The sequence below is a fragment of the Alligator mississippiensis genome, chromosome 2 (assembly GCF_030867095.1).
Source record: "Alligator mississippiensis isolate rAllMis1 chromosome 2, rAllMis1, whole genome shotgun sequence".
NCBI classification, from domain to species: Eukaryota; Metazoa; Chordata; order Crocodylia; family Alligatoridae; genus Alligator; species Alligator mississippiensis.
The window spans coordinates 101009859-101154037 of NC_081825.1; the positions used below are offsets into that span (position 1 = coordinate 101009859).

The following is a 144179-nucleotide window of genomic DNA, read 5'->3' on the forward strand; positions in this document are numbered from 1 at the left end:
ATTGGGCAAGTGCTGAACTCCATCTGAAATACAGACAAGTTTAAATTAACTTTGTGGTGCTGTTTGTCTGTTTTATTCAATCTCCATTGTTAGTTTTTGCAAATTTTATTCTTCACTATGCTGTACACAAGGGAGATTTAGAAAGGTATATCTGTCTAAGTAATAGCCTCTTTTGTCTTCATATACATTAGTTATGCTTTCCACACACAGAATCCTACTGTGCATTGTTTCTGCCTGAATCAGACAGTTTATTTACATCTACAGAGCTGGCTATACTAAATACTCATACTGGCTGAGTATGCCAAGTACCTGAAATTAAAAAAAAAAAAAAAAAAATGAAGCCACATTTGAGGAAGCTGTATTTAATGTTAAAGTACTCTGTGCAAATACAAACAATGACACAGTAAAACACAGGATCTTACAGTTTGTCTTTGAATGCTTTCAGCAGTACATCTGCTGCCAGCCCTGGAGACAGGACACCACGCAGAACCTTTTCTTCTAAAACTGGAATCTTATCTTTGACTGCCAAGTGACTCCGGAAATGGTCCAACATGTTCTCTTGGATTAGATTCCACATCCACACTTTCTGCTGTTTCCTTCGTTTGGTGAGCAACTCACCGCTCATAAGCACGAGGTCACGAAATTCTGTCATCTTATCCCACATGTCTGAGATTCCTTCTCCAGTTTTGGCAGAGATGCGCATTACCTGTTGGATTAATGGGGTCATTTGAAAAGGAATGAAGTAATTACTTGGTGTGGGGGTTCAAGTGTAAAACTTAAGTACTTCATTAGCAAGATGCCATGAAACCACAGGTGCCAAACTCAGTAAGACCAACTCCATTTATCTATGCCAGGGCTGCATGCCAAGTTTCATGCAGCTTACTCTGTATGCCTTTTAGACACTACCTAAAAAAAGAGATTCTGCCAACTCCAAATGCATATTCAATTTTTCTAATGCAAAAAAGAGTGAGGTTTCCAAGTGTTCTTGAACAAACGTATCCTCTCACTACTATTGTATGATGGTCATCAATGTTCCACCCTAGCAATGACAACATTTCAGTGATACAGTATGCACTTTTGCATAACTATTGAGAATTCCTTTGGACCAAAGTATTAGGTAAGTACACAGTATTACTTTAGTAAAGCATTACTTTACTTAAATGGTAAATTAACTGGCTATTCTGGTAACTGTACATTTACTGCTAGCACAATGTTAATATTAAACCCTCTATTATTTAAATATGCCAACAAGAATGTATTTTAACTTCACTTTGCATTGTATGCTTTTATTTTTACATTAAAATTTCACTTCCAAATACCCCCTTTTTAAAGGGTTTAAAAAGAGCAGTTACAAACAAAAGGCCTGGTTTATTTATCACAAATAATTATAGTTCCTGGATCTAAAACTTTGCCAAGTTGTCAGATGCTGGCACTGCCAAGTAGGGGAAAGAGTGTCTCCTGTCAGTTTATTAAATCTCAAATCCCAATCAGCTCTCCTCGGTCACATTTATACAGATCTTTGTGAACTGAACCAAACTGCTGAAAGAAAATAATCCATTCCATGTTACAAAGACATTCTTTGCTGATTAACTGGTAAGAGAAATGTTTGTTGTTACTACTTGTGGTTGTAAAGGTTTCAGTTCTATGCAAACTTACCTGGTCCTTGAACAAGTTAATCCAAAGATGGTAAAACTCTGGAAGTAATGCAAAGCACATATGCATATGACTATCTATCTGAATGAATAAAAGGTGAAGACTCGTACAACACAGGAGATCAATAAAGTTACAGTAAGGCAATAACACTGTCTGGTAGGGAGCAATGATAGGTCAGTTTGTATAACTTCTTGGTTTTTTGGTTAAGAGGTGCAAGACAGAGAGCAAAAAAACAATCTAAGTAGGGAGTACCGTGGAAGTTAATCTGCCTTCCACAGCAATGCCAATCAGTTATTTGGTTTCATACCACTAAGACTGAGGCACTTTGATTGGATGCAAGGGAATAGAAACAGAAAAAACCCCAAAATACGTACAAGCCTCAGGCAGTCCATTTGGCTCAAATGTCATCTGACAGTCCACAAAACTTCTTTCTTCACATAATAGTACTGTATCTTTGCCTTAAACGAGTAGTTTTCAAACTTCCTAAAGTCACAGAACCCTTTCATACCACTTCTGCTTCTGAGGCACCCCTACCCCTATCCTAAAGACTGACATGGAGACAGGTGATCCAACCCAGCAATAGCTGCATAGCACCTCCCAGTTCGTTCCGTCATTACCGGCAATCACTCTGCAAAACCCAATGGCAAAATCCCAGGATTCCATGGAACAGTTTGAAAAACACTGCCTTAAATCATAAACTGCACAATTCTGGCTATCTGGACCACAGCAACAACTAGAAGTCCTCAGCATCAGGGCTCCCTCTATACAAACAAATACATAAGTTCCCTGCCCCAAAGAGATTAATTTCAATATGGAAAATGACAAGTGGATACAATGACCAATAGAGAGAATGGGAAGTAGGAAGGAAATTAAAAGTAAAAAAATAAGATCAACAGTGATATCAAGTAGACTAATAATATATACAAGATGGTTCCTAGACTTTTAAAAATATATGTTTTTCTTTAAAATCAAGAAGCCTAACTGGCCCTTCATTTAGACATTATCAGTCAGTAGTTTGCTGTAGGTATGGCATGTTGAGATGAGTCTCAGGAAAGGATTTGGAGAACAGCATAACCATTTTGCGTACTGATTCAGGGGGGATGCCCATAATTAAAGAGATGGCATGGACACAGCACCCACATAATTCCAGGTGTGATGGAAAACCAGGCAACAGACCAGAATGTTTTATTTGCAAGATAACTAAAATGTGGTTTGGACTTGCCTTGTCTTGTGTAACCTGTTCAACACTCCTTCAGAAATAAAGAAATATTTGTAGCAAAGACATACAAACCTTTGGCTTCCAAACCTTGGAGCGCTTGCGAAGTAGTTTCAGAGCACTAACGTACTCTGCTTGTATTCTCCGTGCAGGTACAACTAAATCACCATCAGCTTTAGTTACAACAACTAGATCTGCCATCTCAATTATACCCCTTTTGATGCCCTGAAAAGAGCAAGAAAAAAAAAAAATAATGAATGATCAGAAAAGTTGTAGCATAATGATTATCAGCATAATGTCATTAAGAATACATTTAAAAAAAAAAAAAAAGAACAAAACAAGAACAAAGATTCAGCTTCCTGCATCGTCCCTTGACCGTCTCATGCTTTAGCCATGAAACTGTAATACCTTGAAGACCTTCATTAGCAGTTATGAATTATTTTTGCAATCAGAACCACTGACTTCAGGAATTTCTGTCTCATGAAATTAAAATCCTCATGAGTAAGTTGGCATGATATCTAGCAGTCACGACTGAGTTGGCCAAAGTAACAAATTGCTACATAAATTATTCCTGCTGTCTTCTAACCACACGAGAATTCAAGAATCGCCACATATCTATCTGGTATGAACCAAAACTGAAATCCTAGTGTCTTGAAAATTCAAGAATTCAGATCTAAATTCTGTGGGACGTTTTGGTAAGATGCCAACTTCAATACCAGCAAGTCTAACTTGCTTTGTAAACTACCTAGATTTGGTTAAACAAACAACGCACATGCATTATATCATACCAAAAATTAAGACTTGTCTTTGAGGTTATAATTAGCATTTCAGAAGGATAAATTGAAAAATACCTGCAATTCATCTCCTCCTGCTGGTGGTAGCAGCAATACAAACATATCAACCATATCAGCAACAGCAAACTCTGATTGCCCTACACCTGAAAAATTAAAACCAAAATTAATTACCAGCTTTTCACAGCCATTCCCATGACAGCCAAGAAGAGAACGCACTTGGTCTGCCTCAGAAGGAAAGCATTAAACACAGATGCACCAAGAGTCAGGATGAAATCTACTTTAAGGAGTTAGGTGAGAATGTATAGGTTAAAAGAAACGTAATAGCCTGGCCCCCAATGGGTGAAGTCAATGGCAATATATGGAAGTAATGGACCAAAATGGATAAAGAAAAAAAAGTTGTAAAAAACAATAAGCAGAACTGTTGTCTCAAAACTGGTCTGGACATTGCAGAGGGATTAAAGTGCTTACTTTCTGTTGGGGTTTTGTTTTAAATCACTCACCTACTGTTTCCACAAGAACGATGTCATAGCCTCCTCCCTCACATAACAGAATAGCTTCATTTGTGGTTCGTGTCACACCTCCTAAAGTTCCCCGGGTTGGAGATGGCCTGATGTAAGCATTCGCGTCCCTTGACAATTCAGTCATCCGTGTCTTATCGCCCAAGAGTGACCCTTAAATATTTAACATTAACAATTTAAAAAAAAACAAGGTACTCAGATTAATTTTGAATAACTGATAATGTAGGCAAATCCCTCTGGGAAATTCTCATTCACTCCTCAGCTATCATAGCTGCTCTGAGCTAGCAACTGCCTGTTTGGCTCTTCTGGTTGATAGGGGGCTTGGAATGTCATACAACAAACCAGTAATTACCAACTGCCATCCTTAAATCAGAAGTGCCTCTTCTGCAGAGAGGACACTGCAATTACAAAATCCTTTTTTTTTTTGGTGACACTAGCATGGGTGCACAAAGAGGTATTAGACTCTATTTTCTATGCCACTGTCCCCAAAATAGGAGAGCTTTTTATGTCTCAGTTTCTAGCAGGCTGTCCTGAGAAAGTCCTGCCAACCCTGAAGAAACTCTCCTCTTGACATTTTTTGTAATTCAATGCCAATAGCATCATAAATGTTGCTCAAGTTTTTTTTAGTTTTCTTTTCCATAAAAAGAGAGAGAGAGAGAGAGAGAGACACTCCTCGGTCCATAAAGCAGCAATACCCGCCTCAGGTACCCTACTCTGTTGTGCAATTAGGTTAAACATTTCCTGGTCATATTCAAGGCCCATTCCCTCAAATGCTGGGAAAAAAGCTCTCTGCATCACTATACTATAACATCCCCTCCTTTAGCAGTATTTTAGCAAATTTCTAGAACACATGTGCTTAGGTATAACCATCCACTGCAGAAGAATTAAAATGTTAGTTACTAGCTTGATTAAGAATACTGGCCTCTTGACGTAATCAGCCTAGGACAGGGGTGGGCAATTATCTCAGGGAGAGGGCCGCTTACTGAGTTTTGGCAAGCCATTGAGGGCTGCATGACAGGCAGCCAGGGGCAGATAAATATTAATTTTCTAAATTTTTAGGGGCCCCGCAGGCTGGATAGAATGACCTGGCGGGCCACATTTTGCCCGCCCCAGGATGTATGTAGAATGACAAATGACTATCTATGTTTGGAGAGTGTGAAGCTACAAAATGGGTGACCCACAAATTAGTCAAGATCAAAGACAATGAAACATCTTCACTTACTATTCAGAAAAGCCAATCTTGAAATCAAGCACATATGCAGAAGCTAAATACTTTGTTTTCAAAGTTGGTAGTGCATTTTCTAAGATCTGAGGCAAAACAGGCTTGTGTATGTTTGGGTTGTGGGGGAGACTGAGTTCTAAGTATATTAAGGAGGAGGAGGAGGAGGCAGCCTCTAAATTAGTTACTTGGCATTCACTTTCAGCCCATATGCTTAGCACTGTCATTTAAAAAAAAAAAAATTCACAGAAAAGAAAGCAGGCCCAGTTTCTAAACAGAGCTAGGACAGCATGTTCATACAAGGGACGGGTAAGAGAGCTGTTCAAAGATGTCACAGGAGTGGAAGAAAAATGATGCTTTGAATGTCCTGAAAAAATGTGGACAGAAACCAACAATTCCAGAATACATGAAAAACCAACAAATATTGCACAAAATACAGTTTTACTTACACCTTCATGGGACAAAATTTGACAAAACACAAACAGCAGAAGCTCTGGGTATTGACAACTTTACAAGCTGAAAAGCTAGCTAACCATCTAAGACATACTCACCGCCACTTGTACTGGAGGAAGGGTCCACAGCCAGCACAGACACTGTGTGTCCTCTTTCGGTAAGCATTTTTCCAAAACATTCTATGAATGTCGATTTTCCAGCACCAGGGGGACCAGACAATCCTAGATTGGGAGAAAAACCTCCGCTCTAGTTTAATGAATATAAACAGCTCCTACTGCTCCTTTCTTAACGGCAATCCTGCAGACAAAACCCCCAATGCTTTGCTTTGATGAAATCATTTGTCTCCGCAAATCCATATGAAAATAGTTCGATTTAAAACGATTAACACTTTGAAATAATTTCAACCATTTGCTACAGAGCATTCTATGTGCTGTCACTGCTGGTTATTTACTTATTCTTTCTACTATCCTCCCCCTACACACACATACAAACACCCTCCAATAGAGATTTTGTAACCAACAACTAAAATTAATCTTCCCTCACAGAACATATATTGATGGGTTTCATTTGCCTGTTACATCATACCAAAGGCAACCTGTAACGCATACCAAAAACGGAGTCCTCGAATGACGAGTTATAACATACTTCAATTCCAAAATCACATCAATCCACTCAAGAATCACCCACTCCTCAAACATGTACTCAATCTATTCACAACAAATTTGATTTTTCCAGCCTCTTCTGCCCTCCCCAGAAGTTTATCCATACTCTTTTATGCTGTAGAATTTTAAAAAACGTAGTACATGGAATACACAAGCTATTTAATATTTCCACAAATGACAACCGAGAAGATTCAGACTAGATGCAAAGGCACAACACTGTCTTTAAATGCTGTTACTTCAAAACAGGGGTTAGGTGACTTCAACTCTGGACTCTTAAAAATGCCTTGTTGCCCTATGTTTAAGGCAAAAGACCCAAACCCTAGTTCTTGCATACATCATGTTTTGTGGTAGTTGTGCATCCTTCCTTTTGATACAGGGCAAGCATCTGACAGTTTGTAGATAAAAGGTAGATCTGTTTTTAGAAAGGGTCTTAAGTAATGATAAAATAGAGGAAGGATCTTATTTTTTTCCTCTTTTGGGGATCCAAGCAACTAGAAAAATGCCTGTCCCTAAGAGGGGAAAAAAGAAAGGCCAGTTGGTAGTGTTTATCCACATCTAACCTGTGGATGATTGCAAAATTCTTATTATTAATCATCTTTATCCTCTCCAAAAACCACACTTTCATTTTTAAAGTCTCTGTAGGTGCATCCTGATGATCGCGCACGTGTTTTCTCATGGGACAAATTGCAGCGGCATATATTTATGTTGCTATTTGTCTCTAGGTACACCCCTGCACATGTACTCTGGCGTATGGCAAATTGCCCTGGGTGGGGTAGGGGAGATTGGGGCCAGCACCTGTATTGGCCCCAGCAGCCTTACCTGGGGTACTTGTGGGGCAGCAGCGGGGCTGAGTCAGCAGGTTGGTGCCTAGCTGGCATTCAGAGTGGCTCCGGCCAGCCAGGCTCTGTTTCTGGTGGTGCATGCTGCTGCCATATGCACTACACCCCTTTTTTGTGGGGGGTTTGGGTTTTTTTTGATCCTGGGATCTCCTGGTGTCAAACCCCCCCCCCGCCACACTGCAAATTAGCAGTACAACAAATGGGTGCATGTGCGCCACATGTAGTTTGTGGCACCTCCAATGGGTTTTACGCACCATAAACTACACATTCACGCTTGTCAGGATGTACCCTTTAAGAGCATTTTCTAGTACAGATCAAAGATAAATTATTGTCATGAATCAAACTGAACATGAGATGGTTACACATCACTGATAACTCAAGGATATAAGAATATAAACCTTAATTTCTGAAAAAACTAAAATCCTAGTAACGAGAAACAAGATCAGTATTAGATCATAACTGGACAGACAAAAAAGGACTGACCCACTCTAAAGGCTAGCGGTTTTCCTTTATTTAACTGCTCTTGTTCTCTTTGGTAGGATAGTACCTTCTGAAGGAGCACTTGAGCTAGCTCCTTTTTCCTGCTGTGAGTTGACTCTACAAGAGTAATGGCCTCTGCCAAGCAAGCTCTATGCCCTTGGATTAATCCACTGTAAAGTTTGTCTACAAGTCTTTGTTCCTTGTCGGAAAGTCCTTGGGTCTGCGATTCCAAGGTCACTTGGTAATGCATCCCTTTCTTCAAACCACCGGATGACAATACCCACTTTGTGCAATACCGGAGTACAGAATTAAAAGGTTTGGCATATGGAAAAATTGAACCAGACATGGAACTCAAGTGGAAGCTTTCAAAAAAGGTCTTTAAAAAAGGATAGCGAGGGAAACTTCGCAGCGACGAGGACATGTTCATCACCCTCTTGCTCAGCACCAACAGGATCATCTCGCAGCCAGCCTAAGAAGAAAGAGAGAAAATGTTATTTGTTTTTAAAAGAAACAAATATGTGAGATGCTCCAACCAAATCCCAGAGACTCCAACCAGTGTATATGAGCAACCTTTTCAATACAACCAGGTGACTTTGTTTTGTCACACACTTGTGTCCACAGTGCAGAGGAGGGTGTTTTGAAGCAAGTTACCTGTGCAGCTGCTCTTAGCAGAAGGCAGTACTCTCTTTCCACTGGGGAAATACTACCATGGGAAGCTGCCCCCCCATAAGCGCCAGGGGATGCACAAGGTCTGGTACAAGCTGACGGTACTACATTATGTTATTTGTTTTTAAAGCATGGGTTTTGGTAACATATAAATTAAAGTGTAATATATGAGTCTGGTAAACGCCACGAAGTTAAAAAAAAAAAAGAGAATAACCCCGTCCCTCCGGGTTGGGAAGGCCTGGCGGTTGGTACACCAATGCAGGTCGGGCTCCATCATCACCAGACGCTTGAAGTCTCTCGCTACGAAAACCCCCCTCCACCTGCCTGGCGAATGGAGAAAGTTTCCTGGCCCGCAAGGAGCGCAGAGCTCCGCTGAGGGGCAGAGCGCAGGTCACCGGGCCAGGAGGCGCTGCCCGGGAGCCCCGTCTACACTAGGGAGGATGGCAGGGAAGACCCCGCCCCCGCATACGTCACCACATTCTACGTCACCCAACGGCCCCGCCCTTCCCCCCCGCGGGGTCTCAACCTCGCGCCTGACCCACCGACCCTTCGCCAGCTCCGTCTCGCGCCGGAACTTCCGGGTGAGGCCCACTCCGCGCATGCGCACCACAGTGCGCCCCGCCCCGCCCCACAGCGCCACGAGGCAAAGAGCAAAGCGGTCCCGGCCTCACCGAGGCGCATGCGCGCTCCGCAGTTGCTGGTGAGCGCGGGGACGGGGGCGGGGTAGAGGAAGGTCTGACTTGCCCTGCCCTACCCTACCCTTCCCTGAGCCCGAGTGGTCCAGTAGCGCTGCGGCGGCCGGGGCGGGCCCGGGAGCGGCCCACGGGCCTGGAGGCGGCGCGGGCGGCTGGCGCTTCCCTCGCTGCAGGCAAGGTGCGGGCACGGCCCTCCGCCCGCCTGCGCTCGAGGCGCCAGAGAGCGCGGCACTACGGGTGAGGGACTGCACGAGTGTCATGGGGCAAAATGTGTGTGGGTGTAGGGTAACGCGTGCGTCGGTCTAGTGTGTACACATACGTTAGACAATACCTTACCATATAGATACTATGCCCCCCCTGTGTTTTATATATAAAAATTCACACATATATACACACACACCCTCACTATCACACAACTACCCTTTTATTTACACACACTATATAAAATACACACATTACCATATACATACTATAATACAGACACATATGGTATACACAGTATATATACTGCGTGCACATACGTACTACACACACTATATATGCACATCATATATAGTATCTATATACAGTAGTGTGTATACACACACTGTGGGGGGGGGTGAATACACCCCCCCTGTGTGTGCGCATACACACTACCATATAGACACTTTTATATAAAATGTGTGTATACACACAGAGAGACAAGGTTCCTTGGGTGTATTTGATATCTTTTATTAGACCAACCCAAACAACCTAAACCCCTGTATACACACATACACACAGACCATATATATTCCACATGCACACGCACCCACTACCATATATATTTCTATTCTACCCAGGAAAGCATAAAAGCACCATTAGGCTTTCCCTGTGCCTGAAGAGGGGCATTTGTTTCCAAAAGCTTGCAAAGAACCATTTTTCCAACTATTTAGTTAGTCTAATAAAAGATATCACATCTATGCAAAGAACCTTGTCTGTCCTTACATACACACACACACACGAATGGAACATTTCCAAGTTCTTCTGTGGCAAAGGTCTCCGGACGACCACCAGGGTAGGGCAGCCTTCCACATGATGGAATCTTGTGCCAGAGCCTCTGCCGCCAAGAGCCTGGCAGTAGGCAGGCATCAGCATAGGGTTTAACGTGCCATCATGTATTAATGCCCTGGCTCAGTACATCAGTGATTCTCAACCAGGATGAAGTGGCCAACTGGAGATCCTTTCAGGGGTGCTGCAGGAGTGCCACACAATGTGTCAACACTTAAGTATGTAAACATGACTCATAAAATAAATTCCAGAGATTTCAAATAGGAATCCAGAGAGTGAAAAAGCATTCTTAAAAGTGAAAAGGTAAGAATGGGCATTTTCTAAGGGGTGCCTCGAGTCTAAAACGGTTGAGAAACACAGCAGTCTGACATACCCACGGAGAATCTTATATACAAATGCAACTTAAATCCAGTATATACAACAAGATACTTCTGTAGCTTTCACAAACACGTTTTGTCCCTCTAAATCGGTAATTCTCAACCAGCATACCATGGTACCCTGGGATGCCACAAGGTCCTATTAAAAGTAACCCAAAATTCAAATTTTTCTGTGATTAAAATGAAACACCACTATATACATATTTATATATTAATAGTGTTTCATTTTAATCACGTAAAAGTGTGGATTTTGGGTTATTTTTTTCATCTGAAAATTTGGGGATTTTTTTAAATCAGAGAAAACTAGGATCCTTGATTATCGTTATATACATGTTTCTGGATTTAGCTAGTGCAGAAATGTCAAACCCCCCTGCCACTCTTATTGCTATATTAAAAAAAAAAAAAATCAAGTCTGAACTGGTTGAAGAATATTAAAAAGCAATACAATTATATATAGATTATATTGCTTCTAACATGAGGTGATAGGATTATGAAAACACACAGGGAACAGTTCTATAGAGGAGAAAAATGTCACTTTTTACTTTGTCCTGGAATATATTGTGCCCTCATCTACTACACTTTCCTCAGTGACAGCAAGGTAATTAGGATAAATATTCTGTGATCCCAAACATCCTCATTACCCATATATTTCACTTTTCCAGAAATACTTGGTAGCTTGATAAGCATATAACACTTTCCTTCTCAGTGACTGCTCCTCCTTTTAGCCAGAAGGGGAAGCTACTAGTACTATATATTTTTCTGATTCAGCTTGGATGTGCCCTGAATTTATAAATTACATCATCACAACCATAAATCTGTACTATTCAGCCAGAAAAAAGTTTTAATCACCTGAGGCCCTTAAAAAACATTCAACATTTATCCAGAGTGCATTCAGTAGGACTCAGAACATGAGATAGAAAAATCACTGATTAACCTTTGTGTGAATGAATTCCATCCCCAGCTTTATTTTAGCATTTAATCAAACATGACCAGCAGCAAGTGACTTTCACCCTATTTAAAAGCCAAGGATTCTGCAGCAAGTTTCTGACTTTCCAGCTCCTGGTACATTTTTGTTTTGCTGTGGTCTCTGCAGTAGGTCAGAGATCTCTTTAAAGTATACGGTACATGTGGGAACTTCATCTTCTTACCCACAGAAGCAGAAGTGAAACATAAAGAATAATTGTTAATTAGCAGTTCTGTTTTTGTGATAGAGTGTGGGTCGGGGGAAAACATAGGAAACAGATCATATTAAAGGTATGAACAGTTGCCCTGCAGCTTAATTCAATATTTATCAGACTCTTGGCATTTTATTCCTGAGGCTGAAAAAGAGAAAACTGCAGCGTTTGCCTCAGATGACTCACACTCAGCTTTGTATGATAAACACCCTGCGCCCCCTCTAAACCAAATTCAACTGTACTTATTTTGATGCTTTGCAATTTTAGTACTGAAGGAGACAGACTGAACTGCTGAGTGTTTCTTTTTTGATCAAATATCCTATTTCAGCCTGTCAGCATTAAGCAGAAATGTCTGTTTATTTGATTAAAACTAATCCACTGGCAATGTTAGCTTGCCTTTTTCCCTGATACTATGGGCTGTAACACTAGCACAGTCAGACATCAAAAGCCCTGTTCAATTCCTTTTAAGTTTTCCAGCTTTATGTCTGTCTGTTACTTGTGTATAGTTTGGCAAATTCTCTAAAGAATTTTTTGCCATTTTTGAAAGGTTACTGGCTATCCCCAACTTGCAGGAGTGCCCCATTCCTCCCTGGGCAAGGAGCAGACTGGTCCTATAGGCAATCAAATCTCCTCAGAGAGGACAGCAAAGATTGCCAGAAGACAAGACCTGACTGGCTTGCATTTCATATTCATAACATTTCCTTTTCTATCTGCATTTGTTCCAGGAAGAGAAAATCCTGTTGTACCATTTGCTGTTCATACTAGCATTTAAATATCTCCTTCTACTGGCAAAGTAGTACCTTTTTATGGTGGAATTCACCGAGGAGCACAGGTCCTCCAAAGGCCTTAATCACCACTGTCCTATGTTAAGCTAGCACAACGACCTATCAAAGGGACTAAGGAGGAAATCCGGCACGTGCCCAATGATTTAAAAACAAAATCTTTCAGACTTCCTTTCTTGCTCCTTGCTGCTTATTTGTCTACAGCAGCCAGGCCCCATTTACCTTGGTAGACTCTATGGATGACTGGAGAACTGCTGGGATTGCAACCAAGGATATGGTATATGATTAAATGAGACTGAAATTATTTTTTTGTTCTAGGTTGTTTTTGGTAAGTCCACTTCACTTCCCACTCCATTTGTTACGGCTTCAGAAGCCTCTCTCCTTAGTTAAGGGTTGAACGCTCCAACTGTACATCTCTTAAGACTTCTCTAGTAGTCCATCATAAAACCAGAAAAGATCAGGTGCAGTTTTGAAAATTAAAAACAAAGAAGCCCATTTATAAAATTACTCCAGCTTCTCAGCTAGTTTTAAAATAAATGATAATAAAGCAAAAAGAAAGGGAAGCGGAAAAAATAAGCTTACCTTCTCTACTCCTTGCTGGTTGCTTTTAAGTAGTGCATGGAGCCTTGGATAGGAGAGTTTCACAAAAGGTCTACTGCATGAAGTCAGACTAATATTCTGTGTTTTGATTTGGTTTACCATTCTCATGTTCTTCCACTCAGAGCAGCAATGTAGACTAGGAAAGTGGAGAGTGCAGTGAAGCAGTAAGGAAGATGTTGAATGAAGACTGCCAATCTACCTCCTCCTCACTAACCCCTCTGAATCAAAGAAGAATGCTAAATCAAATTAAAATGCTGAGCACGCATCAAATCTGCAATTTAATTTAGCTGCCTTACTGAAAAAAAGTGCCACTTTTCTAAAGGTTAAACATTTCTGCCCCATCTTGGGTCATGCAGGACATATCATTTTGGTCACCGCCTTCTTAAAATGAATCCATACTTATAACGTAGCCCTGGACAAGAAGAAAATTATAACAATGGTCTATATGGCAACCATGCAGTTGGTCCAATAAAACATTGTCCACAAGAATAATCCTTGCCCCTCACACATTTCCATTACATCTACAATATCACTCCAACACTACCATCAACAATAGTAATGGCAATTCTTCTGTCACACCTGATGACAAAAGTAACATTTCACTGTTAGTCACAAAGTCATTGCCCATTAGCCAGTCCATCATGAGCTCCTATGTTCTCTTCAAGGAAGAGAGTCTCAACAGCTTTTTTCTCCTGGAACATTAATAGAGCTGCAGGTTGACCTTTTTTCAGGACCATAAATTGTAACAATTGCAGCCTGACTTTATACAGGCACAGCCATGGGTGGATCTAGGATTTTGAAAAGAGGGGCACAGATAGTGTGGCACATCATCATATATAACATAAGACACTTTTTCCAGGTCAAGAGAAACTAGAAGCTTTACAAATATGTTAGGGGCTAGCATTCTGTTATTTAGTTTAAGATTAAAGTGAAAAAATAACTTTTGTAATGTGCATTCATTCACTAGATTATATATAAAGTTTAACCCCCAACTAGGCAAAAACAGACAAAATATTGGTAGTGAAAAAAAAAAATCTCTGATTATTCCTGTAGTCATTATAATTAAATTTAAATTTCTTATTCATATTCATAAAACAAAATCTAGCCTCCTTGAGCATCTTAACAGTGCCTCCAATACTTAACTATCAGTCATTCCTACATCTGGGTTAATATTACCATACATGAGTTAACATTTTTAGCTAGAGCTAAATAAAGCAGGCTTCAGGGCTCTGAAATAGAAGAGGGACATTACCAGGAATGGCCAACAGACAGCAAAATTACCAAAGAAAAGATATTTTGAATAGCAGAACATCAAGACTATTAAAAAGCAGAGAGGGTCAGTAACACCCATGGAATGAAGAGAGATTAGTAGAAATCAGAGAGACAATGAGCCAATTGACTCTCTCAGCACTGCCTGAATAGAAATGCCCTGCCTGTCCCAGGCAATTCGTTTTAAAGTTTGGGTGGAGCAGGAATCAAAGAGGGGTAAATGTACTACCACATACCCCCTGGATCTGCCTTTGGGTGCAGCTTGATTTATCTGGATGTTTGCCTGATTAAAATGCTACCTGTCACTACACCACTGATTTAGATTTAAGAGTAGACCTTGTAATCATCAAACCTTTTAGATTTAACTGTACAAAGTACACTAAAAAAGAAACTCCTAACTTGTTTTATGTTGAACCAATACAACTTAATAACCATCAAAACTAGCATAACTTTAAGCAAGAAACTCTGTACTAGCACAATTCATAGTTTAAATCAACTCTCAAATCCACAAGCCCTAAATTCACTCAAGCTGATTTTTCCCACAATAACATGTATTAACCCCTTCAGTTTAGAGCTTGAAAAAGGGATGGCAAATGGAAGAAAGCATGGGATGGCTCATCCCTCACTTGAGTTTGTTTTTGTTTGCTTGCTTTTTTCTGCTTCTTTTTTGCATTAGAACTTCACCTTTTGTCTGTGCCATCATGCTACTTTTCCTTCAAGCCTGTAGGCAGCTCAAGAACCCCATCGTCTTTTATTCTCATATAATCAGATGCACGTTATATAAAATTACACAAACATTATATAAAATTATCATCATTATAATGTAGCATATATACATATACACACATTAATATACTATTTGTATATTATATAATGTGTATATCTATAGATATAGATATCTATATCTAGTTAATGTTAGAGAAACCATGAAAGTGGAACCTGATTAACTAAAGGAACTGGAATAAATTATCATGAAGTAATGGAGAAAGGGGGTGGCAACAGATAAAAGCTCAGTGTTTGTAGTTTACTTCCCTCTTATTGAAGGAGAAACTCTCGCATTTACTACCAGATATAAACATGCACATAGGCTATTACTGCCAATCAGCCAACACACTGTAAGTTCATACTCTAGCTTTCTTTGTGGCAACTTGTTCCTGGACCCTCAAACTTCCAGCTAAACAGAGAAAGGCTGGATCTGAGATTCCTGCTAGCAACAAATAGAGGTGATAATAGTACGTTTGAGATTTTTTAGACAAAAAATTATACTACCCTAAAAGGCCATCTTTGTACATCAAAACTTTAAAAGAGCAAACCCCCATTTCCCCCCATGGCTTAAGTCCTACTCTTTCTACACATTACTACCTGTACTTTGTAGAACAAGCTTTTAATTAATGGCAATATCTACAACTGACACAGAGTGCTCCAATATGTAGTTTCTCAGCTGATTTCCACCCCTTTTGGATTATTTAAAGATGACTACAGGGCTTTAGAAGTCCAGACACTAGCACTGCAAGTATTTTAGTAAAGGTTATTTTTTTAAAGTTTGTGGTTGACTTTTTTGGAAGGAGTCGTGGTTGACTTTATGAGAAGAGAACTAATGCTGGTTATCCTCGTCACAGGCTGTTTGTGTTTCATCTATTCTACATTGGAACAACTACATTTTGAAAAGTGGCCTGTAAAAGTAGGCTGTAATTCAGCAATTCTCACCCTGGAGAGCTGTCAGATCCTTTTAAAAAGGTGCCATGGGGTGCCGTGCAATATTAGCACTGTTAGTTGTGTGAACACCTGTGTATGATTCACAAGATAAACCCAGAGATTTCAAATATGAATCTATAGCATAAAAATATTTCTGATTTGTTGTGGTTTTTCTGAGTTTTTTGCAATGCTTCTGTTATTGATCTATGATTTTTCTGCATTAAAAAAATAAAAGTGAAAATTAAGAGCCGGCATTTTCTGAGGGGTACCTTTATAGAAAGATTGAGAACCACTGCTGTAACTGCTTCTTTATAACATATATAAGAACAGAAACGTGTGCATTTTCCAAAGCAGAATAATAGTAATAAAAAAAATGGCAACAAAAACTTTTTCTTCTCTCTTTAGGATTATCACTTAACATCATTTTTATGTTTATTGTCAGTTCTCTCAATTAATCAGCTTGAAGGAGTTCGTTGAACACTTACCAAAACCTTGCTTCAGAAACAAAAAAGATATTAGGGAAACAGAAACAGAGTCAGCGTGAATAAAATATTTCTTCTGAGAACTTTTAAAAATAGTTAATCTAAACTGGATAAACTTGGAAAACAGGACAGAAAATTTCAGAACTCCCAAGAAGATGAAATGCAGTAAAGTTAAGTGCAAAGTACTACACTTCAGGAGGGAAAAAAAGTATCCCAATACATGCATAACATACATAGCAACTTGCTGGACAGGAGTGCCACAAAAAAGAACCAAGGCGTTAAAGAAAAGAGCTAGGATGTTACTTGCAAGCAAGCAAGCAAACAAAATGCAAGTCTCATTTTGGGGATACAGCCACACAAATGTCATACATAAAACATGGGAGGGACTTACTCTGCTATAACTAGTAGGGCTGTGGAGGCTTCAGTCCCTGATTCTATTCGGCAGAGATTTGGCCCAATTTGGTGGCTGAATCTCTGAATCGAATCAGGAGACCCTTTAATCTCTCCAAATTAAATTGGAACCCTCTGAATCGAACCGGAAAGATTCGGACATAGAGACAGCTTTAAATGTTTTTTCTACATACCTCTAGGTACCAGGTGGCTCGTGAGTGCTGCAATGCTCGGGCACATGGAGTGTCCCACAGAAGCACGGGTGGGGAAGGGGGCTCCCCAATGCACTCGGCAGCAGACCCAGAAGTGGACCAAAAGCACTTCCAGTCTACTTCCAGGTCCACCAGGTAGTGTGCTGGGCCCCCCGCCTCTCGCACCCACCTGACTTAGTGACTGGTGCCTCCTGGGTCTGGGGGGGCACCCAGGGTCCCCCTGCAGCCAATCACCGATGCTGCAATGCTGTGGGGGGGTGCTCCCTGGTAGACTCATAAGTGGACCAGAAGTAATTCTGGGTTTGCTGCCAAGCACGCGGAGGGCCCCCCTGCACTCCTTTGGATGCTCCATGAGCCCCAGCATCGCAGCGATCACAAGCCGCACCATCTACCTCAAGGTATGTAGAAAACATGTCTGTGTCTGTGTCGCTGATTCTCTGAATCCACTGAATCTTCAGATTCAGTCAAATCGAATCAGGGACAGTGATCCAAATCAATGAATCGAATCACTGTCCCTGATTTGGGCCAAATCTGAATTGAATAGGGCCTGCTTTGCACACCTCTAATAACTAGCACTGAGACTGCCTTAGCAGAAGAACAGCACCCAGTTTTAAATGCCACATTTTAAGAAAGAGTCCAAGGGGAAACCAGAAGAAGTTTAGAGAATATGGCCTGATGAAAAATTAAAAAGGAAGGGGTGGAGAAGATATGTGTTTACTTCAGAAAAATCTGGAAACTAGACTGACATCATAAGACATCATTTCACATAGGTCACCTGAAACCTTTAGATAAGTGATTCTCAACCAGAGTGCCCCAAGATCTTTCTAATGGTGCTGCAGGATGCTGTGCAATATTAGCACTGTGAAGTGTGCAAACACATGATTCACAAAACAAACCCAGAGATTTCAAACAAATCCATAACATCGAAAAGTCAGGCCTGTCATGATCTTTCCAAGTTTTTTTGCAACAGAAGTATTGCTTTATTATTTCCCCCTCCCATAATCAAAAAATGAGCAAAGACTAAGAGTTGGCATTTTCCAAGCAGTGTCTTGAGTCTAAAAAGTTTGAGAACCACTGCTTTAGATGAAAAGTTTCCATCACCAAGGTGACATGACCCAACAGCTGAGAACAACAGAGCTCCCAAATACAGCCCAATTATTAGTTATTTGTTCAGTGCTTTGAAGATATCAACATGTGAAATTTAACCTCTGACCTGGCTTGGATTTGAAAAGGTTAGGATCACATCCAAAATATGTTTTTTTTATGTTCTTAATTCTCTCTAAATACTTGTTTTTAAATCCAGCTCTCTCACTGCTTCATATACCACTTTGGTATTTGGGGGCAGTTTTAGTGTATCTGAACATTCAAGAAACAGTAACATAACAGTATTGTCTACTGCATCAATGGGGGGGGGGGGGCTAGACTACTTTTACCTCATTTGGAAGTTTATTTATTGTGTGATGTACAGATTTCCCTAACTTTATGCAGGTTCTGTATGTGTGAATTTGCTCTTACATGTTGTAAAAGTGGTAGAAATGGGTCTGGGGGTCAGTACAGTCAAGATCTTGGAACGGATCCTTATTTGTTACACTGTAAAGTGGGTTCCCTTTATGTGAATTTGAGTTATGCGCTGTTTTCCAGGAACCCATGTACAGCATAAAGCGAGGGCAGCCTGTACCTGTAAGAAGTGATTTTGTTTTCTGGGTGCTGTTACTTAAAGTGTCACGTATCTTTCCGTTTGGATGGGAGTAAGGCAACTGAATGCGTGTACTGTTGCAGAGTAAAAGAAACACTGTGCCCTCTTATGGAAATTTGACATCCATTTTTCTGGCATTTATCCTCAAACAAAGTTCTCCTTTGGAAAGTGGCTGTGTAAAATGATACCTTCCAACTCAGAGCTGATTCTTTAGTGTATTCAGATTAATAGCTGTTTAAATTTACTGACTAAAGTACATGACCATGTGTTTTACTCCTCCTAACGAAGCCAAGAAAGCTTTAGGAACATGAACTAATCTGTACAGGAACTTCTGGATTCCTTTCTGTCTCATATCTCATCACTTTAATTAAATGCTAAGGGCAGAATCTCTGTTTTGGTAACGTGTGAACCAGAAAGTCTAGTTTAACCTTCAGAATATAGTTTAGGTTAAACTGGTTTTCTGCTACACTCAGTAACATACAAGAAACATTTCCTATTCACACAAAAGTATATTTCAAGTATACTGTGTGTGGACAGCAATATAAATAATTAATTTTAAAATAATTCATTTTATGCTACAATGATACCCAGGTGAAGTCAAATGGCCTTTCCCAATTCAAAGGCTATAAAATTAATGGTGCTTGTAAAAGAGTAAAAAGTGACTGGAAGATGAAGGAAATTTTACAATCTATACACTGCATGTTCCCTCATTCACCTAATTGTCAAAAACAAGATACAGAGTCCAAAAAAATAACAGAATAGAAACAAGGTAAGTTCAAGGTGCTAAGTTCAAGCTACCTTGCAGTAGTGAAGGAAGACAGGTGGCACAGACAGGACTGGTGGGAGTCTGGGATTTGGTTTAATGCAGCATCTATGTGAATATTTGTATGAAGTCTTCAGTTTTTCTGTTTCTATGTAATTAAATATAGGAATCCATAGGAAAATATAAATTACTACACAAAAGCAAGGAAAACTGAAGTTAGGGATGCCTTTTGTCCTCCATGTAGCTCTGTCCATCTGCATGTTGGAGAGACCTTAGAAAAAAAAGGACAGCTACAATAAGATTAGTACTTTTTCATTAATTATATGGTACCTTGTTTCTATCAATTCTAAGAGCTATCCGCCTATATAAACTACGTTTTCCAGTTTAGGGCAAATCTTTGTTATGAATGTATGCTGTGTCTGGCACGGCATGGCCCAAACTCAAATGCTAATCTACCCTGCCTTCTCCCCATCCCAGATAACAATGCCAAAGTCACCCTACAACACGAAGAAATTCCACCCTTGGCATCATTGCTTGAGCAGATGAGGCTTCTGTTTCTACTACTATGATAAATCTAAGTCTTGTCCACATGCTGCTGTTGAGCGGATAATTCGTTTCTCCTTGTGGTTGGTGACCACAGAGCTGCGACCACTGAATTTGGGAGGGTAGGGGCAGAACACAGATGCCTGAACTCGATGGCCTTGTAAAGGGAAGTGACTGCAGCATCTGGAACACGAAAGAAAAACAATGTCTTAGAGATGGTCAGTCTTTAACCTTTTGTCAAAGGTTACAGTAAAACTAGTACAAACAGGGAATTCAGATTAAGTTACCCATTACATATGTTGACTTTTTTAAAGTGATAACATAGGAAAAACTAGTTAAGTCTGTTTATTGATATTAGTATAGCATTTTTCTCAATTAAATGACTCTAAACAGATGTGAGTCTGTAAGGCATTAGAAGCAAACTGTCATCCTTTCCTTTCCATTCACTGCACTGCAACTGGATGGAATTATGGACATTGTAAACTCAGAATATCTTTCCACCGTAACCAAAGGTGGGATTGCAGCCCATGAAGGGCACACTTATACTAACTTCTACATAGCTCAGGTTGCAGAGACTGTAGGAAAAAAAACGGTCTTTGCAACCTGAGCAAGGACCGACCTATCCTGCCTTATTATCACTAAGGATAAGGCAGGATAGGCTTCAGCATGTGCTATCTGCCTGAGTAAATTCCAAGTGTCTGGTAGGCTCTCATGCCAGATCTGCATTGCCTACACCTGACAGGATCACAAGTCCAATTAGAGGGTAATACAAATAGAGCTGTGCAAGGGTGTCCTCAATAAGGAAGACTGCTGGCAACAAGTACGAGACTGGTTCAATGCACAAATAACCTCTCTCTAAAGCTAAACCACTCAGTATTTTAGCATGCATTTGAGAAAAAATTGCCACTAAGTCACCTGCCTAATAAAAAAACCCAAGTAACTGCAACATGGGTGCATACAACTGAAGGGAGCAGTCTGGGATTTCAACCCACCACATACAAACTTTGGTTCACCTTGGTTGACAGCTTTGTTGTTTCTGTCTGATACAAATTAAGTGATAAATTACTGCAAAATGCATTTTAAAATTAAACTGATCTTTGAAACAGTATCTGAGCCAAACTGAGATCAGATAATAAGGGTCTCCTCACCCCAGAAGCACTGGAAGCAGAAGCAAGAAAAGTGGTACATATTTTTGTGGGCGGCTTCCAAAAACTACAGCAATTCATAATTCCCTCATCCACCTCTGGCAACTGGATTTTAAAGCCATGTGGTCTGACTGGAACATATGTTATTCAGCAGGGATGAGAAAAATTTGGCAAACAGTTGCATGGAAGGCATTGGGGAAAAAAAAGGAAAGGGATTAGCCAACAAGTAAAGAGGTGGCTCAATAGTGTACAGGGGAAAGAAAGAAAAGATGGTAACTCCAGAAATGGTATAAGAGCCCATCTGGAGTGAGTTGTAAGAGTGCTTCAGACAGTAAAGAAGAGTCTGATGTAGTGACACTTTCTCCCCCTACCATATACAATTATAAAAATACATGAAGTGAGACATGTGAAAAATACATTGCTCTACTGTGACTGATGATAGTTATGTTACGTATAGTGCGATTGCCAGTTCACAGTTATGAATCATGAATATCAAAACAGCAGACTAAGAGTCTACAGAATAAAAGGCTACAGTACGCTGAACAGTGGAACCAAAATAAATTAATAAATCAGACTATCAGAGAACTAGCAACTCACAAAGTGATGATCGGGGATTTGGCTTGTGGCAGAAGCAGCAGCATACCATGAAAGATCTAAACAGTAAAAGGTCCTAAAACAAAGACATCTGAAACATTTGTAAAGCTGAAGGAAAAAAAACCCAAATCTATGAACAGCTCTGGAGCCACAGGAAAAAAAACATCAGAAGAAACCATGTGTGTCCACTGTTGCCAGAGACAACTATGGCTGTGAAAGCATGACCATAATAGTAGAAGGACTAGCCTTAACGTCCTGCCATACAGGATACCAAACCAGACTAAGCACTGTATAATTTCTGCACAGTTTGTGTGGCGGTGTAGACATGATTAACTCCTGCCTACCATGACTCTTAGGGGCAAGGATATATGGCAGGGGTATCACCTCCATTCTCCTTTTGGACCATCAAAGGCTTCACCATTTGCTTTGCTATGGTTAGAATCCCCCATACCTAGAGCCATGTATTTTCTTCTTCAACATAAGAGTGTTCTTTAAATGTCAACAAAATTATATTCGTCCCACCAAGCACACAAGTCCCCAAAACAATAACTTCACATAGATATCTTCTGCCACTCCTGCAGCGCTTCCTCAGGTCCTTTTGTTGACCAGTCCCAGCCCTTTATGCTGGAGCCCTTCCCTGCTCTTCCTGGCAACAATTTCCAGACTTTCCACCTGGGAATTGTCTTCTCTCTTAGATGTGGCTGGACAGGCCAACAAGCAAACTTCCAGTGGACTTGCAAAGTTCCAGAAACGTAGCTTAGTAATGTCTGTGGATAATCCCCTCTGTTGATTCATTTTCTCTCAATCCTCCAGCTCATGGGAAGCCAGCAACCAATCCCTTCTGCTGCCCCCCTGCTACCCCTAGATCTCTCCAGCCTTTTCCATTGCTGGCTAACGCAGAAAAAGCCCTTTTACCATTCCCGCCCAGGTCTCAACCTTCTGCAGAAAATTCCTGCAGTTTGTGCCAGGGCCCAACTAGCTCTTCCCTACAGAAAAAACCACAACCTTCCTAACTGCTTTTTGTTTCTTTATTTACCTCAGGTGCCTCCCCTCACCCTGTTACTCAGGTCCAGTTGGGATGCACCTGCTCTATCCCAGGGAGTTGGGCCTACTTCTCTTAAAGACACCAGTGATCCTGACAACTGGCCATGAACTACACCAGGGTTAAAAGTCAGTGGTTTGTGCACTGCACATAGATAGCAGCAGAAGCTGCAGAGTAAGAAAATGGGGTGTTGAAGGCAAAGGTACAAGGAAGGTCCCCCAAAACTTTTCCAGACAAAGTTTTGGAGTGTGACAGTACCCCAAGCAGCTAATATGTAATGCACATGCAGAGCCAAGGTTAGGAACAACTATGCAGAAGAATTACAGCCATATACTTAAAAAAAAAAAATAAAAAAATGGCGGAGGCCTCAAACTGTGGTTGATTAAAAATTAACAAGAGGGTAAGGGACTGGATTAAGTATTTCAATCCTAACTAGGATCAAAGCAAAGGTTTGAACTAGGAGGGCATTGAAAAGCCTTCCATTTGGAACCTTAAAATACAGACCATCAAAAGGAGGTGTCAGAAATCCTTCCCAGCTGTCTACAGCTTCAAACTGCTTGAGACAGTCCTCCTTCACTTTCTCTCCAAAGGCATTGCAAACGGCATGAAGAAACACCACATATCCTGAAAACTGGTCAATGGTACTAGCAAAGTATAAGTAGTATCTCTCTGTTAATTTAAAAGGTTACCTTGTACATCTGAAGCATTTACCTGATCAAACATTCTCCACCAAAAATACACAAGACACCAAAACTCAAATTTTCTCTCTTTCTTATTCCAGCACCAATCCAAAGCATGCCAGGGTTCTTATGGGTTCATCCAAATGGTAATAATAATTTTAAAAAAATCTTGATCAAGATCCACACAACTGATGATAAGATTATAGTGCTGACAGAGGCCAACACGCAAGTATCACTCTGAATTCATATTTCAACAAATACAAGTTAACTTTGGGACATGCAAGGTTTAGTGTAGGAAGAATGGAAAGAGTACAGGGAACATTCAATCTGCAGTATCATTTGTTTTCATTGTGAAGCTGATGAGGGAAAAATATATATTTTGCTTAGGTTTGTGCCCTTGTAAAAAGTGTTCTTAAAATTCAGTATATGTTTTTAAACATTTGAAATGTCAGTAAGTCAAATCCTGATCTCACCCTTGTTAGTCAATCACCCAGAAGGTTTCCTGGACATCTTAGAAAATACAACTTAGTTTTCAAAACATGATGGAACCATGTCCAGGAAACCTTCTGGGTAATTGACTACGAGTAGCAGAGAGGTAGTGGAGCTAGCGAGGATACTGAATCACTCCATGCAGATCTCTCTAAAACAGTAAGTACTCCTTCACATTAACTAAGCATTAGAGAGAAAAAAAGTTAACAACTAATACCTGATCGCGTCTCAGTGGCTCAGCTTCTGTGATATCACTGCATCACCATTTCATTAGCTCTTTAGTTACAAGATTCCCAGCTTGTCAAGAATACATTTAGCAATGTAAAAATAAATAGAATACCTTTAACAATCCATGCTATAGTATCAACCAAAGTAGGCTGCTGCCGATAACAGCTAATGTCTCTCTGAACCAGTTAATCTGTGAAGTGCCACCCTACCTTACCTTCAACTTTTAAAAATCTATCACATCTTACTCTGTACTGACACAACTGTCCCCCAGCTACTAACAACATGGCTTAGCCTCAAACGCAAAATTGAACTGTGGATCTTTTTCTCCACTTGCACAAATGTTATGCCAGTGTAACTCTGGTGTAGGCAACAGAATTACAGCAACATACAGGAGCAAGGAATCTAGCCCAGGATTTATAACTAGGGGTTAAGGTTGGAGCCAGCCATGCCTTTCATGGGCTTATTGCAGCCCCACCCCCCCAATTGGTTAAGAGGCCCTGGTGGACCCACTCCTCACCACTGATTGGTGGTTCTAAGACAGGGGTGGGCAATTACTTTGGGCGGAGGGCTGCTTACTGAGTTTTGGCAAGCTATCGAAGGCCACATGACAGGTAGCCCAGGGCAGATAAATATTAATTTTCTAAATTTTTTAGGGGCCCCACGGGCCAGATAGAACGGCCTGGCAGGCCACATTTTGCCCACCCCTGTTCTAAGGGCTATCCATCATTCCCCCTCCCCCCCCCCCAACCCCAGCACTGACTGGAGAAGGGTGAGGCAACCCTCGGCCAATCAATAGTGAGGGGCAGTAGCCATCTTCAGCTCCACTTCATGCTAGCAGCCCCCCACCAGCCGCATGGCTGGGTCATTTTATTTTCAGCAAGTTCCCCCCACCCAGTATTTCACAGGCATTGCCTAATTTCATAGGCAACAATGGATTTGAGTAGGTTCCTATTTATAACAGCTAAAGCTTCAAAGATGCATGCCGTTAAAATCTAGTGAAACAATCTTTTTAGGCAGGCATCTACTGCTTATTTTCTCGTGGGTCTGAGAAAAATAACTGGTATCCACTGAACAACACTCTCGAAATCATGTCGCTCTTGTAAGTTATACAGTTTTTTTTAATTTTTTAATTTTTTTTAAGAACACTGAAGGATTTGGAAGTTCAGAAGCGGTAGAATTAAGACTGCCTGTGTAACCTTAATTCTTCCTACTTGTGCACGTGCGTTATGACAGACTCCAATGACATGATAGCATACCATTTTATTAGAGAATCCCCATCTCATTCAGTACCCAGGTGGACCGTCCTTACAGAGAGCAGCTTTTCGATGTTCTGTTTTCTCCCACTTGTTCACTGAAGCAGTACATGTTGTATACTTACTGCACAAAGAAAATTACAGCACAATCCAGAACCTTTGTGGGGTTAGGCTCGAACATAAATATTTGCAGACTAGCAGAGGGTGTATGGAGCTGCAGCAAACAGCTGTAAGGGACCACCAAGATGCTCCAGTTGGTTGTTATGGCTTTTATTTCAAAGCACTCTTTTTCCTACATACGGGACTGTTGCTGTGCTCCAGCTTAGTGGAGCAGCAACACTTTGAAATAAGAGCTGTAATGCTGTGCAGCTCATCCTTCATTCAGCAACCCCACTGTGAAATAAGCTGATTTCAGGCCATACGCAATTCAGTAAACCAGGTTCTACTGTATAAATTTCTTCATGGGCTTTCTACTGAGCTCACCATTACAGTATCAGACCGGCTCATAAACTTAAACTTACCTTCACAAACCCCAGAAGTAAGAGCTAATAATTTCCCCTTTCCAGATAATTTCCTTGTTGCTCAGGTTCCTAAGTGCAAACAAACTAATGCTGGGTGCTCAATTTAAGATGTTTAGGACCTGATTTTTCAGTATCTTTAGCATTAGAAAGGACAGTTCTCAGTGATTTTAGTGGCAGCTGAGTGCTCAGTGCTCCGATAAGTCAAGACCCATGGTCTTTAGTGAGGCACCTAGAAGAGAGGTTCATTCACCTAGTAACCACCGCTAGAACATTTGATCCAAGTGACATTCCCTGAATCAGACACTTAGTGGCAGAGGCAGGGACTAATTCCCTGAAGACCTGGAGTCTTTCAACTGTCCCAACCCTCCTTTCTCTTGCTCCAGTTCTCATCTCAGGGATGTGCCTTGCCATTAAGGACTACCCTCTGCTAAATTCTGGGTACATTTCACAACCCAAAGCAAGGGGGAACTAAAGCATTCAAAAGGAAAAGTTCTCAAGAATTTAACATGGGTATAACTTGCCATTTGTCCATATACTTATCCACAGAATCACTTCAGCTAAAATCCCTGTCCGAAATCAAAATCAACCAAGGGAAGGCATACAAGAATGGGAAATTTCAGCCAAAGCTTGGAAATTATAAGCCACTAAAACAGATCTTATAATGGTAACCTTTACAGAATGTAGGCCTACCAACATCCTGCCTGTACTTACTCCCCAGTACCATGGCATATCTTTCACCAACTAACGCTGAATCTACACCACTTCATCAGTGATCCCAGGGCTGTCTGCCTCAAACATGACACCCCCCATCTCCATCCACACTATGCCCAGAAATGAGGCAAGGCCCGTCTGAAGAACACCCCAAGCTGTCACTCCCTAGACCTCTTCTCCCCAAGCCTGCTGAGAATAGTAGTGTGGGGCAACCTCAGCTCAGATTCACTGCCTTGTTTTTGGATTTGGCACAAGCAGAACAGGAGCAGGTAGGGGGTATGCTGTGCCTGAGAGTGGGCAAAGTGCTGTAGGCATAGCCTTGTTCTTCTTGAACTCCTCTGAACTTGTGTGGCCACCCTCACACAACGTATCTCCATTTTCACTGCCCTTCCCTGTCCCTTTGTTGCTTCTGTTGAATGAAAGCAAGAAACCAAATCCAAGTAGTAAGTAACATTATTATGCTTGGTGTTCTTTAACCCGAGACCACTGCAATTTTAAACCTCCTGCACTTCCCCTCTACCAACACCATCTTAAATGGTCATGAAGAAAGCAATAATTTGTTCCCTCAACTTCCCAAAATGTAGACCACTAGTTTCACATATGATTGCAGAATCCACTGAAGCGCTGCAGTTCAAAGCAACTGACAAAGACTGGGGTGGAGATCCTACAATCTCCAATTTACTCTGCTCTCTCCATTTTGTAATGATCCTCCCCCTTGTGGATAAAACAGTGCCAGGCTCCTGAACAACCACTCCCTTCCCACACTGCTTCTACCTTGGCCCACATAAGGAGTAGAAGAACCATAAATGTGTGCCAGCCTCACCAGTTCACTGGCCCAATGTTTCTCTTCTCTGCTCAGGGGTACCCTCAATGGCCTTTACTGCTGGAGCCTTTATGCCAGAACACGTATGGTGAATAAGAACTGGGATACAAACAAACCAAAGCAAAACACACAAAGCTAATGAAGTAGAGAGACCAGATGCTGTCAGCTGTGTCAGGAAATGGCATGAGAGATGGTTAGGAGTTTAACTCTCCAACAAAACAGCTGGAAAAATTGCCAAGGTAGGCACCACTCACTATAATGAAATTAAAACAGACAGCCAGGGTAAAAAACTCCTGCTTGTCTGTCCAAAGTATTTGTGTAGGCATTCTTCTCGAACACTACGCTGAGAAGCCAGAAGATTCACAAACAAATCCCTGCTCCAAAATCCTTTCCCAACACACCCAGCTCTTACATAGCACTTTTCATTGGCCTTATAAAAAGGCCATCACTATCATTATCCTCATTTTAAAGATGGGGAAACTAAGGAAATAGATAAGTGAAGTGTCCTGTTCAAAAATCACTCAGCAGGCCAGTGGTCAGTGTGGGAGTTGAAACCTGGCATCCCGTGCCCTGCGTAAGCCATCCTGCCTTCCTCCGAATGTCTACAATGGGATACACTGAATCAAAAATTTACATTGCATAAGCAAAGTTCCCAGTACCTGGGCTCCCAAGATTTCAGTCTGTCAGATGTCTATGGAAAAAATACAGAAAGCTGACCATTTAACCCTAAATCTCTCATCCTTCTTCTTTGAAGTTGACAGTTTCTCAGTTTGAGGGCTTTGCATAGTGCAAAAAAAGTGAAAGATTCTACTAACCACTGTATTTGTACTTAATTAGGAAAAACATCCCCCCTTCCCTCCCCACACTCTGTACCCTGCCTCTCCCCCCTCCCCCCACCAATAAAATCACTAGCCTCTAGGACTGACTTTTTTGGCTAACAACCTATACCAGGCACTAAACGTAACACTCAATCTTCTATTTTGTGCACAGATTTTTAGTCTTTGCACCTATGGTGATTTAAATCTGTCAAGTAAGAAGTGGACAGGACAAGGTTTTAATCAAAGTAAGGAATAACAACAGTTTTATTGAAAACTTCCAGTAAAGACGACCCACTAGTTTTGGAATAAAGTACTTAAAAAGTACTACAGCTTAAGTGAATATAAAAGATTAGCAGAAAGAAAACAAAAAACCAAAAACAGTAAAAAAAAAAAATTTTAACACTTTTTTTAAGTTTGAAATGGATCCAAAACAGGGGTTTTAAGTCCTCTGAACATTTAACAGTTACTAACTTTGGCAAAACAAACTTCTCTTACAAAAATTAAAAGCCTACTTCTGTTATGTAAACTGCATAAAACTGCTACATAGTTCAAAAACAGACTGTACAATTTGTCTTGAAATATACAGAACTGCGGTCAGAAGCTTAATTTTGCCCTCCTGTCAGCCATAAGAATTAACTAGCTGCATAACTGCTTTTTTGGGGGGGAGGAAAGGGGCAAAAATAAATCAGAGTTATGATAAAGCCACTATAAAAAATAATAAATTGAAATACACAGCAAAATTCAGGCTTCAGTTTTGTTTCTTTAAACTAACACGCTACGTTTACAGTATATTCTATATTTCAGTTGTCATTTTCCCTTCCCATCCCTTCCCCACTTGTATACTTCTAAGTCCTCTAATCTAACCTAAATCAATTCTAAAACTTTCAAATACACTGTACATACATTTAGCAAAAAGCATACCTAACATTCTTACAGCAGTATGGTCAGTACACATTTTCAGAGAGATTATTACACGGGATCAAGACTAAATCATATTCTTTAAGAGAACAGGAGCTATCACTAGACAAAATGGTTTAACAATGTATTTTAGAAAGCCTGTGGGAAGCAGACTTCCACACAGGCTCTCAAGCCCAGAGAACACAGAGTGAATGACAACAAAAGCTGAACATGTGAAAAAGGAGACCTCAGAGTGCCAGCAACAGGGAGATCCCTTGGGAACACAGTGCAGGAGCTTGTTGTTGTCTTGGTCATCTCTAACTATTAACAAAGTCCTGCTAAAAGATTTGCAGAAAACAGTTTTATAATATAACTTTACAATGTAAACCAAAAAATTTTGATGCCAACTGTATGTTAAAAGGTTTCGGTTTCCCCCCACCCCAAATCCAGCAGTTGGTCACAGAGGTCAACTATTATCAAGGCTCTTATTCAGCTGTTACCAGTTCCTAAATGTGTCTGACTCATACATCCTTCAAGTACATGCAAGGCTCAAAAGTCTCTAAAACAAAGAAGCTTGCAACTCTTTAAGACACAGAGGAAATAGGATTATGAGGTGAGCCCATCTGAGTGAGAACTTTGTCCAGCCACTGAAGAGGACCGTGCAGATGTATCTCAATCCAGCATGGAGTGCTTGTTACATCTTGGCGATGATATTCAGCTCCCCAGCCCTGGAAACAAACAGTCATGTAGTTAAGTCATCTGATTTTACATGGTCAAATAAGAAAGCAGTACTTTGATCATGTTGTTTTATGCAATACAGACAGTAATAGATATCACTTTGTCTTGGGCAAAATTCAATATTGTATCTGTTTGCACCAAGTCCTCTAAATTTACTTAAACAACTGGCAGTTTTACAGCCCTAAAAGAAAAATGCAAAGATGTAGTTCAGCTCCAACTCATGGATCTCCTGATGCTCATGATGGTCTAATGCCTGCACAATTCCCTTCTTTTTGGAGATTCCCAAACCCCTTCTCCTTGCCAGCAGGCATTACTTCATTCCCTTGGAGGAGAAGAACCCAAGATAAATACTTTGAAGTAAGCCATTTAAATGCAAATGGATTGAGGCTACTGCATTTAAGTGTGCGCGCTCTTCTGGCCACTGAAAAAAAGAGTGAGAAAATGGTTTGAAAAGATGGGCTATAAGGAAATGGGATTAGATTGTCCCAGGGGAAAAAAGTTTGAAGAAGCCTCATGCTCCAAGACTAAAAGGAATGCAAGCTGCAATGAAATGCTGCCAGACATTCTTAGGTTCAAAAAGAGGTGGCCACGTGCAACTAGGAAAAAGGCGAGTTTCTTCAGTAGCAGGATAGTGTGCTTGAGATGAAGATAAGCCAGAAGTATCCTGGCCAGTTTTGTAGACAAAAAACAGCCACTGGATAGCATTAGTGCAGTGCACTTAAGAGAAGGTGTACTGAATGGCCTGGATATTTTTGCCCTCCCAATACTATATTAGAAGGTGGCAGTCACCTCCTAGTTGAGCTACCAATTAATAGGAAGACACTGATGGCTTCTCTTTTAAAATAAAGGGATTCAGTTATAATATTTAAGTTCTTCCCAGATCACTGGTAAGTTAAACTCAATGTACACAGTGCAATACAGTAAACTGTCTTCTGGGAGGACATCGGGGATAGCAGATGGAGCTAAGGAATCAAAAGCAAGGTTCTGCACTGTTCCACACTAACCCTTAAAGAGACATGTGTGAAGCAACAGCCACTTAAGATTAAAAATACTGGCTTCATTTGACAGCCTTTAAAATTTCTGATTACTTCTTTTAACCCAATGCACATTCCCAGCCCCCCCGCAAGTCACCTTAATGGGTCATTGCTATAATCCTTACAAGTATCCTAAGAATGGAAGGATATGCTACAGAGCCAAGAGACCAAATGCCAACCATTTCTTAGTAGGAGGATGTGTACGCTACAGGGCAGGACTAGCTCTTCCATTTAAGACAACCCTCCTGGGTCAGCCAGAGTTAATGATTTTAATTGTTTTCAGAAACAGATTATCACTGAATATAACACTTAGTTGAAGGATACAAAAGTAACCTCTAATACACAACTTGGCTGTGATAAGCAATAAAGTTTAGTGTGTTGCTTCTCTGGATCTAGAGTAAGTGAAGAGACGGTGCTCCATATTTAAAGAATGCCACAGAATTGCTTAAGTAAATACAAATATTCGTTTTCACTCTTGGAGAAATGGACTAAGAAGTGGGTAAATGCAACATTCGGTCAAGGGAATATTAACAGCTAGAAAATGTGATGGCACCTACTCAGGTGCATCATTAAAACAAGCCTATAAAAGCCTAAAGGGAAAGACTCTGAGGTGAAACAACAAAACTAAAGCTGGGCCCACATGAAATGCACCCCTGGACTACAGAAGTCTGTGCATCAATAAAGCGATGCTTGCCTAGAACAGCTTTGTATATTTAATATTATGCAACAAACTTCTCTTTTATAGAGCTGTTAATACAAGCTGTTAAAATGTTTATTTTCAATGAAATACTTGATAGGTGAACTTCGCTTAAGGAAGGGGGGGCAAGGAGGGAAAGAAAGGAATTGTTTATAACATTAAAATACACAAATATCTCAAGATACTTCAAGAGGAAACACGTATCTTTATTTGGGTTTATATTTTGTAAATAATAACCCTTACTTACCTTTACAAAACTCATACGAATAGTGCACATCTTGGTAAGCTCATACACTGTTTCAAAGCCATGGTTCACTGACTGAGCCAGAAGCTGAGCAAACTCTTGGTTGTTGAATATTTTCAAACTGCAGCCACTGGGAATTTTGCACACCGTGGTTGGATGAAACCCATGGTGATAGTTGCAGTTCCGACTCTGCACAAAAATACTGCTATCACTAAGGCATTCAGCATACACTTCTCCGCCAACATAATAGAGGTGAACTCCTAAGAGGGAAAAATATTGGTTATGGAGAGGTCAAATAAATACACAGCACAAACTTTTTTTCCACGTATTGTGTTGATGGAGATACTTCCATGTTTTTCAAGTTCTAAGAAGAATGCATATCATGTTTCAATCTCTAGCCTGGATAATTTAAGGCTTTATTGTACCTCCACATTCTACCAGTAAGTTTGCTTTTCAAATCAACTATTTAAAGGCAACATTAAAACATTAATTTATTATAAACCCAGAGTATAAAATTCTACAAATAACAGTCCTAGAAGGGGGATTTATATGGTTAGATAATCTGTTCCAACAGATAACCCGAGCATCCATATTTCAGGACACAAAAAGAGGAGACACTTATCGTCTCCTTCAGGCCCACAAAAGTCTTTAGCAAGTAAGGAAGTCCTGCCTGGGTCTGTACTGGAGGCACTGAATGCTGGCATACAGCTTAACACAGCTTCAATGGAGGTGCATTTCTAAGGGGTTGAAGCAGAGGAAAGGGTTTCCAGATGGATCTCCTGACCTCATTCTTGGGGTTATACCTGCAGCCTTTTCCTACAGCGAACAAGCAAATGCCAGTGGCATAACATGAAGTGTAAGGAAAACTCAAATTTCTTCCCTCCGAACTCTCCGGCAGTTTATAAATTTTAGGAAGTGCAGAAACTTTGACTTGACTTTTTGGGCTTAAGTCCTCTTCTGCTGAAAGAAGCCATTTGAAAACAGCAAGATGGCAAAGGTGGGGAGGGAGGAGAGTATGGACAGAGCTTTAAGGCAAAATCTTGACTGTATTTAAATGCTATATCCCCTTAAGATTTTACTGATGACAAGGTATGTCATCTGATTAGCAAAACAATCTGTGGCTGACTTAGGAGTTGCAAATCTGTTCTGTATTTTCTTATACTGTGTGTGTGTGTGTGTGTGTGTGTGTGTGTGTGTGTAAAAACATCAAAACCAGACATCAGAAGCATAACATTCCTACCATCATTGCTTGTATACACTTGCCTTTTGAAAACCTTTTTGCATTTTCCACCCTTCCTCAACTGCCTTTGCTTCTTAATCTGGTGCAGTTAATGTTTCAAAAGGACTTTATTTGCAGCTTGCCTGCTTTTGAGAGTTTACTTTTACATTTGAAATGGAAAATAAATGCAGTGCTATGCAAAAATACATCAATATTTGTTAGGACAGGGTAGGGAGGAAAGGAAGGAACAAGAAATATAATTTAATGGCACAGCCTAGGTGTAGGAAAAACTGCTGAGGTCTGCAAAGGTATTAGTGTGGAGAAAGGTTTTCTGGTTAAAATTTATGGGCAATATTCACAGGAGGACACAGGTTTGGTAGTACTGACATTTCTCAAGCCAAACATTCAAGTGCCTGGATCCAGAAACAGAACTCAAAACCCTCAAGTTAAATGCCCAGCAACATGCCTTCATGGTGCAAAGTAACAGATGCGGAGATGCTCTGAACTAGTTCTGAAACAGAAAATAGTAGGGTATGTTAATGCAACATGGCACCCAAGCTAATAAGCCCAGCTTCTCACCTTTGCCACCCAATAGGAAATGCTGCCTCCTCCTACCTCCAGATGTGGACATCTACCTGGAGCCCTGAATTAAGTGTTTGAGTGAAAATGGGAATCACAGCCCAAACCTCTCAATCCAAGACTTCTGTGCCCAGCTCATCCTTTTGTGTAGAGGTGACTGGCTCACTTTTAAAGAAACCCAGCTGCTAGGGAAGAAGATGGGGGTGATGCCTACTTTTTGTATGATCCCATAGTAGTTGGAGCATTTGCTCAGGAAATGAAACACTGTGGTTCAGGCTATAAGAAAGGCTAGGATGGACTTGCTTTGCACTTCTCCTCGTGAAACTGAGCCACTTGAACTTAGGCACTTAAATTCTGCCTAGATACTCTTTTAGATGGCAAAGTTCCTTTACAAAACTTGCCTTAAGAATCTTCCAGAGAGCCTTGTCGGCTCTCAGGGAGTTGCTAATATTATTAGGGCACACTGTCAGTGTTGTTACCTGGCTCTGTTAGTGCTGTTTGGGGTTAGGCATTACCAATCACATTTGGCTTCTCTTATTTGGATGGGCAGTGCATGCACTGTTGGGGTAACACTTACAATGCTGTGTCCCTACCAACCGCACAGTTACAAGAAAAGGACCACAAGCTTTTTATCACAACCAACTGAAGCTTGGCCAGGTTTATGATCCACAAACAAGCCTAGACATCTATGACCAGCTGGTTCCTAGTGCTAGCTGAGTCATTCCGGGCACAGTATAGGCATGAACATTCCTGGATTACGAACTTGATTCCTAAACCTGGAATAAAGTATTAAGAGTTCCCAAGTCCTTTTCATACTCTGACCAAAACTTGATGTTTACAGCATATACATTTTAGTTCTCACTAATTTCTACAACATATTTAGGCGATATTAACTACATTCTACTTTTGATGAATTAGTCGACCCTTCCTACCTGTTTGCCACATCACTGACGTTTATTTTGGTGTTTTATACTGATCTTAAAATCAATTAATTCTCTATTTGCTGGCCTTGCAGGCACCTCTAAAACCAATAGCTCCTTCTCCAGCACTTCTGTGGAAGCCATATATGGTATATGCCTAGTTTCATATTCACTGGGGCCTACTTTGGTTCGTTAACAGAGCCTGCATGATTTGTATATGTACTGATCAATGGTTGTATTAACTCATAATCCAGCAAGACTTACACTCTTCATGGTCCATTTTATTTTAATATACATTTTTTCAGAGACTGGCACTCAAAACTTATACCTACGAGTCTGGCCTTCCCAAACCTTAACTCCTCAAGAAGCCTAACATTGATTTAAAAAGCAATTCTTTACATTATTTGTATTATGGTAGTACCTAGGGACCCTGTTATGCTGGTCACTGCACAAACGCAACAGGTCCTCACCATATATTTAAGAGATGACAATTCTGGACTTCATTTACACATCTGCAAAATTAACCATGCTGACCCTAAACACAAAATGTAGCCGATGCCAGTTCTTTTGCAGGAGACTGGTCTAAGTCACAAAAGGGTAAGTAGTCACATACTTTCACTGAAAATCAACATTTGGGTGCTAAACTGTCTTTTCTGCCCTTAGAAATCTCTTCTTTAAAATGTATAATAAATTAATTAGGTTTATATTTCTGCACAGTGAAGTTGTCTGCGTCAATAACTCTTATTATTCCCAAAATAATTTGTTCAATTCTATGGTTCAGGTTTGAGGCTCATAAACCTCAATAGCAGAGCTCTTTAATTTTAATTAGAACAAGTGTTTAAGGCAGCTGGTTTCATTACAGTCTAAGTACCTTCAGACAATCAAAAAATTGATTAGAAGACAGAAAGCTTCCGACAATTATACAACAGGTGAAAATAGCTCTTTGCTTCCAACACTTGGCAAGGAAATTACATAGTTGCTAGCATTCTACTGAACACTTCAAAATGCATGATAGTCTGGCCTTGAGGCAAAAAGCCCAGTTTGCCAGGTTAAGCCAAAGAGTAGAAATAAGACAGTGAAGTGTACCTTTGCCAATATGCCGCCTTGTGTTCTCAATAGTGGAATTCCGGTTAACATTAGAGAGAAGCCCAAGGCAAAACCTGTTTTTGTTGTTTGAAGGATCAGTGAAACCATCTACCAGCACACTAGTGGAGGAGGCATGAAATGCCTCCCCAACACGATTATTGAGTTCATAGTAGACAATGGAACACCAGTGTTTCGGCTCTTCATAGGCAACTGCCTGAACATCTGCAAAGAAACAAAGAAAAGGTTGCAATTAAACAGCCCTGGAACTAATGAGTGGCTAAGCTTTGAAGATCTGTAACTTGGAGACTTTGGCTTAAGATCACTGAAAGGAGATCTGGATAACAACTGTAATTAAGTGCAGTTCTTCTCTGATGTCCATCTGTGCTATGTATATTTTTAACTTTTTCAGAGCTAGAGATAGGAATTTGTACAAATACAGTGAAAAGTGAAGTCACAAGACTTGCACAGAGAACACGTATACACTTGTTATGAACTGAGAGAGAGGAGAGAAATTGTATTTTATATACACATCCAAGTTAGTAGCTGGTCCCAAAGTAATGGACTATGCACTAAGTTCTCAGTTACCACACAGTAATACAGACACATCAGATACTGCCCCCTGCCCTGAATTCTCTCCCACAGTGGGGGACAACCTTTTTTTGGCAGGCATACTGTACTGTAAGCCCCACACCCTATCCAAGTACCACTCTGATCCCCTTCACCTGCTCAAACTATTGCCCTGTTTTCTGCTCCCTGCCTGATCCATTGCTTTGCACCACATACAGGCTGCCCTGTCTCAAGTGGCACAGGCCACAGGTTAGCCACTCCTGCTCTGTTACATTTTGACCTCAGGGACTCCTATCCTTTTTCTTTCCACAAGCAAGAAATCTGCACTATGGGGCTGGGACGGGCTGACCCCGCATGCTGTTCCCACTTGCGGCCAGGGACTCTGGCAGGAGCGCAGGCACTGAGTGCTGTGGGGCTGGCCTGACATCCTGCCACCACATGTGGCCAGGGACTTGGGGGCAGTGGGGAGAAGCAGCACTATTGGGCTGGGTGAGACTAGTCCTGCACACTGCTGCCACCTGTGGCCTGAGACTGGGGTGGGAGCATGGGGAGCTGCATGCTAGGGGGCCAGGCGGGGCTGGCCCCACTCTCTGCCACCACATGCAGATCCAGGGACTGGTATGCTCCAGGGAATCCAAGGACCTCCCCACAACTCCACACACCCCACCCTGCATCATACCCCTAAAACATACCCACAGCCTCCCCCACAACCACATACCCCACACCCACCCAACTACACCACCTAGAAAGAAGACCTAGGGAGGTTCTCACAGCCACACAGGAAACAACTTTAACTCAAGGAAACAGGTGTGCAAAATGCATTGGTACTCAGGTGGCAGACATGTCTTTTTGTACTAGAAGACGACAGCCTAAACATCTGGAAATTTTGGAATTCTTTCCTGTGCCAGCAGTCACCTAGTTTGCTACATCCATCCCCAACACTTACCCCAATGGAAAAACAAAAAAGGTTTAGGCTATGGAGCACAATTACACAGATTTTCAAAAATAAAACCACAATGATGGGAATTTATGACACTATGCCATCATGTATGTGGAACAACTGAATGCAATTTGAACAAAGATGCCATGAAATTAAGAGTATATATACAAGAATTTAACATAAGCCATTACAATTTTTTATCTATTCAACATAAGCCAATAAAAAAAAATTTAAAAAATCATGATTTTGCAAAGCAATTATTTGCCACAAAGTAACAGAGATCCCTCAAAACTTTCAAGATTTTGGTAACAGTGTGATTTATGATTTGCTCTTCTATAAAAACTCATTTAGCTGGCAAATTCTTTAGAAGTTTGAGAAGCTGGTGCTTCACAGCTTGTCAGTTGAAACCCTGAAATATATGGTTGTTTTGAATAATGCACTGAAGTTATTTTTCCTCCTGGATGAAGGAGCAATTCTCTACCAGTGGAGTTGCACATGGGATATCCAACAATAGTGTGTACTACTTCAGACACCTACAATCAACGTGCATTTTTAAGTGCCCGATATAGCAACCCATTATTAAACTGCTTTCAAATAAATGGAGATAAAGGATAAGGTTGGTATATATGTGTTTCTTCATGAAGACTATTTTTCATTCTTAGTACACAGATTCAGAATCAGCACCCTAATCCCCTGAGTTGCTAACAGCAGGCTAAAGTATGAAAAATGAAAAACAAAAACTGGGATTGTGAGAAACTTATTCGTCCAGCCAGCTGATCCTTTTCCTAACTTTACTAAATCTTTCTTAAAAATGACCTAGTGATGCCAACATTTAGTATTTTCCTTTGCAGGACACTGTTTCTCATCCAGAGTTTTTCTGACAAAACAGACATGAACAGAATTTTGAAAAATATGCAAGTGAAAGATAAAAAGGAGCAATACAAGTAGCAATGTCAAGTGAAGATGTATTCTAGACAAAAACCTTGGTGAAGGATTTTTCTGGTGATATCAGAGGTAGGCTGGGAAATGCTGGAGGAAGTTTAAGTTGTCTAACAACACTTTATTTTTCTTTTTATCCTTTTCAAATCAATGTAAAAATAGCCTTTAATGGTTTCTAAGGGGTTACTACACTTCACTTTTGCATTAAGATGCCAGTAACTATCAAAGCTACAGCTCTGCCCCAGTTCTCAAAGTCAGGAGGAAACCTTGCCAGCTGGCCATTCTTGCAGAATGAATCATATCTCTCTCTCACAGATTTCACACTAACTTCCTTGCATTTGCTTTAAGTCATGCAGAGCAGGTGCGTTTTGTCTCTCCATTCCCAGCATGGGCCAACAATGGAAATTACCCAACTTCATTGACAGGATGCAGCTTGTTAGGTCAAATCTCTCAAGACTAACAAATCTCCATAAAGAACAAGCTTCTAAATATTTGCAACCAAAATGTTGAAAATATGCTTAACATAAAAAACTAAAACAAAAAAAAAAATTAAGAGGGCAATGAGATACTGAATGTGTCAACATATAACAAGGCAAGCTATAGTACAGAAATAGGAACGTACAGAATAAAAAAAACATTTAAAAGCTTATGAGAAGTTGTCTGCTCATGGTTATTTTTCTTCCCTTTTTAATCAAAGAAACTGAGAGTTAAAATAGAGGAAAAACAACAAAATTAGACAAAAAGGGGGGGGGGGGAAGATGTCTTTCCTTTAACCATTAAAAATTTAAGAATGATAAGAAACATGTAAACCATTTCCTTTGGTTGTTAGTCTCATACAATGCAAAAATTCTAACAGAACAAACAATGCATGGTCAAGAAATAAAATGCGCAGAAGTCTGCAGAGTTGGGCATAAACAACGATAAACGTACTTTAGGCCTCTGTCAAATGCAAGGAATGTACACAATAGCGTATGGATCAGCAAAACTGAAAAATGTCAAGGAGTACATTTATCAAAATGTGAACTCACTCTAAAGGAGGAAATTAGGTTAACACAGATGGGACCAAAGTTTTTTCACAAGGGCAGATATACCTCCTAAACCCAGACAAAGTTTGCAGCAAAACTGGTACAAAATTAAAGTATAGCTAAATTGTTCACAGGACTATAATCATCTGGTAACAGCACTCAGCTCTGGCTATGCATGCACTGGCAGCATGCATAGCCATACCAGTATGCGTTTTCAGAGGGGACCACTTCTCACTGTGTTGAATGTACTAAACCCTTTACTCAGCAGTCATCTGCGGCACATTTTTAAAAAAGCAGGGTGTTAAAAGATGTTGTGTCACAGGATATAAAACAAAAATGAAAAAGATTACAAATTCTCCCTGCAGCAATACCACAGGCAGTGATCACATTTCTTTCAAGCTAATTGGGGCCATACCAGGTCATTGCTTAGATTTAGAGAAGGGGGAGTGTTGGTCATGACTTTCTTCACAACCCCCAAGAAAACCCCAGGGTGCTACAGGGAGTGGTGCTGGTGTGTCATGAGGTTGTGCCCTTCTCTAGCACTCACAACTGAGCCAGTGCAATAGCACGGTGCTAAGAGAATGTTATTGGTTGTGTTTTCTTTCAAGAGAAATAGTATACAGATCCCCTGATCACCTGCTTAAACATTTCATGGATCATTTCACAAGTGGGATAATATTAGTGCCAGCATCCAGATTAAATGTCAATTTAGGCAGTTATATTCCCTGTTCCAAATTTACTAGCCCATCCACAACTGCATATGCTATGAACAGCAGCATCAAGCACACCATCTCAATCAGTCAATACCCCCAAAAAATTATTAAGAACAGGCAGTGACAGGTATCGCATGCCATTATGCAGTTATGCTCTACAACAGGAGCAATTTTACTTCAGTGACTACATGTCCTGGATACACAGAGTTTGTAAAATGTTTTTGGATCCCCTCTGGTTGGAAGTCAAAGTAAAACATGACAAACTTACAACATCCCCTGTGTTGCTTTAAAGAAGCTTTTGTACTTAGGAGCATATAAATTTCCCTCTACAGAAGAAGAATCAATATTCCTGATAGTTTTGCTTACTGTCTATAGTTACATATTCCCATAAATAGCACTCATCCAGATCAATGCTTACTGCGTAAAAAGAAAGGTAAGCGCTCTTTACACTTTAGAAATCAAGCAGAGGACACACAACAGGGAAATGTTTTACTTGCCTCCTCGGTTTATTTCAGGAGGAATTGAGGGAGCCATCATGTTGGTGTCCATTGGCTGGGAGCCATCCTGTGTCATCTGATCTTCCGGAGGCAGGTAAGCAGGAGGGGGAGTATCAGCTAAAAATAGAAAAAGCAGAGATACAATTCCTTCCCCCTCTTCAAAATATACATACATATCCACATAAACAGCTTTAGCTGGGAAATGCTTCCAGTCTGACTCAGCTATAACTTCCACCCACTCATCAGAAATCTGAGAAAGCAATCATGGACCTTGATTCAGGGAAGCAAAGAATTACTGTGCATATTAACTGCAATATAAATTACTGTGCTTCTGTCTGGCCACAAATAATAGCTTGGCACCATTTCTACTTAATAGCACTTCACAAGTTTATGGCACTGTACACGTATTCATGTCTCTATGAGAAAGCGATCTGCAGTTCTCAGGATCAGGTCCTAAATCGATATTTCATATGGAATACATGAACAGAAAATAAGAACAGGGTTTGGAGTCAAGGGTTTCTAAACCCATCAGTGCCATTTTCAATATGGTCCCCATTAGTGTAATATGCAAGTATCTCACATGTATTAAAAACATTATCAGCCTTCCTATGATGCATCATCAAGATTTTATAGATGGGGGACTGACAGAAATTTACCCTAATTCCACAGAAGTACATGATTTCCTAACTCCCATCTAAATGAGTGCTTACACCAGTGCATTCTCACAGGTTCAGTCAGTAGTTCAGCTCAGTCAAAGGTCTTAGAAGCTGCTGTCTACACTACAGAGCTGAACTACTAGCTGAACCTGTGAAAATGCACTGATGTAAGCACTGCCAACAGAATGTGACCATGCTTGCTGTGATGCTGAAGTTACAATTAGACCTTTTCATGCATACTTGCACCTCACTATGTCTTAGTCAGACTGCCCTCTGGGCATCAATTCCACACTCCCAACACAGCTCCCTCAAGTACTTGCTGAAAGGAGATGTACAATAGCCTCCTAGAAGCTCAGAAGAATAGTAGAAGCGGTCGCTCAGTTTCCTGCTCGCCTTTTCCAAAATGAACCAAACCAATTTTATAACAGAAAATCCCTTCCTAATGTTCATCAAGCCTTTGCTGTGAAGCATAAGATATGAAAACTACCACTCAGCTTCACAAATTAAGCCTGTAGCCTATCCTACAGAACTCTATCAGAGTCATTAGCTAGCTATCATGGCAAGTAACCAAGAAGCAAGAAATAAGAGAACTATGCTTCCTTTTGTAAGCAATTTTGTTCTTCAAAATGTCAAGCTAACTGAAAGAATATATAAAACCCTTTAAAAAAACCCCTCTAGTAAGAGCTAAACTCTCTCAAGTCTCTATCCTTTCCACTTGAATGTGCAAGTCTCTCCCTTCCTGGGCATGCACCCTAACAGAGAACATTAAGTTCCTGTGGTATGGACCAAAAGTTTATTAGGTTTCTAAACACAGCTGTTTGTCTGTCTGCATCCATTATACTAATGACATGCATATGGGAAAGTACGAATATGTAGTACAACTGGAAGGCCAAAGGCAAGGGCAACCCATTAGCCAGCATCTGTGATATTCTTAAATCATTAGGTAACAAGCCTGCTCTCCCCCTCATTATTTTCACAATTGGGCCTCTTCCTTCCCTACTGACACAGATGGATATCTGCCAAGAGACCAGTCTCAAGGCAATGACTTAATATTTTCAGTCAAGGCAATATTGAAGGGTGGGGGAGGGAGGGAGGGAAAGAAAGGTGTAGAGGGGATGACAACTGGAAGGGGGTTCAGGTGGATGCCTTTCACTCCCTCATTCAGTTTTTCCCCTGCAGCTGCTGATTGTTTTACTTCTAGGCATGGAACGCAGGATGACAGACTCCTCAGAGACCAAATCCAATGAACTTCCATAAAGCAGCTGATGAAGGACACACCTAAGAAAACCTATTTCATTAGAAACCAAGTTCTTTTGGCTAAAATCACTGAAAGTTTGTACTACAGAAAAGCAGGTACAAAATGCTGGTGCCCACTGCCTGCAGTCCCTTCACCACTGACTCTTTTTAAAGTCATGCTGAGCCACTACATTGAATACATGTCAACTTCTTCACCAGTTCGGGTCATAGAAGTCCTTCCATGACCTGAACTGCACACAACAAAAGTTTTGCTATAGAATTTCCTAATTTTTCACCATGGACTTGTGCATACAGCACCACCCTCAGAGATCAGTGATCTTCATACACCAGGGAAAACTTTGGGGATGGACAACTATCAGTAATTACCTTCACTCAGAATACCCATTTTACATAAGAAATTACCAGTATTTTTGCAAGCTTGCCTCTCCCTTTCTATCCATTCCCTCTTCTAGTCTCTATAGGGGGCAGGCACACATACAAATGTTTACTTGTAGAGTGTTCTACTCCCAGTTTTTAAAGGTCCGATCTAAAACAAGATGATCTTTCAGAGGCTGCTTTCTAGATGATAATTCTCCATCTATGAGCAAAACACCCCTGGTTTTCAAAATGTTATAGGCAACCTTCAAAACTGAAATAAGGTAGTTGTTCCATTGCCATTAGTAAGCAAAATACACTGAGTGCTTCTTTCCAAGGCCTGTACTGTTTTTCAGCCAAAGTGTATTTGTTTCTTAGAATTACATCACCATTTGAATACATTTAATCAAGTAGTGGTGGTGTGATCCCCTTGGGAAACATCTTTCTTTTGTATAACTGTAATCTAATGCTGATGTTTGGGTCTCTTTCCACAACAAACAACAAGGATGATCTGTAGCAATATTTCTCTAACACCCCTCTCCCCTCCCCCCAAAAAAGCTATACTATGACTAAATACTTCAACAGACAATTTAGACAAAGTTTAAAAAAGGAAAAAAATTAAAGGAAAAAAAGTTACCCAAACTTTTTATCTGCATTGGAAAAAGAGGAAAACTAGAAGTGCTATTGTTAGTTAACCAAGGTTCCTTGGGTGAATTTGATATCTTTTATTAGACCAACCCAAATGGTTGGAGAATAGTTATTAAGCAAGCTTTCGGGTTCAAAAACCCTTCGTCAGGCTAAGGAAGCTTCAGCAGTTGGTGTTAGTCAACCTTATTTAATGGCAACATTGCCTGATGATGACCATCTCTAAGTTGGCTACTGGACATACTTAAGATATTGACTGCTAAACAACTATTGATGAAGACTGCAATACCATATTTAGTCATATACAAAACAAGGTTTGTCAGCATTGGGGAAAAGCCCCTCATCTTAAGATTGCAAGCAACCCTCACTAAATACACTGTTTATCATTAAACTGCTGCCAAAAGCAGCACGTGCTCAGTAATGGAAACTAACTATGAAGTTGATTAAATGCAGCTAACACTAAGCATGACTATGAAAAACATGATCCATATGGGGTAAACATACCGATAGGACCTTTTTTTTTTTTTTTGTGGCCTCGACGAAAAAAAGTGCTCCCCCAGGAGGTAAATGAGCACCAGGCCTCAAAGTAGTGCAATATAGGGTTGGCACTCAGAGAAGCCAGAGCAAGCTCCAATACCCTCCCTTGGTGCCAAAAATGCTGATAGGAACCTACCACAAGTATAGGGTAAAGCAGGGGTTTGCAATGATTTTGGGCAGAATATTAAGAACACCTGCAACCTTGATTTGTAAAATGCTGGCATGCCAGGGGTGGACAGCAAGGGGCCTGATCCTTGTTGTGGCAGCACAACCATGGTCCCTTTCCCACTGTCCACCCCGAGGCATGCATGCCAAGCAAAATGCCTACACATGCCACATACAACACCCATGCTGGGGGTTGTCTACCCCTGGACTAAGGCAAACCATCTGAATAAAATATATGCTGATGCCCATTACCTGCAGTCCCCTCATTGCCAGCTCTTTAAGTCATGGTGAGCCACTACACTGAATACATTTCCACTTTCTCTTCACTCCCACAGCTGAGCTGCGTCTTTCTTTCCCTATCTCTAGTAATTAATGTTTCCTCACCAGCCTTAAATGTCTGGCACATGTCACCAAACAGGCCCCCAAACAGCGTACCAGAAATCCATCTGTCCCCTCTCTCTCAGCCTATCATATATGATTACTGTGGTCTTGCCTTCCATGAGGTAGCGCCAAACCACCTTGCTTTGTGCCTCATCCGCATATAAATTTTTGGAGGATCCCTGGACTCATGACAAGAACACCCAGTTCCAGTCATGAGTGGGGGCTAATTAGCACATGGATCCTTTGGGGAGTGGGGGGAGGGGGAAAGAGGTTCTGGAATATACACACATACTGAACAGTGCTGAGTTATGGGGTCACCTTGGCTTGAAATGCCGTCTACTCTGCTGGGGCCCAGCCCAATGAGCTATAGGGTAAATCATGAGTCTTTTGACCTTGAACTAACATCATGCATAGTGTATTATAGCTAAGTATGTACAAAAGTGCTGCTTAAAATGTGTTGATGGAGTACCTGTGCTAAAAAACTTGCAGCAGTTTCAAAAAATGGAAACTACTATCAATTATGGCTGAACTAAGTATATGGGTACCTACAGTAAATTTGCCTACACGCAAATTTTTCTCCTCACATCCATGTGCTCGGGAAGAGCAGGGTTTGACAATAAGGATTGGCACAGAAGTTGAGAGGACAAGGATATTACCTGACGCCAAGGTTTTATTTTCCCTGTTATAGCAGCAGGCGGGGAACAAATTCAAGGCAAAACCTCCAATAATTAGATCCTATACCTGGAAAAATTACAACAAATTTATAAAAATTTTCCACATAAAAAAATCTAATTACTGGGGGGAGGTCTTATACTAGTTGGTATATATCCATCACTCAAATATCTATCAATACCAACCACTCTTTACAGAAGGCAAACATACCTGGCATCTGGAAAGGACTTCCTGGGTCTGAGCTGGCTGGAGAATGAGGATATGTGCTACTGCTGCTTCCAGGAGAATTAGGATAACTGCTATTGGGAGAGTGTGGGAACGGGTGACTGTTGGGTTGCTGGAAAGAGTCTGGGAAAGTTGCATTGTGGGGCATGTGAGGCTCATTTTGTCCCAAGTTGCGGAATTGAGCCAAGAGGCTGTGCTGAGGGTTGTATTCACTGTGTCTTGGAACCAGTACTGGAGGAAGAACTGTAAGAAAAGCAGAAATGAAACACATTAAAAACCTAATTCTAAAGGATGACATTGTCAGGACCCTCCTTTTTATTTCTCCTTCTGTATCCCCCATGCCATATTTATGTGCCTCAGAAATGAGGTGACCACATTCTAGGAGCATGTGCATAAGCAATAACCCTTTCTTTACATCCTGCTAGTGCATAACTTAAATTCATAATGATCATACTAGCTGTCCAGATTCCCAGCTGTAAACTCATTTTCACAAAGGGCCAGGAGAGAGGTGGGGAAGGGAGATAAGCTGCAACCCCACATTTTCATTTATTCACACATGAGGACAGTAGTGCAATGTAAGTAAGTGTAATTCACAGTTTAATGCTGACATGCAGTTTTCTTTTTGCACACTTGGTCCCCTTGCTAATCATGTAATGGTCTGTAACCCAAAACCCTGCTAATGAGGACAGATTTTTCTGAAGACAATGTTAATACTACATGGGCCTCAAACTGAGCCTGGTCCCAACAGCTGTAACTTTATTTTTAGTCTCGGCAACATGCTTAAGGAGTTAATATATAAAAAAAGGGGATGAAAGGGGAGGAGGAAGGGTTAACCCTTTATGTCAGTTTACCAAATGCCTAGTTTAAATAGAATTAGACAGTACAATGGAAACTGAACAATCTGTCTGGCAAACAAGTTCCAGCATATGCTACTATGGGACAAGGGAAATACACATCAGCACTGTTAAGTTTCATCATGCTCCCAAGGCCCATATACTCCAGGGAACCAAATAACTTTTTAATTGAAGATACAAACACAATACCAGATGTGCTGATATAAGCATCTCAGTCAGCTTTTTCAGGTCCTCAGCATCTGCTTCTAAACTCCTCACATAGGAAAGGATGAACCCTCAAAAAGATTACAACAATTAGGTAACGACTCCTTTTAGAGCTAGTCAGTTTCTTAAGAACTGGCCCAGAAGAGGAAAGGGAGTAAAGGGGGGGGGGGGAGGAAATGGTGGTGGTCAGGACAACAACAAAATTGAAGGAGAATGGAGAAAGAGGTACCCAAGAAACTGCAGGTCTCACCTCAAGAGTGCAATTCACTACTCCACAACTCTGGCTGGTTCTTTGAGCAGGGAACCAAGGATGGATCTAAATAGACATTTACTGGCCCCATTATGTCACTTACGGGATGAAGAGATACGATCTGCAAAAGGACGGAGCTGTGCACACTAGTATTACCTACTTCACTTGCAAGAGGCGTTTTACTGAATTAGTACCAAAGTACAGTTTTAACATCATGGGAGCACTTTACCTGCTGTGTGTATGGATATTCCCACACCATTATAAAGTGCTCCTAGTGTACACATAGCAAAGAGTTCTAGACCCTAATTTTAAGTGTGGCACTTTATTGAAGAACATTCTCACACCTCTGTTTGAAACACCCTCTCTTGGCTGAAAGAAGCTTGCAAATGTACTTCAAAATGCAGAAGAGCTCAGAAGAAGGTAGGAGGGTTTCTTGCCTTGGGTGAATCCATGGTCATTTTTCAAAAAGAGGCTAGCCCAATCTTGTAATCCTTGTACTTAGGGAGCTTAGCTAAGGAAGGGTTTGCAGGTTCAGACCATTAGACTCTCACATACACTAATAAGAGTCCAACTGCAAATAAGTGCCAGTTTCACAGACCAACCCAAGACTTGTGTTGAAAAGAGTTAGCTGAAGTTGATCTCATTCAGTTTTTGGTACAGTACTTGACCTGTGGTAACATTTTTAGGTGGACTGGTTTAAGTATTAAAGCTTTCTCTGTGTTAGAAATGCCACTCCAAATAAGAGCATGTGCGTTTTTTTAAGGCAAGGCATCTCCAAATACCATATGCTGGAAGATTTCAATCGTTGGACTCATGCATCATAGAGCATATCAGTGTGAAATGTGTGCTTGCACGACTACAAATGTTATTCTTTGTTTCTAAGGAAATATTTAAAAAAAATACAAATTCAGATCAACTGTTGGGGGTGGGGGGCAGAGAAACTACTCACACTATTTTCAATACAGCATCCATCAGATTCAAATCTCTCTTTAACTATGGTTGTGCAGAAAGCCTTCTAGCACTTCTTGCTCATTAAGTTCAAACAATGCATTTATCACAACAAACATTTGCTAGCCTAATAAATCAGCAATAAAAACAGAAATAATGAGATCTTACATTTAAAGATATTTTCTCCTTTCCTGTCTTTATAATCCTTCCTTACCATTCTGGGAACTATAGAACTACTTCCATATCTCTCCATTTCCTGTGGATGAAGGCCAAACTATTAACTTTTCTAAATTTAATTTCTGAAAGAAAGTACATCACTTACCTTTCCCACCCTTACCTCACATTAAACAATGACATACATAACACTACAGGAAGCCAAGCAATTTATAGCATTTTTTAAAATAGCTAGAGGAACAGGATATTTTTCAATATGGTTTTCGCAATTGGGAGAGAGCGCACTAGAGAGCACATGCACCAGATTTTCCCCTCACGCATGCGCACGCACACACATACACACCTCTCCAACTGGAAATGGGCCCTTGGTTAACAAAATATAGTAGTAATAAGAACTTGGCATAGTATGGATAGATATACATCTGTATTTCCCCTCTTACTGCAACTCACATACATGCCAAAGCTTTGATCCCAGGAAAAGAATAAATGCCAGCTTCTTCAAAATAAGGCTGAAAAGTGGTTTTACAGAAATGTACTGTTGCAGGTCATATAGAAACAAGCTCTCAAAAGAGACCACACATTTTCACTGTAGAGTTACTGGAGCACTGCCCTAATGCAAGACCTGTTTGCAAAAAACAAACCTTGATATCAGCTGTACGCTGTTAGCATAATTCAGCAACTGCTAACAGTCACTCTGATCTGAGCACTTTGTGCAGTTCAAGTGCTATTTTGCAGGGCAGCAGCCTTCATTTGAGCAAGAAAGGACTTAAACTCCATTGTTGATCACCCAACAGTGAAGACGTGGCCTGAGGTTACTCAGAAGGAAGAGGAATGCCAAGAGTTCAAAACACTAAGGGGAGTGCATACCATTCTTACTCCACCCTCAAGTTTAAACCTGCAAGCTTCTGGTCAGGTAGTAGACCTCAACCATATGGAATAACAAATTACTAAGGCTTAGTACAGCAGGGGAGGAGGTTGTTCTGTGGAGCAGCTGCCAGTTCCAGGAAGAGGTATAATTGAAAGAGGGAAAGCATGAGACAGTTATTCTGTGCTAAGCCAGCACACCTGTTGCTATAAAATAATCAAGTAGCACATCTTGGTTGTGGAGAACCCTGCACAACACTGCTGCCCGGTGTGCAGGAGAAGCGGCCGTCTTTTCCCTTCCTAGAAGAAAGAGAACAGATCTAATGAAAAGTAAAAATCTGATTTTTTGTTTAAAAAAATCTTTAACTTGCTTCTTTTCAATAGAGATATGCAACTCTTTAAGGAGAAAAAGGTATTACTTTCTGGAACAATAACTGTGTAACAAGGGCTTCCTCTAAAACTCAAAAGATGTATATGCAAGTAGTCTGCTTGTTTTGTTAATTAAAATAAGCAGCAAAACAATGGCACTCAGCTGAGATGGAAACATTCTCAAGAATCAGATTAATTTTCAATTCCAAGGTATATATTGCTCTCAGTAGTATTGCACAGATCTAACTGAGGACATAATCTGGCCTGTCAAACTTTATTTTACTACTAGGGATAACCCATGAAAAGAACAACAAAACAGAACACCCCCAACAACTTAACTTCCCTAGCTAGGAAAAAAGGCTTTTTGCTTGCAAATGGAATAAATTTTCCCCTGTTGCTCCCTGGACTTTGTTGTTTTTTGCAGACACTATTCAGAATATGACTACCTTCAATAAGCGTGCTCTCTGTGCTCTGCATCATACATAGGTAGGGCCATTTTGTCAAAGAGCCTACAATTTCACAACAAAAACAGACCCAAGAGGTCAAGGATGGCTAGATGTAACTACTCTTTATCCTATTTCTCTTCAAACCTCTCTACTGCCTCACCCTATTCTCTAATAAATAGCAGCAAAAATGTATCAGCAGCATTGAATGCTTGTCAGCATCTAAAAACAGTCAATTAAGTATAAAAACTTTCTTTAGTCTGTTTCACTTTTTGTATAGGTCTATTTTCTAGAAATAATGAAACTGGCAAATGGGTGTAGCGAGCACAGATCTGAATGTCCTCTTTTAAAGCTTCATACCCTTTTAAGACAGGACAACTAACCCACACAGAGTGATCAGTTGCATTTTCAAATGGGTGCATTTTTAACCCACTTGTTTTTTTTCTTTTGTCTTGTATGAGCCTCAATAAAAAGTATGTTTCTCTTGGAAAAGCAAAATTCTGGGTGTGCTTTCACCTGATAATAGGCTAAACTTCTTTAGTTTGTTCAAAATTTTCCAAGACAAGAAAGGATGGACTGGGGGAGGGCAGACATCAATCATCTATCGTTTCCAGGATTTTAAACAACTTCTTGAAATCTAGGTACATAAGGATGAGGAAGAAGACAAGTTGGAATGAATAAAAACGTAGTAGTATCCATTACTTAAGACTATAAGTACAATGACGTGTTAGACTCAAGTACGCCCATGTGATGTGTACCACTCCCACCATACCACAGTTCCTCAGCTCCTAATGAGAGCCAAAAGGTACTAGCATTAATGTCATCATATTCATTTTAAAATTTTGAGGGAGTAGCTGAGCAGCAGCATCATGACCATTTACCTACAAGTCACTTTGCTTTATTTCAAAGATTCAAGTTGGGGGTGGGGCCAAGAGGACGAGAAGAAGAACAACCACCTTCTGTTGAAGCTTTCAAAAAACGAATAACCACAGCTATAGAAAAAGAATGACTAGGAGTGACATGAGGACCTGGATATCAATAGCTGTAAACCTCTGAAATGATTCAGTTTTTACCACCTTAAAAATTTCATCCTCTCCCATTTGCTTCCACAGGAGTTGAAGTCAGCTATGATGCACTAATGAGCAGCACCTCCACCCCAGCTTTAACTAGGGCTAGTATTATTATACATTAAATGAATGTTCTGGATTTCCTTTGGAGCCAGTACTGTTCCAACAGTACACCTCCTACCCTTATTTAAACTTTCTACCAATGACTCTTCCACTTGCAAATGCTAACACCAAATAGAAAGAACCGTTTGACGCAATTATGTTCTCTTTTGTTGACTGAAACAAGACCTTGCTTTTGACTGTGGCCAAAAAATTTGTTCTTTGACCACAGGATATATTTTCAAATGCAAGGACACATACATTTCTACACTCTGGATTAAGTTTGTTCTTGGTTAAAAATAACAATTATGTCCAAAGTCAGTCTTGGAAAATACAGCTGCATTATGTTACGCTGTTCCAAAAGCACCTGGTTTAAACCAGGTTTTGCTATGGCACGTAGTAGCGCAACTTTGCTTTACTGTTCCTCAGAAGCAGACAGCCAAGATTTTAGCTTTTTGCTCAAATAAAACTTAAAGTTACAGTAACTGTAAATGGAAAGGCTACATAATGGCCACCCAGCAGTCTTTTTGGGTGATTCTATGATCAGACAGGCAAACATTCCAGACTATCCATTCAAGGAGACAGCTGAGAGATGTCTGGTTTTCTTAAAAGTTTATTTCTCAATTGCAGCAGACCTCACAGCATGATTGGTCATTTTGCATATTTGCAAACTGAAGACTTTTAAAATAAAAACATTTGTTGCTTCATTTACCAAAATTAAATCAGACATCTGGCAACACATTTGACAAGGAATATTCATATATTTCCTGCACAATGCTCTCCAACCTTCTTAGTGCATTCAAAAAAAGCCGAATCTACCACTGATTTGTTAAACTGATGTAGACGACACATGATTAAAGCAGTGGTTGTTAGCTGGTGGACAGAAGTAGGTTTGAAGGTTCTGCAAGAAACAAGGATAGTTTGCCAGTCCATGTTAACTCAAGGGCATTCACTCTGACCAAGCTTCTCGTTGCTCTTGTAAGAAAAGTCACCATACTGCCAGGTAGGTCAGAAGAGTTAGAGCTGAGAGGCTAGAATTGCTTTTTAAGAATATTTTCCTTGTAAACATATCATAACAATACTGGGATCATTGTCTCTAGCTCATGCACACTGGTGCCATGTGAACAAAAATTTCCTAAAGCTGATTTTTCTCCTTCCCTGAAAAGGTTTTTAGTGGTGCATTTTAGAATCAAATTCTGCAACAAAAAACCCAAGAGGAAGGTTCAGTACTACTTGCCAAACAAACTGACAGTTGTCTGCTATTCTGGGGAACCATCCTATAATTGCACCCACCTGTTGTAGCCTGCTATATTTAAATATATGCCCAACAGTAACATTATGAAGCAAGGCGGCAAATCTTCTCAGCCATGACATTCTGCCCTCTCATCCCCAAGCCTGCTGAGTGGTAGGATGTCTGCTAGGAAAATAAAGTTTAGGAACAAGAATTTCATTGACGTAGAAGTTGCGTAGGTTTCTCTTTTCCCCATTTTAAGTCAGCCAACAACTCTTCCGCCCCCTTCCTTTTTTCATCTCTAAATTCACCCTGTTTTCCATCTTCTTTTCTGCTCTGGGATGGATCCCACTCCATTTATCTTTTCTTTCTTTGAAAAGGACGCTTGATTTTTTTTTCTCTTCTCCATCTCCGAGCCCAGATCAGCATCATTTTCTCCTTTGGCCTTGTTCTTTCCTAGTCTCTTAATTTTTCTCCTCCCCCACCTCCAATCCTATTATCATCTAATGTTTCCTGAAAAAAAAAAAAAAAGGGAGGGGCTGGCAGCGTAGGAGTGTTGCACACAGCTGGTCCCCCCTGCTCCCTCAAAGTCTTCCTGATCAAAGCTTCTCCATCTGGCAGGAAACAGGCCAGAGAACAGTGCTGCTCAGCCTTCTCACAGGTGCTGGAATAAGAAGGGAGTCACTGATCGACACTGCACTTCCTACCCTTGACAGTCATGAGATATTACTGTGTAATAAAGGTTTTCTGTTATAAGTCTCTCTCCCTTTATCCCAAAGTCAATTCTAATATGATTTTAGAAGCTGATGCTTTTGGGAATCACTAAAGGGAAAAGGGCTAATAGGAGCTGTACACAGAGCTTGGAACCCTGTGTTCAAATGCTAAAGTGGTCATTTCCTTTGTGATCCAAGAGATGCTAGTGGCAAAAAAAAAAAAAAAAAGTTATACCACAATGAAAGCTCAGGGCAAAAAGCAAAACTAGAAGCAAAAATGTTTCCTTAAGGGATCCAATAACTCAATTCAGCTAACTAGAAACAAATTTCAAGACCATTAAAATTTCCCTACATGACGGTCCCAGCCCAGCAATCCCAGAGTAAACATTTTGTATTCCTGTCAGGGCCAGTTCAGAAGTTAAATCAAATGAGTCAAACATACCCATCAGCATACTTTAATAAAGCATAGTAGGAAATACATAGATTCATAGATGTTAGGGTCGGAAGGGACCTCAATAGATCATCAAGTCCGACCCCCTGCATAAGCAGGAAAGAGTGCTGGGTCTAGATGACCTCAGCTAGATACTCGTCTAACCTCCTCTTGAAGACCCCCAGGGTAGGGGAGAGCACCACCTCCCTTGGGAGCCTGTTCCAGACCTTGGCCACTCGAACTGTGAAGAAGTTCTTCCTAATGTCCAGTCTAAAGATACAGGCTCAGGATTGTTTGTAACAGGTAAACAGGGCAGGATGGATCTCAAGTTGTCTCATCCAAGACTTCCACCATGTACAGGGTTCTTCCTACCAAGTGATGGTCGTACAAAGGCAATAGTCTAAAGACTTTCTTTTTATTTTGGTAATAAGATCCAGATGTTGGGTGTGCGGCTACAGAGGCTCCACTCTGACTGAAAAGTGGGAAAAGGAGTTGATCAGGCCAAATCTAAAAGACCATGCCAAGGGCATGAACAGGGCCTATGTTGAGGGTGAAGTCAGCAGGACAGTTACCACTTTTCTCAGGGCCTGAAAACGCAACCAGTTGTGATGGCAAGCAGCAGGCAGCCTCCCCTATTCACTTAGGTAGGACAAGTTGGTCTAACCAGACCCTGCATTTTAAATCCCAGCACACTCTCCAACTGGATTATCTTTAGACTCACTGGGAAAAACAGACCTCTTGACTTGGTTTTACTGGCATTGTTACTGATTGCAGCTATCACAGACTGCCATTTGGACATAGGATGGGCATAACTAGTCACATCAATTCTCCTCAGTGGGCAAAGGAGGCCATAGTAGGCTACACAGAACTAGAGGGAGGAGTTTTGTAAAGGAAGAAACCAGATGAACAAATCTGTCTTTTCCATTCTTTATTGGTAATTTCAAGGACACTGGAGGAAGGTCAGAAGACCAGTTATCAGCCTTAATGTAGATACAGCAAGTCAATTATTGTATCTAGGATTCCCAATGTGCAGATCAGCACTTTCCACAGCTGGTTCAGAGTAACTACATTTTAAACTAGGGGTTGGATAACATGAAGCTCAAGGGCTGGATGTGGCCCACTGAGCCACTGGATCCAGTCTGCAGAGCTGGAAGGCTTTGCCTGTGCCTCCACAACCACAGCTTTACCAAGCCCCTGCGCTCCCTGGCTGTGTACAGGCTCAGCTTCCAGCTGGTTGGGGGCTGCACAATGACTGGGAAGCTGCAAAATAGTTCCATACTGCTTCTGCCTCCCAGCTGCAGCGTGGGCACAGCTGGAAGCTGCCCAGCCCCAAACATAGCTCTCTACAGGCTCAAAGCTGGGTCTGTGCTGCAACCAGGGGGAGGAGGGAGTGGGGTGAAACAGCTGGCAATGTGGACAGCTTGCACCAGCTGAAGCTGAGGCCATACACAGGCAGGGACCTGGAAGTGGGGGAGGGGGTGCAGGCTGGAAGTGGGGGAGGGGGTGCAGGCTGGGAGAAACAGCAACCGGACAGCTGTCTGCCTTGGTGCAGAGAAAGCCACCCCCACTACTGAGATGTCACCGAAGCCACTTAGCCAGCATCCAACTGGAGCTGGGCTGTTCCAGCCCATGAATTATTAAAGGTTGCCAACCACTGTTTTAAAACATTCTTCTGTTGTGTATGCCTGTCTAAAATGCCTGGCACAATGGGGCATCAACTAGAGTATCTAGAAGTTAAATACAAAAGTAGTATCACTTCAGCACTACCCAAAACTATATTTACTGGGACTGACAACAGGTTTCTCTCCAGCCTGACTGCATATAGAAGATCACAACAATCCTTAGTACTCCATGCTCAAGATAGTATACCAGGTTTGAAGAACAGGTCTAAAATATAAGGGGCTACACCTAAATGAAGATGTGTGTGTACTGTGTACAACCATCCCCCTTCCATGCAGCAAAATAGCAAAAAGAAGTTAACAAAAGGGTAAGTTATAGATGAGGAGTTTCCACAAGTGTACTATTTGAATAAGTATCAAAAAGAGGCCTTTGATCCGGCAATATAATCCAAGTAATATTTGGATAATAATATACATGAATATTACATGAAAAACTAGCCTCACCAGGGGAGGGGGCTGCAGGAAGACATGGAGACACCACCCAAGCAAGACAGGTGATACCTGCAAGGAGTGCCCAGGTAAGAAACAGGGGTCCAGACAGTCTTCCTAATCGGGGGGTGGCATGCGCAGCTATGCAAGCCCTTAAATGCCTATATACCAATGCTCACAGTATGGGAAACAAACAGGAGGAACTCGCCCTCAGAATAGCCAGTTCAAACCCAGACATAGTAGGCTTACAGAAACGTAGTGGGATTCATCCCATGACTGGGCAGTTAGCATTAGGGGCTATAGGCTCTACAGGCAGGATAGAGAAGGAAGGAAAGGAGGGGGTGTGGCACTCTATGTCAAAGAGCAATACACATTCTCTGCCAGCAAAATGGGGTCAGAGGAGGGACAAGCTGAAGTGCTCTGGATCAAGATACAAGGGGGTCAGGGGGAGAGGGATTTAACGGTGGGGGTCTACTACAGACCCCCCAACCAAGGGGAGAAGCTGGACCGGAAATTTTTGGGCCAGCTTGCAGAGGCACTTAGGGCAAAGGATGTAGTTGTCATCGGTGATCTGAATTACCCAGACATCTGCTGGGAGGAGCAGTCAGCCAGGTCGGATCGTTCCAGGAGGTTCCTGGCTGAGATACAGGACCTCCACTTAACCCAGGAGGTGCACGGTCCCACCAGAGGAAATGCCCTGTTGGACCTGGTCCTGGCCACAGGCAATGATCTGGTAAGGAGGCTCCAGGTCCTTGATCACCTGGGTGACAGCGATCATCGCTTGCTGGAATTTACCATCCAGCGCAGGGTGTCAAGGGCCTGCAGCAAGGCGGTAGCCCTAGACTTCAAGAGGGCCAACTTCAATGAGTTGACATTAGTGGGAGAGGCTCTGGGGTTCGAGGGCAGGGGAACTCGGTGCCCAAGATGAGTGGTCGTTCCTTAAGGAGACGATACTCAGGGCCCAAGGGGTGATGATCCCAACAAGACGCAAGGGGGGCAGGAGCGCCCAAAAGCCCCCCTGGCTCACCAAGGACGTCCGGGAATGCCTGGTTGCCAAAAAGGTGGTGTACACCCAGTGGAAGTGGGGGCTACCTTCACTGCTCAGGCCTGTCGGGGGGCTGTTAGGAAACCTAAGGCGGACATAGAGCTAGGACTAGCATCCAAGATCAAAGATAATAAAAAGTCCTTTTTCAAATATATAGGGAGGATGAAGAAGGCACTGGGAAACGTGGGGCCCCTGCAAGACACACTGGGCAATCTGGTGGTTGTGCCAGAGGAGAAAGCAGACCTCTTTAACAAATTCTTCACTTCCATTTTCTTGTGCAGGGACCGGGACTCCCCCACCAGGATTCAAGATGGACTCAAGGGGAACACCTCAAGACTTAAGATTGAGGAGGACTGGGTTACAGTGCTTCTGGAGGGGCTGGATGTGTTCAAATCAGCAGTTCAAGATGCTCTCCACCCCAGGGTGTTGAGGGAGCTAGCAGCGGTTATTGCAGGGCCCTTGGCACGGCTTTATGAGCGCTTGTGGTGCTCAGGCCAGGTGCCAGATGATTGGAAGATAGCCAATGTGTTCCCCATCTTTAAGAAAGGGAGGACCCGGGCAACTATAGGCCCGTCAGTCTTACCTCAATCCTGGGGAAACTCTTTGAGAAGATCATCTGTGATGGGCTGGCATCGGGGATGATGCTCAAGGGCAACCAGCATGGTTTCATTAGGGGCAGGTCATGTCAGACCAACCTGATTGCCTTTTACGATCAGGTCACAAAAGCATTGGATGCAGGTGTTGCCGTGGATATAGTCTTTCTGGACTTCAGCAAGGCCTTTGACACTGTCGACCACCCCATCCTCATTAAAAAACTAGGCAACTGTGGCATCAGTGCCTACACAGTCAGATGGATTGCAAATTGGCTGAAGGGTTGTACTCAGAGGGTGGTGGTGGACGGGTCATATTCGACCTGGGGGGAAGTGGGCAGCGGAGTCCTCCAGGGCTCGGTCCTTGGGCCCACACTGTTCAATTTCTTTATCAGCGATTTGGATGACGGGGTGAAAAGCAACCTGTTCAAATTTGCTGATGATACCAAAATCTGGGGTGAGGTGGGCATGCTGGTAGAGAGGAAAAGACTGCAGCAAGACCTGGATAGGTTGCAGGGGTGGGCTAACAAAAACAGGATGCGTTTCAATACGGACAAGTGCAGGGTGCTGCACTTGGGCAGTAGTAACCAGCAGCACACTTATAAGATGGGAAACTCCCTTCTTGAGAGCACGGAGGCAGAAAGGAATCTTGGAGTCATCACTGACTCCAAGATGAACATGGGCCAACAATGCGAGGTCACAGTGGGCAGGGCTAACCAGAGTGCATCCACAGGTGCATCTCAAGTAGGGCCAAGGAAGTGATCCTCCCCATCTACGCGACACTGGTCAGGCCACAGCTGGAGTACTGTGTCCAGTTCTGGGCACCCCACTTCAAGAGGGATGTGGACAACATTGAGAGGGTCTAGAGGAGGGCCACCCGCATGATCCGGGGACAGCAGGGCAGACCTTACAATGAGAGGCTATGGGACCTGAACCTGTTCAGCCTTCACAAGAGAAGGCTGAGGGGGGACCTGGTGACCATCTATAAACTCACTAGGGGGGACCAGAAGGGCTTGGGGGAGACCTTGTTTCCCTTAGCACCCCCCGGGATAACAAGGAATAACGGCCACAAGTTGTTGGAGAGTAGGTTTAGATTAGACATCCGAAAGAACTACTTCACAGTTAGGGCGGCTAGGATCTGGAACCAATTTCCAAGGGAAGTGGTGCCGGCTCCCACCCTGGGGGTCTTTAAGAAGAGGCTCGATGCCTACCTGGCTGGGGTCATTTGAGCCCAGTTTTCCTTCTGCCCAGGCAGGAGGTCCGACTTGAAGATCTATAAGGTCCCTTCCGACCCTACTTCTATGATTCTATGACATATGTATGCATGCACACACTTCTAAAATTGTGTCAATCTTCAGTGCTCAAGGGCTATGCCACCACCTTAATACCAAGAATAGGAGCACCAACAAATGATTTTATGTCCCAGCCTAGAGTTGTGTGTGATTTTATATATTCAATATATTATGAACCAGCTACTGAAAATGTCCATAGTATTGAAATAACATGCACACACAAGTACACACATTTTATACAGATTTTCTCCCCCGCCACCACACACAGACATACTTTGCATCTAGCTCTTTTGAGCATCTAGCCTTATGAGGCCCACCTAACTTGAACAGGATCAAGATTTCATGTACTTAATGAAAAACAAACAAACAAACAAACAAACAAACCATTTCTAACCACCCTGGCTACAGAGAGAGCCTCCCAAACACAAGCCCAGAATAAGCCTTGGTATCTACTCAAGTCTGCAAGCAGTCAGAAACAAATGGCACAGACGCATGAACTCCCACCACCTCTTAATCTCAGTATAAGGGCTGGAGCCATGATGACACTTCAATGTCACCACTAACTATTTCATCGCTGAGTATAAGCGGATAGTACAGGAAAGAAGGGATGAGTGAGAAAGCTTCAAGAGATGGGAACTGAGGGAGGATTCTGGGAAGGAAGCAGGGAAGAGGCTCCAAGAGAGGAAAAGTGGAGGAGGAAAGAAAGACGGTGTAATGCATTTGGAGAATAGATTTGGGCTTTTGTTATCAGGGGCACCAAATGCTCAAATTAGGAATTGAAGAAAAGTTCTATTACAAGGGGAGAAAAAAGCTGTGTACTGTCCTTGATTTCTATACAAGCCTCCTACAGACATTCCTGGGAAACCTGCTGTAGACAAACAAGGGTATGGAGTTTCTCTAATAACCTTTAGACCTCACTTTAAATATGGAATTAAGCCCTCCTGTCCCAAAGAGTTGACACCCTTGCTTTGGAGTAGGGTGTCTTTTTAGACTCAAGGCGTCTTGGAAAAATGTCAGCACTCGGCTGTCACTAATTTTTTGACTCCTGAAAAATAATAAAGCAATTCTTCCACTGCAAAGAACTCAGAAAGACCACAGTAGCTCAGAACATTTTTAACACTGTGGATCCCTTTCAGGGTTTATCTTGTGAATGACATTTACATACCTAACTGTGTTAACACTGAGACACAACCCACAGCTCTCGAGAGGATCAAAGCACCCCAGTACCCTGATGAGACAATCACTGCTTTAGAGTGTTTAGATACAGTGCCAGACACTGCACATGTCTAATAAACACAAATAAGGTGCTGTTCTAAATTGCCAACTTTGAACTTCCTTACATTTATCACAACTTTATAATGGCATATTTACTCGATTCCAGGGTTCAACAGTGGGGGGGAAGAAGGATGAAGGAAAAGGAAGCTTCGTCTTAGAATCAAGCATCAGACTAGGAAGCAACTGTGCAGGAAGCCCCACTCAGCTGGGGACAGCAGTGCTGGTGCACAGATTTCCCCTTCCCTGCCAGGCTCCTCTCCCTCCTCCCCAACAGAAGAATCTGATCCTTACCACAACTGCTCCTTATAACATGGGGCAGAAGTGGGTCAGGAGCAGCTTTGCATCAGCTAGGAGCCAGATTGCTTCAGTTGAGAGTTGTGGGGAGTGGCTGTCCAGCTAGGGACAGCAGCAATAGCAGTGTTCAGATTCCTCCTTCTCTGCTTGGTTTCTCTCCCTCTCTCCCACCCCTTCCCAGTCTTCCTCATTAGCAGGAAGCAGGCACTGGAAGGAAAAAACAGGCACACTGCTGATGCTGTCCCCAGCCAAACCAGCCCCCAGAGCACATAAGAAGCCCCCCACCTTTCCCCTTCATGTTCAGCACCACCTCCCCTACTCTCCACTTCACCCCCCAACAGCTGCTCCCTGCAGTATGGGATAGGAGCAGATGAGGAGTGGGTCTGGCGATCCCCTGTGCTTGAATCTGCTGGGGACAGAAGTGGAAGCCAGGAGTAGGCAGAGACACAAGTCAAGGTCAGGGGCAAGGTCCAGGGAGTGCAAGAGGCAAAAGGTCAAGATGCCACCTGCTACTTAGTTCCCCACCACCCCTGCTTTCCCCACCCCTTGCCCCCCCCTGCCGCTGCCTTCCCACTGCAACAGTGGGAGATAGGGGTGCACTGATAGAGATTTCTGGGGCCAATACTGATCTGGTTTCCGATACAGCTGCCTCCAGCTAGTAAGTCTGGTGTGGTGGAAGGGGAGCGGGGAGGAAAAGGGTGTGGGGTGGGCAGATCAACACCTCCCACAGTGAGGGAGGGGGCAGGCACTGCCCAGGCAGAGCTGGGTGGGGAGGGGGTTCCCACCACTGCTTGCACCCCAGGGAGGGCATGGGGGTGTGTGCCCCCCAGATCTGTGCAGAGTGGGGCAGGCTACAGCCAGGGCTGTGTGGGGCTCTTCTTGGCAGGGGCTGGGAGAATGCTGCATCAACTCCAAAATTTCACTACTGCTGCTTCCAGCGCCGCAGCTGCCAGCCACCCAGCACAGCTCTGGCTCAACGCCCCGCCTCCACCCACATGCCAGGAAGAGCCGGGGCTGTGCTGGGCAGCAGTGCTGGGAGCGGAGTGGCAACAAAATCTGGGATGCAGCATCCTCCCAGTGCTGCCAGCACCTGCTCCGAGCCCAGCCCCTGCCAAGAAGAGCCCCTTACAACCCCAGTTGTAACCCAGCCCACCAGATCCAGGGGGTACACGCCCCCTTCTGTGCCCTCCCAGGATGCAAGCAGCAGCAGAAGCTGGCCCCCCCCCCAGCTGTGGCCCTCCTTCCCACCCCACCTGGGCAGCACCTGTCCCTGCCCCCTCCCTCACTGTGGGAGGTGTTCATCTGCCCCGCCCCCCACACCCTTCCCTCCTCCCTCCCCTTCTACCACACTGGACTTACCAGCTGGAGGCAGCTCTCCATGCTGCTGGCTCTGCTCCCCGCTGCCCTAGTGCTGTGTTGCAACTGCACAAAGCACAGGCATTTAATCGGCCAAATTATCAGCCCCATCAGTGATACCCAATACAGCCAGTTTTCTTTATATAGGTACTGATTACTGATGTATCACTGCACCTCTAGTGGGGGACACCAATTTAAGATGATCCCCATTCTTGACATGGAAAATTATAAAATACTTATCTGTTTATTTATCTATTATTATACTTTTCAATGTCTAGAATCTAGTTAGGGGGTCATCTTGAAATCAAAGTCATCTTGCATTCAGGTAAATACAGTTCTATCCCCATTTTACTGATGGCAAACTGAGACCCAAGGAGATGGAGACTGATCCAAAGTCAATGGAAAGACTTCTATTAAAGTTCAATGATCTATGGTCCAGGGCCCAAGGCCCCGATTTAGCTAAGTACATGAGCACAAGTTCAAAAAAGCTACATTCTGTTGAGTAATTACTTTCAGGACATTTTGATTTATTAAAGCTGTGCGCTAGTCTTATGCAAGCTTTTGAATATTTCCATGACATCTGAAATATTTAAATATATTCTGCCCTAAAGTCTGCTAGGAAACTGCTCAAAGAAGCTTGACCCTTAACAGGAAATTTACCAAGAATAACACAGATTTTCCTTACGATAGGAACCCCCTGGACAGAAAGGGTAACTTTTTTGCTAGGCTCGTGTTCAAATACAAAGTTCTTATTACAATTTAAAACTCTAAATTCAAGATACCTACAGAAATCTTATCCAACTACACTGAAAGAGAGCTCTAGAGAGTCAGGCTGTTTTATTTCCACAATCCACAAATTAGATAATAAAACTGAGCTTCTAAAAAAGGTGACAGACATTAAATCCAGGAAGATACCTTATAAACCTACCAAGTACTACTCTTAACTATGAGATACAACCTCAAATGGCCCGTGTATTGTGTAAGTATATATGACATTTTGCATATCTTGCAGAATAGTCATGACTTTTTGTAACTACTTAAAATATGGTGTACATAGTTCATATCAGAACATTTTCAAAGACAGCAGCCTCCAAAATTAAAGGACAGGGAAAAAATGGAGTTAGCATAATGGAACTAACATGGTCTAACTGCAGACGTCCTACTGTTGCTCAATCTAGACTGAACTAGAGGTTTTGCAGAAAAATCTTGAATTCCACTACACTGAAATACAGAACACATCTGAGCCAGTTGGCACATCTGAGCTAAAGCGCACACAAGAGCAATTGTTCAAGTTGTCTCATTTCTGATGGACAGAGGACTGTTTTAAGGTTGCTAAACTTCTCAGTGTAGAAGGTTCATTTCTTTAAGCCTCTACTACACAGAATGTGCACTTTGTTGTATTAAATTTAGGGATCTGAATATCTTCCAAATTAATACTTAAGTGCAGAAAGGGAATATTACTTGATACCATAAATATGCATTACATGAAGGAATGAAATCCCATGGAAAGACAACGAAATTCCCACTTAGAATACATTCCAATTAAGGTACTGTCCTTCTTGTGATTTTTAGCTATATAGCTGCACTGCTATCAATCTCTAGTATAGTCCTGTGCACAGACACAAGCCATAATAAAGTAAAATAGTGAAGTATTCAAAGGATCTGCACCACTGCAACTACATCTGTGCAGCTATGCAAGGGTCCAAAATCTCCAGTGCAGACAAAGCCCAATCTCCCCAAATACTTAAGCACATGCATACTTTACCTCAGGTAAGTATTTCTATTTTTATGAGCAGTTACATTCCTTTTCATAAAGTTAATTGTGTGCTTAAGTGTTTCAGGACTTGATAAGGCAAGTACTCATACTTATGAAAGTACCACCCATCCAAACTCATTTTATTTGTGCACTTTGTGCTACTGTCCCAAAAAAGGTCTGAAAGCAAGACCAAGAGAAAGAACATACCAGGACTCTCCACGCGTTTGTAGTGGTACGGATTGATGCAAACCTCCTTCTGCTTTGAACCGAAGGGAAACTCGCAGCATTCCAGTGGTTTCAGTTCATGATGGCTCTGGAGGTCTGGCCAGCGCCACACTCGGCAGTAAATTACATGCGGTAGCCCTTTCCTGTGTGAAACTTGAAGCCTGCCATCCAGGGAACGAGGAATTGTTACACAGTTGCTGGGCTGACCAGGACAGCTTAATGCTTTTTCCAGCTCCTCCATGGCACCTTTTTTCTTCTTAAGCTTTTTAACTAATGCATCAACAGCCTTCTCTGCCCATTTTTCTTCTTCATCCCCCTGCTTCCATCCCAACAACCGCTTAACTGCTGGGCTGGTGAAGGAGAACAGACTTGTCACATTCATGGTAAGCAATGTGGTCACACTGATTAACGTAGAGAAAAACAGAAAAGGACCTTCCCCTAAAAACAAAACAGTGCAGATCCTGTATGTGGGCAATAGGTGGTCTGCCTTAATTTACACTGTTCCCGTTGACTCTCTGAAGTCTCGACAAGCCGAAACTAACATTCCAACTTGATAGAAGCAAGCGGCTGGATTTCAAACCAAAGTCCAGCACCTACAGGAGGGGACCAGAGATGGGGAGGGAAGAGAAATAAATTGTTTTCAGTAAATCACAATTAAACATATCTAAACATTTAGATAACATAACAACAATTAAACCCATCTAAATGTCTGGGAGGTCAGACTCTATCTACTGAAGTCCCTTCCGACCCGAAAAATCTATGAAATGGAAGACTGGAATGACTAAATACACCATACCATATCCAAATGCTGATGATTGCCTAGTTACTACAAAATGCAGAGACATTTACATATAGCATTAGAACAGGAATTCAGTTTTAGAGCATGGTTCACACTGAACATATTTGAGAGATTGTCTCATGGCCCTTTGTCTTACCATTTACAATTGCACAGACCACTGCACCTTCTACCTGTAAGTCTTGTGGCAGCCACTGCTGGCTGGCTGGTTTGTATCATGGTTTACTCTGAACAAGTGGCATGTTAAAACCTCGCTGCGCGTCCCGATACCATCTGCATGCTAGGAGCCCATTGGTTCCTCCCACACAGGGATGCTTAAACCCATGGTGTGTAGCCCACTACTAAGCTGCGCAGGGAGGCTTTAAATGTCCCCACAAAGGGGGAGCCACCAGTGATGTACTATGGGTCTCTGGCACCTGGGGACCAATACCTCCTTTTGCGCCCCTCCCGCCCCATCAGCAAAATAGCCCAGTCCAGAAACGCTGGCATTCTCCAGAAGTGCCACCAGGGAACCGAGTACCCCCTGGAGGGCCCAGCATAGCCCATCTCCACCACCACCCCACGTCGGTACGCCACTGGGAGCCACTCTGCACCCCCCAGGGTAGGGACATCCTTGAGCCACAGCTTCCCACAGCCAGGCACACATGCAATCTGCACATATGCTGTTTCAAGGTGTGTGGCATGGCCAGCTGTGTATCAGGATGTCCCTGCACAGTGGAGGGGTGGGAAGGAAACACTCCAATCCCCAGTCCCCCTGCCCAGATAGACCCGTGCAGCCAGCTACGTGCCCCAGGAAAATGTGAGACTAGGGTCTGACAAATTTGACTGCAATCCCCAAAACTGTGCATCTTGCTATCCATGTGTGATGCTGCAAGACATCCAGTTTTGGAGATCTGCAATTAAATGTCAGATCCCAATTTTTGTTACCTTAGTAACTGGAAACAGACCCAGCAGCACCTGATTATCTAGCTTGTTGCAAACTACCTGCAAATCAGAGACCAAAGTTTGAACGAAGTCTGCTGCACTCAAATTTGTGAATACTATGGTTCAAATACAGTAGTTCAGCTTGTTCACTGTGGCAAATTATATTTAAAGCCATAGGGGCCATTTTCAATACCAATGTCACATTAAGAAATAACAAAAAAAACCAAAAACCTACATACACAGGTTGTAGGAACCAGCCATCGTAACTTCAACATTACAAGGACAGAGATTGATCTGCAACAGCATAAGTTTCAGGACATTGTTCAGAAAACACATGCAGTGTACCAGACTGTTAGAATTAGAAGAGAATTTAGACAGCTGCAGTAACACTAGTACCCTTCAAAAAATATCAAGACAAAAGTCAGAGATGAGAAAATGTCATCAGATGCCATTGTGAACAGAAGCACATACAAAATTATCAATATTCGCTTTTGGCATTGAACAAAGAAATGCCTAAAAGCAACAGAAGCCATTTATTACAGCATGCTTTTTTTCCCTCCTAAGAAATTAGAAGAAAGGATGTCACCAGTTTTATATATTGGTTTCACAGTATATCAACATACCCAGAGGCAGATCCAGACAGGGCGCAGTGGCATGGTCACAACCCCCTTTCAGACGAGGCTGTAGGAGAAGCAGCCGGGGACCTCTTAAGTCCCCGGAGCACATAAGAATCCCCCCCCCCCCCCCCCATCTTTCCCCTTCATGCTCAGCGCCACCTCCCCTATACTCCACTTCACCCCCTCTCCCACCTGCTGTTGCTACTGTTCCCAGCTAACCCTGGGGTGGGGTTGTTCTCCAAAGCCACTTCTTCCCCCTCCATCCTGACTTTCTGGCATTGACATCAACAGATAGTTCTTCCTCCCTGCCCAATCCTCCCAGCCATAAATTCTTTGCTAACCTGGGAGCAGGCTCAGGGAAGGAAAACCTGCCGCTGCCACTTTCCCTACCTGAGCACTGACCCCACATAGCCTGGCTGGAGCATGGCTGGAACAGATCTGGAGCTCCACCCCACCAGCAAGTCAGCTGGAGGCAGCAGCAGATGGGGAAGGGGGTAAGTAGGAGGGGGTGATGATGAGTACAGAAAGGGAGGGAGTGCCAAGAGTGAAGGGGAATGCAGGGGGAAGAGGCAGGCAGGATTCTCACCCAATTCAGAGATTGCTGCTGCTTCTACGGCATGGTTTGTGGGTTCAAACGGAGAGGAAGCTGGGAGCATGGGTGCAGCCATCCCCACAGTGCCAGTCACTGCTACCAGGCCCTACCCCGCCCCCCCTTAAAAAAAAAAAAAAAAATCTTGGATGTACCTATAAACATAGTTGGAGTACTTGCTTAAAGACATGCAACTTGATCCAATTATTGTCACAAACATTAATTTTGAGCTCTATAACAGTTTTAGACTTGGGTATTCATTTCCTCCCCTATTCTGCATTTTTGTGAATGCAAGTTACCTGGACCTGCACTGCTTTTTTTTTTTTTAAATGAACTGAAACTCAGTCATCATAACTGAAGGTGTTCGAGGTGTGATTTTTTTTATCCTTATAAATGCTGTGAAGTACTCCATTTAAAAGTTGTCCTGATTTAAGAACCTTATTATCAGAACCCCTTATATGCTTAGGTCATTCTTACACGTTATAGAAATTGTATATGTGAGACTAGACTACTCAGGGTATTCCAAATATTAGAAATCAATACACCATATATGTTGCTTGTGTTTGCATTCCTTCCAATTTAGACAATAAGAAAAAAATACCAGGTTCCATTCATTTCTAGTCTATCTTCCAGTCCATTTTTGCTTTCAAGTGCAAACTCATTAGTATAATATCATAAGTTTCAAATAACTAAAAATCTAATGTTTATATCTTAAAAAACAAACCTGTTTTCACTTACATTTTTTAGGAATGGAAAAAAAATACAGTTTACATTTTAATAACATCTTTCAAAGTTATTTGAACCCAAGTCATATATCTGTTAAAAATCTTTATAATGCCAATTTGTACTTGATAAAAGGTATTTGGACTTAATCTATTGTTACTGAACTGTGTTACCTGGCAGCTGTTCTCATAGGAGTGCACAAAATCATACTCCAGTTCAATCAAGCTTGGAGGAATTTCCCAAAATGCCAAGATACAATCCAACATTAAATAAGGAGAAGAATTAGGACCATGGCAAGGTCTTTATAGACCACTTTGGTTGGATTAAAAAAGGTCTTGTGTAGCAATAGATATGGGGGGGGGGGTGGGAATTACACACTAGGTTCTCCAATATTGAACAATTATAAAATGTCAGCACCCTATGCCTAACCAACTCTGTGGCCAACCAGCAGTTCATAAGCCATTATCTGCTTATGAACTGTTTTAGTTCTAGTAACCAGGATAATCCATCAAAAATACAATGGGACAAAGCATTCCTTTCTGAACTAACTGAACTGCTATCCACCACAGTCTACTACATACTGCTCTAGCACTGGACTCCAATGTCAAGACAGTATTAAAATAAATAAATAAAAGATAGTGTAGGTGGAGTTTTTCCATTTCCAAGAATCAGAAAGCATGTCTATGGTTCTGAGCTTTTGCCAGTACATTCCGTTTTCCTTTCTGCTGCCACTTGGTTTTTGCAATGCATCATTTCCTGTATTACTTTTGCACAAAGCGGTCTTATCAGTTTAAAGTGCAAAATAAACATTAAGCCACAGGTCAGCAGATGACACAGATTTCTTAGCCTCTCTTCCCCAGATACACATATGCACTTTTGGGAAAAGAGGGTCAGTGCTCCCAATAGCTGAGTGACTACCAACCCTTGAAGATAAATGTGTTACAAAGTATGGTAGAAATAAGAGATCCACCGTAAGTGAGCCTGATATCAATTTAAAGAAATTCAGTTTCTAGCCATGCTGCAACTATTCTTAATGTCAAATCATACATACATTTTATTCTAGTGCATTCTTTTGGCACATGAGCAGCAATCAAGAAGCTTGTTTCGAATACTAAAATCTATATTTTTTCTTCCCTGTTGTTGTCCCTCTGTTTAGTCTTTGGACTTTAACTGAACACCTACAAACAGGTTTTTTTTCAAGTCTGAAACAACAGCTGTTTAACTTGCTCCAAATTTAAACAAGACTCAACTAGGCAAATTGCCTAACAGTGAAGTTTTCTCTTTCCAGCATCCAATGAAATGGCATGGTTATAACTAAGAATTTGTCAGCAACACTGGGCAGCTAGTTTGGTGCTAAATGTTTTAGTGCCTTCAAATTACCACAAACATCCCAAAGAAAACTATCTTAATTTGGATGAGAGGGTGCTAGTCAGTGGGCGGGGAGAGGGTCAGGGCACTGATGAAGCCGGAAAACTAACTCCTAGCCCCAAGTTCAGACAAACAGGAAGTAGCTTCTACTCCTGGCTTTAGTATTTACATTAGCACTCAGTGGTGCAGCCAAAATAAAGAATGCAATTAACAAAAAAAATTAAATATGTATTATTCAATAAAAATGCAACAAACTCAGGCAAGAACAGTCAAGGGGGGCAACCAAGGAATTTGCAACTTCTTCACACATGTCTATGCCCTACTTTTTTCTTTCAGTTGTTCATACTCGAGACGACAGTTCTCCTCTCAGTGTCCATTCATGATTGACAATATAAATAGATAACAATTGAAGCAAACTTAAAATCCCTTTCTTAGAAAACATTTAGCAACTTAATTAACTTCTCTGAAAGAAGCTCAAATCTTTCCATCACTTCCTTTTTCCCTAATGCATTATTTAGAGCTTGCAACAGAAATCAGATTGGCTATTCCCTCCCTTTGTGTTCAACTTTGCTCCCTGCAAGAAATATTTCCTTGCATTAACTAAAGGTGCATAAAGTTCAATGTTTCTAAATTCTCAGCTTAAAGGTGCTACAACAGAATACTGTAGCAGAACAACTATATGGAAGTACTCTCTGCCCCTCGTTTCCATCGTGGAGCAACTCGTAAGGAAGAGAAGTTTGAACTCTTTTTGCATACCAAGATAATTCAGATCTTCATTACTTCTGCTTTCTAAAGGCTCCTTTTTTGTTTCTTTTGTATTGAGAATTTAGATCTTGTCTATTTTGGAAGATTTCAAGGAAAACTTTTAGGAGTATTATGACACTACAAACATGACTGAGGTTGGAAGAGATATTCAGCTTGAAAAAAACACCCTCTCAGAAGCTCTCTCAATATCTCTCATATTTCAGAAGAGGATGAGAACCAAAACAGAAAAAGAAATCCCTGTGTGATCCTTCCACTACCTCAAGTGATATGCAAAAAATTCATATGGGTTGGAGGTGTCATTATACCCCCTGGGAGTATCTATCACAAAATAATGCCTGCCTTGCCAGCCTACCCACCCACAAATAGACTATAGGGATGGGGAGTGCTCACATAATTGTTCAGGTTCTCACAATATACTTTCACATGGGCACTTGTTGCCTGGCAGTCTGCAAACCTAATCCCTCAAAATAACTAGATAGAATGAATCTACTGGCTTTAAGAATACTTTAGGACAGTGGTTCTCAACCTTTTTTGGACCAGGACCAATTTGTAGACATCAATGGCCAGTCCTGACCCAGTGCCCCTCACTCTTGACCTGATGCCCCCCCAACCCCATGCCCCAGCTCCCCAGTGTGTGGGGCAGAGGATGGGTGTGGGACAGGGGGGGTCCCCCAAGCAGCCCCTTGCAGTCTCTGGCAGCCTGCAAGGGAAAAGCATGATTTTCCAAATTTCTCCTTTAAAGGAGAATCCATTTTAAAAGTTTATTGATCCATTTTTAAAGTTTGTTAGCAAACTTTTCATATATTTTTGCAATCCACTTTTGGGTCACGACTCAAGGGTTGAGAAATGGTGCTCTAGGAAACCTCATAGGTAAAAAGTTATCCTTACTCTTTGTCCCCTACCTGTCCACTTAGAGTTTTGGGTTCTGGGACCTACTTAGACAGCCTATTTCAGGGGTTTCAGACTCACCTCATGCTCCAAGTTGGACCTGGACTTTAGAGCTCTGCATGTCAGATTTAGTGTGGGACAATACAAGGACAATGGCAGGGATGGCAGCCACCAGGTGAACAGTACTGTGTTCGCACATCCATCACTTGCCCTACTGCCACCAATGGCCAAAGGACCCCAGGTTCTGCAGCAGGCCATCTCCTGGCCACAGACCCCAAACTTCCAGTAGCCTGCCAGTAACCTGATGAGCTAACGTGGCTCCATGGTTCAGATCTGTCCTGCAGACCATATGTTTGACACCCCTGCTATATTAGATACCTAGATGCAATCTTTAATATCTATAAGCACACATCTGGCCTGTTCCATGTCAGTTCTGTGAAGAAGCCTTTATTCCCAGTGAACCACATGTTAGTGCTGAGCAAAGCATTACACCAAGATACCATGTTTACAGTATAAGAGTTCACTCAAAACAAAGGAGGAGTCTCCCAGTTGTTATGCTTCATCCAAAGAGGCAGTCCCTTTGGAAGCCTATGTCCTCTTTAATTCAGCTAGAGAAGAGTCTTTAAAAAGGAAAAACATGGGAGGGGGGTTGGAAGACAGGAAAGACATTGATTTCTACTGATTTATGACAAGAAATCCAGGAAGAGGGTCCTGCATTCCTCATCTCTTCTCACTTAACAACTACCAACCACAAATAGTCTTCTTCAAGGAAAAAAAACCCCAAAACAGTTCCAGAAACATTCAAAATGTGTGAGAACCTGCCTTGAGCTAGATCTGAGCCTCCTAGAGTAGATTCATCAAGTGACAACAAAAGTAAGATCCCAGAACACAAAGGTGAAGCAGCTAGCAGACTTATTTTCCTACCCAGACAGTTTACAATATGGGACATACAATTAGTACACTGTTAACTCACTGACAAGGAGCACTATCATGAACTAGGTTTGAAGAATCTGGCTAGTTTCTAAAATGAACTATATATTTTCTTCCATTTAAGCACATTTCTGATTCCATCACACAAATTAGCAATCCTCTTCCTTAACTATTAAGGTAATCAGTTTACTAGTGAGACACCAGTAAATTCTAACAGACTTTCTTGATCCCTTGCCTCATCCTCCTAAAAGAAATAACTGAATCTTTTGAATTCAAACTAAGGGGTCAGTTAAGACAACATGTCACATACGTCAGCAAATGAATTCTGAACAATAACCAGGAAAGTGGTGACAAAGTCTACAAAAATCTCAGAATTATCTCACTCAGAAGTGCCAAACCCAGCCAGGCTCGCTGGCTGGACAAGTGGACACAAGGCCAGACTACAGTCTGGACTGGACCCAGCATGTGTCCTGGAATGGCTAGAGCAGATGCCACGTGCAGCATGGTCCTGTTACGGTGGCTTCAGGGCTATGCTGCTCATGGGCAGCCCCTCTGAGATGTGTTGCTGGATCCAGTGTGCAGTGGAGCAGGTGTGGCATGTTGTGCAGTCCCAGAATGGACAAGCAAGAGCTACACGTGGCGCATGGGACTATCTGGCACACCTTGCATTCTGCCTGTGAATCAACCTTGAGACCCACAAGCAGCACTGGAGGTCACATGATAGGGCTCTAACAAGCTGTATCCAGTCTGCGGGCCATATTTTGGACATCCCTGATATTACTAGTACAATTCCATAACAGCTTCAACTGACAATTGTAGCTAGCCTTTCAGCCCATTACAGTCTTGGTATCAACAGATTTGAGTAACGATAAAATGATAGTAAATTCAAGATAAGCTAGGCACAAAAGACTATGAGAGCTTCTTAGTATTAAAACTCTGAACTAGTCACTTCGTTTTATGACTCTTCTTCTAAAAGACATTTCAGCTCACAACTGTTATAAAATAAACAAAAGACTCACAAGTTGCTTTACATATTTAAGGTACTATTTGCATTCCAACTATTGTCATATTACAAAACAGTTCTCCTGGATCATTAAAAAACAAACAAACAAACAAAAACCATAGCATGAACAAGACAAATCAGAATACCTGCAAACAGAGTATCAATTTCTTGACCAGTGCACGATTTTAAAGTCTTCTAGAAAAATGCAGTTAATGGTCAACCTCAACTGCACTTTACCTACACTGCATCTAAATTAGGAAAGAACTGGAGTAACTCCTTATTCAAATATAGCTGGGATAGTCAAGATTACCTTTGTGCAAGTATCATGGAACAGCTGACTACATTGCAATGGACCACAGATTCTTTTATTCCTAGGACAATTTTATAGGTTCATGTGGTTCATTTTTATTTTAAAAAAGTAGAGAAACACCTACATTAATTTTCCACGTATTTTCAAACAATCAACTACCGTGTACAGTCTTCATTCAGTGAGAAGAGAGTTTCAGGGATGGGAAGGACAAATGACTAGCAGGGATCCTGGTTTTCTCCGATAAAAACATCCGCAATTTTCAGGTTAAAAAAGTAACCCAAAACCCACATTTTTTCACAAGAAAAATGAAACACCACTGCATATACATCCATGTATTAGGGATGTTTCATTTTAAATCACAGAAAAATATGGATTTGGGGTTACTTTCCTTTAACGAAAAATTGGGAAATTTTTTTTTAAATCAGAGAAAACCAGGATCCCCAGTGATCAGTCTTCAAAGCAGGTGGGAAAAATGTATTTTTATGGCAACTACACCAGATTCTAATAGCTTTAATTTCACTAATATGCTTCTTATGTGTTAAATTAATGGGAATATTCAAGTGAGCCCAGAACCAACCTAGGTCTTGAAAGAGCAGGAAAGATCATCTCTAAACCAAGTTATCTGGGTGACAACTTACTAAGTGAGCATAATTCAAACCATGGGGGGGGGAGGGACAAAAAACAACCAAAACCAAACTTGTAACTCAGTTATCAAAATAAAAACCACAAGGCAAGCATTTTAGATACCAAGTTCAGCACCTAAAAAGGCCAAAGAGTAGGGGAAACAACATCTTTCCTTTTATCATAGAAGTTGCACCAGGCATTTTTTTTTTCAAAGAGATCATTCCTTTTCCTGACTTTTTGAACCATCTTTAAAAACCAGGTGTTGTTTACAACAATAACAAACAGACATCTGTGTGGGTGTGTTAATACACACAAAGACAGGATAGCCAAAGCCTCTTCCTATATTTATATCTGTCTGGTCAGCTCTAATTGCATAATTTAATCAGGACCCTCTGCAACGGAAACACATCCATATTCATCACAGGCATCAAAGGAAACATCTTTAAAAACTATATCCTTTTTCAAACCAACACATGGTCCCATGCCACTCTCCCAATTGTTAAAATTTCTCCTCTGGGAAGGGCACGGAATTTTATTATTTTTTATCAGCTGAAAAAAAAAAAAAATCACTTCCCTCCAATCCAGCAGGGCAGAGTACGGAAAGGGTTTCCTTCACAGGTGAGCTGAAGGAAACTGTTGACTTGTCTGTCACTTTCAGGGATATTTTTTAGTAGCTGAAACAAACTGGCCTTTGGAACTCCTTTTATCAAATATTTAAAATCAATTTTGTAAAATACAAAAATGTATTGCTTGCAACTATAGGAGGCAAGAGACAGCTATGCAGATAGGATAGAACTGGGTGTTAGAGAAGAACCCAGATCCATTAGTTCACTTTAGGACTGGTCCACAGTGGGATGATTTTCAATAAAGCAGCTATATCAAATGCAAGCCCAGTCAAGCAGCATCGGTACAAGTCACTCTTCACATTAATAGAATGACTCATTAGCAAAACGTGCATCAGTGCCACCTATCCCAGGTGACAAAATCAGAGATGCTAAAACATTTCTAAAGCTTGTGGTCCCAACTTTATACATCAGAAATTAAATTACTTATCAGCTCTGCAATTCAGCACCTTGAGCCTAAAAGCAGGATGGCTAGTACTTTACAGAAGTGCAGAAGTACGCATATTGTGTATTTATATGCAGACAGTAGAGGGCTTAAAACCAAACCACAACAAGAAAACCCACCAAATTCACAACACAGAAAAATGCTCCTCAAAATTAAGCCAAAAACATTTCAAGAAGCTTAAATAATTAGGTTTTCAAAAGCCTGCTCTATCAAACTATATTAAATCAAATATTACTAGCAAACTATCTATTGTTTGCTAGTAATATTTTACCAGCACAAGGCATCACAATCTACTTTAAAAAGCTAAACATTTAGAACAGTCACATCTTTTTTCTAAATGTTTTCTGACATATAGAGCTAGTTTAAAACGTAAGCACAACATAGTCCCATCACTACCCTAAGATGAAAAGCCAAGACAAAGAAAAAGCTAAATTAAATTTGGTGAGATTCTTTAAAGTGTCCAGAAATCCCTTCAACTGCTGTAATAGAGTCCATCTGACCCACAACTGTTGCAGTTTGGACAAAGAAAGTGTTTAAAGACAACAAAGCTTCAAAAGCCAAGTTTATACAACTACTGAAACAAACATCAAGACCTGCCAGATTTCCACCCTCCAATGAAACCTTGTTTAACTACTGCATGCCACCAATGGTTTTTCTGAAAACCAGGACTGGCCTTACTTCTTACATTAAAACCGGCTCACCACTGGTGGAGAGGGAAGTAGTGAGCAGCAGCTGCAGTATCAAGTTGCAGCAAATCTTCTTTGGCTCTGTTCTCCTTTTAATATTTGTCAACACACCTGAGCATACCACATTCATAACGAGAGAAAGAAAGACAAAGATGGGAACATTTGGAATTCCTCCTTAACTCTTGTATACAAAACTTTTAAAATTAAGACTTACAAGAAAACAGAAATGTATATACATCCATGGTGAACTTAGGGCCTGGGTGAGGAAGCTGAAGTAACACTAATAACATTTAGATAATCAGATACAGACTGGTAGAACCGAGTCATTTGGTGACAGACAAGTAACAAGCTGGAACTTGTCTACATTGGAAGGTTGAACTGCTTTAACTATTCCGGCATAACCGTGCAAATGCACATACACTAGGGCTGTGCGAAGCTTCGGTCCCCAATTCAATTCAGTGGAGATTTGACACTATTCAGTGGCTGAATCTAATTGGAGGACCCTGTAATCTCTCCATATCAAACTGGAACGCTCCGAATCAATTCAGAGATTCGGACATAAACACAGCTTTAAATGTTTTTTCTACGTACTTCTAGGTAGCAGGCGGCTCATGAATGCTGCGATGCTAGGGCACACGGAGTGTCCCAGAAGCGCAGGGGGCTCAGCAGCACGCTCTGCAGCAGACCTGGAAATGGACCAGAAGCAATTCTGAGTCCATCGGAAATTCCCCCCCACTCAGCAACTGGTGCTTCTTGGGTCTGGCGGGGCACCCAGGGTCCCCCTGCAGCTGATCACCAAGCCGGGGGTGGGAGGGGTGCAGCACACTCCCAGGCAGACCTGGAAGTAGACCAGAAATACTTCCAGTCCACTTCTGGGTCCTCCCCACACACTGCTGTGGGATGCTCCATGCGCCCCAGCATAGCAGCGTTCACAAGTTGTGCTGGTACCTCGAGGTATGTAGAAAAAAACAACATTTAAAGTTGTGTCTATGCCTGAATTGCTGATTCTGTGAATCAGCATCGAATCTTCAGATTCGGATTCGGCTGAATTGAATCAGGGACAGTGATCCAAATCAACAAATTAAATCACTGTCCCCGATTCTGGCCGAATCTGTATTGAATAGGGCCCGCTTAGCGCATCCCTAATATACACTAACAAAGTTGTCATGTGCTATACAGGAAGAAGACAAAGCATAAGGGATCAAGTCAAATGTTTTCAAGTATAAATGCACTCACATTATACCTTTTACCTTTATAATTATTTCAGTTAAAAACATATTACACCCCTATGCCAACAGTTAAACTTAATATCAGGACTTGGTGACCTCAGTTTATTTCCAAATTAGCAAGAACATTAAAGACACCATGGCTAGGGACAGAAATTATAAGTAAACTCATATAAATGCTTGGAAATCAGTTCAAATCTGTAACACAGCAAGAGTTTAGTGCACATATATCACTTTCAAACTGGCCAAAACTGGTTTAAGATAAAACTTGGATCAATGTAGTATCAGACTTAACTTGAATCTGGAAGGGATCTGGGACAGAAGTTCAGTGAACTGATTCAACTTAATTCAGTCTCACAGCATCCCAGGATGCTTTGCACCTCCCCTGCAAACTCCCCCTCACAGGGTTGGTAGACAAGCCATGACCCAAGCTGTCTGCTCCAGTTAAGCAGGGAGGCATGCTCTAATGCATGCTCTAGACTAGGCATATGACTGCACTTCTAGAATCAGAAGTGAATGTCTGTTCACTTGCTTATCGGTTCAATCTATGCAGTTTAGCCTAATCTGTGACGACTGAATTATTACTTGGCCCATGAGATAGATGGTTTTGTTGGTAGCAGGGCCAAGGATGAACAGGAAATTAAAATCGTGTCTTGTTCCTTTCAATATGCGAGTTAAGGCTCATTACAGGGCTGTCCAGAAGTCTTATATATAGGTTTGGCACACACTTAAATGTTTTAGCAACATCGTTACATCCATAAAGAGTTCAGCCTACTTTTCTTAGGGAAAAAAAAAGGGGGGGGGGGGCAGAGATAGCTATACCAGTAAAAGTCATATTGTAAACAGGGGAACCACAGCCTGGGAAATAGAGTCCAGGTGTTCCAGTGCTATTTCCAATTCTATCACTGGCCCATTGAGTGATTTTGACACAAGTTACTTTCCTTCTCTGTGCCTCAGTTTTTCCTATTCATAAAAACAGAGATACTATTTTTCAACAGTAGAGCACAAAGCATTATAAAGATGTTATTAAAATGGCCTAGATCTATACCTTCACAGCAGTATTATGTTGTCCATATAAAGGATTTGGCTGGTAGATCTATACCAGTGCAAGTATTATTAAAACTTATTACTGCCCCACAGAACTCTTCCATACCACACAGCAGGAGTACAACACAGTGGCTAATCTAAAGGCAGCTTAACATAGACAACAGTAGTCATGATGTTGCTGCAGGAAGCTGGGGGGTAACCACTCCTGGACTAAAACCTGTGGTATATGCCTGTTGCTATTCAGAGACTTCAACCAGTCTGGTAAAAAGGGGAAGTGCATAACCAGTGCCAGAAAGGAGGATACAGGGGAGGTCCAAGAACTGCAGATGTGCTTTAAAGAACACAAAACGCAAGCATCAAACTGAGGGCGCGGGCCTTTATGGAGGCATAAAAATTGCAAAATGCAGCAAGAGGGTTGTCAGATCCTAGAATCAGTGCATCTACAGAACTTCAGCCCTACCATTTTCTCTGTCCCTGACATCAAGGACTTGGCAAATTTTGTTCCAAGGAACACAGGCACCAGTATATAAGATAGCAATCAACAGATCATACAACATGTTGCAGCAGGGTAACTTGGTGGGAGTACATCTCTCACTTCCTTTCATGTTTTAGTAACATATAGATTCTTTACAATAAAAGGAAACAGTTGCAATATATTTATCTAGCTAATCTTCTGGTCACTGGTGGGTTTTGTTCATTCTTTAGAAGCAGTAATCAAGCCAGACAGTGGTCACTAGGCATTTTTCCCCTTTTCTTATCTCCGAGATTTTCCATTATTAGCGCATCCTAATTGATTCTACATATGGCTGGCCAGGAAACCTCCTTTCCCCTTCCACAATCATTTTTGAATCCTAAGTCATGATAAAAAGCCTACTGTTAAAGTTCTTAGAGCTGAAATCCTACAAAATTTCATTATGGAAACACAGGCATGGCATTTTCAACCTCTCTCTCAAAGACCATGGCAGCATCTGACTCAAACAGATGCCACTCCTGCCACTTTTTGCTCCTGCCTACCATGGAATGGCAATCAGGGCTGCCTCAAAACCAAGGGGCCCCAGAAGGGCAGATAGTAAGTCTGTTTTGGTTGATATCTCCAACAAGCAAAATTCAGTCTCTGACAACTATTGGGCTACCTAAACCTGTTCTTACAACATCAGCATCACATATTCCATTCAAATGCAGAAGTCACTGCACCAGATGATGATATGGCTGTTGACTGACTAAGATACCCTACAGATTCTGCCTCCTGGGAACCTGTTTTGGAGGAGAATCCTACCACAAACACGTCCCCCCATAACCTTGGGTCCTGAAAACATGTTCCACACATCTCAAAAGGCAGGGAACTAGGAAGCTCTTAGGGTTTTTGGGCTCCCTCCTACAAAGCCTGTACATGAGCCCTACTGCATTACAACTTAGGGGTAGGGGCATGCTGAAGTTGCTACAAGGCGAACTTTTAAGAGAGGCAAAATAAAAGCCTGGTCTAGTTCAAGTGTGGCAGAGAATCAGTGTTGAGATTCACCCATATGAAGAAACTCTCTTTTAAATAAGTATGCAGTTACAATTATTCTGCATTTGGATGGCATGTCTTGTGAGAACAGGTCCAGACAGCCCAAGAGCTGTATCAGAGGCTGGATTAACACTTGTTAGAGATGCGTCAGCCAAAACAGAGAAGCAAGAGTCAGAGTTTTTACTTCCTCACTTAGATGAAGGTTCTATACTGCAAATGAGTGGAAAAGCACAAGACAACCCACTGGCACTACAGGAGAAGAGCATCTGGTAATGATCCAGTACTCACCCCACCTCAAGGGCAAAAGTTCTCACATTTGGTGCTGGCCTTGGTTGTATACCAGCCAAATGGAAGATAATCCAAAATGCAGAGTATCATGTCCATTACAGATCTGTGCAGGGACAGCATGGGGTTGGTCAGACACTGTATACTCAAAGTCTGCTGTTGTTCCTGGCTCCCAGGAAGTCAAGGGCCATCTAGGTCACAGATTCCAATGGCCACACAACACAAAGACAGGGGTGAAAAGGTTTTTCCCAGGGTTGTGTAGTAAAAGACTTGTGCCTCAGAAGATTTCCAGTCCCAAATTCCAAAAGGGCAGGAAGGTTCAACCCACAGACTAGTCTAACAGTTTTTGAGCTCCAAGACATTCATATGTAGCTCCATAGCATCTAGGTAAAAGTTCAAGAGACCTGGTCTATAATCCCAATCAACTCCTCAACCAGTACCTAATGCATCTCTGTCAAGGAAGGAACTGAAAGAGGACCACATAAATGCATTGAGCATGGGTGCCTACCCTGCAAGAACATTGTAGAGGGACTGATCCTCTGGCACATAAGTCAAATCTGGCCCACGGAGCCATATTATCTAGCCATGGGACTCCTTATAGGTCTGGAAATTTGGAGACGGGGGAGTGGTGGCAGCATTAACTGTCACTTTAATAGCTGCCAAAATTTCCAGGGTCAGGACAGCACAGCACAGCCAGATCCAGGCACGCAGGGTCAGCCACAGCTTGACCCCATGTGGGATCCAGTTCACAAATAGAGCCCATGCCACTCATCTGGCTTGCAGAGCCAGAAGGTTGGGCACCACTGTGTTAGAATAGTGGTGCTCAAGCTTTTGGCCCCACAAACCAGAGGACTGGAACAGGGCTGGATCAAGCCCTGCAGGCTGAGATTGGGCTCTGGAGGCCCCTGCCTGGCCCTGCATACTGGGATCAGCCATCCAATGGAGCTCACAAGACCCAGAGTTCCCCAAGGGCCTGTAAATTTGGCAGCAAGGGTGCTAACTGCTCCCTCACAGTGAAGTTTTTGGACCTGTGGGGAACCCTACAGGCCAGGTAACATGGCAATGGGAGCTGGATCTGGCCCATAGTTTGGGGGTTGAACACCCCTGTGCTAGAACAGAGGCCTTTCTTGCCTATTTGATGCTTTGCTGGAATGGCAATCATGTAGAGTAATCCACAGCAGAGCTGGATGGACTCCAGAAGGAATCTGACAAGCACCATCACATACCTGCATGCTCACATCACACACAGAGACAAGCCTGTTCCATCACTGCCTGTTTCAGTGTCAGCTGAAGAATGCAAGCCTGTGGCAACTAGAACCAGTCCTGTGGCAGGTATGTCTTTCCTGTTTTGAAGTTGATCCCAGCTCTTATGAGCTCTATTGCCCAAGAAGCCCCCTCCCAATTTTTTTTTTCCTATACTTTGCCAGGAGACCTAGTCAGCAATAAGGCAGCATCGAGTTTGGAATGGATTCTACCTCCAGCCCCAATCTCTCCCTCAGCAGCCAGTCAGGCAGGTTAGACACAAATGTCCTGCTTTTTCACATAGACTAGTAACCATTACAAGGCATTTTGAAAAGGCTCCATGCATAGGAGTTGAACTGCCAGCATCTCCCCAATGCCCTTATGCTGGGACATGAGGTGACAAGTCACGAGACTATTAAAAATGTGTACGTACATGTACATGTGACACCACACACACGGATCTATAGTGAGAACAACACTGAGAAACTTCAAGAGGAAGATAGAAGTCCCATCTACACAAAAATGCTGTTGTCTAATCCCCGCTACTTGCAAAGCTAACCTTGGATGTATTAACTAAGGCGCATTCTACACTCAAAGCATTTACAAGCTCCATGACATTTGTTCCCTCTTCAGGCATGTGAAATAAACGGTCCTTAGAGTCGCACAAGCACTTCTTCCTGCAACAGCCAGGGTTCTAAGTGCTATTCCAAGTAAACATGGAGTATCACCGGTAGACAACAAATCAGTCTGAATCATTTCATTACCAACACAGACAGAGCTGCCTGCGAAGATGTTTAAAATAGTTCTCCCATCATGGCTCTGTGTGTTTGGGACAGAGCTACCAGCTGCACTCCACAGCTGCCTCTGCCAACAATCTTTCTATAGTTACTTAGCTCAGAGTCCCCTCTCAAACATCCCTGCCATTCTGTCCCCCGCCCCCCCCCCCCAAGAAGTTCTGCAATCATTCCTCCAGAACCACACTCATGCCATGTCCCAAATGTACAGCCACCTGTAAGTAGGTTTCTGCAACCCCACATAGTGAACATATACAAGTGGTTTGCTCAACCAGGATCTCTAGCCAGCAATGGCATTAATGAAGGAAGAGCTCTAGGAGGACTTAGGAACATCATGGGCTTGTGCCTGACCCTCTCTCTGACCCCTAAAAATACTCAGATAAAGTATCCTCTTTTCCTGCTACAATTCTTCTTCATTAGAGTTGCTGAACACTAGCAATATGATATAATGACCCTTTCTAATGAATTTTCTGATGAACATCAGAAAATTCACTTGTTCCTGATAATTTGTGGTTCCCCCAACAAATGTAACCAGAATATTGATCAGGGAAACAATGGTGGAGGAATAGAGTATGTATGTGGGTCCAGTATTTAACCAGTTTAAACCAGAGGAATGTGGCAGCTGATGATGAGTATGGAATAATCCAGTTGAACATTCAGGCATAAGTGTAGGAGACAACATAGTCAATGGCAGGTAGACAGGAAATCGAACCAGCAAGCTGTGACAGCTCTTTCTGAGGCTCCAGGTCATTTACACCAACTGGAGGTTTTGTGCACACTACACCTGTTAACAAGGTTGCAACAAAGTTATTGAATAGAGGCAACCAGATCCCCCAATATAGCTACAGGTGACAAAGCTTTAGGCCTTTCTGTTTACATCAAATAATATATAAGTACCTAGCAACAGCCTGACAATCACGTCACATGCTCAAAGTGGGGTTGAAATCACATGCGGTTGCTATTGGCTTGCTATTCAAGTTGGCTGGGGAAAATAAAATGCCATGAAATTCATTAGGAAAAAAAAAAAATTCCCTCCTCTAAATTTTGACTTCAAGATCTTTAACCTGCCTTGTTAACTGCCATATAAAAAGTAGGCGTGCAACCAGCCAGCTACAAATTACATTAAAAACAAACAAACCAACCAAATGACAAACTGCAGTGTTTCAGTCTTCATTATATTAGTTCCAAACAAAAGTGAAGCTAAGGTGAACAGGCATTTTTTCAAAAGGGTGTTTTGGCAGAAGTGCTTTCTTTTAGAACTTTCAAGTTATTCATCTTGAACGTCTTGACATCCAACAAGCAAGTGAACAGCTTTGATTCCCTTCTGACATTTAGATGGCTATAGAAGTTGTGTGATACTTTAAAGAGCATCTAGACCAACAATTCAATTCGAAAGAAGGAAGCAATTGCGCTAGAAGGTACCCTAAACTGACAGACAAAAGAAGTCAAATAAATAATTTTTCCTAATTACTGACACAACCACCTTTCAGAATACTCAAGTGACAGAGTGACCATTGCTACTGTAAGAGGGCAAGGCAACTGTTTGGATGTATACACAGGTAAGTATTTTAATCAAATCATGCAGTAAATGCCTACATTAAAAAACTAAATTGCTGGAAAAATGCAGTTTTTCTGAAACTATACCAGATGTGTCAGGGGTGGTAACACCTTTGATGTATAAAAGATGACCACATAATGCAAATGAAAAAGGTAAGGAGAAAAACCAAACCTTGCTGGGTAGAAGGGGTTATTTTTAGGTGCCCAATCTCCTTTCTTTTTCTTGAGTTAGAAACTAGCATATTCAGAATCGTAACAAGATGTAGATCTCTCTCTCCACAACTATGAAGTGAACCTTTTCTTTACTCTGGCATTGTACTCAAAGAGCTCCAATTATGATCAGGGCTTTATTGTGCCAGAACCTGAGCAAATGTCTCAAAAGACCTTGCTCTGGCTGGAAGTGTTTACAGTTGCGGGGGGTGGGGGGGGGGTTCAGAGAAAATCAGGCTAGTTTCATGGAAACTGAAGAACTGTCAAAAAAAAAAAAAAAGTCTAATGGCATCTTTACTCTTTTCTAAATTATAAAGGAGCGATAAACAACGAAAATAATTAAATAAAATAAAAATATGCATGCTTATGCTTTGTAGGTCATCCTTTAAAATGACTGTTTTCTTCTAATGAAGGAAAGAAAATTGAGAAGTTCTCAGTAAGACTTTGATTCAAGAGGATTTTTAAAACTGAAGCTTTCCTCGACTAAAAAAATAGTTTCTTAGAAGTTCCACTGGAAATTCCTGATCTTCTGGCTACTTAAGTTTAGTTCTCCATTTCCTTTAAGTGGTGGAAAGGAACATTTTTCTATCCAGAAACTGAGAAACCATCAGATAAAAGTTCAATAAGGACAAAGGCAAAGAGTCCTGCATTTAGGACAAAACAATTCCATGTACCAGTACAGACTGGGGACCGACTGGTTAAGCAGTAACTGCGCAGAGAAGGACCTGGGGGTTACAGTGGACAAGCAGCTGAATGTGAGCCAACAGTGTGCCCTTGTTGTGAAGAAGGCTAACAGCATCCTGGGCTGCATTAGTAGGAACATTGCCAGCAGACTACGGAAAGTGACTATTACACTTTATTCAACACAGGTGAAGCCACATTTCGAGCAGGCTTCAACTAACTGAAGAGTGCTTACAAAGAGGATGGAGCTAAACTATTCGCAGTGGTGGCAGATGACGACAGAACAAGCAGCAGTGATCTCAAGATGTAAAATTTGAAGTTTAGGTTAGATATTAGGAAAAACTCTCATAGGGAGGGTAAGTAAAACACTGGAAACAGATTACCCAAAGGCTAGGGACATACATACATAGGGGCATTACATCCCTTCCTGGTTTAAGTTAAACCAGACTCCCACAGCATCCCAGATGCTTTGCAGTCCTGGGCTGTGCTATCTGCTCCAGAGAACAGGGTTGGCCCCACCTCTCTGCTCCCTAGCCAGACCTCTGGCAGAGACTGCAGGCACAGCAGGGTCTGCCTTCCCCCTGTGCTCACCTCTCGCTCCTCTCTGCTCATGCAGGGATCCCCCCCCCCCCTTCCCATCTCCTACAGCACAGACCCCAGCCCCACAGGCCCTAGGCATGTGGTATGCTAGCTAATGCCGAGAGGTGCATGTGTGTGTGCATGCACCCAATTTCACTGGGACAGGACAAAGGCAGATAGGACAGTATCCACCTAGTGCTTTTCAGAGCTAATCAACAAGTCAGCTGGTAATGTTCCTCTGTTCCTTCCTTGGAAAAAGCTGTTTAAGAGCTTGAACTAATGGGAGAGGCTTTTGTTTTGTTGGGCTGATAAAGCTGTGTTAACTCTCTGCTGCCTCACTCACCTGTCAGGCTTGCAGACAGTATGAAGAAGCAAGGAGAGGGAAATTGAAAAGCTCCATATCATCAACAGATGCATGCACTGCACACACACCCCTTTGCCTCAGAGTGCTAGCCTGGGGTTGGGGGCTGGCAACACTCTGCCCCTTGAGCAGCAAGCAGTGAAAAGCCCGAGATGATGCAGGCAGGATGGGGGTTTACACTCCTCCCTAATCAGAGCCTTCTGCTGGGGACTGGCCATGCCCCCCCCCAATCTGAGCACTGTGGAAGGGAAGGGAGGGCTGCTCTAGTGCCCCCCAGCTTCTAGCCTGAGCCACTGCAGGCATGTGCCTGCATTTCCTCAGTTCAGAAGGGATGTCTTTACACTTACAAACCGATTCAGCCTAGGCACGTTAAACTAACCTGCAAAGATTGAATCAACTCAGGCTCAGTCTTTTTGAAGGTCTGCCCGTAGCCAAAGATGTTGTGGAATCTCCATCCTTACAGGTTTTCAAGACCCAGCTGGGCAAAGCCTTGGCTGGGATGATATACTTGGGTATGGCCCTGCTTTGAGCAGGAGGTTGGACTAGATGACCTCCTGATGTCCATTCCAACTCTCATTTTTTAGGATACTGCGAAATGTGTTCTAAGACCAGAGCCATTTGTAGAGAGTGGTATGCCTATATAGCTACACCAGCTTCTTACGCGAGCAGAGCTCCTACCATAGCTGTAGTTACCTTGGCAGAGATACATTTTTGCCAATATAACTCACTCCAGCACTCCTTCCCATGCCACAGGTGAAATAAGGTACAATAGTTTTGGCACAGTTTTGCTGGTAACAATGTCTCAACACTAGGGATTTTGCCAACACCGTTACATCCATCACAAATCACACCTCACCACACTCCTGACCAATACATGAAAACCACAAGAAGTCCATAATATAGCCCTGATGTGGGCAAGTGTTTTAAGGCAGAGGTTCCAAAAGTTTTTATGCCGTGGCCCAGCAGTCACAGCTGATCGCAGCCGGAATTTCCAGCCAAACGACAGGGAAAGGATACCCCCGCCCCCCGGGTAGGGGGCTGGGTCAACCCCTGCGCTGCCGTAGGCCCTGCAAAAGGACCCGCAGCCTCTCTGCCCAGCTCTGGGGGGCCGCAGTTTGCTAGTCCACGGCCACTTCCAGCCCTTCAGCCAACAGTGCTGCGGCCCGGCAGCCAACCCGCAGCCCGGAGATTGAGAACCCCAGTTTTAAGGAGTTTCAGTATTCTCAGCTGAAATCTCTGTATGACCAGATACTCAGAGTGGCCTTGGTCAGAAATGTAAATGAATTCAAGACCAAGATTTAGTGATAATTCTTACTTAGAGCCTCAAGTGCATTGGGCTGTATTGCATTTCAGCCCATCTGTACATTCTTGCCTCTTGTTCCTTGTTTCTTTGCTGACTGTTGTTCTCTTCCCCTGAGCCAAGCTCTGCCTTAAGCTCTTTTTGAATAGCCAAACAATTTAGCAAACACTTGAACCCTCCTAAGCTACCATTGTTTCCTACTCTAGTTTACTAGAGGTCAAGCTGTTTTTTTTAAAGTAAATCTCACACATATCTGTCCCAAGAGCATTGCTACAAGACTTTAAAAAAAACAAAACAAACAGCATTTCAAAAGTCTTTCCTAAATGAAATCTAATGCTATAAGTTACACAGACTGTAATTAAGTTAACTTAAAAATTGAAGGTAACACAGACAAAGACTTTTCCTCTGGCTCCTACATGCAAGTGGAAGCACTTAATACACCAACACTAACAGGAATAATAAAGAGTCTATTATTTAGTATGCCAGACCGCAGAGCCAGGAATGGGCAAAAACGCAAAACAGGAAGCTGTAATAGCTGAGATGGCAACCTATATGCAGCCAGGTTTCCTGAGGTATTCAGCAGGGTCAAAATTCACACCTTTTGAAACAGTACAGTTCTTCACCAGTTCACTATAGTCATAGGTCTCCATTCTAAATAGCTCTACTAATTACATCACCAATACAGCAATTTCCTTTTTATGAACCTGCATAGGTCTAAAGCCTGAGTAAGATAAATCTAATGAAGACTGATCTCTAGTGATCAGACCAGAGAACTGCAGGGCGTGAATCCCACATCTGTTCCTAACTTCTGCAAATTCATGGTGTGACCTTTACAGTCCCTGCTCCTCAGTCTCCCTTTCTGTAAAAAGGGTGAGAATACTGTATTTACTTGAATCCAAGACAAGTTTCCCCCCTCTCCTTCCACCAGGCAGCATAGGAAAACTCAGCTGAAGCCCCACTACCTGACCCAGGCTGGGATGGCTTGTTTGGTGGTAAAGGATGGCTCCCAGCTAATGGAATGCATGGGAGAGCTGTTTCCACCCATCTTACTTTGCTCCTCTGGTTCCTTCAGCCATGACCCAGCACAGTCAAGAGCTGTTGCTGTTTCTCCCTGGCCGGCCTGTGGCTACCACTGTTGCTGACTGCCCCAGAGCCAAAGCAAAGATACAACAGCAGAAAGTAAATGGCCACAAGTGGAGGGCATACACAAGGGACAGGAGGAAAGATGCTGGCCCCTCACCTCATTCATCCTCCCCATGCTACTGTGGTAGGTAAAGCAAAGATGACCTTCCACTAATTAACTGTAGACATGGAAAATTATAACCATTATAATTTTCGATGTACAGAATCTAATTATTGGGGTGTCATCTTAAATTCAAAGTCATCTTGGATATGGGTAAATAAAGTACTTTAGAAAAACTGATAAGCTTATATGAGGTCCTGTAAGTGCAAAATATTAAGTTACTTTACCACATTAACAACTTTGGGTGCCTGTACATGAGCTTGGAGGCTACTCCGATATGCTGTAGTTACAATGCATTACAGCAGACTCCATTGAGTCTGCTGGAGCACGACAATTACCGTGCTCCAGCTAGCCTTCACATCTCTTGTACTAGCATCCCCACGCTTATAAAAAAAACATGAAACCTGTAAGGGATGATTTATAGCATATGTGAAATTATCCCAGCAGGCAGAAGTACAATCCAGTTATATTCTGAGCAGACAAAACCACAGTGGTGCAAGCATCCACATCAGCAGTGCCCCATCTTCTTAGCCTGTAAATCCATCCTGCAGCTCTTGACCCAGCTTCTATTCACCTCCTCACCAGGCATGACCCTCCTTCTACTACAAGCTAGCCCAGGGTATGAGAGCAATTTTTGGGTCCCCTAGTTTGGGAGCCACTGACCTACATATGAAAGTTTCTCTATACAGCACAAAGAACTGTGTTTTGCATGTAGCATGGGAACAACTGTGTCCACTAAGGTGGAATTAGAGCAGAAAATAAGCTTACTGAACAATTCTTTGGGGTGTAATTGCTAGTGTGTATATAGGATATTAGAAATCAAGATGACAAAAAGCAAGCTAGATCATGGCAACCTGAGCCTTGTATAAACCACTTAGTTCTATAGCAAAACCACGCTGGGGGAATGGGTTCAGAGCAAAATCTAGTTTAATAGGTCTACAACAGGGATAGGCAAAATGCAGCCTGCCAGGCCATTCTATCCAGCTCGCGGGGCCCCTAAAAAATTTAGAAAATTAATATTTATCTGCCCCTGGCTGCCTGTCATGCAGCTCTTGATGCCTTGCCAAAAACTCAGTAAGCAGCCCTCCACCCAAAATAATTGCCCACCCCTGGTCTACAATATGTTTCTGCAAGGTTGCTTTGACAAAGGAGTTACTTTTCAGCTGTTGGGTTGGCTTTAGAAAACCAGAAGCACTGCTGCAAGTGAGCTGGAGACCTCAGGTACTTTCACTGAAGAGTTGTCCTCTAGACTCTGTTGCAATGGTGTAAGTGTATACACTGACAGTATTTTTTTTTTAATCTTTGTAAGAGGTGTTCATAAGAAAGCCAGAAGTGGTCAAGCACAGGTGTTTTTTTAATTTTTTTTTTAAAGTAAAAGTTAGTAAAAGCCCTGTCTAAATGGAGGAAATTTTCTAAGCAAAACCGATTAGCCAAAACTGATTCTAAGCCTGTTTATAGGTATAACATTTTCAGCTTGAGTTTATTTAAACTTAATTAAGTAAAAACACATCAGCCCAGCAATTTCAAAATCTACATCTACCTTTCTGGCCAAATCTTCAGCTCACATAAATCTGAATGACTTAAGTTACTTTCAATAGATTTAGCTTGCTATAACTTCCCTACCCAAAAATTTTATTTCCACCCAAAATCTTATTAAGTCGGTACTGAATCCAATGAGAAAACTCCCCTGCAAACAGAAATCCTGGACATTTCTTCCACTTAGTACAAGGGCTTGTTTACAATGAGAATGCAACTTGGTCAAAAAGTGTGAAGTTCTAAAAGCTGAAATGCTGTTCTTGATTGATTTCTATATGGACCTGTATTCCAAAATAGGATCACCTATCTAAGGAATGAATCAGGAATAAACACACTGGAATAACTCCCAGTATGGACAAGCCCAAGAAAACAAGAGACTGTGTGTTATCAAATACAAAAACTTCAGGTGCATTTCACAACAGATTCTGAAGACCTTAAAGCAACAGTTCCCAATCTGTGGTATGCGTACCACCAGTGGCACGCAAACAACCTGTCAGTGGTATGCATTAACAGATTTATTACAATTACTTTACATGGCAAAAATTTGCTGGTGGTACTTAAGGTTGTATCATTTTAAATTGGTAGTGCGCAATCTGTCAGAATTTGGGAACTGCTGCCTTAAAAGAATACAGCATCTTCACACACATCAAGGATTTAGACCTGCTAATCATTTAAGAGTTCTGGAATATTTGGCTGAAATTCTCACATGAACAGGATTTTGAGTAACCATGAAAATCATCACGTTTCCTGGTTTGATCGGTCATAAAATACCATTTAAATAGGATCAGCATGTGTGCAGGTTTTCCCAGACATGTTCTCTTTTTACATCTTCCCATCTTCAGGCGTTTTTTAAAAAATATCAACAAATGTCTGGGATTACACTCTGCTCAGCACTGAAGTTTTTTCCAGCACTTCCTGGCTTGCCCCAGCAAGGAGCTGCTTGGGGTGGGGGAATGAGGGAGGGTGATGGGGGGCAGGGGCACCATGTGCATCTGCATGAATGCTGGCAGCTAGTCTATGGGAGGTGGGGGTTGGAGAGCCAGGGCATGGGGGCTGCTGGGGAGTGGCACATGTGTGAGTGTGCGAGGGGGCACTGGTGGAAGTGCCTGCCCTCCAGCAGGGAAAGGGAGTGGGGAAGGGGTAGGGGGCTGCAGGTCAGGAGTGAGGGGCAGCAGAAGGGCTGGGGGGAGCTGCAGGTTGGAAGTGAGAAGTATCAGCAGGGACAGGAGTGGAGGGTACCCACCTGGTCTGGGGGCAGGCCACAGGCATATCATTGCCCCCTCACCCAACAGATGTCCTGTTTTTTTAAACTGGAAATATGGTAACCTTAATTTAAAATAATTTAGCCCTTCATGTTACTCCTTTTTCCAAAAAGGGGAAAGAGAAAACACAGCAAAAGGAAACAAACAAACAAACAAACAAAAAATCCCCACACCCAATCCATCCACAACTTCTTTAAAAGCTTCAGAATATTTAGGACTAATTTTAACATAGAGAGTCTGAACTGGCTTCCAACCTCATCCCATCTCTTTACTGCTTGAGCAGCTTTCTACAGCTTCGTCCCATTAAATCATTCACCATGTGTTATGCGCCTCATTGCTTTATGTGGCCCTGGGAGGAAATGCACTTGTTCCTAAGCTTTTCCCACCGATTTGTGAACCAATGAAGGACGATGTAATTCCATTTTACTCCAAGTTCTATACAGCTTCTTATTTTAAAGGCACTTTCCATAATCTTATCTGAGCACCTTAAGCAACGCACACCCATCACATGTTGTTTGTTCCCTCATCCTGCCCCAGGGAGAAAGCCGTGCAGATAGGAAAGAACAATAGAGAGGGCATCATAGTAACCACTACCTAAAGAAAAAAAGTTCTTTACCTAAGAATCTAACCTTCCTTCCACACAAGGCTTCTGGACATAGTAAGTAAAATTTCTCCATTCAAACAAAGAGAATGGCAAAACCAGAATTTATGTTCCTTAGATGTTAATGGTCTAGCAAACAACCAGCCTTTATCTCCCATGGAGGCAGCTCAGCAAAGTTAAAAGAACAAATGACCAAGAATGGTCATGAAAACCTTTTGCCTATCATCTTTGTTTCTAAAGAGACACCAAGACACTTTGTTCTGAGATTCTTTGGTATGATGGGGATGGTCAATAGCAAAGAGGAGAGGAGACTCACTGCTCCAATCAAAAAAAAAAAAAAAAAAAAAAAAAAAAATCAGCTAATGGTTTTTCAAACTTTATTCACCTACATTGGGAAACCAATGACAATGCAGGCATGCAAACAAGCTTACCGAAAGCTACCACCTAAGTGAACTAGAAGAATAAGAGATTTGATATTTTTTGGTTAGATTATCTTTAGAGATTAATATGAGGTCCTTTCCCCCTTTATTTAGGGAATAAAGTAAGTTGCAAATCATACAGTTTATTTATTAATCAAATCCCCAGGATGAGTGCCTTTAGTAATAAGGTGAATGAAAGGCAGGAAGCTCATTTTAATTATTCTTTCTGCCTCAAACTGCAATGAAACCCATCATTCCAAGCGTCAGTGAAATGTATAAGTAGAATAAAAATAAATATGCAGCCCATTAACACATGACTATGATCCAACAGTATATGTTCCCTCCTCCAAACCCTTTTACATAGAAGCTGGCTAATTACGTTAGAGAGATATCATCTCTACTACGAGTCCCGATTAGCTTCTTACAATGGACTTCAGCACTTCACCTTTAAACACAATTACATAACCTTTCTGTTATAAAAAAAGCAAACTATATCCTTTATTATTTTAGTTTGATTAACTGATATCAAAACTACTCCACTTCAGTAATTTCATTCTGTGTTACCTGTGATCCAATTTAATCCATACAATTCCCTCTAAATTTTAAACAATAAATGTTGCAGACTATTTTCAGCATTTGGGTGTGTATACACAAGTGTGAGAAACTCAGCCTGTAACCAGAGGTGGCTAAGTTTAAACAGTTATCTTTACATTTTTTCCACATATGCTCTACAGTCACTGCAATCATTAATGTCTCAAATACTTTTTATACAAATCATTTCTTTTAACAGCCTGAAATATCACGTTCATCTTATTTCTACACACACACACACACACAACAGGATGTCTTGAATTATACACCATATTTACCCACTAGAGCTATGGATCTGGTCAAGCTCTCCCTCCCCAATCCATCTACAATATTTCTCCTGTAATAGCTGCAATAGGTCCAACAATTTTCTTCATGGAATCATCAGGCATAGATGTGGCACTGATGTAATTCAAGTTATTTTAAAAACACAATTTAGTTAAATCAGTGCACATCCTGCAAACTGTATAGGTGCAAATTAAACTAATATAAACCTGGTTTAAGAAGTGCCATGCATTTACACAGGACCTTTTGCATTACTTTAAGTAGTTTCTACACAGATACTAGTGACATCAAGTCATTTTCTGAGTTTAGATTAAGCCTAAATATCTGGCTAAATGCTGAAACTCAAATTTTGTTTTGTTTTTTTGAAAAGATAAAAAAAAAGGAGAAATTTTGAATGCTACGTTTGCACTTTCCCTATGACAATGGTTTGTACCCTTAGGTAGTGTCTTTCAGTTTGAAGCTATTAAGTACAAGTGATTTTTACACCACTGAGTTACGAAAAAATCCAAAACAACCCAGACACAAACCCCAAAAGCCCCCGAAAACAAACAACAAACGAACAACCCACCCACAATTCAGGCTCTTCGTATAATCATATTCACACAAGTATTTTTAAATGGATACCCAACTCCCAAGTTATACAATATTGTGTCGATATTCCATAGATCACTTTGATGTGGTTGATTTAAATGACAAAAGTTTGCGAGTTAAATATTTCTGAAGAGCATTAAGTGCTATAATTCTGACTGTCTATACTTACATATTTAGACAGTCTCATCTGTTGCCATGTTGGAAAAAAATCTGTTTTACTAAGCAGAGAAATATGAAATAATGTTTTTAGAAATCACTAGTGAAACCACATTAATGATCTGCTTATGGGCCAAGTCAACAGTAATACTTGCTTTTGGATAACACTACTTTGAACAGTGCCTGAACATAAAAAAACATGCTTAAAAATAATTTGTTTCCCTCCTGGATTAGGCCTCTCATACATGGGAGAAACTGAAGGACACAGGTATTCCAGTAGAGCTCCCTCATGATGAAGGGCATGACAACAGATTCAAAGTCTCTTTAATTTCAGTATAGCGTACCCATACGAAGAAATTATTCAGGTACAGCTATGACAAATGAAATATCCAGGATAGTTACATGGATTAAATTACCCATGTAGATGAGAGGAAGAAAGTGCTTCTTAAAGAAACTTTAATAGTTGAAAAGGAAATCAATCCCATTTTTATACTCAACTCCACAAAATCTACAAAAGAAATGCAAGCAATATACTATACACACACTTACCACCAAGTAGCATCTTGACCACCAAGCAACAATTTAACACACCCACTGTCACACACAAAATGTTACAAACAGGGAAGCACTGGGATAGTACATCTGACCTTGATATTACAGTGCAATTTCAATGGAAAACCAAATACAGATGTGGTTCTTCAATTTTGAAAAAGCTAATACTAAAAAAATCCTAAGAACAAAAGAAATATTTAATTGTGCAGATGCTTAATTCAACGTTCCAAATACGGAGCATTATTCTCAAATAAACTAAAAGAACTACACTACATCATATTCCTTTGATCCACTTCAGCTCTGGAGCACATGGACAGCCAAAAGATATGTGCAAGATATTGTAGTCATTCAGATTTTGTAGATCTGGACTCTTTCCTAGAATGCTGTTGTGTTCCTTGGAATCAGCCTGTTTATTTTATGAAGTTTTGAGCTTTTCCTTCATGAAAGACAGCTTTCCTTTTGTAAAAGAACACTTGTTCTCAGCTAAGATTGCAGATCTTTGTGACCAGCAACTAGAAGTTAAAAGAAAAAACAAAACAAACAAAACAACTCCACTTTTGTCCCTCCTTGACTCCACTATTTCCTACCCAAGAGTACTTACTTAGACATAAACTTCATCAGATAGAATTCTTATTCATTTATGGACATGGCTATCCTGATACAAACCCTCATACAGAGACAGCTCTATCAATATAAATATCAAAGCTAACCTTCCAATGAGGAGAAAACTATTCCTGAATAAATCACCTTTATATTTCTCGATCTGCACCCACCCTGTTGAAGAAAGGAGAGGGAGAGGGGAAGCTGTATTTCTATAACTACAGCAATACAATTAGAGCAGTCATGTTTATATTAGACAATCCTTAAAATATTAATTTCTCAATAAAAGACATTTGATAAACTCATGAAGTTTTGGTCTCCAAAGACAAAATAAGTGACCAAGAGTAGGAATCTAGAAAATCTTGATTAAACCTTTAAATCAAGTGTCCTTACACATGGAGCAAGAGATGGAGGAAAGGCTACTTGTATTCACATTCAGAACAATGCTTCAGATGGAAGAATTTAGATAGGTTTGTGTCCTCTAAATAAACTGATGTCTGCTATGGAAATTAACGAGTTGTCACAAAAAAAACAACTAAAAATGAAGCATCAGAAGAATCACATTTTAACCACAAGACAACATGTGACCTAAAGTCAATCTTCACAGGTTTTAAAGCTCTCCTTTCCATAAAGTTATTTTGCTAATATGTTTTTTGTTTTTTTTACCACAGCACAAGACTTTCTTGTGGATTTTGCTGTAAAAATTGGACAAGGAGCTTCACCTAAAAATGAGTTTTAAATCCTTTACATCATCTAGCTAAGAAAACTCACCTAAAAGGACATCTTGTTCTGATCTGACTGAACTTGTATAATCAGTGATTCTAACAGTATTTCTTAGTGCTCTACCTAACCACTCAAACTCCTGAAAATTCATACCTCCTTATCACAGCGAGAGCTCTAGCTAGGTAAGAGATTTTTATTCATAGATTCATAGAGGTTAGGGTCGGAAGGGACCTCAATAGATCATCGAGTCTGACCCCCCAATTAGAGACCATTAATGATACAGTGGAAATTTCACACCAGTCAAACCAGACAGCAACACTTTTAAAGTTTGCTGCCTTTTAAAAAAAGTGTGTGTATGTGTGCGTATATATAAAAATACCATAAACACACTGGCAATTTGGGAAGGGAACAAGACAAGTGGCAGCTGGATTTACCATGCCTCGAGATGATTTTACTATCTGAACAAATAGCAAGAAGATTTGAGATGTTTAGCATACAGTTAAACTTATCCCATTATCTGTGGCACGCTAGTTTCTAAACTATTTAGAGCAGAAATATGCATCTTAAACCACAGTTGCCTTGACTAAGAAAAGTACAGTGACCTATGCCAAGTAGTATTCAAAATTACTGTCTGTTCTAAAATAGATCTGGTCATATAGTTCAAAATTAGAGGTGCACTGATACACTGGTCCCATACCAGATCAACACCAATAAGGAAAATTGACTGCATCGGCAATCAGCTTTTTTTGGTTAATGTGGCCGATAAAATGCCCCGTGCACGCGCAGCAGCAACATAGCACGCAGGAGGCCAGGAACACAGCACAGCAGTGTGGAGAGCAGCCAGGTCCAGCTGGTAAATATGTTGCAAGGGAAGGGGCATGCAGAGGGAAAGAAAGATTGAGGCCCCCAAGATGAGGGAGGGAGTGGGGCTGGGGCAGGCACTGCACAGTGGAGGACAGAGCCGCAAGAAGCTTGTCCAGAGAACATTTGGGGGGGGGGGGGCTTCCTGCTGCTGCACACGCCCTGTGAGGGCATGTGGGGGGGGGGGGGGGGTGCATGCCCCTGGATCTGCACACAGGACAAAGGCAAGCTGCCACTGAGAGCTGGGACTGGGGTGGTGCAGGGCTCTTCCTGGCAGGGGGGCTGGGCCAGGCTGTGCTAAGGGTAGGTGATGGCAGCACTGGGAGAGGGGCTAAAGCAGATTTTGGAGTGTCTGTAGCCACGCCCCCCAGCAGAGATTTAAAAAAAATTGGCCATCGGTATCAGCTCAAAAATTTTCTATCAGTGCACCCCTTTTCAAAATATGACCAAAATACCATAGATTGTCCAGCTCAGTTCTACAAAGCATTTGAACACCTCTGGTTAGTCCTTTTATTAGAAGAAAGATCACTAGTATGCAGGAGAAAAAGATTAATGATGTTTGTCTGCTTTCTTCACTTTGTTGTTAGACTATGTAGCCACTCTGAAGAGACTGATCATTTTTTCAGGTCAGAAAATGATTAATACAATTTAGTTAAATTCCCCCACAAAATACATGCTGTTTATACAATTCTATTATTTCAGCTAATAACCATTGCAGAAAGAGGTTAACAATCAAGCTGCACATATTCACACATTTCTCTTCTTCAGGCTGTAAGTGCCAGTTTCAAATCCTCTTCGTATCTTGCAAACTGTACATATGTTGCTTTCTTTATTTAACTACTGCACCACCCATATTTGAAGCATAATGGGCTATGCCACAGACGCTTGCTTTGCTGCCCTCATAATATGGTTTAATTATGATGACTGAACTAATAGGCTCACATCACAGACTTTTACAGGTTGACCCCATGTCATCCTGATGTCTCATTTTGCACCAGTACAGTGCTGTAAATCAATTTAAGATCTCCAGCACGTTGAAAAGGCTGGTAATGATGCTTTTTCTGCAGTCTCAGGGGACTCCACATTATACACAACTTACATTATTTATAAAGCTGAGATGATGCCTCCATTAGCCTTGTAAGGCTACACAAGTGAGAGCTTTTATATATGCACACAACTTGGACTTCACAGACCCGCCTACTCTATGTTAAATATAACTGTTTCCAGATTTTTTTTTAATTGAGTTCTACATTTGTTTTTAACATGCACCTATTGACTCAGATTTTAGTACAAAAATAATAAAAAACTAGTTAGTAAAAGAAGCAGCATCAGTTTTAGCAACCTTGATATCACCTCATTATGTTATTCACTATGCCCTGATTACATAATCAGAATTCAAATGCTAGTAATTTATCAGCTCTGTGTTAATATTTGACAGTTAATATTAACACAGAAACTAGAGAACCTCAACCTTCAGTTTATCCAGTCAGTTTTTTTAAATACGTGAGATCATCAGATCTTCAAGGGTACAATAAAAATGGCAAGTAGAGAGGGAGACGAGAGAGGGGGAAAATGTATTTGATTACATACCTAGTGGAAGAAACAGTGAAAACTAAAGCAAGGACAAATCCGTTTAGGGTAACCTGAGCTTCCTTGAACTAATCCTCTCTGGAGGCGGTAGAAGGCTCCTGGATCACCCAAGTCCTGAGAAGTCCCTCTCAAACCCCTAGTTACAGTGCAAGATGAATTGCAGGATTAGAGCCTGAGCACCATCACAAGAATTCCAAAATAGGTTAAGTTTCATTTAGCATAAAGAAAGCCTGAAATCAATTACTGTAGAGGAGTCAAGAAAAAACAAAACAAAACACCAAGTACATAATATTTGTTATGCCAGCTGTGAATGGAGAATCTTATACCAACTGCCCTACACAGATCTCCAGCTCAGATGGATTTATTTTTATGCTGTCAGTTTTAACTGGAAGCAAACCTCCCATAAATTTAACGCACCATAGATGAGACTAAAATCAATTGTAACACAGCAAGTTCCTTCACACGATTCTCATTCATTGGTACAGTGAGGTGTAGGCACTTGGCCACATGAAAAACTACCATAATCAGAGACACAGGTACAGAAGAGTCGTCTCCGCAGCTTGGTGAGCCTCTTTTGAGCCCTACACTATATGATATTCAGAAGTCCCACAATACAGCTAGGTTTTACACTCAAGGAAGGAGCAAATCAAGAAAGACAGAGCTGCCAGATTTTAAGCCACAACCTGCTTGAAGCACAGCCTCTCTTTAAAATGCAATTTTCTAAAGATGTCAGATCCCCTGAATTATCCTCCAATAAACTAAGCACATGCCTAGGAGTAAAGCTGAGCAGCGATCTTTTCTATTTGTTATTGCTCTAGTTGATAAAGGGGGGGGGAGCAAGGGGAAGAAAAAAGAGGGGGGGAAATTAAAAATTAAAGGGTTGGGGGAGCACTTGATTGTCACAAGTTGCACCCATTCTCAGGCACAGCATCTATTCTCCCCCGCCCCCCAAATAAACTTAAATAAAGTCTCTGCCTACATCTAAGCAAAAAAACACTCATGTATGGTGTTAAGCAAGCTACAAAAGCCAATCCACACATTGCCTGCAGATGATAAACCAGTATCAAAGGGCAGAATACAGCAGTCTTGACTGAACCCCAGCCTCCCATCGCCTCCCCTCATCTTGCATACACGTGCATGGCTAAATCCAGCAGGATTTGCCCTGGCAAGAGTGCATGACTGACCGCTTGCATGCCCAGAAACTTGAATAAGAACCTGAGGGTGAGGCAGGGAGAGAAGATGAAGGGCTGGCAAGTCTCATCATCTTGTGAAGCACCAGCACATCAAAGGCAGAGAAGAAAAAAAAAAATAAATAAAAGATCCCAAGGAGAGAAAACCCCTCTGCATCCAGCCCTGCTGAAGGAGAAGCATTTTGTGAGTGAACTCGCCTTGACCTCGGAGCACAGATTCCTTGTGGAGGGGGGAAGGAAAGAGATGAAGGAGGAAAGAGAAAAAGCAAGAGACAACCCCCCCCCTCCAGGCCAGACGGACTAAGCTGAGGGAAAAGAGGAGAGAAAGGTTTTTCTCCCCAAATCAAAACAAAAGGAGGGCAGTGGCGCTGCCCACAACTCCCGCAACTTCCCCACAATGGGGCCAGGGCAAGAGGCGAGGCGTCCAAAGGAGGAGGAGAGGCAGCTCCCGGGCCTCCTCCCAACAAAGGCAGCTCGGCGGAAACCCGGAGCGGTGGCGGCGGGCCCTTGCAGAGGTATCCCGGCATGGCCGGGGTTGAGCAGGAGGCGAAGCGGTCAGGTGAAGTGTAGCTGCGCTCCCTCCACCCACAGCCCGCCCAGCAGCAGCGCACGCACCGCGGTTACCGGGACGGGGCGCCCCGCGCTGCTGCCTCCTCCGCGCCCGGGTCGAGCTGCGCGCGGCGGCGTCACGGAGCCGGAGCCGCCCCGGGCCCTGCACAGCAGCCGCCGCCGGCTCAGGGCTCCGCTCCCAGCTCCCGCCCCGCCGCCGGGAGGCCGGGCCAGCTTCCCCCGCCGCCCGCACAGCCGCAGGGCTGCTCCAGCCGCCGCCGAGGAAAGGCGCGAGGGAGCCTCCCTGCCTGGGGCGGGGCCGGGGCGGGGCCGGGGGCGGGGGCTGCTCCCGGCCGCGGGACGCTGCTCCGGACGGACACACGTTACGGATGTTGCGCGGGGGATCGCGCCATAAACGCGGGCGGGCTGCACACGTCTTGCGAGGGGCGCTGGTGAACTACTTGGGAATCGCTCTGCATGGGTGGCTAGTCCGTATTGAGTGTGTGATTCAGTGCATTGCATTACTGGTTATCGGATAATGGTATGGGAATTACTTTGCATGTGTGGGCAGTCTACGTTTTTTGCAAGATTCACTGGTTAACTACGTGGAAACTGCTTTGCACGGTTGGCTAGTCCATATTGATTGTGTGATTCAGTATATAACCAGTTGATGTAGAGTGCAAAGTAATGACCACACCATTAACTGGCTACTGGTAGCCAGCAATACACCGAATCAAGTAATAAACATAGACTGGCCACCCACGCAAAACAATTCCCACAGTTCAAGAGTCACTGGTTGACTTATGTAGAGTGCCCACACATGCAAATTAATGACCACACCATTTGTTGTGAGATTCGCTGGTTAACTATGTGGCAATTGCTTTGCACGGGTGGCTAGTCTTATGTTTACTGCATGATGGAGTGAATTACTGGTAACCGGTTACCAGCAATTCATGGAATCACTCAGTAAATGGAGACAAGCAAGAGAGCCACAAGTGTAAAGTAATTCCCATGCAATTAACAGGTGAATTATGCAATAAGTGCAGACCAATTGTACCACCAAAGTAATTGCCATGCCATTCTCTGGGGAAGCCCACAATAAATGTAGCTGCAAGGTCGCAGCCAATAGCAAAGGCACCACAGCGCACTTAACCAGCAAATCACAGAAAGTGCTGACTGGCTACAGCTGCAAAGCAAATTACTACTAATTAACTGGTTACTGGTTACCAGCAATTCACTGGCATAATATAAATGTAGACTACCCACACATGCACAGTAATGACTACACAGTGAGTCCCACAATAGGCGTAGACTGGGACACCTGCACAGTAATGAACACAGTTAACCAATGAATCGTGCAATAAATGCAAGCCAGCCACACATGCAAAGTAACTATCACACCATTAAATGGTAACTGGTTACCAGTAATTCACTGAATCATGCAATAAATGTAGACCAGCCACACATACAAAGCAAGTGAGCCACAATTTGAAGGGCACTGCCACACAATTAACTCATGAATTGTGCAATAAATGTAGACCAATTGTACCAGTAATTACTGTTCAACTAACCAGCAAGTCCCACAAGAAATGTAGACTGGCACACATGCAAAGCAAGATGGGCCACAAGTGCAAACTAATTACCCACAATTAACTGGTGAATCCTGCAATAAATTTAAACCTGCCACATATGCAAAAGAATTATCCCACACACTGCTGGTTACTGTTAACTGGTTACCACACAATTAACTAAATCCTGAAATAAATGTAGACCAGCCACACATACAAAGCAAGAAGGCCTGAGGTACAAAATAATTACCATTCAATTAACTGGTGAATTGCACAATAAATTGAATTCCCCCTGCAAAAAATAACACATACACACACACACACAATTAACCAGTAAATCCTGCAGTAAATGAGCAGTGTGCCCTCGTGAAAAAAGTTAACAGCATACCGGCCTGCATTAGGAGTGTTGCCAGCAGATCAAGGGAACTGATTCTTCCCCTCTATTCATGCCTAAAGAAAGGTGTTTGTGCCTAAACGCCTGTAAAGAATAATTTTTCCAACTATGTAGTTGGTCTAATAAAAGATATCAGATTTACCCAAAGAACCTTGTGCCCCTTTTTTCACCACTACTGAGGCCACATCTTGAGTACTGTGTCCATTTTTGTGCCTCCCACTACAGAAAGGATGTAAGCCAATTAGGGAGTTTAGCAGAGACGACCTACACAATGGTGAGGGAGCTGGGGCACATGATGTATGAGGAGAGGGTGAGGGAACCAGGCTTATTTAGTCTGGAGAAGAGCAGATTTGAGGGGAGGGGGGAATTTGGTAGCAGCTTTCAATTACCTGTAGGAGTACTTACAAAGAAGATGGAGCTAAACTAAATTAAACTAAGCTAAACTGAACTGTTCTCAATGGTGGCAGATGACAGAACAAGGAGCAATGGTCTCAAGTTGCAGCAAGGGAAGTTTAGGTTAGATAGTAGGAAGAATTTTTTCGCTAGGAGGGTAGTAAAACACTGGAACAAGTTACCCAGAGAGGCAGTGGAAGCTCTATCCTTGAAGGTTTTTAAGACCTGGCTAGATAAAGCTTTGGCTGGGATAATCTAGTTGGAGATAGTCCTGCTTTGAGCAGGGGGTTGGACTAACCCTACTTTTCTATGATTCTATGAAATGTGAACTACTCACATGTAAATGAGTTGGGCCACAGGTGCAAAGTAATTACCACACAATTAACTGGTGAATCCTGCAATAAACGTAGACTAGTCACACATGCAAAGTAAGACCCTGACAAGTGCAAAGTATTAACTGGTGAATTGCACAATAAATTTAAACTGGCCACACCTGCAAAGTAACTATCACACATAAAATTGACTATGCAGCTGTAAAATTAGTCAACCAGCTATAAAGTTAGTTCTTGAAAGTGTGTAAACAACTCTATTGCTGGTTTCTATTCAGCTTTAATTTGAATGTGTGGCAGGGCCCTAGATGACCTCTACTCTTGGATTCCAGGAACAGAAAGCAGCTTGGCTCATTGCTTATTGTTGCCTTGCTACCCTTAGCCTGTAGCCAGTGTCTGCTTTAAACACACTATGTGATCTAAATTGCATCAACATATACCAACTATGTACCACATAGCTACCATGTGCAGGGTATTCAGTCTCTATGAAACCATGAAAAATAACTATGATTTTCAATGTTCACTCAACAGTTTGAATTGGTATTAATCAATGAATAGGTGAGAGCCAGAAATTACACATAAACCAGTATAAGTGATTGAAAACCAGTTCAAATCTGTAACACAACAGAAGTTCAGTGTACATAAATCACTTTCAGAATGGCTGAAATTGGTTTAAGATAAACCTGGATGGATGTAATATCAGACTTAACAGGTTTAGGTTCAATCAGTTTATTGAACTTATGTACTTCTGTCTCAGATCCCCCTCCAGATTCAAGTTTAGTGTCCCAGAATCCCAGGATGCTTTGCACCTCTCCCACAACCCCCATTCCCTCCCTGCCCCCCTGGTGGGCAGGCTAGCTTTGGCCCAAGCTGTCTGCTTCAGCCAAGGAAGGAGGTCTGTTATAGCACCCCCTCCACTTCTGGCTTTGGGCACTGCAAGGACGTGTGGCTGCATTTCCAGAATCAAAAGTGAATGTCTGTTCACTTGCTTATTGGTTTAATCTACACATCTTAGATTAAGCTATGAAGATTGAATTGATTCTGTCTCTGGCTTCTTGACCATCTGTACTTAGCCATACTAGTCTGGCTGTATATAGTACTTTTCAGCCCCCACCCCTCCCCCCATGTATGTAAGATGTTTTGGACTTCAACCCAACTAAGCATTCCTTAGGGAAATATTGCTGATTCAGGCAAATTAATCCTATTACTTCAGTGGTTCTCAACCTTTTAGGGCTCAAGGCACCCCTTCAAAAGTTCCAGATGTTAGTTTTCACTTGATTTTTTGACTACAGAAAACACTACAGCAATTCTTGTGTTGCAAAGAACTCACAAAGATCACAACAGGATAGAATGCTTTTAGGAAGGGAGTATTATTTGAAATCTGTGGGTTTATTTTGTGAAATGTGTTTGTACACCAGAGAGTGCTAACATTGTGTGGCACCGCGTGGTACACTTGAAAGGATCTCAAGGCATTCCAGGTTGCTGTGGCACCTTGGCTGAGAATCAATGAACTAAACCTATTAATGCAATCAAACTTGTGTGAACGGAATCTTGCCATACTATGGTTATGAATCAAAGGAGCTCCATCTAGGTTGCAAGATTATGCTCCAGAAGCTGGAGTTGGAGCTGATTTGAGGGTCTACATGCATAAGTAATTATAGGGATTTTTCTATTGACCATGTAAGTGCATCACAAATATTATTAAACTCATGCTCCAATTCTGAAATGAATGAATGGGGACCTAAATGTGGGGTAGAAACAAAGGGGTTGTTTATATGAAGATATATTCTGGCATAGCTATATGGGGATACTTATACCTCTAGAGTTATTCTATAAATTTCCCTGTGTATATAAGCATTAGGTGTGATATTAACTTAGCTTTAAAACACAAGGGAGATAGAGGCACAGAATAGCCAAGGCTTTATAAATTACAGGAATAAATTTTACTTACTCACATATATAAAAATATTCATAAATGCCTGTAAAATAATCTCCCTAAGTCACAAAAGGAGTCTGTGGCAGAGATAGGAGTAACAGTCAAGTTTTCTAGCCCTGGACCTCTGCCTCAAGAGCATGCAACTTCCTAACTAAACTTCAGCCATCTCTTTGGTAAGCAGGCATGCTATTAGTACACCAAATATACCACCACAGTGGCAGAAGAGGGAATTTTAAGTTACTTGGTCAGCTCCCATACTAAAAAAAAAAAAAAAAAAGCACCACAGTCCCTTTAATGACATTGCAAAGCAGCCAAGGGCTTTCTATTTAAAAAACAAACAAACAACAGGACCAGCTTGATTTAAAGTTTGTATTTTAAATAAGCCAGTTCCTTTATCCATTACCTCTAGCACCTTAAATTATTAAAGATGAATTAATTTTAATAATATATTTTACTCTAACCCATTTAGGCTTAATTTACTTTTTGTCCTTTATTCAATTTGGATAAGCCACATAAATGAGGACCTTTCTGGTCCTTGTGCATCAGTAATAATGCTGCGGGGCCCGAGTTGAAAACACTACTGGAAAATATTTGCACCCAAACAAAATCAAGTCTTTTAATTCATTTTAATGTAATCAAAACATCTGTCAACAGACAGATGCAGAGGAAGTATGAGCGGATAACTGTTTCTATTACTGCATATAGAACTTTTACATCACAGTCAAGGATCTGGGCCATACACAAAGACAAGATATTAAAACCTCTGCAATGGGGACTATATAAAGGCCCAGCCAGATCCCCTACCTATGTAAAGCTTTACTGGCTCCCATAGACAGAAGAGTCTGCCCATGGTTCTCATTTAGGGCGTAAATCTATTTTGGCAAGAAGCTAATTTTGTGACTAAGCAGTGCAGTTTATCAGCTGTCCTGTTAGGTTCACAATTTTTCTTGTTTTTTCAGGACAAGTTGGGCACCAGAGGGTTATCTACTAAACGCTCATTTGCAGCAACACTTTGTTAAAATAACAGCCACTTACCAGCCACATTTCTCCTGGGAATGTTTTCCCTACTATATATTATCCACCCAGTGACAACATCATAGCCACCATGTTAGACCAACATTTGTGAAGCACAAACACAATATAAGTAGGAGTGCACCAATACATTGGTTGGCTACAGGATCGGCACTGATAAAAGGAGAAATGACGGTATCGGCTATCAGCTCTTTTTTGGTTGTTGTAGTGGATAATTATGGCCGGGTGCCTGGAGCCCCCTGGCAAGCATATTCGGGTCCTTGCACCCCACTGCTGGCCCGAGCCCACAGGAGACTACAGGTCTCAGCAAGCAGTGGAAGGGGAGAGGGCACTGTGCTCAGCAACAAAGGGACCATTCCCAGCTCCTGCTGCTGCTGCTGCCACTGCCATGGCAATGCCATGAGCACAGCAGGGGCCTGAGTACCAGGGCTGCTGTGGAGATTTTGAGACATGTATGGGTGGGGTAGGATGCTGCACAAGGGAGATTCTGATCTGTTGGGCACCAGGTGCCTTTGCAAAAGTGGCTTCTCTCTGGCAGCTGTGGGAGCTCAGCTGTGCGGGGCCTGCCAACGCTAAGGCAGCAATGTGCTTTGGGGCTCCAAACGCATCCTGCACTGCTGTCCATATGAGGGTCTGCCTCACCCACCTGGAACGGCAGGGAGTGCGGCTGTGGGCAGGAGCTGTGGGTGAGGGGGCAATGCGTGTGGGAATAAGGCAGAAAGGGCCGGAGCAGGCAGGAGGCACGCGTGTGTGCTATAAATGCAAAACAAACAAACAAAACAGGTTTATTTATGTTGGTAGTTTAAAATGCCTTACGCTATTACTAAATATTGGTTATCGGATTGGCATCGGCTGGTATGGTTGGTTAATCATTGGCTATTGTTATCAACCAAGAAAATATGTATTGGTGCACCCATAAATATGCATCAACATGCCCTCCTGCTTCTTTGTGTTGTCATACAGTAATAGTTGTTGTCAGTAGCATATGTTAGTATTTGTTAAAAACAGACATTTCAAGAAATCTCTCTCAAAGAAGAGTTGCAATTATTAGAGACTGTTCAGTGATTTCCTGGGGATAAAACCAAATTCAGTCAAGGGGAAGTTGCACAAGTCAGTTGTATGCAGAATCCGGCAGCAGAAGGATAAACTTTTGGCTGACTGCAAAAATGGACTGGAGAAGATCTTTCATCAACATGAGCATGAAAGAAAACCCCCTCATGTAGATAAGGCTCTTTTTATATGGTTCAAGGAAGAAAAGGCATAATGAAGTAGCGCTTTTTGTACCCACAATCAAGGAAAAGGCTTTTCAGCTTGCTGCTTGGGTTGGATTGCACAGTTATATGGCAAATGCTGGTTGGTTTACAAGGTGGAAGGAAATAACACCTCACTTATGAGAAAGGACGTGGAGAGAAACAGTCAGTAGATAAAAAGCAGTCAATTAATGGCAGAGTGAAAGATTTCCTCATGGTCTTGGAAACTTTTCCCCACCTAACATCTACATATTGACAAAATAGGGCTTTACTGAAAGGCCTCTGTGACAAAGGGCATGTAAGATTAAAATAAAAAACAGAAGATGGGAAAGTTTCAAAGGACAGAGTAAGTGTGCTTTGTTCAGATCCTTGTTTTCTCTGATTTAGAAAAAAAAATCCCCAATTTTCAGTTAAAAAAAGTAACCCCATATCCACATTTTTCCATGATTTAAATGAAACACCACTCAGATAGATAGATAGATAGATAGATAGATAGATAATCTATCTGAGTGGTGTTTTATTTTAATCATGGAAAAGTGTGGATTTGGAGTTACTTTTTTAACTGCAAGATGGGGATTTTTTTAAATCAGAGAAAAACAGAATCCTTGGTAATACCATGGATGGGACTGATACAGGCCTGCTGTTCCTGATCAGGAAGTCAAAATACCTTAGATGCTTTCTGAAGGACGTTTCTAAGTTTCCCTTTAGCTCTGACAGTTCAGCAAATGCCAGAATGACAGGTGACCTGCTCATCAACTGGCTGAAACAGAGGGATTGTCAGTTTAGTGTTCAGAGCTGGAAGATATACCTCTTATTGGATAACAGATCAGCAGGTGCCCCAAGTAGTAGTCATCACTAGCATTCAGCTCAAATTCCTTAACACTGGATCTGATGCAACCCATGGGTCAGAGTGTGATTAAGAACCTGAAGGGACATCATTAGTCAAAGATCACAAACCAGATTAACTGGAGCCATTTTCTAGCCAGCTTCAACAGTGTTTTGCACTGACTTGAAAAATGTTCTCTATTTCTTCTTTCTTCAGCTCAGTAGTGCAGGTCCCAGTACTGACTCTGTGCGACTGTTCAGTCCAATGTTCATACAATTGTTTTCTCTTTTAAAATAGCTTGTATGTGGTTCACTAATACTTAGCTATATTCTATCTGCCAAACCATTCTCTTTAGAGGGTATGAAGGAAAACTGGTAAGCAACTATACAAATCTATTTGGAGAAGATATTCCAAGCCTGGGGAACTGCATAGAAGGAACAAAGATGATTGTGAGAGGCTAACATAACCATGGTTATGTCTGCTCTGCACATACTGTAGAGATGCCTGAACTGGGTCAAGTACTGGAAGCAATTTAGCTGCAGCAGCATGGAGGTCTGCATGGACAAATTTACCTTGCTGAGCAGGCTATCTCATTTATATCTACCTCACTGCAGACCTATCCAGAGAGAGAAGTTGTAGGTTATTACACAACTGACTAGATAGGTGGTGAGGTGTTAAATTGTAAAGACAAAACCTATAATACAAGGACATATGTTCCTAATACTAAGTAACTTGCATCTTAACCAGACAGCTTTTGATCACTGTGTCAGTCCACGAATCTGATGATCACATAGTCAAGGCCCATGTTCACAAAAGGGCTTCTTTCTCCACATAGAATTTCCTCTTAAACTGGCCCATCATGTTTAAGTAGGATTTATACAGAATAAACAGGGAACTGATAACTTTATAAGACTATGAAATGCATTTCCCTGTGCTACATTAAATAATACTACTGCAGTAAATCTATCTGGAGATGCCAAAAAGGTCTTTGATCAGGTTGAGTAGTCATTCATTTTTTTCTACTCTTGAGCTGATGGGATTTGAACCAAAATTCATTACTTTGATAAGATTAATGTACCCAACCACAGCAGCCAAGATCCTTATTAGTGCTTATAAATCCAAAAGCTTTGGACTGAAACATAACAGTGTCTCTTATCTGCCTTATTGTTTGTTCTTACTATGAAATCTCCGATGCAAAGAATTTGCTCTAATTATGGTAACATCTATATAGAAGTGAGTAGTAGGAAACATTAGATTACATTATATTCTGATAACAAGTTTTGTCAGTATCTGCCCAATATATTGAAGCAATGTGATGTTTTTGGAGAATTTTTTGGATTCAGAACTGAGTAGGATAAAAGAGAGACTCTCCTTCCAGCCGCCACCAGGGCCATTTAGAATCCTTTGAAGATCATTTAACTTTCTCCTGGGCACCACTTTAGTTAGACATACTGGAGTCCACAAAACCAAAGAGTTTTTGAACTTTTTAAATTAAATGTCTCTTTAATCTCAACGTAAAAAAATTTATAACTGAAATAATTTCAACCTATTACTGGTTTCCTAATAGACATCAAAAAGTTTAATATTATCTCTTATCTCCTATATTAATGACATTTTCAAGCCCTTACAAATCCTCTCTCAATTACATCATATTAAAAAAGAAGAGTGATATTATAAAATGCATTCATGTAAGAAGCAAATTGAGCATTAAACTGGATCAGAACAAAAATCATCAGGGCTAGGGACAGAAATTAAACTGGTATAAGTGATAAGAAACTGGTTCAAATCTGTAATACAACAGAAGTGTAGTGCAAATAAACCAGTTTCAAAATGGCTGAAACCAGTTTAAGATAAACCTGGATGAATGTAGTATCAGACTTAACTAATTTAGACTAAATCAGTTTATTGAATTTCTTTCCAGATCCCCTCCAGATTCAAGTTAATTCACATTCCCCCAGCATCCAGCGTTCCCTCTAAGTTGTGCGGTCACGCAGGCATGCTCATGCCGCGCTGCCAAACACACCTGCACAGCTGCACGTGCCACGCAGCTTAGAGGGAACACTGCCAGCATCCCAGGATTCTTTGCACCTCCCCTGCAAAACCTCCCTTGCAGGATGGGTGGGCTATCCTTGGCCCAAGCTATCTGCTCCAGCCAAGCAGGGAAGCATGCTCTAGTGCCCCTCAGCTTCTGGCCTAGGCTATTGCAGGCAGAGCCAATCCTAGGGGGTGCGGGCCCGGGGCCCTCTTAACACTGTGTGGGGCTGTGGTACCCCCACAAAGGGGAGGGATCTCCGTGCTTCTTCCGTGGCATGGGGCTGAGCTGCTAGCTCCAGGTGGGCTCCATGGGAAGGGCTGCAGCTGCTCTGCCAAACTTCATGGGGCCCCCACAAAGCACAGGGCCCAGGGCGGTCATCTCGATTTGCTGTATCCTAGGGACAGCTCTGACTGCAGGCATGTGGCTGCATTTCCAGAATCAAAAGTGAATGTCTGTTCACTTGCTTATCAGTTCAGTCTACACAGTTTAGACTAACCTGAAAAGATTGCATAAATTCAGCCTCTGGCTTTTTGACTATATGTACTTAGCCCAGTAGTTTCACATTTTCAAGCTTAACCCTTTCCTATTTGGACCTGTTACGGTCCCCTGTGGTAGCATCCTTACCACACAGGAGACCTGGGTTCAATTCAGACATTTATACAACCACAGCCATGGAGGCACCAAACATCTGGACTCAGAATCCAAAGACCAGACTATCTCAGTGGCCTAAAGGGAGGATGGAAGGTCTGGGCAGCCTCCACTCCTCCAAAAATTCCTGCCTAGTCACATGCAAAGGTCTGGGTGTCTCTCATGCATACACTATGATCCAAGAATATTGACAATTGCCATTATTTGGACCCATCAACTAGGAAATGGCTCTTAGCAGCATTGAATTTCTATGGAACAGTAAGAATTCTCAGGTATCCTATCCAAATATATCCCTCTTTTCCTCTACATTCTGTTAAAATTAGCAGCAAAATAATAAACTCTTTTATCTACTGTTTAAAAGCACTATGAAGAGCTAGGAACTGTCATTATCATTTCTCTCCATGCAGTGGTTTTAGAGACATCACATACAAAATCCAGATCTTAGAAGCAGGGAGATGAATAAGGTTATGAACAGAGCTGTATTTGGCCTTTTTAAACAAAGGTTTTTTTTTGTTTTGGAATATATGTTTGAACTATAACATAAGAACAGAAGACCTGCCATTTTCTGAGTCAAACCATAGGTCCATCTTGCCCAGTATCCTGTCACACTGGAGAGTGAACAGGAAACAGAGAGTGGATTCTGAAAGGGAGAGTGAACAGGGCAGGGACAGATGGAGGGGTGCAGGTGCACTGGTTGCACCCCTCTTCGATTCCTGATCCACCCAAAATTTAAAACCAACTGCCTGGCAATGACAGCAGCCTTTCTACTCAGGCAGTGTTGAGAGAGACAGTCAACTTCATGGCTTATTGTAATCTACCCAAGTCCTTCTAAACTCTTCATTCCACAGGTGTTAATGACCCCCTCTTCTTGTAATGTTCTTGATGTTCCACCAATCATGCTATCCTTTGTTCTGCAATTCCACTGTTAACTGCTCCTGTAATGGAGCTCCTATTTCGCAGGCCTATTTCCTATTTCACAGGTCTACAGATTAACTCATTCCAATGATGTTATATTTGTTTTTGCTTCAGTCTTGCATTGAATAATACAGCCCTGGGCCCCTAGGGAATTTTCACACGTGTTGTGGGACACAGCACCAAGCACTTTAGTTAGCAAGCCATGCTACTTAAAAGCACCCGTGTGTCATGTGTGTCAGTGTCCCCACGCTGAAAAAATGGAAACAGTGCACTTTGAACTAAAGTTAATTGAACCCATTTTATTTCAAACCGCCTCACCGCCATTTTTTCAGTGCAAAGATGCACTGGGATGCTGATACACGCAATGCGGAAGGCTGACAAAGCACATCAGTTTCTGAGCTCCAGACTCAATTAATTGAATCTGCTCCGATGCACTGGATTTCCAGGCTCTGTGCACGAGTGTGGGGGACCTTAATATAGTAAAACTTCTAGTTTATTTTTAACCAGAGAAAAAAATGTGTTGTATTATATTTGACAATGCAACTCATCATCTCTGTGCCCCCTCCGTCTCAAAATTCTAGATCTGCCCATAGAACAGGGTATGACCAGGGTATTTTCCACTCTTCCTCTCCCACCTGCAGCCTCCAGCATTTAACTTGGGAGAACAGCACAGCAGATGTGAGACCAGGACTCTGTGGCTAAAAGATGTCACCAAATGAAGTGGATCAGCTGTGTTGGGATGTGTCCCACCATAGCTGATCAGCTTCACTGAGTGAAATGCATGTCACCCATTTTCCTGCCCATTGATGCTGTGGGACAACAAGCAATTCCTGCATAGGATCAGGGCCCTCAAGCTCTGGAAAGCCAGCTCAAATCTTCCTACTTACCAAGATGCACCTTTGAGATCTCTGGGGGTATGTCAGGAAGTGGGGAAAGCTGACTTAAGGGGCCTAATCCTGCATGGGAATTTCTAGGGTGACAGGATTGGGCCCCTCAAGCCCCCAGGGCACCTGCACTAGAAAGCATGGGTAGCTCCAGGCTGCCTGCATTTTCAGGCATTAAAGTAAACAGACACCTGCTGCTAAATAGCAGCAGAGATAGATACCACCTTCATTGCAGCCATTATTTGTGGCATGAAACAGAGTCTGGACATTTATTTGCTTGGCCTTGATGCAGCCATAAAAAAAAAAAAAAGTGGTGGCACAAAGGTGCCCCGTTTCCACTCTATGATTCACAGGTGGCCATGCATCACTAAAGTGCTAAGGAGGATCCTTAAATTTAAGGTAGTTGGTCTGAATAATAGAAAAGGAAAAGTGCTCCAGGCATAGGGGATTATGTTAAAGAAAAGGCCAGTACTGTGATATTTGTACTTCTGTTGCCCATAGCCCAAATGGCTTTGTATACGATTCCTGGAAAAGCATGTAATACTTAAATTCTTAAAGCTATTGTTGTCATCAGAGCTCAATTAGTGGGTTGTGTAGCAGATTGCCAGCCACACAGAGGGGGAAAGGGGGAAAAAAAAAAATCCATATTTCTCTCTGTTTTTCCATGGGAAATGGAAAACCCAGATCGCTGGTCATGAACCAATCTTAGCACCTGCTTGCAGTAAGACCAGGGCGCCAACAGATGGGACTGCCAAGTTCCCACAGCCTGGTATTTGGTTATCCAGACTAGAAGGTTCCCCTGCAATTCAAAGTGGGGGTCCTGGTTCGTCAGGCAGGGGTTGAGGATAGCCCCGTTAGCTCGGGTCAATTGGCCATATAGTTTCGCAAATATGGGGTCTTCCTGTTGGTCCCACAAGAAATCCTGGGTTTCTCCTACTTGATCCAGTTTCAGCTTGGGGCCAGGCTCAGTAGGCCCAGCCTGTTAATTCCCCCTCATGGAAGGTGTAAGTGACACTAGACCACAACCACTTTTCTTAAGTCCTTCTGTTGCCCAAGGAGGACTTCTCACCTATCTGCACTCTTGGTGTGACCAAGGCTGTGGCCTAAACAACTCAGGGTCCAAAAAAAGGAAAAGAAAAAATGGGACGATCTCCCCAAGTGTAGGTTCTATTGGCTTGGGGCCTATTGGGCGCTTCTGTATTCAGTGGGCCTTCTGTAGCAGTTGACTCATTGAGCCAGTCTCTTCCCACTACAATGGGGAAAGCCAGTTGGGAGGCCATAGCCACTCTCACTTAGCCCTTGTGCTCAATTGTCAGCATTAAATAAGCCACTGGTTAGGAGCGAGTATCCCTGTGGATGCAGGTCACATACATACATTCCTGCATGGGGTCTTCCGCCTTCACGTATTGGGCCTGAACAAATGTCTGGGCTGTGGTTCAGGCCATTGACCCAGATCTCTCCAATTTTTAGTGGGACCACATAGCTCCGCAGGTTGGTGTCCCCCCCAAACCATTTTCAACAATGATATGCAAATGAGAACCCACAGTCCATCTGGGAATAGTCTCAGGCTTGGTGCCCCTTTTCCCCACACCAGAAGCAAGTTAGCTAGGCATCTGGCCTTCAGTACAGACTGCAGGGTGACCTCAGGAGTACCAGGGCCCCAGTAAGATCAGCTGCTGGGCCCTCTGAGCTGGGGTTGGGGAGGTAATGGGGCTGCCACTTGGTCTGGACCCCTCCACATCATCCCCACAGATACCCCACACTCCCTGGCCTTTCCCTTATTGCTTAGTGCCCAGCTTCCCCAGAGATCCTGACACCAGAAAGTCCTCCACCCTCCTATTAGCTTCTTCTAGAGTGGCGATGTGGAGGCAGGACACCCATTTGCACATCTCTGCTGGGAAGATAGTACAGAATTGCTCCAGTGCCACCAGTTCCACAATTTCCCTTGTTGATCAGCAGGGATCCTGGTTTTCCCCTGATAAAAAATTGCAAATCCTCTACTAAAAAGTAAATAAGTCACAAGTTCGTTAATAAATCCCCCCAAAATCCTTCATTAAAATTAAAGGCCCCCCATTGCACCCCTCCACCCATGCTGGTGCCCCTCACTCCCCACCCACAGCCCCCTGACCCTGCTTGTACTTCTCATTCCCTCCCACAGCCCTGCTGGTGCCCCTCATCCCCCACCCACAGCCCCTGCTCTGCCAGCCCTGCCAGAAGAGGCACCCAGCAGACCTAGGTCTGCAGCCTCCTGCCCCCACTTCCCCCTGCTGCAGGCTTGGGCAGGGCGGTTCCCTGCAACCACATGCACTCCCAGGGGTAGTGGGGATGCAGGCCCCCCAGATCTCCATGTGGAGCAGGCGCAAGCCGTGGGCTAGGGCTCCCACCCTCCTTCCCTCCCCCGGGGCCTCTGCAGCCCAGCAGGCATGATCCAGCATGGCAGGAAGCAGTGGGCCCACACAGTGAAGCTGTTCGCCACTGCAGGCTCCATGCTGCCCTGGTGACATACCCCCTACACATGCCACTGCTTTGAGAGGCACAACCCCACACTGCTGCTGAGGGGCAGCCTTGGGTTCTGACCAAGATGGGGCCAGCCAGTGACCCAGAAGCCTTCTTGGCCACATTTGAACATGTAGCAGACATACCAGTGGGCCTAGGACATCTGGGACATGCAGATGGCCCCACTTCTTACAGGGGAAGCCCAAGCTGCTCGTCATGCCTTGGGGTCCACAGTGAACCAAGACTGACCCAGGTGTCCTAGGCCCACTGGTATGTCTCTGCCAAATGTTTGAATGTGGCCCCATCTTGGTCAGAACCCCAGGTTGTGCAGGGCTTCCACCCCCTTGACCAAGGCTCCACTGCTGTACCGTCTGCTGCTGTAAGAAGTTCTGCTGTTGCTGCTACAGGTCTCTTTAAAGTTCCTGCTGTTGCTGGAGCTGCAGTTGATGAAATTGTTGCTGTTGCAAGAGAACCTCCTGTTCCATCTTTAGAAATTCAAAACGCTCACATTCTCCATCAATTGTAGCAGATTGCCAGCTAGCCTGGCTCAAATCAGTTTTTGAGCCCTTTAATCTAGTCCCAGCAACAGTCTCTCTCTGGGCTCAGATACATGAACTGTAATGCCCTGGGTTCTTCTGCTTTCCAGGGCTCAGGCAAAAGCAAACAATCCACATGAATAGACCTGTAACATGTGCCCAGCAACACAAGCTTCAAAGCCCTGGGTTAATCGGCACCACAGGGCTCAGTTGTTAATACAAAGCAATTCCAAAATAAACACCCCCAGCCAGAGATAACTCTCACCCTCTAGTCTTCCTTTGAGAACTCCTCCCTCTCTATGCAAACATTTTCTCCTCTAGGTCCTCCTCCCCGCTTCCTCTTCCTATCTCCATTTACTTCTGGGTCAGCCAATCAACTTCCCCCATTACTGATTAACTGAGCCAGCTGCCGCCCCTTAGGCAGGTGGCTTGTTACCAGCTGGCTAATTGCTCCAGGCTGCCACCCTGTAGCCTGTTACAGTCTGCCAATGTCATTCAACGTTCTGTTTCTGCCTGTTGTTCAGTCTGTGCGGTCACAACTTATTTACTGCTTGCAACTCCAGGCCTGCTCTGAAGACAGACTTATTAGTTTGATTAAGTTCTTTTCTATGGTATACCTCACAGCGGTATTTTGGGCAGTGATTCTCAACCAGGGTATCATGGCACCTGTCATATTGAATGAAATAGTTTGAATGTTTGTAAAGGTTGCCCATTAGCCAGTTTCAGGAAGAAGATAAGATTTATCTCCTTATCTAGTTCTTTGTTTTGGGACTACGTGCAAAAGATCCTGACTTTGCTTAAAGTCTTAATTTAAATTTCATCTTTTAGAAATCTTTTACAAAGAGAGCAAATATCCTGAATTCCAAGAGATCAAACCCTGGGGCCTTTTGACCAGGTTGGTAAGAAAAGGGCATTTGCAGTGATATGGAAGTTTCCCAAAGGTAATTTAAAATTCTCAACAAAGGTAAAAGAATCTGTTGAATAAGATCCGAGCCCAAATTTGGGAGCAGTGATATATTGAGTAGGAGGAGCCCACTGACGGCAGCTCGCTCAATAAAAACGGTAACTTGCTGTTCCAATTTGGAGGTGACTATACTTGTAGAACAATGAAGGAAAAATCGCAAGTATAGCCCGGTTCAGACTGATCACCTGAAACTACCCTCTCCGTGAACACGAATCTCTTAGTTCACGCTGAAGCCGCGGAGCACCTGAAAAGGACTGAAGGAAGGGGACTTAGTCCTATCACTGCTGAGGCCAGCCTATTGAATTGTATTTCTGAGCCCATTTCATTGAACCGTACTACTGAGGCCAACCCATTAAATCGTACTACTGAGGAATGAAACCATATTTTGGTATTTGGCTTCTTGGAATTCTAGGATTGTAAGTATATTATGAAAAATAATAGTATTGATTCAAATTTAACTTTTAGTTGTAATTGTAGTTGTTTTTGTAACACTAATTCTTATAGTATTGTTTGGGAAGGAAGTGCATTCGGGGCATTGTTTCTGATATATGTAATTATTGTGTTTTTAATGTTTGTGGTGTTTCTTAAAGCTAAGCAGTGTTATATACGTAGCAAAGAGTTTTAAAATAAAATTGTGTTGTATAAATTAAGTGTGTAATCATTGTGAAATCGTGCAATCAGTTAACTACTCCCCCAGCCAGTGCATCAAAACGAATCAGTAAATTGTGTGGGATTTTCTCTATTCCATAACCCACTAGAGACAGCACCATGATTTACAAAAATATTCACAAGATAAACTCAGAGATTTCCAACAGAAATCCATAATTGTCTTTCTGAGTTCTTTGCAACAGAAAAAAATGCTCTGTTGTTTTCCTGTAGTTAAAAAGAGTGAAAAGGAAGAGTTGGCATTTTCTGAGGGGTGCCTCAAGTCTCTCCAAGCAAGTCTTGACTCCCTCTAGGGGTGTCTCAAATCTAAAAAGGTTGAAAACCACTGATTTAGGGGTTTGCCCAGCCAGGCCCATACATCCCATTGCATTATCAAATCTGTTTTCTCTCCTGCCACAACTTTTGTGTCTCATTCCACTGCTTCCCTTTCAGCTACTTGCCTTTCTGCCAAGTTAACACGTCTCCTCCCATCAAGCTATGGCTCCTAGTTTTTTGTCTCTAATCTCCCATCCCATCTCTAGTCCTTATCCAACTGATCCCAGTCATCCCCACTCCTAGTTCCACTCTTCTTTACCTCCTCTGACAGCCAGCAATCCCACTTCCCACCTCCCAGGCTCCTTGTCCTAACTGTCACAACCCAAGGGTGTGATTTTTGTTTGTGTGTGCTTCGGCACTGCTAAATTATTTCCCGCCACTCATAGCTTTCTTTGCAGGGTGCATTTCTTAGTTGCAAAAAGAGAAATGCACGCTGCAAGGAGTTCCCGCCATTCGTATTCAAATTTGTGCCCCACTATTGGCCAGTTCTAAATTATTCCCACGTGGCGGCTAGCAATTGGCTTGCTAGCCATATAAGAGGCTTGAGCGGTTTCTGCCCAAGTTGGAGAACTCCATGACTATCAGGAGGAGGAGAACTTCACGTCTCGTGAAGATCTCTAAGCGCTGCGGAGCCTATCGGACCCAGCATGTATATCAAGAAGGCTGTAGGGGTCTGATCAACCTCTCACCTCTCCCCGTCGCCACCTGATCCCTCGACGTACCCTTCCCTGCATGCAAGTTCCATGGAGCCTAGCAAACTTCGTGTGAGTCTATTCAGAGCTCTTTGCTTCGAGTACTTTCTTCGGTTGACACGATGGGCTCGCGGTTTAGAGCTCTCAACCGGATTGAGCTAGAAGGTTCACGGGAAGGAACTCTAGTCCGCCTCTCTTCTTTTCTGTCTGTAACTGCAACTCAAGCAAGTTTTCCTGCCTGCACCGCGACCATCTTCGGTGTAAGTAAAATAATCTTAAATCAACCACTAAGCATCTGTGCCTAATTCTAGCGTGCCACCTGCCTTCCCTGACCCGGCGTGTCCAGGGTGCTGGCCATAGCCCGCCGCATGGAAACCCCCCCCCCCCGAGGGCCTCGGACCGCTCCCGGCCCGCACACTAATAAGCTGTCTTGCTGTCTCCGCTAGCTCCAGCTCCTGTCCTCTCTGCATTTGAATCAGGCAGCTTTATCTGTCAGGTTATCTGGGTGTCAGCTGGGGCATTGAGGATACAGGAAAGACTGTCCCTGCTTTTAGTTTCAGTGCCCAAACCTAGACACCCCTGCGGTGCTCTGGAATTGCAATTGCAGAGGGAAAAAAATCACCCCAGAAACAAAACAAAAATGAAGCTTGTTCATGGCGCACAGTTTTTAGTTGCAAAACTCAAGCAACTCTATACTAAACCTGTGCAAACTGTGACATTTCAAAGGCTTACAACTTGGTTAAATCTGGGCATATATTCACAGGCATGATAAAGGCACATCCCTTACACAAAGCCACACTTTGCCAAATGTAATGTTCTTACTGCACAGGGGCAGTAGAGTTCTCAAAGAGAAAATCTTTAGTTTTAACATAGACAAAAGGAGCTTTTTTCTCCATCCTCATTTTCAGAAATATCTGAACTCTTTGAGTTGAAATTTTCCAAAGATATTCAGTCTCAAGCAGGCACAGGGCATGGAAAAGCTTTAGCCCAAACAGCTAACAACTGATGAAGTAATAAGCATCTAGATAGAAGTAGGTTTTTATTAGGAGAAAAATCAAGCAATCTTAATTATAGGCAGTGTTCTCAGCCTCACTTATAATACAGCACAATAAACAGATGCAAAGATCATGCTTTTACAGAGATGGGAGGGAGAACAGTGGAAAGGATGGGCTACAAAGCTGATTAGCCTCTCTGAAATGATCTTTCTGTATCTTATGGTCTAGAATTCCTGAAAATTGCAAAAAGTAAAATACAAAACCATCAGGAATTCACTTTTGCCTCATAGGCAGTTTGGGTGAAAGTCATTTACTGTGTAATGCATGAAGGCCACTTGGGATGTCTAAAATAGCATCTTAATGAATATGCATTACACACTCTGTACGGAGACAATCACAGAAGGCCATCAGGTAATAACAAATAGTGACTGAGAGTAGCTCAGCTCTCATTAAACACCACATATGTTGTCAGAGAGCAACCAGATGAAGGCCCTTGCACTGATTTATGCCCTGAGGTTATACAGTCTTACACTGTGATCTCATCAAATATCAGGCAAAGCAGGTCAGGTCTGGTCAGTGTTTGGAGGGAGATGTTCCAGGGAAAATGCAGATAATATCAGAGTCCTGGGTAAAGATTCAGCTGGTGGAAATCTTCCAGCTGGGTGCTTCTGGAACATTACCCCAACAATGGACCAGACCTACAGATGGCTGATTTCTATTAGCTGAGGATCTGGCCTCACTGACTCAGGGGGCATTGTAACACTGGGGTTTTCTCCCTTTAAATGAAAAATAAAATTAAGATCCTTCCTTGTGATTAACTAAAGATGTTAGTCTTTTTAGCTAAGGGAATCACTCTAGCATCTAAGAAAAAATTACATTTTTGCCATCTTATACCTCCCTCTCCCAACTAGAAATATCATATTTTATTCTTCACATGTACATTATGTGCTTATTTCTTCCCTTCATTAGCACTAATGGGGTGTGTAGAACAAATGTATCAGAGGGAATAGAAATAAAGAAAGGAAGCCTGTGTATCTCATGTGATTCAGATTTATATTTCTGCCCTCTTGATTTTCAAATTCCTCCATGAAACACATTCCCTCTAGGAAATGGTTCAGTGCTATTTCACTAAAAACAAGAAATGTAATTTTTAAAAAAATTGCAAACATCTTACAATGTATCTAATAAACATAGGCAATATAAAACAAATCCTATAATCCATTTTCTGTAGGAGAGGAAAGAACTCCTCTTGAGTATTCCCTGTCTACTGCTTACTAATCTTTAGCTTAACTCACTTCCCGTAACACCTCTCCACCAATATCTTTTGTCAATTCTTAAGCGCTTTAGGGATAATTTTGATTTTGAAGTTTTTTAGAGCAAATACCACATCTTTTTATCTGCCTACAGAGCACTGTAAATCTAAGACAATATATAAAGTTGTCACATTTCAAAATAATTTACAAATGTTACATTATATGAATTATAGACAGCAACAGCTAAGCTTCTTGGATAATTTATCTAGTCAAAATCTAATTACCAATATTAAAATTTGGCCAAAACACCAGAATGACACCACTAACTCAGGAGAAAGGTGGTAAGAACATTAGTTTCATGTCTCAATCAAAATATAACATCTCCAGCAGCACAACTCTCATCAAGGCTAAAAATAGTTTACATGTATGCACTACATAGCTCTCCATGCAATTTCACTAGTATTGGTCAAGCAAATGTATGCATAAATAAATACATTTATGGATTATTTAGGAGAAAAGTAAATGCACTGTTATTTTTCCTATATGTTCCTGCATCTTCCACAGAAGCAAAGCAGAGCGGCTGTACCTGTTTGTAGTATCAGAGGAAGAACTTTGATTTGTGGGATATAATCATATTAAAGACAGATGAGATCACTGATCTCCCAGGTATCACAATGCCATTTATAACAGACAATTATCCCTGCTCGATACAGCTCTCAAGATCCAGTGATTGTAAATGCCTGTGTGCCCGCCTCTGCTCCAGAAGGTGCTCCCGGGCAACTCTTGCACTGGTGGCTAACCGGGCCTGCCCCGCTTTCGCTGGGGAGTCCCCGGAACACGCCGACCGCGGTCGTGGCTGGGCCCCCTCACTGCGGCCTCCAGTGCCGAAGCGCCCCTGGGCGGGCTTATATGGGGCTCCGACCTCCCCTACACCCCGGCCAACGCCACCTTTGGTCGTGGACTTTCTGTCCCTTGTCCCCGAATGAGGACTGGGCGTCGAGGGCCCTCTCTGCCCTTTGCGGCTCTCTTCCCCGACGCCCCGCCGGTGTCTCTGCCCGGTCTTCCCTGGTTCCCTCACCGGGATTCCCACCAGCTCTATCCCGGTTCCCTCACCGGGGTTTCCGCTGGCTCTAGTCCGGTTCCCTCACCGGAGCTTCCGCCAGCTCCAATCCGGTTCCCTCACCGGGGCTTCCGCCGGCTCCAATCCGGTTCCCTCACTGGGGTTTCCGCCGGCTCCCGTCCGGTTCCCTCACCGGGGTTTCTGCCGGCTCCCTGGAGCCTCTGCCAGCTCGTCCCCAGTTACCTCACCGGTGGTTCCAGCTGGCCTTCTCTCTGGGCTCCTCCTCGGAGCTTCTGCCGGCTCCAGCGTCAGTTTTGCCGCTCTTCTCCGGCGGCGCGGCTCTCCCAGCCTCCGTTGCTCCTGGCGCGGCTGCAGCCTGTTCGGCCCACGGCCAAGGCCCCTTGCGGGGGCCCGATTCCACTCCTGGGCTTCCTCCCGGGCTCCACGTCCTCCTGCCGCGCCGCCTCTGTCTTTGGGGCCGCGTTTTATTTCCCCTGAGCGGCGCCTCTTGCTGACGTCACTCCACCCCAGCCGTATGAAAGCACGGCTAACGAGCCGCGCGGGTGGTTCCCCAGCCTGCACGCTGCCGCTGCTCCCCTCTCCTGTGGAGCATAAGTGAGTGTTTCCCCTGGCCCTGGGCCGGGGGCTCCCTCTAGTCCCATTGTCCCTGGGACATAACCCCCCCACTTAAAATGCCTTGGGGTGCTGCTTTGTTTCCCCTGCGGGTCGTACCTGTAGGGTTGGTCCACCCTTTCCCTGGATCCTTTTGGTCCCTGGCCTGGACTTCATTTCCACACCTAGACAAGAAGTCCGCCACGGTGTTGGTTTTCCCGGGTCGGTATGTGACGCGGAACTTATACGGTTGGAGCGCTAACGCCCACCGGGTGATCTGAGCATTATCGGACTTGGCCGTACTTAGCCACTTCAGTGGGGTGTGGTCCGTCACTAGTGTAAATTCTCGGCCCATCAGGTAGTACCTGAAGTAATCCACCGCCCACCGAATTGCCAGGCACTCGCGCTCAATAGTGGCGTACCTTTTTTCTGCCAGTAGTAGCTTGTGGCTCGCATATGCCACAGGTCTTTCGCCCCCCACTCTTCTTGGGTGAGGACTGCACCTACCGCCGTCTCCGAGGCATCTGTCTGCAAGATAAAGGGTTTTTGGAAGTCAGGGGTATGGATTATGATGTCTTCGCATAATGCCCTCTTCAACTTTTCAAAACTTTGTATCATCTCCTCCGACCACCTGACTACTCCCGTTTTCCGCCCTTTGAGGGCCCCGACAGGGGTGCTGCTAATTCTGCGAAATGGGGTACGAATCGCCTATAATAGTTGGTTAGTCCCAGGAAGGACCGTAACTGGCGACAATCTTGTGGGGCCGTAAAGTTTCGGATAATTTCTACTTTGTCAGCCAAAGGTTTAATTGTGCCCCTGCCGACCAAGAATCCCAAATATTTTGTTTCTTTCTGCGCAAAAGCGCACTTCCGAGGATTTGCGGTTAGGCCGACGCGTCTCAACTCTGCGAGGACGGCCCGAAGGGCTCCCATGTGTTGTTCCCAAGTCCGGGTGTATATGATGATGTCATCTATATACGCTGCTGCATATTCGGTGTGGGGTGCCAGGATTTGATCCATCAAACGTTGGAATGTTGCGGCGGTGCCGTGCAATCCAAAAGGCATCCTAACAAATTCATACAGCCCCCACGGGATACCGAATGCCGTTTTCTGCCGGTCTCTCTTGGCTACCGGAATCTGCCAATATCCCTTGGCCATGTCAAGGGTCGATATATACCGTGCATCTCCTATCCTTTCTACCAGGTCTGCCACGTGGGGCATGGGGAATGCATCAAAGACCGCCATGGCATTCAGCACCAGTAGTCCACGCACAGTCTTAATGATCCGTCCGGCTTATGCACAGGTACCAATGGGCTTCTCCAGGGACTTCTGGAAGGCCGGATAACTCCTAGCTGCAACATGGACTCAACCTCTTTGCGGATCGTTTCCAGGAGATGGTGGGGAATGGGTCGCCATCTCTCCCTCACTATTGCCCTAGGGGGTGTTTTTATGGCGTGGCACACATTCCGAACCCAGCTGGGCTCTTCACGAAAGACCCCTCTGAATTCATCTATCAGGGTTCGGGCCTCTCGCTGTTGTGCCAGAGTTAATTCCTCCCCCACCCTGACTGGGGTATTTTCTGGAGCGGGCTCCATCCCTCTCTCCGGCCCTTGGGGTCCTAGTTCTTTGTCTTCAGCCTCGGAAAAGGCTGCCCATCCCTCAGGATCCCGCCATTCCCGCAGGAGGTTCACGTGATAGATCTGCTTCTCCCAGAGGTGTCCGGGTCTGTGAACCTCATAATCTACGGGCCCCACCCGGCGGAGGATCTTGAACGGCGCTTGCCACTGCGTTAGGAGCTTACTGGTGGACGTAGGGAGCAATTCCAGGACCCTCTGCCCCGGTTCGAATTCTTGCTCCTTGGCCCGGTGATCATACTGGCCCTTTTGGCGGGCTTGGGCTTCCCTGAGGTTCTCGTGGGCCAGATCCTGGGCCAATCTGATCCTCTGTTAGAACGTCTGCTGATATGTCTTTGGCTCCTGGGAGGGTCCTTCTCCTCTCTCCCATTCTTCTCTTAGGACCTGTAATAGGCTCTGCGGGCGATGCCCCAATACCAGCTCGAACGGTGAGAACTTTGTGGATTCTTGGGGGGTGTCCCTGAGAGTGAATAGTATTAGGGGGAGGAGGAGGTTCCATTTTGGGGGATCCCCCTGTATGCACCGGTGCAATGCCCGCTTTATGGTTCCGTTAAGGTGTTCTACCAGCCCGTTGGTCTGGGGATGGTAGACCAAGGTGCGGAGCTGCTTTATCTGAAGGGTCCGGCATACCGATCTTAAAACCCCAGACATGAAATTTTTCCCTTGGTCTGTCAGGATTTCTTGTGGGATCCCCACTCGGGCTATCCAATTTATTAGTTCCTCCACGATACGCGGTGCCGTCACCGTTCGCAGGGGGATTGCCTCCGGGTATCAGGTGGCATAGTCCACGATAACTAGAATATATCGGTGACCCGAGCTACTGCAGGGCACAGGGCCCACGACGTCTAATGCGATCCTCGCAAACGGGGTGGTAATAACAGGCATGGATTGGAGGGGGGCCCGAGGAGGGCATTCGGTTCTTGTCTTTTGACAAATGGGGCAGGCCGCACACCGGTGGGCTACTTCCTCCCTCATCCCGGGCCAAAAAAAACATCTGTTCACCTTCGCGAGGGTTTTGTCTCGGCCTAGATGCCCCCCTATGGGGCTCGCATAGGCCAACTGCCAAATAGCCTGGCGGAATTGGGCGGGCACCACTAGCTGCGGATCCTCGACCTCCTCCCCCCTGTCCCCCTGTAGGCGGTACAGGAGTTGATCCCTTACCTCGAAGTGGGCTCGTCCTTCCGGTGTCGACGTAGAGGCCCTCTGGGTACCTTGGGCCTGTTCTCGAAGCACCCCAATCTCCAGATCCTTCTCCTGGGCGTCACGGAACAGGAGACTACTCGTGAGGTTGTCGAGGTCCAACATATTCGCCTCATCGGTTGGCCCCTCATCTTCTTCCAGCTCGCCCAACCAGCCCTCTCGGCTCTGGATCCTTTTCCGGGCCCCTTCTGCGTCCCTTACCCTGTCTAGGACATCGTATATCGGTGCCCAGTCGCGCCCCAGGAGCATTTCACAGGCTAACCGGGGCACTGTGCCCACCAGGAGTTCTCCCTGATGCTCCATTACCTGTAGGCGGACCCATTGGTGCTCGGTCTGCTTCGCATCCCCATGGAGGCAGGCAATTCTCACGGGAGAAGCTGTCCTCCGACCGTGCGGTGGTATCAAATCTTCCCTGACGAGGGATTGAGCGCATCCCGAATCCAAGGTAGCTTGCACGGGGCGGCCTTCCACCCATGCTGTGACAACCGGGAGCTTCCAAGCCACGTTCCCTCCGCCGACCGCATAACTGCAGTCCATAGGCTCACTGAGGTTTTGACCTCGCCACCGCTCTGCTGGGGCTCTTGTTCGGTTATCCAGGGCCCACCGTTCCGTGGCCTGCCGCGGGCATTCTCTGGAAAAATGGCCCTTCTGCCCGCACCGGAAACATACCGTATCCCTGGGAGTCCCTCAGTCAGGCGGACACCTGCGCTCCGGTTCTTGTGGGGCCGCCACCGAGGGTCCCTGGCTCCTTCTCTCCCTGGGGTAGTACGCCTCCGAGGCAGAGAAAGCTTCGGCCAACCTCAGAGCTTCCTCACAATTCTGTGGGGTATGCTGCTGGACCCATCGTTGCGTCCGCTCCTCTAAGTCGTTCTGGAACTGCTCCAGGACGATCTGGTCGGCTAGTACCTCCCGGTCATGCCCCGCTGGGCTCACCCACTTATCCAGCAAGTCGTGCAACTGTTGTAACAACACTCTCCGCTGTCTTATCTCGTGGCCCTTCTTAGCTCGGAATCGGCGCCGGTAGTGCTCGGGGTTGATCTCTAAGCGATATAAGATGGCTTCCTTTACGGACTCGTAGTCCAGGGCATCCTCCCTCAACAGGGCCCGATACGCGGCTTGGGCCTTGCCCACTACTAAGGCCCCCAGCTGGCTGGCCCAGTATCTCTTATCCAACCCTACCACGAGGGCATGCCGTTCAAAGGCCTCAATATACGCCTCCGGGTCATCCTCTTTAGTCATCTTAGGCATCTTAAAGGATGCCAGGCTGTGCTGGCGCCATTCTTGTTGCTGGTCCAACATCTGTTGCTGGGAGCCCAGAATCTGGGTCAGCAGTTGCAGGTTCTGCCCGAGAATATCAACGGGGCCCATAGCCGGGGCCTGCATGTCGGCATAAGTCGCCAGATCGGGGTTCTCCATGATCCCACCTCTACCACCACGTTGTGCCCGCCTCTGCTCCAGAAGGTGCTCCCGGGCAACTCTTGCACGGGTGGCTAACCGGGCCTGCCCCGCTCTCGCTAGGGAGTCCCCGGAACTCGCCAACCGCGGTCGCGGCTGGGCCCGCAGCAGGGGGGTCCTCCTCACTGCGGCCTCCAGCGCCGAAGCGCCCCTGGGCGGGCTCACACGGGGCTCCGACCTCCCCTACACCCCGGCCAACGCCACCTTTGGTCGTGGACCTTCTGTCCCTTGTCCCAGAACGAGGACTGGGCGTCGAGGGCCCTCTCTGCCCCTTGCGGCTCTCTTCCCCGACGCCCCGCCAGTGTCTCTGCCTGGTCTTCCCTGGTTCCCTCACCGGGATTCCCACCAGCTCTATCCCGGTTCCCTCACCGGGGTTTCCGCCGGCTCCAATCCGGTTCCCTCACCGGAGCTTCCGCCGGCTCCAATCCGGTTCCCTCACCAGAGCTTCCGCCGGCTCCCGTCCGGTTCCCTCACCGGGGTTTCCGCCGGCTCCCGTCCGGTTCCCTCACCGGGGTTTCTGCCGGCTCCCCGGAGCCTCTGCCAGCTCGTCCCCAGTTACCTCACCGGTGGTTTCAGCTGGCCTTCTCTCTGGGCTCCTCCTCGGAGCTTCTGCTGGCTCCCTTGTCAGTTTCGCCGCTCTTCCCCGGCGGCGCGGCTCTCCCAGCCTCCGTTGCTCCTGGCGCGGCTGCAGCCTGTTCGGCCCACTGCCAAGGCCCCTTGCGGGGACCCGGTTCCACTCCCAGGCTTCCTCCCGGGCTCCATGTCCTCCTGCCGCGCCGCCTCTGTCTTTGGGGCCGCGTTTTATTTCCCCTGAGCGGCGCCTCTCACTGACGTCGCTCCGCCCCAGCCATATGAAAGCGCGGCTAACGAGCCGCGTGGGTGGTTCCCCAGCCTTCACGCCGCTGCTGCTCCCCTCTCCTGCGGAGCATAAGTGAGTGTTTCCCCTGGCCCTGGGCTGGGGGCTCCCTCTAGTCCCGTTGTCCCTGGGACAGCCTGTTATCAGTGCAAAGCTAGCTAAATGCAGTGCATGTCTTTTTAAAGCTGATTTGATCTTCTGGTCCTGTCTATCATCCTGGGAGTTTTCCCTGGGGTAGGATATCATTTTTCAATATGAGCATGCTCAGTGAGGTCCTTTTGATGTGATCTGTATGGGACAGACTGTAAGTACATTGCTTACTGTTCTACATTGCTAAATAGATCGGTACTAGTGCACAGAAAAAAAACTACAAGGAAACTGCCAGCCATTGTGCTATTCTAGGTTCATTGTTCTGTACAGGGGGCAATGGTGGTTTCAGTACTGTGGCCTTGTCTACAATGAGAAACATTCTATTTGGTTTTAAAATTAATTAGAGCTGCAGAGAAGACAAAGCTTTGGGAGTCAAAAGCCATTCTTATAATAGCTTAGTTAAACTTCTTGGCTAGGGACAGACATTACACATAAACTGGTTTAAGTGATCATAAACTGGTTAAAACCTGTAACAGAATAGATGTTCAGTGCACATAAACCAGTTTGAAAATGGCTGAAATGAGTTTGAGATAAACCTGGTTGAATGTAGTATCAGACTTAACTGATTTGGGTCAAACTGGTTTACGCAATGTCTGTCCCAGACCCCTTCCTGGTTTAAGTTAAACCAAATTCCCCCAGCATCCCAGCATGCTCTCTGGGCTGGGCAGGGCTCTCTGCTCCACAGCAGAGCTGGCCCCTCCCCTCTGCTCCCTGGCTGGAGCTCGGCAGAGATGGCAGGCATCTGCCTGGCTTCTCCCTGCTGCCCTCCTCATTCCCTCTGCCTTACACAGACACCTCTCATCGTTAGCTAGTAGACCACATGCTGGCTACAGTCCATGCTGTGGCAGCCGGGACAAAGACAGAATCAACAGGTAGCTGGTAATATCCCTCTGTTTTTTTCTTAATGGGGTGATAAACACTGCATTAGTGGTGATATACACTATGTTATCAATTCCCTGCTGGGCTGGTCAGAAGGGGGTGGGCACCCTAATCAGAGTCTTGCCGGACTGGCCACAGCCCCTAAGCTCAGCACTGTAGAAGAGAAGGAAAGGCTGCTCTAGTGCCCCTGGCTTCTAGCCTGAGCCACTGCAGGCATGTGCCTGCATTTCTGGGATGTCTGTTACAGCAGTTACAAACTGATTCAGCCTAGCCAGTTTAGACTAACCTGCAAAGATTGAATCAATTCAGGCTCAGGCTTTTTGAATGTCTGTCCTTAGCCTTTGAAACCAGATTCAACAAGCCCAATTATAAGAACAATTTAGTTGACGCAATATTTAACCATGTTAGAGACCCTCACGCAAACAGTGTGCCATTTGTTAATGCTGTTTTCCACCCTATCAGCTAAATGCACAAGTTGCTTTGCTGCTGTAGTGGAATCCACAGCCCCAGATTAGGTGGTTAGGCTCCCTATCCAAGGTATGGGGAGGGTTAGGCACTTAAGGGTGGAATCCACAAAGGCCCATATTGAAGTAGACAAAGCCAAGAGGAAATGCAAAAGACAGGGGTGTGATTTAAACCTCATCCTTTTCTCTAAGCACCAAGAAGAAATTAAGGACAATGGTATATTGGGTTATATCAACAGGAGTATTGTTTGCAAATCAAGAGAAGTGATTCTTCCACTCTATTCAGCACAGATGAGGCCTCACTTGGAGTACTATATCTAGTTTTGGGTCCTGCACTTCAAGAAGGATGTAAACAGATTGGAAAGAGTCTAGTGGAGAGCAACAAAAATGATTAAAAGCTTGGGAAGCATGATTTATGAGGAAAGGCTAAATGAGCCAGGAGTATTTAGCCTGGAGAAGGGAAGACTGAGGAGGGATTTGATAACAGTTGTCGAATACCTGAAGGGTAATTATAGAGAGGATGGAAATGGGCTTTTTTTTCTGTGATCATAGGGGACAGAACTAGCCGCAGTAGAGGAAATGAGGTTGGATATTAGGAAGAACTTTCTAAGTATGAGGTTTGTCAGGCCCTGGAACAGGCTATCTAGAGCACAGGTTCCCAACCACCAGGCCATGGCCTGATACTGGGCTGCAAAGGGTTGGCTGCTGGGTCATGGCATGAGCCCCACACTTGCACCCCCATCCATCTGCCTGGGCGAGCAGCTTCTGCCACTGGCAGTGACGTGCAAGGTTAAAGCTGGGGGGCAGGGCAACCCCAGGAGGGAGGTAGCTAGCTCCATGCACCCCATCCTGTTCCTGTGCCAGTCTGCAGGAAAAAAAAAGTTGGGAACCAGTGATCTAGAGCAGCTGTAGAATCTCCAACTCTGGAAATTTTCAAGAGCAGGTTGGACAGAGACTTGGCTGGGATGGTCTAGTTAGGGGTGATCCTGCCTAGAGCAAGGGGCTGGACTAAATGAACTTGTGAGATTTATTTCAGCCCTATGATTATAGTAAAATCCAAGAACCCAGCAAGTCAGTAGCAAAATGCCCACTGAGTTCAATAGGACCAGGTTTTCACCCCATTTGTAGCGTTTTTAAATTGAGAATTAAAATTATAATGAACATTATTACAACTTGTTTAAAAATGCCATGTTCATATCCAAGTCATCAAGAATTTCTTTTCTGACAAATTAACCCATGTAGTAAAATATTCGGTTCTGTTATTTAATCCATTTTAAAAATGCAACCAAAAATGATACAGGACAAGTGTTTGGAAGAATTTCACCTGCTTTTTGAGGGCTTGTGAATTTTTCCCAGAAATTTCCTTTTGATTAGTACATTTCTGGTGATCCTTTGTATATACTAAGACAATTTGTCTGGTGTCTTAGTATTAGCAATGGGTGCAGCTGAACAAGTGTTGAAACAGTTTAGCCTCCAATGTGGACAATATTGCCTACTCCTGCAATTGTATCTTGAGTTTAAGGACCTTGGGTGTTTTTTCTTAAAATCCCAGCTCCCCAAGTGATGTTATTACATGAAAAGTAATATAACATTTTCATTAGAGAAATAAATTTCTCTACCCTCCAAGTTTGCAGAGAAAAGGTAGAAAACATACCCCAAGGGCACAGAAAAGTCAGAAGGTAAGAAAAAAGAACCGCAAATTAATTATTTTTCAGAATTCATAATTTTCAGCCATTCTTTTGATTTTTGAGTTCCTGGGGGTTAGCAATATTGAGGAAGAAATGCTGAGAAGATACTGAATATAGGATAGTCTTTCCCACACTTGCAGTTAATTATTTTGGTGTTAACTTATGTCCACCAACTGTCAGCAATTTCCTAGAGAAGACAAGGCCGTAATTATTTCAGTTCCATTTGATTCTGCTAATTAACTTCATAATGAGTAAATGGGAATGTCATTAGAACCATCAGACTGGAGCAGGCCAGAGGTCTCTTGTGTCCTCTCTCTGACAGGTACAAGTGGACAAAGTTACAGAGGAACGGACAATTTTGAAATAACTGTCTTTTTTGTGCCCCGTTGTTTCGATTGCATTTTTCATTGGCAATCAAGATGGGGGTTGCATTGTGTTATACACTATGCAAACACGTACAAAGATAGAGCTCCTGCCCTTTGATCTCTTAGAGCAGGCCTGGGCACAGCTCCTCCCTCTCTGCTGATGTTATGCAGCTCCTTCTGGTAGGTCTGTGTAAATCCCACCCTGCCAGCCAGCCCTTGCTATCTCCAAACAGCTCTGCCTCCTGCACTTGTTCCTCCCTGCTTCCCCCACCCCTGCCTCTCCTGTTCTCATTCTTCTGGAACAGGGGTGCCAAAGATACACCCCATGGGCCAGATCTGGCCCATGGTGCCCTATCATCCAGCTTATTGTGCTGCCCATGGGTCTCAGAGTTGACCCACATATCACAAGCAGTGTGTACTGGATTGGCTATGCACAATGCATGCAGTGCCTGAGGCCAGTCTGGGATGTGCACTGTACAGTGTTCCCATATGAGCTGGTCTGGGACAAATGCTGCATGTGGCACCCATGCAGGACTGGTCTAGGTTGAACACTGTATGTTCAACCTTACATCAGCGCTTACATCAGGCTGCTCTGGGATGCATGCTGGATCTGGCCTGCAGTGCTAGTCTGCAGGGCCCATCTGGCCTGCAGGGCCAGCCTCATGCCATTTATCTGGCCTGCAGGACCTGATGAGTTTGACATTTCTGCTCCAGAGGGCACATTCCCTTGCTAATTCTGTTGCTTCTCCCTGTACCTCTTGCCCTGCTCATATTGCTCCCTTCCCCACTTCATTTCCTCTCCCATTCCCACTTGATACCAACCTAGTTAATATCCTTATCTTAATCAACTGATATCTATCAAATATTTATATTATGAACATAACAATACAGGACTAGAAGAGACCTCCCAGGCAAGTAAGTCTAGTCCCCTACATTAGCAGACAATCATTTGGACAAGAGATCAACAAATCAGTCGCTCCAGCCCCTCTCATGCACCATGGGCGCAAACACTCTGTGGAAAGGAAACATTTCTACAACCTGCCACACGGAAAAGGAGATAAGAGCACTGCCATGCCTTTTCCCCCAATATGCTCATATATCTAAAAAGTACATGGAGGAAGACAACATGCAGTGGTTCTAATTTTTTATTCCATCAATGCTGTGTATAAGCAAAGGTGACTTTAAGGTAGGGGTGGGCAACTTCTGGCATATGTACTACAAGTGACACAGGCAGCCTCTCTGTGTGGCACAGGGCAGACTGGGTAGGGGACAGGCTGCATAGTGGCAGATAGGTCAGGAACCAGAAGGCAGAGCAGTAGATTGGGCAGGGAGCACAGGCAGAAAGCAGAACAGCAGGTCAGTCCGGGGAAGGGGATTGGAGTGCCATTCAGGGGTGAAGCAGAGCTAATTTGTGGCATGCCTGCCAGAAAAGTGTGCTTTAACACACCAATTCACTGCTTGTTTTGATACTGTCAAGGGCCTGTCTCTTCACCACTTTCAGCTAAAGCAGCCCTGCTTGTATTTTCCATGGCCCATTATGAGCTATGGGAAGCAGACAATTTTTAGAGCACAGTGATACCCTGGCTTTGTTTCCTCCATGCTCCACATTATCCCCTCAGTGCTCCACATTATGGTCATGCCTGACCAATCTGATTGCCATCTATAATGAGATGAGTGGCTTTGTGGATGCGGGAGGAGCAGTGGATGTGATACTTTGACTTTAGCAAGGCTTTTGATAGGTCTCCTACAACATTCTCACAGGTAAGCTAAGGAAGTACGGGTTGGATGAATGGTCTGTAAGGTGGATAGAAAACTGGCTGGATCATTGGGCTCAGAGGGTAGTAGCCAATGGCTCGATGTCTAATTAACAGCCAGTGTCAAGTGGAGTGCCCCAGGGGTTGGGGGCAGTTTTCTTCAATATCTCCATCGGTAACCTGGAAGATGGGATGGATTGCATCCTCAGCAAATTCGCATATGACACGAAGCTGGGGGGAGTAGTAGCTATGCTGAAGGATAGGCCTAGGATTCAGAGACCGTGACAAATTGGAGGATTGGACCAAAAGAAATCTCATGAGGTTCAATAAGGACAAGTGCAGAGTCCTGCACTTAGGATGGAACAATCCCATGCACCGATACAGGCTGGGGGCTGACTGGCTGGGCAGCAGCTCTGCAGAAAGGGACCTGGGAGTTACAGTGGACAATAAGCTGAATATGAGCCAAGTGTGCCCTTATTGCAAAAAAGGTTAACAGCATACTGGGCTGCATTAGCAGAAGCGTTGCCAGCAGATCAAGCAAAGTGATTCTTCCCCCCTTTCCAGCACTGGTGAAGCCACATCTGGAGAACTGTGTCCTGTTTTCCACCCCCTCCCCCATAGAAAGGATATAGACAAATTGGAGAGAGTCCAGAAGAGGGCAAGGAAAATGGTTTGGGGGCTGGGGCACATGACTGATGAGGAGAGGCTGAGGGAACTGGGGTTATTTTAGTCTGGAGAAGAGAAGACAGAGGGGATTTAATAGCAGCCTTCAACTACCTGAAGGGTAGTTCCAAAGAGGATGGAGCTAGTGGTGACAGATGACAGAACAAGGAGCAATGGTCTCAGGTTGCAGCAAGGGAAGTTTAGGTTAGACATTAGGAAGAACTTTCTCACTAGGAGGGTAGTAAAGCACTGGAAGAGGTTACCCAGAGCGGCTGTGGTATCTCCATCCTTGGAAGCTTTTAAGACTTAGGTAGACAAAGCTTTAGGAGGGATGATATAGTTGGGAACAGTTCTGCTTTGAGCAGGGGGTTGGACACTAAATGACCTCCTTAGGTCCCTTCCAACCCTATTTTCTATGATTCCATGAGTAACATTATGCCCTGGATTTGTAGGGAAGGCACAGAGCTGTGCTGGTTAGAGAGCCCCCTTACCCTACAGGGCACTTTCTAAGCTTTTATTGCTGATGTACTGTGTGTCAAGGGGAAGTAGAAAGTGAGTTATATAGCTTTTTTTGCCATGTGGGGTCCTGTTAAAATAATTTTGGAATGATAAAAAGACTTCTTGGATGTTCATAGACTAGTAACTTGAGTCACATTTATGCTGACCTTCTTGCTACCTTCCTCTCATTTGCGTGGAGTCCTTATCATTCAAGTATTTATGCAAAGACCACTTTAGAAAATAATCCCTTGATTTTTCATCTAATAAAATCACTTGACTTGCATGATTAATTTCCATGTTGTGAGCACGTTATTTGCTGTCTGTATTTTGAAGTTTCCTGTGTTCACTGTGTATCTTTTTGTACCTCTTATATGATTCATGATTTCCTTAAAGTGATCCCCTGTTCAGCTGCTTATAACTGATAAGCATATAGTTAACACCCAAAAAACACTCTGCAGTGCTGTTAGTTTGCTAAAAGAGCTGTTGCACAAGGTGCCCACAATCCCAAATAATCCAGCTGCTAGTGAGCTTTTGGCTAGACCAATCCATGCTTACAGAGACAGAGTCCCAGCTTCATCACCTCATAACGTATATAAAATATGAAGACTACAAACTGTGTAAGAACAATACCAAAGAGCAAAATAATAATATAATACAACACTGGAGACCTGGCTTATGGGAAGAACAATGTCCTTCTATTCATACAATGGGTGTCTAAACTTTGCTTTTTACCCTTTCTCTCTACCCTGCCCTAAACACATACTTTAAACCATATCCCCAGCAGCAATTATCACTATACTCCACAGGAGAGTACCCTGCAGGTACACAGGTGTGGTTTACATGAAGCAACAACAATCAGAAAGGAACCACAAGGACTTTAAAAAAAACATGCTCCTCTTACAAATGAAGCATCAATATCTATGTATTTAATAATGAGTATTATTCCTGTTATAATTTAACTGGGTTTGCTATATGTAAGTATGCTACAAAACCTTCATGGATTCACAGATATTCAGTATTTCACTAATGAATTATGCCTTAATTATAGTTCTATAATGGGTTAAAACAGGAGAGAGACAACTTAATTTTTTAAGTGGTATATACATATACACTTGGAGCCAACAGCTTACAGTAGGAACTTCTTCTCCTTTGTTGTAAAAAATATGAAATAACCTCTCCAAACAGTTCCACCCCCTCAGCTCTGTCAGGTAAAAAGGTAGACGCAGTTCCTCTGTCCATATTAACAAGTCTCACAAGCATCCCGAGTCACTTTCAGCTAGATGAAAAATCTCTCTTCCATCAGTAACCTTATTAATTTTTTTCTTCTTTCCTTTGTTTCTTTCTTGTCTCCATTGGCTATTAAACAATGCTCCAAACACATAGGATGTATCTATACTATGCACAGACAAACTCAGGTCTGGCATTTCCTAATTTTTGAGGAATCAACTTTCAACTTTAATACCATATGCAAACAATGCAAATAAAAAGAAAACAATACATACATACATACCAGGCCTTATATAAGGAAAAATCTCAGGGGTTTACCATGCTGTAATGTGATGCGACATGATAAGACTGGGCTGGGACAATATCTTTGGGGATGGTCCTGTTTTGAGCAGAGGGTTGAACTAGATGACCTCCTGAGGTCCCTTCCAACCCTCATTTTCTAGGATTCTAAGACACGATACATATTCTTTGATACTGCCTGGTGTGTGTGCAGTTTACCTATCATTCATGTATTCATTAGATGTATATGCTGCCTATCCTTCACAATAAAAGAAAAAGCAGCGTACAAAATGTGAAGCAAGAACTCCTATGTCCATTTTATTCATGTGGAGTCCCATTGACTTCACTCTGCTCCTCTAAGCATGCAAAATCTGGGATTCAACCACAAAATCCAGCCCCAAAAGTGAGTGGTTGAATAGAATTGGAAAAATTCTGTACAGGATATATTGCCAGTGCTATTGTGACTTGACATATAGTTCTGTTAATTGAATCCCTGGCACAGGATATTTACATATAGCAGCTTAGTGTTTGAAGTTTTGGTGCGCACAAAACATAGTTACAGGAAAGTTGCCTCCTATCCCCATACTTGGATTAAGTGATACCACTCCCACAGTTACTACACTGCATCTAGATAAGGAAACAGCGGACTCCACTTCATATTTCTTTCCAAAATGGGTTGATGACCCACAGCTGAAAAAACGTGGCAGGTATTTATGAAGTGCACTCACTATTAAATACCGTGACTACCGAGTAAATACAGTAACTACAGTATAAAAGAAGTAATGGACCGTCTTGAACCCTTCCTGGAATTTTGGCAATATCTCTGGGAAACCATCTGCAAATTACTACATTTTGGTATGCTCTGTGTACCGTAGGCATAGGCAATACACAGGTGTGATTTTAAGGAAGCATGAATATTTACAAAGTAACATCTCTAAAAATAAAATGTCAGCACTTGTGTAAGGAACAGAGACATGTCATTAAAACTAAACAGAAGCTGGGGATCATCTTAAAAATGTTTTAAAAGGAAGAACTCTCACCATTTTGAAACACAAAGCCCAAAAGAACATAAAATGCACAACATTAAAGACAGCTTGGCAGTCTACTTTATCTAAAGGTCACGGGTTTGCTTTAGTAGCCTGCACCTATTAGCAGGTGAATGAACATGTTTATCAAGTGTTGAGGGCATGAATCATGGAATATGTTCAAATATTATTGTTAAGTCAGTCTGTTTGTGATAGTTCTGATCCAAAGCCCATGGAGCTGCTTCACCAACTTTCATAAATTTTAGATCAGACCCTATGACATTTTTTAATTAACTAACACAATTTGGTAAAGTTACACACCTTCTTTATGAAGCTCTTTTCATAGGTTTATATTTTTCTAGAAAGATAATGTTTTTCATGCTTGATCTTGAAAACACTGACAACTCAATAAATTAACAAAAAGAAAAAATGACACAGGTACACTGTCAGATCAAATTTTGCCCAAACTTCAGATGTTGTAAAAATAAAGCTTTTATCAAACTTAAGGCCATTAGAATTCTTCCTATGATTCTTTTTCTTAAATCCAGTATAAAAAATTACTGAGAAAAGAAATCCTTGGCTGCCTACAAGCCAAAGATTGTCTCATTATGTGCATGCAGGAGAATATTTGCTAACAGAAAAAGCAAAAGGGCTATGTTCAAAAGTGTATCACAGCATCAAGGTGACCTGGGGTGTACCAGTAAGAGCCACAAGCCCCTGATGGGAGAGTTATAAAACCCTTCCACTCCCTGTAAAGCCTGTACCAGCAACAGTATTGTTAGGTGTTATTGTCATGGACTTCTGGCTCTAGTATCCTAGGGTCCTGGTTTTCTGTTCCCTGGGTCCTTTTTCTTGAACTCCTGGTTTCCTCCTTGTTCCAGGTTCCTATCTTTTGACATCTGTGCTTCAGTTTGCCTTGCTGGTTCTTGGCCTAACTTGGTAACCACCTACATCCCAGCTGTAGGCCTGAAATGGAGCTACTAAGAGACCTCTGTTCACTCTAGATCCACAGTCTGGAGCCCTCTCTAAGCAGGGACCACTTAAACCCCCCCCAAAGACTCAGCTATTGCTGCTGCTCCCTTCTTTTATACAATAGCTTAATGGATATAATAGCTTAGAGGCCAGGGTTAAATTCCCATCTCTGTCTGATGGAATTCAAACAGACTTTTCCCAGCAGTGTGTCTTAATCACCTGGCTATCGGCTATTATAAAGATAGGACAAAATCCATCCCTCCTGTTGAAACTGCTCCACTGTGTAGAAAAGCATTCAAGATTCATTAGCCCAAGGTAGCAAAAACAAGCATGGCTCTGTAGTCCAGCGGGCTGGTCATTTATGTGGGAGAAGAGTGTCCCGGGTTAAGATCCTTGCTCCAGGAACTCCTAATGTAGTTTACAAATAAAATATCAGGATCACTTGAATGGGTTTAAGTCCCTAAATTCCATCTAAAGCTCGCTTTAGGCTTCTGGACCAAAGTGGCAAATATCTTGATAGAAATGCAAGAACTAAACTGAATATACAGTGAAATATTAATTGGATTTTAAAACTGATGGGCACCTATACATGTGACGGACCTCTGCTCCGACGCATGCTATCACGTGTTGAAGCAGATTTGACTAATCAAGTCTGCTGCAAGTCTGCTGGAGTGTGCTAATTAGTGTGCTCCAGGAACCTCCATATCATGTGTATTCAGCATCCCTGTGTTTCAAAATGGTGGTAGGGATGCTTTAACTAAAGCTTGTTGAACAAACTTTAGTTAAAGTGCCCCCACCTCCATTTTGAAGTTGAATGCATGTGACTCTGCGCGTGTGTATTCTAATTAAAGCATCCCTCACACACACCCCGGAGCATGTATATAGATGCCCAATGTTAATAATGAAACGTGATGTCAATGACACAAGTGAAAACATTCATTTTCCTATAGGATGTTTCCTTACCTTACCATTTTAAAACTGACAAGTTATCTTCAAAAGTTGGAAATAGGTGGCTAGCTCTGAAAATTAAAAGAAAATATTGCAATACATTTAGAAGTGATTCACAAATTGCTGTTGCCTATGCAAAATGCATCAAGGTCAGAGTTACTTTTCAAGGTTGCATCATTGCTGCGGAGAATGGTAACACCACCGTGTCAGTCTTAGTATTTTTGAAAGAGCTATACTGGATTCAATCAGATCCTCCCAATTGATACTTCACTACTCTGTGCTCTGCCTTAGTAGGTCATATCCTTGGAATATATTTTTGATTTAATTATATATTTTATTATAAATAACATGTATTTGGAGGCATTTTTTATATCTCCCTCAGCTTAAGGTTGGTTGCTTGTTTTTTTTTAAATACCAGTGAGGATCAGCTAAGGCAAGGGGGGACAGTTATTTGGACCTGCAAGCCACATAGGCAGTTCTGGGAAGCTGCTGCAGGCTGGTCAGCACCCCTTCCCTCCCCACAACAGACCAGAGCCCACAGGCCCTGTGGCTCCTCCCTGCCACCACCAACAGTGTGCAGCTCCAACCCTGGCCTACCCCATGCCTGCTCCGGACTTGCCCCAGCCAGAGAGGACCAGCTCCGGACTAGGTGGAACCAGTGCACACAGCCACAACCATGGGCGACTGGTGCCTCCCAAGTCTGGGGCGGGGGGCACCAGACTGCAGATTGGGGGGGTGTGGCTGATCACCGAGCCAGCAACAAAACGGGAAGTGCACTTCCAGTTTCACAGCTGGTGCTTCAATGGGGTACCCAGCTGATCTCAGGGGGTGCACATGCAGCCCCTATGCATCGCCAATGGCAGCAACCCTAGCCCCAGACTGCTTGCCCATGTAACTGGGTAGAAAGTGCTGTCCTAGAAAGACAGTCCAGCTGTAGAGCCACCCCAGCCCTGCTGTGTGCCCGGGGAGGTGTGGGATGCGCCATGGGCCAGACAGCACCTGGGTCAGGCAGGACTGAGGAACCCTTTGAGGGCTGGACAAAGTCCCTTTGCAGGCCAGATCTGACCTGTCAGCCGTATTTTGCCCACCCCTGAGCTAAGGTTTATTATGGGCCTGGTCAATGGCTGCTGTAGCTAGTAAAGAGACACCCATTGTATTCTGTGGTCCTGGATCAGTCCTTCCATCTTTCATACTATCTTCTTTAACAAAAAGACTAGAAACATCTTTTAAAAGATGAAAGGTAATATCCTCCTTTGTATTGTTAGTTTCTCCAGACAAGTGGGGAGGGCACGAGAAAGGCAGTGGTTCTGATTAAAGCAGGCCAGTCTGTAGGTAAAACTGGCTTTGAAACTGTTAACTCTGCAAACTTCACTTGGAATCTTGAAGCATTTTCAAAATGTTGAGGTATGTAGTGACATGGACCCCTACAGCAAAAAAAAAAAAGTACAACCCCTATCCTGCAGCACTACTGTATACACGTTACACAATCTGTTTGTGTTACATAGAGCTGACCTTTGGGCTTTGCAAAGCCTATGGTCATAAGAGAGGGGAGCTCTTGTTAGAGTTTCAAGCAGAGCAAAGAGAGCAGCGTGGAGAGGGAGAGGACAGGTTCTTTGAACTTTTGTGAAAACTCAGAACCTGGCCAACAGCAGGAGTTAATTGGAGAGTTTTGGTTTTTTTTCAAATGAAAAGCAGAACATTGTGTTATTTCCTCTCAGAAAGGCAGTAAGATGATGGTAGAGAAGATAAAAAATTGCCTTCACAACCTCCTACAGCCATCTGATACTCAGGATCCTTGGAGTCTGGCTTTATTAATATGTGTAGGGGATCATAGTTGCTTTTGCCCCTAAATAGGAATTTACTTTCCTCCTCCAGGAAAAGCAGATATTGAGATCTGAATGCATTACATCTTTGTGCTGGAGGAGGCCTCAGATGGGGAAGCAATTTGATCAAAGTGGGTAGACGCAGCCCAAAATAACACTGGGATGTATTATACCATTAGAATATGGCTGGTCTGGAAGGAAAGTTTTGAGTATAAATTAATGCTGACCTTAGTCAAAATAACTGCTCTTTTCACTGTCTGCAGCTGTGTAGTTACTACTAGGGAGTTCTCTGGCTCCATGTGCTTTTCCACATCTGTCAACTAAATCAGAGATAGAACTACGCAAACCTAGCACTCAGGGACATTGCATGGATTTGTGACACTCCCTGAAGGACTTGGGGTCTCTAAACTAACAAACAGATTACAAGAGAACACAAAGATAATATTCTCATTGGTGACAGGTATAAGATTGCTGTAATATCCTGCATGTTACACTATTGTAATGGAAAACTCTATCCATTTCCTCTGGTCAGCTTCCTGAAACGTCCTAACATGGATTACAGAACTACAGTATGCAAGACAGTAAGTTCAGGATCCTTTTTTTTTGAAAGCTTCATACTTCTGGGATGAACAAAATGAGTAACCTTTTATTTTCATTGTCTTACAGCACTGCATGTGTGACCAAAACTAGTGAAATGAGGCAGACTGCAAGAGGTCTATGAGACTTCGACAGATGTGGCTCAGACAGCAGTCTATACACCCTTCATCATTTTCAGTATCAGACATCAGGTCACTTCCAAACACTAAATTTTAGAACCTAACTATATGCCATCCCTGACAAGTGTGCTGTGTAGCAAGGGCAACGTTTTGCAGCATTTAGTAGGCATGTCGGTGAAGACGGTTATATGTCATATCTCTTTTTGTCTACAGTTACTATCTGCTTTGCCACAAGTCAACCTTTGGTGTGGATCAGGGGCCAGTAACCTTTTCAAAGCAGTGGCAGAAATAACGCAGCTCAGTCCAAGGCAGGCGAGAACTTCTGAACCAGCTACCACTGCTGCTTCTCCCTAGCGCTGAATTGCTGTTGACACACATGCAACCAGACACTGCAGAATGCTCCCCCTGCTTAAAATGCCACCAATACCTGTGCTTCGCAGGCTGGATGACAGCACTTAGTGAGCCAGATCCAACCCATGGGCTGTACGTTAGCAACCCTTTGTCTAGATAGCAAGGTCACTACAGATAAAAGGCTTGTGTGTGATGTGCCTCTATGTTGGCTGTCATAAATGATACAAACTAGTGCAATCCCTAATGTAAAAATATTGGCTTGAATAACGCTCTTAATGTTATACTACCATCAGCAGACTCTCATATGTTTGCCTCTAATTTGGTAGGTGACATGTTTGGTCAATATTATTAGAGATGTCTTTAAAATAATATACTAAGATTGCACTAAAAAAAGTAGCCAATCAAAATAATAACAATAAAAGTCTTACAGGTCCTGCTGCTCTAATTTTGGAAAATGATTGCTAATGGTTTAATTGAAAAATATAATCATAGGCTGTTATATGGTATTTTAAGCTACAAAATGTGGTAGGAAGGAAACAACATTTAAATACCCTGAAGAACATTATATACATAAGCTAAAAAATGATGCCTTATTAGAAGACAATGAAGTTCCACACTGTTATTGCTGTATGGTCATTGTTACAACTTATTAGTTAAGGTGAATGGCTAACACTTAAGCAAGAGGTATTCAAGAGAAGAGCTGGTAAAAGAGTGAAGAAAGAGAAGGGTATGGAAATTGGATGTGAAAGGTAATAGATACACTCCTTGATACACAAGATCAGCAGGTCTCAACCTTTTGTGTACCAGGACCCATCTGTAAACACTGATGGCCAGTCCTGACCCAATAAATAGTTTAAGTAGAAAACAGCACCCCTGGCCCTGCTGGTGTCCCTCATTCTGGACCTGCTACCCCTGACCCCAAGGCCCCTGCCGCTTAGTGTATGGGGCAGAGAGTGGGTGTGTGGGGTGAGGCATGAGGGGCCCCCAAGCAACCAAGGAACTCTGCCAGCCTGCAAGGGAAAACCCATGGTTTACTCCTTTAAAGGAGAATCCAGTTTTTAAAGTTTGCTGCTTTGTTTTTTAAGTTTTTTTGCAACCCTTTAATATATTCTTGTGACCACTCTTGGGTTGTGACACACTGCATTAGATGAAATAGCTAAGTATCATCTATTACATCTTTATCCCTTGATCACCATCGTCCAGAATGCAAAGAACAATAGAAAAATAGGGTTAGAAGGGGACCTCAGGAGGACATCCTTCAACCCTCTGTTCAAGCCAGGATCATCCCTGTCTAAACCGTGCTAGACTCTAGTAGAAGCCTTCAGGACCCAAATTGCTCTGGCTATGGCTCTGGTGGAGGCCAGTGAGTCTCTATCTTAGATAAATCCAGATATGTGAGGGCACTGTGGAGTACAGAAGGCATACAACCTATCTCTCTAACTTCTGTTCTGTTACAGGTTTAAACCAGTGTCTGATCACTTAAACCAGTTTATGTGTAACTTGTGTCCCCAGCCCAGAGGACACAACAAATATTACCTGACTTATCTGCCTAATAATAACCAGCTGATATTGCTTGGATAAAAATATCAAACAGCATTTAAAAATTATATGTAAAACATTGGTTTATTTTCAGTAACAAACAAATGAGAAGAAATAGCAGTCTGTTTATGGATATTGCATAAGCAAAAAAAAGATTAAATTTGCTGGATTCACTATTCATTGTGAATTGTTCACTCTGTTTTGCTACAAAGGTTATAATATGGAATAATAAGTCCTTTTTCAGTTGATAAATGGAAAAATTAATAGTTGTTCTGAATGACTACAAACAATCTCAGTATTTCATGTGATGAAACTTAGATTTTTGGTTAGCTGGGGTTTTTTTTTCATGTCCTGTGTGAAACCTCGATAATTTTCCAGCCTGGATGAAACTGTCAGTGTGATGTCTTTTGGAGCCAAAACACAGCAGGTTAAAACTTGAATCTTGTGTGACTACTATACAAGTGATTAAAGTGAATCTAAATATAGCAGCATTATTGGTGTGAAGGGCAATGTGCTTCTGAAATGCAGCTAACAGAACGTCTCTGAAATTTGTCTGCCTGGTTGTGAAACCATCTTTCTGTGGCTCACTGTCTAGGGCAATGATTCAGAAAAGTGTTTAAGCACATGTCTAACTTTAAGCATGTGAATTATCCCACCGAACCCAGATTAAGTACATCGCTGAAAGAAAGTTTAGATGCTTCATGCTGTAACTGAGCATCCAGAGCACCATAGCAATTTCCATGAGGACATACCATCAAGTTCAAAAGGGAAAAGCTGGTAGAGTACTCTGCTAATACAGAGATCTACCAAACATTTTGTTCACTTCTTTCTTCCAAAGGGCAGCATGACCCAGTTAATGATCTTAGGCAATCACAGATTCCTCCTCCTGCCAAAATCTTCCTGCCTGAACCTTGAAGAGGAATGGGTAAACTAATCACATTGTCAGACAAAAGTAGAAAACAAACTGTAAAGGCTTAAGGTTTTTATTATTGCTGCTACAGATAATGTGCAATGACAAAAAAATAATGACAAAAAAGCCTGGATCACTAAAGATTTTACCTGTTTTAAGTTTGAAATAGTCAGGAATCAGGCCTGTCGACTTTGTTTCACATCATCACAAAAATCAGATTTCATTCATCAAGAGACGCTGGATTCACTTGAAAGAACTGTGCAGATATTAAGAGTTGGATGCATTTTAAACTTACTTTGGCTGTAATGGTAGATGTTAAAAAGCTTTGGGTTTATATTTCAAGAGCCTAGAGGGAATATAGAAAACAAAGGAGATAATATATGAGAGCTGAGGAGATGTGCTAATGAGAGATATCAAAGACTAAAGTAATATAAACTCAGATTGATGTTATCTGGAGGTGGGGGTGAGGGAAAGAGAAACTCAGACCAACAAGCTTTAACTTAGCTGAGGTTTCTGAAAACTGGATATAGGAGAAACTGAACTATTTCATCTTAAACTGTACTTTGAAATCACTCTGAAGTATATCTTATCTCAACATACAACTCACCTTTGCAAGGCACATTTTATAACAGTTTCATAACAGAGATTATGTACTTTTTGACAGAGAGATGAATCGATTTGTGAAACTGGAAGGTGAATCTTAGGCTCAGTTACAGGATCCAGACATTTTATGGTACTCGGATTACAGTCCTGTTTTTTTTTGCTGTCAGAGGGCAGGGTTTGGCTGGAGCCAAAATGCAGCTGTACTGGGATCCAGAGCCTCTCTCAAGCTGCTATCTTGCTCTCCAGAATCTCAGCTTTCATTTAAAAATAAAGTTTCTGAAAGTTACAGTTGCAAAGAAAACCTTACAAATGTGAACAGAGTGTAACCAATGCAAAGATGCCTGTGTGAATCTGCAGACCCTGACATAATAGCTCTGTGAAGTATGAGTTGTTCATCTTATTGAAGATGAACACATTTTTATTTATCCCAGTGGCACATGGACATAACAAACAAGGCAAGGAATAACACACATGCACAGAAACATCTGAGACAGTCAGTGGCTTCTCCATAAGCAGAATCGGTTAAGCTTGCTCCAGAGTCAGCATGAGAACCCAAAGCCAGGCAACTTTTTCTCCAGACTGGCACTGGCATGGATGGTCCTGGGAAGGGACTCTCTCTCGCAGTAAATTGGTGATGGTCTCAGCTGGGTGTGTGGAGCAGTGTTCAGATGGCATTTCTATGCAGATAGCAATGGGGTGCACCGGACCACGTGTTCTTGAATGACAGTAAATACGGCATTTCCTGTAATATGGTGATCAATTTGTTAGCTGCATTCTGACACAGAGATGTCACCTGGAACTAGCAGCTATACAAATTTGGTTGTTTTTGCTGTACTGGTGATAATTCTCACTATGCTTGCTTTTTGGTGTGATCAGAGTTTAACCAAACTGGGCTACAGAATTCACTAACTGCATAGCAGAAAGTGAGAGAGTGAGCCCTGAGGTAGGCAGTTTACACATTGGTCATCTAAGTGGACCCTACCAGCTTGTTCAGGAGACAGCTTTTGGTCTGTATTAGATATGTGGTGACAATATATACAGATGCTAATTTAAGTGTTGACATTATTCACTATCACCAGCTATAGAGAAGAGATGAGATCACAGATCTGCTCAAGTATCTGTGAGTAACACCATATTATGTTATTCTGATGCATGCAATACTTGGGAAATGCTATCACTTTTTCTCTCACCCCATCAAAGAGGAATCTAGCAGACCCCATGGCATTTTCTGGAGAAATCAAAACCAGCTCAGTGAAGCTAAGTGGCATGTTTCATTATATTTTGAACAACCACAGTTTACTGTGAGCCATGTCTCAACTGTGACTCACCTAAGGGGGACTTATCTATCTATCTATCTATCTATCTATCTATCTATCTATCTATCTATCTATCTATCTATCTATCTATCTATCTATCTATCTATCTATCTAAATTGTGATAATATATATATAAAGTTTTGTACCTGGTTAAGACATCTCTTTCTGTCTCTCCTCTATTGAGACACGATAGGTGGGAGGGAACTGCAAGTGACTGCATTTCCCCACCAGTACATGTGCCCTGCTGGCTTCCCCCTTCTGTTAGTGAGAGGGGACACTCATTTTGGGGACACCCGGGTTACACACTATTCAGACCCTTGCATGATCCCACTGAAGGTCAAACCAGTATCAGAAAAAAGGAGTTCTGGTTCAAAAGTCACCGAAAAGACCCAGTAACAATTTTACTTTAGATTACATGAATATAAATTAGGCTGGGAAAAGGAAACTTTATTTAAAATACTCTGGAATGAGGAGACACTTTCCCATTGATACTAAGTGGTACATAATGAACTCATCGTTAATGCAAGCCCACTGAAGCCAATATCCCTACAACCAGCCAGCCAGCCTAACAGACAGCCTTGTAGCTTTCCATGGATTGAGTGGGAGCTATTATAGCAAAATCTGAGATTAAATAGTTACATCAGAGCCACTGGCCATTATCTTTTAAAACTCATGGCAATCTGGAGAGTTCCTGGCTGATTGGAAAAGGACAAACATAGTGCCCATATTTAAGAAATGGGAAAAAAGAGGATTCAGGGAACTACAGGCCAGTCAGCTTCACCTCAGTCCCTGGAAAAATCATGGAGAAGATTCTCAAGGAATCCATTTCTAAGCACTTGGAGGAGAAAAAGGTGATTAGGAACAGTCAGCATGGATTCACAAGGGGCAAGTCATGCCTGACAAGGTAACTGCCTCTGTGGATGCTGGGAAACTAGTGGATGTATCTTGATTTCAGCAAGGCTTTTGATACAGTCTCCCACAACATTCTTGAAGACAAGCTAAGGAAGTACGGGCTGGATGAATGGACTGTGAGGTGGACAGAAAACTGGCTGGAGCTTTGGGCTCAGATAGTAGCAATGAATGGCTCAATGTCTAGATGGCAGCCAGTATCAAGTGGAGGGCCCCAGTGATTGGTCCTAGGGTCAGTTTTGTTC

At 43.0% G+C, this 144179-nt stretch overlaps 2 protein-coding genes across 8 annotated transcripts; both read right to left on the bottom strand.

Annotated features, from left to right (window-relative positions):
• Positions 1–346: 346 nt before the first annotated feature.
• On the bottom strand, positions 347–9196 carry MMAA (metabolism of cobalamin associated A). 4 transcript variants are annotated; one of them, XM_006268533.4, is made up of 7 exons: positions 9047–9196; positions 7838–8303; positions 5952–6074; positions 4164–4334; positions 3721–3806; positions 2945–3094; positions 347–706 (listed from the first exon to the last, which is right to left on the bottom strand). In XM_006268533.4, exons 1-7 carry the CDS (start codon positions 9179–9181, stop codon positions 419–421), a joined length of 1419 nt encoding a protein of 472 aa, XP_006268595.2. In that variant the 5' UTR covers positions 9182–9196; the 3' UTR covers positions 347–418. The 4 variants fall into 4 exon arrangements, with proteins under 4 accessions (XP_006268595.2, XP_014449140.1, XP_019337073.1 ...); XM_014593654.3 differs by having other exon boundaries at positions 9043–9096; XM_019481528.2 differs by lacking the exon at positions 9047–9196 and adding an exon at positions 8825–8953.
• Positions 9197–28746: 19550 nt separating this feature from the next.
• On the bottom strand, positions 28747–98181 carry SMAD1 (SMAD family member 1). Of its 4 annotated transcripts, none has more exons than XM_059722009.1 (7): positions 97988–98181; positions 63069–63679; positions 45485–45742; positions 40608–40724; positions 35927–36148; positions 32126–32382; positions 28747–30137 (listed from the first exon to the last, which is right to left on the bottom strand). In XM_059722009.1, the coding sequence occupies exons 2-7, from the start codon at positions 63466–63468 to the stop codon at positions 29994–29996; spliced, it is 1398 nt and encodes a 465-aa protein (XP_059577992.1). In that variant the 5' UTR covers positions 63469–63679; positions 97988–98181; the 3' UTR covers positions 28747–29993. The 4 variants fall into 4 exon arrangements, with proteins under 4 accessions (XP_059577992.1, XP_006268596.1, XP_059577991.1 ...); XM_006268534.4 differs by having other exon boundaries at positions 97979–98181; XM_059722008.1 differs by lacking the exon at positions 97988–98181 and adding an exon at positions 97389–97814.
• Positions 98182–144179: the final 45998 nt, after the last annotated feature.

Excerpts from the sequence above, each read along its gene's own strand:
- SMAD1 (XM_059722009.1), bottom strand. The coding sequence starts at position 63,468 with ATGAATGTGACAAGTCTGTTCTCCTTCACCAGCCCAGCAGTTAAGCGG. Across the intron at positions 45,743-63,068 it reads CAAACGCGTGGAGAGTCCTG|TTCTTCCTCCAGTACTGGTT; the intron begins GTATGTTCTTTC and ends CTTTTCTTACAG. Across the intron at positions 32,383-35,926 it reads AAGGCGGCATATTGGCAAAG|GAGTTCACCTCTATTATGTT; the intron begins GTACACTTCACT and ends TTTCCCTCTTAG.
- MMAA (XM_006268533.4), bottom strand. The coding sequence starts at position 9,181 with ATGCGCCTCGGTGAGGCCGGGACCGCTTTGCTCTTTGCCTCGTGGCGC. Across the intron at positions 8,304-9,046 it reads CGAGACGGAGCTGGCGAAGG|GCTGGCTGCGAGATGATCCT; the intron begins GTCGGTGGGTCA and ends CTTTCTTCTTAG. Across the intron at positions 4,335-5,951 it reads TTCCTCCAGTACAAGTGGCG|GGTCACTCTTGGGCGATAAG; the intron begins GTGAGTATGTCT and ends TAAATATTTAAG.